We start from the raw sequence: 116,919 nt of genomic DNA, 5'->3' as shown, positions 1-116,919 counted from the left end.
GAGACAGGGGCCGAGAGCGAGAAGGTCAGACCGCGGCCTCGGATTTCTTTTTGAGACTCAATTTTTCTCTAGGTGATCGCCAACCGGAATGGTTCCAGGGTCTACTCTGTTCTTCACCTTCCCCTTGCCTTTCTCCCCTTCTCTCCTCCATCCGTTCTCCCGGGTTTCTGGGTCTCCCAGCTTAGCAGCTGACCACCGCCTAAGTCCCCGCCGGGCACTCCGTGGGTCTCAGCCCCCGCGGACCGCGGACCGCAGCCGGGCCGGGCCGAGAAGCAGGGGGCGGGGCGCGCTGCGCGGCGGCGCAGGCGCACTGGAGCCGCCGCGCCAAACCGCAGCCATGGAGCAGGCACCTCGGGATCCCGAGCGGCAGTTGCAGCCGGCGCCCCTAGAGCCGCTGGGCCACCCCGACGCGGGCCTGCAGGCCGCGGTCGGTGAGGAAGCGGAAGGGCCCCAAGACGAGGGCTCCGGGGAGGGCACGGTGAGGAGAAGGGGCGGCAGAGGCCACGGGGCCTGGTGTCGGGGCCTAGCGGGCCGAGCTGGGCTGGGCTGGCGGGGCCCGGTGGGCTCGGCCGGGAAGGCCCGGCGGTGAGGGGACAGCAGGGTGGAAAGGCCGGGCCACAGGTGCAACGAAGGGGAGGCTCGGTGGAAAAAGTGGGTTTTGGGGAGGGGCGAGCGCCTGGCGCTGCGGGACTAAGGGAAGGGCGGAGAGTGCGGCGGCGCGGGGAGCGGAGGGGATGTGTGGGTGCGGTCCCGCGGGCGTGGAGGTCGGAGCCCGGGACCCGCCGGGCTGGAGCAGGTGCGGTGTTCAGAGGTCGGGGGACCTGGAGGTTTGGACCAGAAGAGCAACACTGTTGTTCCTGGCATTCTGGTGAAGGGTTGTGCAGAGGCGATGGCCGAGCCGAGGCATCGTGGAGAGTGGGCAGCGGTGCTGGAGAAGGAGGGGAATGGGGGCCTTGAACCGCTGGGGGTTAAAAAGGGTGGTTGGCTTAGTGCCACCATCAGGAAATTGAAGAAAGTGTCGGATTCAAGAAGAGGTACAAATAAAAAAAAATTAAACTCCGTATTTGTCTGCAGTTTCTTCACTTGGAGGCAGTGCCGTATTTCCCAGTTGAGTGAGGTTTGTCATCTATATCCCATGGACCTGCTTTGTGAAGCCCCTGCTTTGTGAAGCCCCCTAGTGATTTTCATTGCTTGAGGAGAGGAGAAAATGCATCATTTTATATTTGTAATTGCTTTCATTCCAAAGTGTTTTCACGCATAATGCAAGATAGGTAGACCGGGTTAAATCGAAGCATTTCAGAAACCAGCACTCCACATGACACCATTCTCTCCAAGAGTGTGCGTTGATCATCCATTTTGCTTCCTTTTTTCTGGAACAGGTGTTAGTGCTAATATAAAACTGCCCATTCTTATGGTATACGGGTAAAGAAAAGTTAAAGTTGTTTGCTGGATGTAACTAGAAAGCCTTTATTTAAAGTTTAGAGACCAGATAACCAGGAACTTCATACACAGTAGTTGAAGGTTTTGCCTTAGGGAAATGTGGAGATACATAGGGTAGCATAAAGACTTTTTGGGGTGAGTTTTAAGTTTCATTTAATTTTTTTCAAAATGTAGAATTATTTGTGGAAAGGTCAGGATCTCATATTAAATGTGAAGAAGTGTGTGTATTCTTAGTTCATAAATTTGGCTCTTATGATTTGCTCTTTATGCAGGTTTCCATCTGTGACTTAGTTTTTGTGTTCCCCTTTTTAAAAAAAACTTATTGTGAAGTATGTCATCACTAAAGAATAAATAATTATCTCACAAAATAATTGAAGCGCTCATATGTTCTCCTGGGTTACAGCTCACTCCCTCCACCACAGAGGTAACCTGTATTCTGCATTTTGTATTAACAGTTCTTTTGCTTTTCTTATAATTTTACCATATGTATCCCTAAACAACATGTTGTTTTACTTGATTTTGAAATTTACATAGGGGATATAATTTTACTTCCTCTCTTAACTCAGTATGTTTTTGGGATTCAGCCAAACTGTGGCTTAATTCATTTATATTCACGACTGTTATAGGCTACCATTTTATAGATGTTCTACAGTTAATTTCTTCTTGTGTTTACAGACATTGGGGTTATTACAAGATTCTTGCTTATTTCTAAAAAAATTACTATCATTAACTTCTTCCGTATCTCTTGGTGCAAATGTCTAATACAAATTTAGGTGTGGGGTTGCTGGATTGTAGGGTATTAGCACATTGAATCCTAGTAGGTGGTGCCAAATTGCTTTCCAAAGTGATTTTACCAACTTTTTTTCCCGTCAGCAGTGCCCGATGCTTTCTGTATCAACACTTAATGTTTTCAGACCTTAAAATATTTGCCAATCTCTTGGGTATATGTTAAAGCAATTTTAGATTGTTTCAAAAGGCAAGGATCGTATCTTTTGTTGACAACATCATGAGTTTAATTTTGATTTGATTATGATGATAAAAATTTTCATGGGGCACCTGGTTGGCTCATCGGTAGATCGTGCGACTCTTGATCTCATGAGTGTAAGTTTGAGCCCCATGTTGGATGTAGAGATTACTTCAAAAAAAAAAAAAATCTTTTAAAAAAAATTTGTTTTTTGGTAATTTTTTTGTGAAGATAATTAACTAATATGAAGTCACAACTATAGTATAAACTCCATTTATCTTAATTTAAAAGTAATTATAAGTACCTCATTAAAAAACCTATATATATTCAGTTTAAGATATTTGAAATCCCAAAGATGCTATCATATAGTAAAAGTTGTATTACCTGACATTTTAGGAAAATGTTTGTAAATGTACCATTCACCAGTGACCAAACTTATGGGGTTTCCTAAAGCAGCTCCTTAATTTTGTGATTCTAGAGACACAAGCCATTTGGACAATTATTTTTAGTATCGATTATTTCAGAATCAGTAGTTTAAATATATACATTCACATGTACTCTGTACATTGTCCCCTCCCTGCCAAAAGCCCCAAGCCCGCCCTTTGAGGGCCACCTACTCCCTTTCCCTCTTTTTTCTTTTAAATCTTTATTTATTTATTTATTTATTTATTTTTTAAAGATTTTATTTTATTTTATTTATTTGACAGAGAGAGAGACACACAGCTAGAGAGGGAACACAAGCAGGTGGAGTGGGAGAGGGAGAAGCAGGCTCCTGGCCGAGCAGGGAGCCCGATGCGGGGCTCGATCCCAGGACCCTGGGATCATGACCTGAGCCGAAGGCAGACGCTTAACGACTGAGCCACCCAGGCGCCCCTTAAATCTTTATTTTTAAGTAATCTCCACACCCAACGTGGGGCTCGAACTCATGACCTCGAGATCAAGAGTCATCGTATGCTGTACCAACTGAGCCAGTCAGGCACCCCTACCTTTCCCTCTTTCTATCCCCTCTTCTTCTCCAGTCCATTTTCAATTGAGAACTATTGCAGTAACGATAACCACTTGTTACTGTTATTGATAGGAATGTGGTCTGACCAGAAAGGTAAGTTAGATTTGTTGTTTGTGGGTGCTATGCACAGTAAGCTCTGCTTTTCATTTAATTCTGTAAATTACCCCCAAAAGACAGATAAAGATGGGGTTCGGAGAGAAGTAATTTCGCCAAGGTCACAAGCTAGTCAGTGGTATGGCTGGGATTTGAGCCCAGGTCCTCCTGGCTTTGAAATCAGTGCTCTTTCCAGTAAGCCATGCTGCTTCATTAAAAAAAAAAAAAAAAAAAGTTAAGGGTGCCTGGGTGGCTCAGTTGGTTGGGCAGCTGCCTTCAGCTCAGGTCATGATCCTGGAGTCCCTGGATCGAGTCCCGCATCGGGCTCCCTGCTCGGCGGGGAGTCTGCTTCTCCCTCTGACCCTCCTGACCCTCCCCCCTCTCATGCTCTCTCTCTCTCAGTCTCTCTCTCTCAAATAAAAAAAAAAAAAAATCTTTAAAAAAAAAAAGTTAAAAATAGACTTGTTAATTGTGCCAATACTGTATTTAAGTTTTTTAGTTTAAGTTGCAATTTTAAGAAGAAAAGAAAGTGTTAAAAATGTGTTGATTTATCAAGTAGCTTTTCACCACAAAAATATCTATGCAGATGGAGTGTAGAGATGCAGAAATCTTGCCTCCTCATCCTTATTTTTGACTGCAGATTTGGGCTGAGAGTAATTTGTACCATTTGCCCTACACCTAGGGGTAATAGAAGCGAGCACTGACTGAGTCTCAAATCTCCTTTGGTTTTATTTTTTTATTTTTATTTTTTTTAAAGATTTTATTTATTTATTTGAGAGAAAGAGAGAGAGACAGAGAAACAGCATGAGAGGGGAAAGGGTCAGAGGGAGAAGCAGGCTCCCCGCTGAGCCGGGAGCCCGATGTGGGACTCGATCCCAGGACTCCGGGATCATGACCTGAGCCGAAGGCAGTTGCTTAACCAACTGAGCCACCCAGGCGCCCTCTCCTTTGGTTTTAAACATCATTAATCAGGATTCTTTAAATTCTGCTATCAGCTCTTCTGTGGTCTCTTATTTTTCTTTCTGTGAGTCTTCAATTCTTTTCCATTGTTTGTTGAGAAGTCTTTTTTTTTTTTTTCTTTCATACTTCTTCCCCAGTAGGGAAGAGTGCATTCTTCTTCTTCTTCTTTTTTAAAGTAGTGTCAGTTCTATTTAAAATAATTTAGAAAATGGAAAAAATGAGAGAGGAATCCAATCTCCAAGAAAGTAGCAATTAGTCCCGGCATAAGAGAGATGAAATAGCAAGGGAATGGAAGCAAGATAACTTTTTAGGCTGGAAAATTCCATTGAGTTAAGTGTTTGTCCAGAGAAAAATCATTGCCTGAGGGAGTCATGAGTGATTTTTCAGGGAGCGCACTCTAGGCCTGGGGAGTACTGGTGGGGGCAAAGAGTTCTTGTGCAACTGGTGCTTACTGGTTAGCAATCGGTGTGCCCCGTGACACCTTTACTGATTGGCAGCAGAGAACTGAGTGGAGTAGGCTGGCGCTGTGGGCAAGGTTTGAGGCTTGTGGGGGTGAGTAACATGAAAAAGGAAAAGAAAATGTAAAGAATGTATCAGTTTAGTAGCAGGTGATTAAATCACATTCAAGAACTTTTTCCTCATTTTTCTACCTCAGCAGCTCTCAAGAGTTTTTCAAAGGTGACTCACAGTACAAAATACATTTTCTACAACCTAATCAGCATACATATCCTTTCATACATAAGTGTTGTTCCAAGAGGCAATACTTAATCATTACTTCATTCAGTACTCTCTGACAGTCTTCTTCTATTTATTATTAAAAAGAAATATTGATCACAAACCACCAAATTGATTTCATGAACCATGAATGTGTTGTCACTCAGTCTGAAAAACTGTTCAAACTTATATATTTTATTTTAAATAAAAATTAATTTTTCTGGGGCACCTGGTGGCTCAGTCTTTAAGTGTCTGCCTTTGGCTCAGGTCGTGATCTCTGGGTCCTGGGATCGAGCCCCGTGTCGGGCTCCCTGCTTGGCGGGAAGCCTGCTTCTCCCTCTCCCACTCCACCTGCTTGTGTCCCCTCTCTGGCTGTGTCTCTCTCTGTCAAATAAATAAAATCTTTAAAAAAAACTTGATGTTTTCTGAATCACTATTTTTAAAATACATATTTTTATAGATAAAAAGCACAAGAAAACAGGTCATATAACTATTTTTCTTATTTATAACTGAAGTAAGCTTCACTCATAGGCCTAAGTAAATACATTATTATTATTTTTTTTTTTTAGATTTTATTTTTATTTATTTGACAGAGACAGCGAGAGAGGAAACACAAGCAGGGGGAGTGGGTGAGGGAGAAGTGGGCTTCCCGCCGAGCAGGGAGCCCGATGCGGGGCTCAATCCCAGGGCCCTGGGATCATGACCTGAGCCGAAGGCAGACGCTTAACGACTGAGCCACCCAGGCACCCCATAAATACATTATTTTTAACATAATACCTGCTACTTTTGGCCATTGTAGACGTATCTCCTAAGGAAAGTAAATTCTTTGGGTAGTTCTTAAACTTCAGACCTTGACCTATTTCAGTAACACAGAAGCATCAAACGTAGAAAAAAAAGATTGTAAGGAAATACACCAACAGTAGTATATTAACAGTGGTTAGTGCTGGGTTGTGGGATACAGGTGACTTATATTTACTTAATTTTACTTCTGTTTTTCAATTTTTACACATCAAGCTTGTGTTATTTTCATAATTAAAAAAAAAACTTAAAATTACAAGTAATAGGGAATACTTGAGCTCCTGCTATACACCAGGCAACTTTTAGAACTCTACCTGCATTAACTCATTAAATGTTCTGATGATAACATTATGAGGTTAAGTACTGTAATCCCCATTTTACAGATGAGGAAACTGAGGCAGAGAGATTAAAAAATTTGCCCAGAGTTAACACAGCTAATCTGTGGCAGAGATGGGATTCAGATTCTGGCAAACTGGTTTTTAATCTGAGAGTGAATTGATCCTTGGCTCTTCTAATTACAAACTTTTATTTTTTCCTGATTTCCAGTTATTTTATATTTTCCTGCTTACCTGCTTGGCCTCATGTTAAACTGATCACTGATTTCTTTTGACTTCAGTTTATTTGTATTTGTGTTTGTTCCATGTTATAATTTTTATGCCTTGTGTTATGTTTTAAGTCTTTCTCTTGTTTACCATAGGGAATTTAAAACATTTGCATTATCCTAACTGGCTTTATTTTTAGTTGATTTTCTTCTGTGAGGTTTTATACTTTCTTATTCTGGTTTCTATTTTTGCGTTTTCCTTTGTGGGTGATAATTTCTTTGGTTTTATCCTCTAATGATTTGGAAGGCATGTATCTTTCTTGTTTTCTTCCCCCAAACATAACTGAAACAAAAATTATTTATGTAATTATGACTATTTAAGAATTTTTTGAAATAATCTCATTTATAGAAATGATATCAAATTTATAAGCAAGGGCAATATGAAGATACTTTTTCCCATGAACTATTTGAGAATTGAACTGCCAGCATGATATTCCCTCATCTCATTCCCAGAACTTTCAGTGTGAGGGGTTCCTGGCTGGCTCAGTCAGTGGAGCCTGCAACTCTTGATTTTGGGGTCATGAGTTTGAACCCCACGTTGGGCATAGAGATTACTTAAAAACTTTTCAGTGTTTAGGGGCAAACAAGGACATTGTCCTATGTGGCCACAGTACTACCATCAAAATCAGGAAAATAACATTGATAAATGACTATCTCATCCTCAAACTTTGTTTAGATTTTGCCAGTTGCACCAATAGTGTTCTTCAGAGCAAAATGATCCAGTCCAGATGCATGTATTGCATTTAATTGTATCGTCTCTTTAGTCTCCTTCAATCTGGCAGTTTCTCAGTCTTTACATTGGTAACTTTGACCCTTTTGAAGATTAGAAACCAGTTATTTTGTAGAATGCCCCTCAGTTTGGGTTTGCTTATGTTTCCTTATGATTAAATTCAGGTTATGCATCTTTGGCAGAAATTGCCACTAAAGTGATGCTATGTTCTAGTTGCATCTTAGCAGTTCACATGTGATTTGTATTTGCCCAATACTTGGGAATCATATTTTCTGCCAGTCTTCAATATCAAGTAACTCTTTTCCCTTTTGTAATTAATATTTTGTGGGACATACTTTGAAATTGAAAGTATCTTGCTCCTCATCAGACTTTCTATTTGTCTTTTCAGTATGGACTCATGGATTTTATTTTATTTTATTTTGTTTTTTAAAGATTTTATTTATTTATTTGACAGAGAGACACAGCGAGAGAGGGAACACAAGCAGGGGGAGTGGGAGAGGGAGAAGCAGGCTTCCCGCGGAGCAGGGAGCCCGATGCGGGGCTCAATCCCAGGATCCTGGGATCATGACCTGAGCTGAAGGCAGATGCCCAGCGACTGAGCCACCCATGCGCCTCACTCATGGATTTTATTTTAAACAACTTTATTTTTTTTTCTTTTCCCCCCTTTTTTTATTATTAACATATAATGTATTATTTGTTTCAGGGGTACAGGTCTGTGATTCATCAGTCTTACACAATACACAGCACTCACCCCAACACATATCCTCCCAATGTCCACTCAGCCACACCATCCCTCCTACCCCCCTCCACTCCAGCAACCCTCAGTTTGTTTCCTGAGATTGAGTCTCTTATGGTTTGTCTCCCTCTCTGGTTTCGTCTTGTTTCATGTTTTCCTCTCTTCCCCTATGATCCTCTGCCTTGTTTCTCAAATTCTACATATCAGTGAGATCATATGATAATTGTCTTTCTCTAACTGACTTATGTCGCTTAGCGTAATACTCTCTAGTTCTATCCACATCATTGCAAATGGCAAGATTTCATTTTTTTCTGATGGCTGCATAATATTCCATTGTATATATGTACCACATCTTCTTTATCCATTCATCTGTTGATGGACATCTGGGCTTTTTCTATAGTTTGGCTATTGTGGACACTGCTGCTGTAAACATCGGGGTGCAGGTGCCCCTTCGGATCACTACATTTGTATCTTTGGGGTACATAGCCGGTAGTGCAATTGCTGGGTCATAGGGTAGCTCTATTTTCACCTTTTTGAGGAACCTCCATACTGTTTTCCAGAGTGGCTGCACCAGCTTGCATTCCCACCAACAGTGTACAAGGGTTCCCCTTTCTCCACATCCTTACCAACATCTGTTGTTTCCTGACTTGTTAAGGTTAGCCGTTCTGACTGGTGTGAGGTGGTATCTCATTGTGGTTTTGATTTGTATGACCCTGATGTCGACTATGTTGAGCATTTTTTCATGTGTCTTTTGGCCATTTGTGTATCTTCTTTGGAGAAATGTCTGTTCATGTCTTCTGCCCGTTTCTTTTTTTTTTTAAAGATTTTATTTATTTATTTGACAGAGAGAGACACAGCGAAAGAGGGAACACAAGCAGGGGGAGTGGGAGAGGGAGAAGCAGGCTTCCCGCAGAGCAGGGAGCCCGATGTGGGACTCGATCCCAGGACCCTGGGATCATGACCTGAGCTGAAGGCAGACACTTAGCCATCTGAGCCACCCAGGCACCCCTTCTGCCCATTTCTTGATTGGATTATTTGTTCTTTGGGTGTTGAGTTTGATAAGTTCTTTATAGATTTTGGATACTAGCCCTTTATCTGATATGTGATTTGCAAATATCTTCTCCCATTCTGTTAGTTGTCTTTTGGTTTGGTAGACTGTTTCCTTTCCTTGCTTATCTTGATGAAGTCCCAGTAGTTCATTTTTTGCTCTTGCTTCCCTTGCCTTTGGCAGTTTGTCTACGAAGAAGTTGCTGAGGTCGAAGAGGTTGCTGCCTGTGTTCTCTTTAAGGATTTTGATGGATTCCTGTCTCACATTTAGGTCTTTCATCCATGTGGAGTCTGTTTTTGTGTATGGTGTAAGGAAATAGTCCAGTTTCATTCTTCTGCATGTGGCTGTCCAATTTTCCCAGCATCATTTGTTGAAGAGACTGTCTTTTTTCCATTGGATATTCTTTCCTGCTTGGTCGAAGATTAGTTGACCATAGAGTTGAGGGTCCATTTCTGAGTTCTCTGTTTTGTTCCACTGATCTATGTGCCTGTTTTTGTGCCAGTACCATACTGTCTTGATGATTACAGCTTTGTAATAGAACTTGAAGTATGGGATTGTGATGTCACCAGCTTTGGTTTTCCTTTTCAACATTCCTCTGGCTATTCGGGGTCTTTTCTGGTTCCATACAAATTTTAGGATTATTTGTTCCATTTCTTTGAAAAAAGTGGATGGTATTTTGATAGGGATTGCATTAAATGTGTAGATTGCTCTAGGTAGCGTAGACATTTTCACAGTATTTTTTCTTCCAATCCATGAGCATGGAACGTTTTTCCATTTCTTTGTGTCTTCCTCAATTTCGTTCATGAGTCTTCTATAGTTTTCTGAGTATGGATTCTTTGCCTCTTTGGTTAGGTTTGTTCCTAGGTATCTAATGGTTTTGGGTGCAGTTGTAAATGGGATTGACTTCTTAATTTCTCTTTCTTCTGTCTCATTTTTGGTGTATAGAAATGCAACTGATTTCTGTGCATCGATTTTTATATCCTGCCACTTTACTGAATTCCTGTATGAGTTCTAGCAGTTTTGGAGTGGAGTCTTTTGGGTTTTCCACATAAAGTATCATATCATCTGCAAAGAGTGAGAGTTTGACTTCTTTGCCATTTCTGATGCCTTTTGTTGTCTGATTGCCCTGGCTAGGACTTCTAGTACTGTATTGAACAGCATTGGAGATGGTGGACATTCCTTCTGTATTCCTGATCTTAGGGGGAAGAGATCTCAGTTTTTCCCCATTGAGAATGATATTCTCTGTGGGTTTTTCATAGATGGCTTTTATGATATTGAGGTATCCCTACACTGTGAAGAGTTTTAATCAAGAAAGGATGCTGTACTTTGTCAAATGCTTTTTCTGCATCTATTGAGAGGATCATATGGTTCTTGTCCTTTCTTTTATTAATGGAGTGTATCACATTGATTGATTTGCAGATGTTGAACCAACCTTGCAGCCCAGGAATAAATCCCAGTTGGTCGTGGTGAATAATCCTTTTAATGTACTGTTGGATCCTATTGGCTAGTATTTTGGTGAGAATTTTTGCATCTATGCTCATCAGGGATATTGGTCTGTAATTCTTTTAGGTGGAGTCTTTGGCCTCATAAAATGAGTTTGGAAGTTTTCCTTCCATTTCTATTTTTTGGAACAATTTCAGAATAGGTATTAATTCTTCTTTAAATATTTGGTAGAATTCTCCTGGGAAGCCATCTGGCCCTGGGCTCTTGTTTGTTGGGAGATATTTGATTATTGCTTCAATTTCCTTGCTTGTTGTGGGTCTGTTCAGGTTTTCCAAGTTCTTCCTGGTTCAGTTTTCGTAGTTTATACATCTCTAGGAATGCATCCATTTCTTCCATATTGTCTAACTTGTTGGCATAAACAACTTTATTTATTTTTTTTAAGATTTTTATTTATTTAACAGAGATAGAGAGAGAGCACAAGTAGGCAGAGCGGCAGACAGAGGGAGAGGGAGAAGCAGGCTCTCCGCCGAGCAGGGAACCCGATGCGGGGCTCGATCCCAGTACCCTGGGATCATGACCTGAGCCGAAGGCAGCTGCTTGACCGACTGAGCCACCCAGGCGCCCCCATAAACAACTTTATTAAGGTATAATTTATATATCATAAAATTCAATCTAATTCAATAATTTTTAGTAAAATTACAGAGTTATGCAACCATCACCACAATCCAGTTTTAGATCATTCCTGTCATCCCCCCAAATTCCTGCTGAGCGGGGAGCCCAATTCAGTCCCAGAACCCCAAGATCATGACCTGAGCTAAAGTCATGTTTAACCGACTGAGCCACGCAGGAGCCCCAGGTGCCTCTCTCTCTTTTTTTTTAAAGATTTTATTTATTTATTTGACAGAGAGACATAGGGAGAGAGGGAACACCAAGCAGGGGGAGTAGGAGAGGGAGAAACAGACTTCCCCACGGAGCAGGGAGCCCAATGTGGGGCTCGATCCCAGGACCCTGGGATCACGACCTGAGCAGAAGGCAGATGCTTAACGACTGAGCCACCCAGGCACCCCTCTTTTTATGGTGTCTTTTGAATAGTAAAAGGTTTTAATTTTGTTGAGGTCTGGTATATCACTTTTCTCTTTTATGGATTGTGCTTTTGGTATTATATCTAAGAACTCTTTGCATATCCTAAGATCACAAAGATTTTTCTCCTATGTTTTTTTTCTAGAAATTTCAGTCTTAGCTCTATATCTAGGCCATTTTGAGTTAATTTCTGTCTGTGGTGTGAGTAAAGGGTCTGAATCTTTTTTTTGCGGGGGGTGTGAACATTTAGTGGTTTCAGCACCATATGTTGAAAAGACTTGCCTTGGTGTGTTTTTTAAAATCACTTGACCTAAAAAAAAAAAAAAATCAGTTGACCTTAAATGTAAGGGTTTATCCCTGGATTCTCAGTTCTCTTCCATTGATCTTTCTTCCTTCTGCCAATACAACACTCTTTTGATTACTTTCACTTTTTAGTAAGTTTTGAAACTGGATCCTACAGCTTGTTCAAAATCCTTTTGGCTATTCTAGGCCCTTTGTATTTCCATATAAAATTTAGGAATAGTTTATCAGTTTCTGTAAAAAATTGTGCTGGGACTAAGTATTTTTGAAGGGACAGTATGTTAATATGTTTAAATATTTTCAAGCATGCCCTATGCATAATGCTCCTTTGTCATTTGGAATTTATTGTGGAGTCTAAGGCAGATTTGATATTTATTCTTTTGTAGGGGTCTTAGTTCTTATTTTCCTGCCTTAATCTTGTTGGGATGTTAAAATGTTCCAGTTCATTATACACAGACCACATGCCTTTTAGTTTGAAGGCTTAGAACTTTTTTCCAGTCCAGGAAAGATTTGTTTGCTTATTTCTTTTTCTTTTAAATTATACAGATAGTTATTATTTCTGTTTCTTCTAATTTCTTCTTTGAGGACTAACATTGTTTAGATGTTGGTTCTTTGGGTTTTTTAAGATCATATTTCATCATTTTTACCCTTTTTTGGTCTTTTTTTCCTCAGCCTTCTGCGGAAGCTTTGCAACTATCTCATGTTCTTACTGATTTGAATTCTTGCAATGTCAGTTTTACTGCCCAAATATATTTTATTTTTCTTTCTTTGCATTGTTTCTTTTCCAATTAGCTCCACGTTCATCTTAATTGGCCTGTTTTTTTTGTTGTTGTTGTTGTTGTTGTTGGCCTGTTTTATCTTTTTCCTATAATTTTCAGTATAACAATAAATGTAATATATTTTCTTTAGTATGTGATTTAAATAAGATTAACTAAATAAGTCAAATGCCATAAACACTAACTCTTTTCATCTGTAATCCTAAAAGTTATATTAAGGTTAGCTTTCATTTTGTTTTTAGTCTTAAAGAACGTCAGTATGCAGGCTGAGAATTCTTCATGCAAGCAGTGAACTCCTGAAGTGTGAGGCACCATGTTTCTTTTTCTTTTTTTTTTTAGGCACCATGTGTCATCTGTCTTTCCATCCCTAATGACTGGCAAGGTAGATACCCAAGACATATTTATTGAATTAATAGTTTCTTATTGTTCCTTTTATCACTTTTATCTGCTTTTATGCTTTTGCTATTTCTTAGTGGTTTGCAACATTTTTGAAACTTGAAACATTATATTCATTTTCATTTTTTGAGTTGGAAATAATTTCATTAGCCTTTTAAATATGTCTATCTTCTACATTTATTTAATCTTAGGGAGTTAGTCTTAAGTCAGGTAGAAAGTAGTGATTCACACATCAAACGTCTACATTCAGGATGTTATTCCTTGGGTTTGAGTATAGCATCACTCTTTAATGATATTCTTTACTCTGATGAGAAGTCGGCTTTGAATACACCTAAACTATCCTGTCTCTCTTTGAAACATGTCCCTGGGCTCATCTTCCAGTCAAGTCAGTCCATCTCTAGTTTGTTCAATGTATCCTTTTAACAATTGTGCTTCCAGTTGAGTTATTCTTGGCACTCTTTGTGTTTTACTGAGAGGATAAGCAATTTTATATCATTTTCCAAGTCCTTCTGGTGTTATTGTTGTGTTCCTGTTTTCATTCTTTAGATTTTATGGTAGCTGATTTTATTCTTTTATTTATTTTTTCCTTCTGTGTAATTGGATGGTATGAGGGTAAATTCATGACTCAGATGCATTATCTTTTTGGCTGGGGAGCTAATTTGTTTTACTAGTCATGTGTTTCCAGTATTGGAGGTATTTTTCACTGGAGTAGATGCTGATAAATCAAAGTGTTTGACTATGGGCCCAAATTAGGAACTATATATATATATATATATATATGTATGTATGTATGTATGTATGTATGTATGTGTGTGTGTATCTCAACCAATGAGGGTTTCATAATCCTGATGTTGGGTGGTTTGTGCTTATGTAATTTCTTTTTTTTTTTTCCTTTTTTAAAATTTTATTATGTTATGTTAATCACCATACATTACATCATTAGTTTTTTCTGTAGTGTTCCATGATTCATTGTTTGCGTATAATACCCAGTGCTCCATTCAATACGTGCCCTCTTAAATACCCATCACCAGGCTAACCCATCCCCCCACCCCCCTCCCCTCTAGAACCCTCAGTTTGTTTCTCAGAGTCCATAGTCTCTCATGGTTCGTCTCCCCCTCCGATTTCCCCCCCGTCACTTTTCCCTTCCTACTATCTTCTTTTTTTTAACATATAATGTATGATTTGTTTCAGAGGTACAGGTCTGTGATTCATCTGTCTTACACAATTCACAGTGCTCACCATAGCACATACCCTCCCCAGTGTCTATCACCCAGCCACCCCATCCCTCCCACCCGCCCACCACTCCAGCAACCCTCAGTTTGTTTCCTGAGATTAAGAATTCCTCATATCAATGAGATCATATGATACATGTCTTTCTCTGATTGACTTATTTTGCTCAGCATAATACCCTATGTAATTTCTTGAACTTACTTTTGGTTGGAGTATTTCCTTATTTTTTCTCTCAGTAGCTAAACATACAACTTAATACTTGATAAAAATGTCTTATTTGACAACTGAGTGATTTCTGTTTTTGTTGACTAATAATTTTATTCCTTTGGGTTAGCTTCTTAGTTCTCTGCCTTTTTATCATCTTTTAGCATTTTTATCTTCTCAATTTTTCTTCAGCATTTTGGGGGCACTTCCTAAATTTATTCATCATTTAATTTTTTGCCATTGCACATAGCTTTTTCTGTCCTCATAGCACATAGGTTTAATTTTCTTTTTTTTTTAAGATTTTTTAAAAAATGTATTTATTTGTGTGAGAGAGAGAGAGAGAGAGAGAGCACAAGCGGGGGCGGGGAACAGCCAGAAGAAGGAGAAGCAGGTTCCCTGCAGGGAGTCTGATGCGGGACTCGATCCCAGCACTCTGGGATCATGGCCTGAGCCGAAGGCAGACGCTTAACTGACTGAGCCACCCAGGCATCCCTAATTTTCTGTATACATCATCACCAGTGGGTTTTACTGTAGTTTTTTCTTTTATTTCTTGGTGCATCCATCTTTCTACTTCTGTCTCTTGTTAACCTGAAAACAAAGGGCCACAGTGAGAAGCAAACAAGTGTATTTGGCATTAAAGAACTGCAATTTGGGGAATACAAATTCAGTAGAAACCCAAATAGAATCCTGCTTCTAGGGTGAAAGTAAGGGGTTTTTATAAGGAAAAAGAAGGGGCGGAGCAGGTACACGAGTTAAGAGAAAAAAAGGCTAAACCCTTAGTTATACGTTGTTTTACTATAGATTCTGTCTTCAGAAAGTCCATAACCTGTGGACTTGTGGGCAGGTTGTTTGTTCTCCTGCTGACTTCTCAAGCAGTTACTTAAAACATTTGCTGTTTTGTCTAGTCCAAAGGTTTTGGTCTGGTCCGAACAGAAACGGATAAGGCAGCTTCTCTGCAGTGGTTGCTTGGCTCCCTTTTAAAATGGCTCCATTCCTGTCAGTTTTTCACACCTTTCTTCACAAACTGCCCTCAGTTATAATGTAGTGCAGTATTTTTAATTAAAACCTACCTCTGAACTTTGAGACAGAGCAAGGGGAAAAAACCCAAAGCACAGCAGTTACCACATGGTCTCACTTTGTCTTCCTCTTTTAGACTTGGAGTTACTTTGGTATTTTTAATGGCACACTTGCCACACATACAGGCTTTGAACCACCAGTGGTGTGTTTTTTGTTCTTTCTAGTTTTTTAGCATAGACCTGGGGATGTGTTAGCAGGAGCAGAGAGGAGCCTGCTCCTAGACCTTGCTGCTGCCTCACAAGTGGGGCCTGTTAACCAGTGCCAAGGCGTTCAGGCAGATTTCAAGTTGGATATAATAAAAAAATAAATAAAAATAAAGTTGAATATAAGACGACGACTCCTTTTTTTTTTTTTTTTTTTTAATTTAACCTATCTGCTGAAAATCTTGCCTTTTGGCATATGTATAGTATTTTCTTTCTGAGAGACTGAGATTTGACTTTGTTAAAACCAAAAATTAGATTTTAATATTGAGGATTATTCAGCTTTGTATAACATGCTTTTAGATTTTTTTCTTAGGCATTTTATATTGATTTATTCTTGGTCACTTACACAAAACGTCTATGTTTTAATAATTAAATGTGTGATACATGTTAAAATAGCTTTTGGAAAAGTTTGATGTGCTACAAAATGCTGCTGCTGATGAGACGTATTTCATTTGCTGCTGTCATTTAGCAACCCCTAACAACTCAAGGAATAGAAGAAATTTGCTTGTAATATGTACTAACAATGGATAAAAATAGCTGGTTTTTTTGAATACTGTCTTAAAAGTTTTGTTGTTGTCATTCTTCTTCCATTTGTTTTTGTCCAGATGACTGAAAGTAATTTTTGGTTGAAGAAGATCGAAATTAGTGTTTCAGAAGCAGAAAAGCGAACTGGAAGAAATGCCATGAACATGCAAGAAACATATACTGCTTACCTCATTGAAACAAGGTGGGCGATGAGAATTAGATAGAAAAAGCTTTGTCTGGTAGCTGTTGATGCAAGTTATGTTGCTTAATGGAATTGTTTGCAAGTCATTGTCTTTTTAGGTATTGGGTTTTTTTTTTTCTTTTAGAGAGAGAGAGAGAGAGAGAGTGTGCACATGTGTGAGTGGGGAGGGGCAGGGGAGGAGAGAGAGAATCCCAAGCAGGCTCCACACTCAGCGTGGAGCCCAACATGGGGCTCAGTCTCAACCCTGAGATCATGACCTGAGCCAAAATCAAGAGTCAGATGCCCAACTGACTGAGCCACCCAGGCGCCCCTGTTTCTTTACTTTTTAACAGATAAACAGGTGTGTCTTTTACTGTAGTACTCTTGGTAGCTATATTTTAATGCACTTGTGTTGGAAGTAGAAGGTTAGTGGAATACTTTTGGGATCTGAAATGTTACTTGACAAATGCTTTGGTGGAGATTTTGGAGTTAGGTATAATAATCCCTATGCGATTTTGGGAAAGGAGATCAATTCCCAGGTGTGTATGAAGTGGACTTAGGTAGTAAGATGGTTAGCAGGGAAGTATAGGAGGAGAGGATGCCAGTCTAAATCCTTTCTTTCACAGGAAAGAATTGATTGAGACTAGAACTTTAGACTGGGATAAAATTGAAAAGAGTAAATCGTGGAGTAAGAAATTAAAACTCATCAGAAAAATTGTCTTTTACCTCATAAGGAAAAAGTTAAAGGAATTAGACTGTTTTGTCTAGAGAAAGGCAAGGCAAGATTCTATTTCGCCAATTATAAACAGTTTATATAAAGGCTATATACCAACTAGTTCTTTTCTCTCTGCGAGACTGAGCAGAAATGCTTTGAGTTAAAGACATGAGATTTTTTGATAGCCAGTAAAATAAAATAAATAGAACTACCAGATCTAGTTGGTAGTTATAACCATGTTTTAATGTGAATACATTTTTAAGGAAAGAAAATTTTAAATCCTGAATTTTCATAGTTTTACCAAAGTCACTGAGCTTGTCTTAAGGCTACACCCTGTGACTTTTCAAGACTTTCTCCAGGTCTGTGTTTCTACCCAAAATAAAAGTTAAAATCTTGGAAAATGTTGTTTATCTACAGGCAATTCTGAAAGTTCTCTTTGTAAGTATAATTTTCCTTCCTCCACCAAAAAGAAAAAAAAAGGAATCTTCCCAAAACGAGAGAAAATTTATGTACAATAGGAACTTTAGGAACAGAGGGAGGTAAGGTCGGTCTTTTAAAAATTAGGTCATTTTGGGTTTTTTGTATTTTTTTTTTTTAAGTTTTTATTTTAATTCTTGTTACTTAACATATAGTGTTATATTAGTTTCAGGTGTACAGTGTAGTAATTCAGCAGTTCCATACATCACCCTGTGCTCATCATGACAAGTACACTCCTTAATCACCTGTTTAATCCATCCCCCCACCAGAATTAGGTCATTTTGTGACATATGTATCTACATATGTGTATCACAGAGATTTTTAAAAAATGTATTTATTTTTTTTATTAAGTAGGCCCTTCACCCAGTATGGGGCTTTACTCACAACCTTGAGATCAAGAGTCACATGCTCTGCTGACTGAGCCAGCCAGACCCCCCTCATAGAGATTGTTTTTTTGGTTTTCAGATTGTTTGTTTGTTTGTTTGTTTTGATGTAGTGTTCCATGATTCATTGTTTGCATATAACACCCAGTGCTCCATTCAATATGTGCCCTCTTTAATACCTATCACTAGGCTAACCCATCCCCCCACCCCCCTCACAGAGATTTTTAAAGTGATTAAAAAAAATATGGTCCCAGTAGAGGGTTTTGTTTCTGTTTGTTTGTTTTTTTTTTTAAGATTTTATTTATTTATTTGACAGAGAGAGATAGCGAGAGCAAGAACCACAAGCAGGGGGAGTGGGAGAGGGAGAAGCAGGCCTCCCACTGAGCAGGGAGCCCAATGTGGGGCCTGATCCCAGGACCCTGGGATCATGACCCGAGCCAAAGGCAGACACTTAACAACTGAGCCACCAAGGCACCCCTCTTTTTTTAAGTTAAATTAGCTACTTAAAAAAAAAAAATCATACTTTAGAGATTAGTGTTAACTTTAGCTTTCTAAGTAAATTATTTTTTCCTGGTTTTTTTTACTATGAGGTATAATTGACATATAACATCATAATAGTTTCAGATACACAGCATTACCTTGCAGTATTTATACAGATTGTAAAGTGATCACAAGTCTTTTTTTTTTTTTTTTTTAATTTATTTATTTATTTGACAGAGAGAGAGCACAAGCAGGGGGAGTGGCAGGCAGAGGGAGAGGGAGAAGCAGGCTCCCTGAGGAGCAAGGAGCCCGATACGGGGCTCGATCCCAGGACCCCGGGATCATGACCTGAGCGGAAGGCAGTTGCTTAACCAACTGAGCCACCCAGGTGCTCCAAGTGATCACAAGTCTAATTAACTAGCATCTGTCACCATACAGTTATAAAATTCTTTTCTTATAATGAGAACTTTTAAGATTTACTCTCTTAGCAACTTTCAAATATGCAATAGAGTATTATTAACTATAGCTTACCGTGCTGCAAGTTCTTTAATATAAAACTAAAAAGGATATTTTCATTTTTAGTATGTGAGTATTTTATCACCCAAATGAGCAGTGAAATTTGCTGTTGATTACTTTTACTGCTGGAAGAGAATCTTGATTTGAATAATTAGAATAATTTATAGTTGTTTACTTTTGCTTTTGAACTGAATAGAGCATCATAATTTATAACTGGGAGTTAGGAGTGACCATACTTGAGTAATGTAGCTATATTCTGAATAAATATTTAAGTGGATCATCAGTAAATGTGTGGTACACAAAATGATTATTGGGTTGACTTTCACAATTATATTTCATTATTTTTTTTAAAGATTTTATTTATTAGAGCATGAGCCGGGGCAGGGGCTGAGGGTCAGGGAGAAGCAGACTTCCCACTGAGCAGGGAGCCTGACATGGGGCTTGATCCCAGGACCCCAAGATCATAACTTGAGCCAAAGGCAGACACTTAACTGAGTCACCCAGGTGCCCCCACAATTGTATTTCATTATAAGTGTATATTTATTTATCTTCCACAATATTTTTCATGTAATTCTAAATTAAGACAGTGATTCCTAAACTTTAAAGTAATAGGAATCACTTGAGGAATTTGCTAAGCTGCAGGTTTTTTTTTTTTTTTTTTTTTTTTGAGGGAAAGTCTTGGAGGACTTTGGGCAAAGGAATGATATGGTCTGACATTTTTTTTTTTAAGTCAAAGGTTTTTGAAGATTTTTATTTATACATTTGAAAGGGAGAGAGAAAGAGCACAAGTTGGGGGGGTGGGGGAGAGGCAGAGGGAGAAGCAGACTCCCTACTGAGCAGGGAGCCCCACACAGGGCTTGATTGCAGGACCCTGGGATCATGACCCGAGCCGAAGGCAGACACTTAACAACTGAGCCACCCAGGCGCCTCAAGTCACTGGTTTTTAATTTCTCCTGAGACTTTTGTTTTTTTGTTCATAGAATATGAAACCTTTTAAAGTAGATAAGAATATGCCTCTTTTAGAGTAGGTAAGAATGCCTTGATGGTTTGGGAGAAGTGTGATGTCATTACTTAAGTCTTCTGATTTGTAAAATGGGGCTAATGATACAGTCTATTATGAGCATTAAATGTTGCATGTAAAACTAGTTATATGCTATTAAATATTTGGCGAATGATTGGATAAATGTGTTAGTTTTAGGGTCCAATGTAAATATCCTCTATGTGTTTAGTCAGTCTCCAATGGCTAGACTTTGCCTTAAATGGCCTTTAAGAAAAAAAAAACCAAAAACTTAAGCAGGTCTTCTAACAGCCTTGTAGGTGTACTTCTTATAGGCTATATTAATCTATATCAATCTGATTATTAGCAAGATGTGGGTTCTGTTGGTAATGATTTTGAATAATTTGAAACTTGATATTAATCCAGATATTTTTTGAGCTAAAGTTTGAGAATCTGAATTGGAATAGTATTAGTCACAGCTAATGTTTGGGTTAACTCTTTAAAATGAATTCTGATTTGATAATTTATGTTTTTGCCATGGGAGCCATTTGTACAGTTTGAATTTCATGTTTTGTTTCTTTTTAACTGATAGGCAATAAGTAAATTTAGCGGCAAACCTAATACATAAATGATAAAAACACTGAGCATCTATTGTGCTGAGCATGGCATGATGTATATACTTTCTTAAGACTACTTTATTCCAAGACTGATTTAGCTTCTGGGCCTTTATGCCCTAGGATGCAAATGCACATTGTGGTGATATGTGCATTTCTTGGAGGGCTTGATAGCTATTGTCAATCAACCAATGAGTAAGTAGGAAGGTCCTGATAATGTTTAGGGACTGATTGATGCCTTTTAAGAATGATTATGCTAGTAGAAATCTTTAAGTAGTCAAAATAACTTCAAATATCCTTGGTGTGGTTTTAGCCAAACTTTCCCCCAACTGTAAGTTGAACTTTTATATGACATAGCCTGCAGCTCTTTTTTTTTTAAATTTTTTTTATTGTTATGTTAATCCCCATACATTACATCATTAGTTTTAGATATAGTGTTCCATGATTCATTGTTTGTGCATAACACCCAGTGCTCCATGCAGAACGTGCCCTGCTCAATACCCATCACCAGGCTAAGCCATCCTCCCACCCCCCTCCCCTCTAGAACCCTCAGTTTGTTTTTCAGAGTCCATCGTCTCTCATGGTTCTTCTCCCCCTCCGATTTCCCCCCCTTCATTCTTCCCCTCCTGCTACATTCTTCTTCTTCTTTTTTTCTTTCTTAACATATATTGCATTATTTGTTTCAGAGGTACAGATCTGAGATTCAACAGTCTTGCACAATTCACAGCGCTTACCAGAACACATACCCTCCCCAGTGTCCATCACCCAGTCACCCCATCCCTCCCACCCCACCCCCCACTCCAGCAACCCTCAGTTTGTTTCCTGAGATTAAGAATTCCTCATATCAGTGAGGTCATATGATACATGTCTTTCTCTGTTTGACTTATTTCGCTCAGCATAATACCCTCCAGTTAGCCTGCAGCTCTTTATGGTAAAGATAAGACTAGAAATGAATTTTTACATCTTTTTTCCCCTACCCTTTCAGAGTTAACATTTTGCCTTTGAGGAGATGTCCTGGTACGTGGATGCATCTGCTTCCTTTATAGCTTTTAATCCAGGTCTTTGCAGTGTCTTGGTGTTTGGCATGAATGGTGGTGTCTCATTGTGGCTGAAGTATAGTTAAAAATACTTTTTGTTTAATGGAACAGTAGCTGAGCCAGATTTTCCTGTATTGTAAAATCAATTATTATACATTAACTGAATTATTATACATTGAGGTTTTTAGAATGTGCCTAAAATGATTATTTCTCTGGAGTTCAAATAGGTTTTCTGTAACAGAAGGAAAAGTGATTAGGAGTGAGGGCTTTGGAATCAGAGAGGTTTGAGTGCTTTATCCAGAGAGCTTTGTGATTGTAGGAGGGGTAGCTGCTTCCTCATCTGCACAATGGGCATAATCCTGCTTCACAGGGTGGTTAGGAAGATTAAAAAAGATAATACACGGAAAGTTCTTTACTGAGTGCCTGGTTCATAAGCATTTAGTAAATGGAGTTAAATTTTTTTTTTAAATGATTTTATTTATTTATTTGACAGAGAGAGACACAGCGAGAGAGGGAACACAAGCAGGGGGAGTGGGAGAGGGAGAAGCAGGCTCCCGCGGAGCAGGGAGCCCGATGTGGGGCTCGATCCCAGGACCCTGGGATCATGACCTGAGCCGAAGGCAGACGCTTAACGACTGAACTACCCAGGCGCCCCTGGAGTTAACAAATTTTAATGGTGGGTGTGTGCATGTATCTGTATTTTTAAAAAAGTAATGGAGATCTTATTCTGTTCCTTTTCAGGTCAGTTGAACATACTGATGGTCAAAGTGTCCTAACAGACTCACTATGGAGGCGGTATAGTGAATTTGAATTGTTGAGAAACTACCTTTTAGTTTACTATCCACATATTGTTGTGCCACCTCTACCAGAAAAAAGGGTAAGAAATGAAACAGCAGTGTAGTTCAGAAGTATTGAGCATTGAGACTATTCTTCATGATTGTTTTGTTCACCTAGGCAGAATTTGTTTGGCATAAACTTTCTGCTGACAACATGGACCCGGATTTTGTGGAAAGACGACGGATTGGCTTAGAAAACTTTCTCTTGAGAGTTGCCTCACATCCCATCCTTTGTAGAGACAAAATCTTCTATTTGTTTTTAACACAGGTATTTTTCTCTTATTTATTAGTCTTAAAAAAAAATTCATTTGATTTTTTTTTTCTTTTAAACTGTAGAATGCTTATGCTTAAGTATCTCTTTGCAGCAGCTTTGTTACTATATATGCATTTAATTGTGTTTTTCAGTTTGTTTTGATTTTCAAAAATATTAGGTTACATCACTCAGCTAACATTTTTATACTTAAAGATACTAAAGACAGTACTTTCTGGCATCACTTAAATGATATCAAAGTTAGTCTTAATTTTTTGAAGCCCAGATCTATAAAATCTTGGGTCTGTCTTTTGGTAATCTTTTGGAATCTGGATTGTATGCTTAATTTTGAAATGAATTCTTTTTTTTTAACCTTTCTCCCATCTTCCCTGAAAGAATAACAGAATAATAGATACGTAATTTATTTAATTTGGAGTATTCCTTATAGGTTGTTTTATTTTGCAATGATTTCTAAAATTAACTTTAATTTTTAGGAAGGTAACTGGAAGGAGACCGTGAATGAAACTGGGTTTCAACTGAAGGTAAGAATATCTTTATGAAATAATTTGACAGGTTCCTTTAAAATTCCTAGCACAGTGCCATGCATTTAGTGGATACTTGGTATTTACTGAATGAATGAATGTTGGAAATAGACCTCGCTTTTGCAAATATCATTGCTAATACCATTGGTAAGGTTTTCAAAGAAACACTCTGAATTCACTTTGGATTTCCCTAATTTTAGTTACTAATGAGACTAGAGTGGGCATATTTATGAATTTCATTCTGTAGGGAAAGAACATTTTGAAGCAGTAATTTAGACATAAGCTATAGATTTTTCCTGCAATATGTGCATATACTTTGCATCTTTTTTTTTTTAACCTCCTCTGCCTTTACCACTGCCACTCACATTCTTGCCCACATACTTACTCATTTTTTATGAGATATGAAAGACACTTCTGAATTGAGCTTGGTGTTCCCAATCATAGCAGACTAAAAGATGAGCTATGTGTCATGCTGCTTCTGTCTACTGGGACATGGTGGTCAGCTTTGAGTGGACATATGAGTCATTTTTAATTAGTGTCTGTTAGTGATACAGCTTTTCAAATTTAGTCATTATAATTTGTGTTTGGGAATGAAGCCATTATCTAAAAATTGAAAAGCAAGGTATGGTGTGATGGCCACCCTAACTCCTATCTGCTCTCCCTGTTGGCCCCAAAAGTAATGTAAACACAGGTTGTTGGCAAATTTTTGAAAGTTTTTCTCTCTTGTGTATACTGAACAGGTAAGTAGAAAAATGTAATGTAAATTGATAGGATATATAAATTGATGAGCAATTGATATGATAATTAAGTAACAGAAGTTTAATAGGTCTAGACAACGAGAATGGAATGTCTTTACAGTAGTTTTGAAAACACCCCCTAGAGATTTATGTACTGACACTTAGGGATTTGAAATTTAGCACAAAAAAACTTGGAAGAGAAAAATTTGTTTCTGCATGGAAAATATAATCAAGCATCTAATTCTGTCATAAGCTGATTCTCATATATAAAAATTTTATTGACCGGTTGCATGAAAAAATTAGAATTTTGTTGGCTATAATTCACTACTTTATGGTACTCAGAATATTGGAATTTTAATTTAGAGTTGGATTTGAAATAACTAAAAACTTTAAAAAATGTTTTTATTTTGATAGGTTTTCTGAGAACTAGTCTAAGATGTTAGGAGCTAATATTAAGGAAAAGAGAAAAATAAAACATAATTGTTTTGGTGACTTCTCTTTATTTAATAGTCATAGATTTAGTCATTAGTTTAGTAACTAGGTCACAGTTCTTTGTCCTTGAACCCAGTATTTGGCCATGACTTTGGTGACCTTGAGAGACCTCTCGAGTTTCTTCATCTATATAGACTCTGCTGTTTACTGAGTGGATTGAATCTTGCGTATAGGTGCTATTTAAGAGTTAAAATGTTTCATATTTGGGTTGCCTTATGGTAAAACCTCAGTTTCACTTTTCTAAGGTCTTTGAAAGGTAATACTTATTGCGCAGTATTAATAATTTGAAAAGTCAGACTCTTAATGAAATAGAACAGAAATAAGATGTATAAAGAGAGCTTGGAAATCCTTGTGTCCTGCTGTATTCCTTATTTTGTTGTGGTTGGTTCTTGTTTTAAGTCCTTTCATCAGTGAAATGGAATCTTTTAGATCACCTTGCACATATGTGCATGCACGCATGCATGTATGTAAGGTTCATGTACATACATGTTACCATCCCATATTACCTCTCTTTGGTTATAAATTGTATGTAAAAATGGTTGGTAAAGGAAGTATTGGAAACTATTTCTGTGAAAATGAGATTGTTCTGAATCAGCCAAATATTTATATTTTTAAAATATTATATTTTATAAGGATATTTGACATTGGGGGGCACTTGGGTGGCCGATTCTGGATCTCAGCTCAGGTCTTCATCTTAGGGTTGTAGGTTCAGGTTCAGGCCCTGCATTGGGCTCTGTGCTGGGTGTGGAGCCTACTTAAAAAAAAAAAGAGAATATTTGACTTTGGCCTTTGGCTTTTGGATTGTCACCCTCAAATTGAAATGTCAGCTTACTTTAATTTTCCTTTTTTTTTTTTTTTTAAGATTTTATTTATTTGAGAGAGAGAGAGCAGAGGAGGGGCAGAGGGAGAAGGAAAAGCAGACTCCCTGTGGAATAGGAAGCCTGACACGGGGCTTAATCCCCGGACCCTGAGACCATGACCTGAGCCAAAGGCAGACACTTAACTGACTGAGCCACCCAGCCGCCCCTGATTTTCCTTTTTTCACATGTTTGTTTAATTTAATACATAGTTTTGGCCTACTAGATTAATATTTTCTTGAGTCTTTTTAGAGTAATTATTATACCCAGCAAGATAATTATACAAATCTAGTTTCTTTTTTTTTTAAGATTTTATTTATTTATTTGAGAGAGAGAGAGCGGGAGTGGGGCAGAGAGAAAGGGAGAGAATCTCAAGCAGACTCCATGCTGAGTGTGGAGTCCGATGTGGGGCTCAGTCTCAGGACCCTGAGATGATGACCTGAGTCAAAACCAAGAGTCCGACACTTAACTGACTGAGCCACCCAGGCGCCACGCAGGCGCCCCAAAAATCTAGTTTCTTTTTTATCAGTGCTCTACTTAATATAAACATGAGCAACAACTCTTTTCATCACTGCTTTATATTGGCGTTTTTTGTCTTGAATATTTATATAAATATTCATGTTAACCAATTTAGTGAAAGAGCAAAGAGTTTATCTAGAGTGATGAACATATCAACTAGTTACTTTAGTATAAAGTAATACTGTTTTAACTCCCATTAACTCAGTTCCTTACATGAAAGTATCATCCATATACCCAAACCTTAAATGAATTTACGCTAACTCAGAGGAATCCAGAACCCTGTTTGTTGCTTGGAGTAGAGACTGCTCGTGTCCCCAGTCTGGACTTTTAAAATCTCTGCTAATCTGTGTATTACACAGAAACGCGGAGAGAGCCATTGTGATTCCAAATGCCGGGCGCCTGCAGAGTATCAGTGCTCTTGTAGGTGCTGTGGAGATAGTAGTGGATGAGCTGAAAATCTTCATAAACTCCCATGTTCTTATGGAGCTTATATTTTAGTAGTTGGAGACATTAAGTTAACATTTAAATAAGATACTTGAAAATAGGTATGTCATCTTTATTAAAAGAGTATGACAGCAGAGATTTTTTGTCCAGAGATTATTTTGAGATAGGTGACCATAAAACTTATTGTCCAAATGGGGACACTTTCAGGAGTAAAAAGGGGCGCTATTAATAATGAGTCTAGGACAACAAGCATAAACCAGGACTGGCCTGGGTAAATTGAGTCACATGGTTGAAGAGATAACATTAGAGCTGAGACAGGAATAGGAAGCCTGCAGTGGAATCAGGCTGGGAACCAGAGAAGAGGAACATTAGAGAGAGGCCCAAGCTGGGTGGTGGTTTACTAGGCAACATTTGGGGGAAGAGAAGAATCAGAAGATGAAATAACCAAGGGAAGACAAGATCCAGGACGAGGAAAGTAAAATGTGGAATAAGAGCTGGGAAAGAGGAGGAAGTGGGGACTAAAGGAGAACATGGGAAGTAAGGTAGTAAGTTGGGGCTAGAGAATAGTTGGGGTTATTTTTCCTTACGCACGTTTGTCTTGTGCCAGGCTTTGTGAGGCACTGGGGGTACAGCAGAGAACAAAGGAGATGAAAGTATTGCCAGGGCCACCGTTGTGCAGCTCCCAGGGGCACCATGTGCATTGTGCCTTTTTATGGCTCTTATATTCTAGTGGACAGCTAAGGCACAAGGGAACAAGTAATGATGTCAAGTTGTGCTGTTTTCAAGGAGATGAAAGAAGGTGCTATGAAACAGTGATGGGTCAAGGGTCTTCTTTAGATATCTGATGGGGAATCTGAAAGAGGGTTGGTAAACTGTCAGGTTTGGAATAGTCCAGGTGCTTTTTTCAAGATCTGGCTTTGGGGACATTTTAGGCAACTTTTCTGTTTATGGAATCTCATGAAATGGTGAGCATGGTGAATTGGGTGTTCTGATGGACCTGACTTGACTGGATATTGGGTAAGCAAAGGTTAAGATGGTAATGTTTAACTTTTTTTTTTTTTTAAAGATTCTATTTATTTATTTGACAGAGAGAGAGAGATAGCGAGAGAGGGAACACAAGCAGGGGGAGTGGGAGAGGGAGAAGCAGGCTTCCCACAGAGCAGGGAGCCCGACGCGGGGCTTGATCCCAGGACCCGGGATCATGACCTGAGCTGAAGGCAGACGCCCAACGACTGAGCCACCCAGGCGTCCCAACGTTTAACATTTTATATGACTTTTAAATTGGTAAATTGTTGATATTAAAAGTAAAAAATAAATTGGCGTTGTTAAGAATTTGAGATTCCAGAAAAGGTACAAATGAAAATATCCTTCTTTACTCATAGTTTTTATGTAATTTCATCCTCATTTAAAGAATCGCGTTTGTATGTGAATATAGAGTCTTTAACACTTTGGTGTTTAGTTATTTTAATTAATTAAAAGAACATAAGGGAGTAATATATGCCTTAAATTCATAGGTATGTTTATATGTAAGGACTTTCATGTGCACTAGCTTGTTTGCCCCTGAGAAGTGAGAAAGGTCAAGAATTGGTGAAATACTGATTTTAGAAATAAGAGGATCCCCAGAAATCAGTGATAAATTAAGTTTCTATAGATGTTCTTGATAGCTTTTTGAATTTCTTGTGGTCTGAAGTTCTAAGAGCCTGAGTTTGTGGAGTAACATATTTGTTGCATTTGTTTTTATTTTCTTAGCCAAGTAATTTGGGGAGCCCCAGGATTGTTTTGTCTTGTTTTGTTAATTTGGGAGTATATGTAATTATGGGCTGGAAATTGGAGTAATGTACAATTTTCAAGCTGATTGCGAGTTTCAGACTACATTATAAAATTAATTCCTGATTTAGCCACCTTTTTTTTTTTTAAGATTTTATTTATTTATTTGAGAGAGAGAATGAGAGAGAGAGAGAGAGAGAGCACATGAGAGGGGGGAGGGTCAGAGGGAGAAGCAGACTCCCCACTGAGCAGGGAGCCCGATGCGGGACTCGATCCTGGGACTCCAGGATCATGACCTGAGCCGAAGGCAGTCGCATAACCAACTGAGCCACCCAGGCGCCCATGATTTAGCCACCTTTTATGAACTCTGTAGTTTCTGTGCCTGGTCAGAAATAATTCAGTGTTTTGTTTTGTTTTTGTTGTTTTGTTTTTTTTTTTTTGTGAGAACTTAGGATAGGATTTGGATATATTGAAGTATAAATTTTATAGAATTCAATTATTGTTCAGTGCTGATCCCTCTGTTCCTCCTTTGAGAGCAATTATTTAGAATGAGTAAAAATAGTTAAAAAGTTAAAAAAAAAGGTAGTTAAAAAGTTGTAACATTTTCTGTCAGCTAGATAGAAACTAATTTAATGTCATTTCGTTTTACTTTAGTGTATAGTATTTAGTACAGGTATTTCCATACTTCTTTTTTAAAATACTGATCATGACAGTGAAAAAAACAGTGTACATTTGGTTTGGATTCCATCTGGGAACCACCTGCGTATGCAGTAATGCATATGCTTCAGAGTGGTCGTTTTATTTAGTTTATCATTGTTTTTCTTGATTTAGAGAAAGGTAAACTACTTTTTTCCCATGACCTATTCTGACTTGTGATAATGCAGAGCTATGTATATATATCTATTAGTGTGTTGATGTTTATAATTGTTTTACTTTGGTACCATTGAATGCCATGTATTCAGTTTAATTTATTAAAACATTGTTTTTGTAGTGTTTTCAAAAATAATTACTAAGCTTTCTTTTTTTTTAGATATGTTTATGTGTTTGACACAAATGATATGACGAAAACTGTACTTGAGCATCTTAATTCTAAAGGGAAAGTAAAACTGTTTGGATTTATACCCTGAAATGTAATTGTATTAAGTGAACAAATTATTTTTTCCAGGCAGACTCCAGGTTAAAAGCGCTTAATGCAACATTCAGAGTGAAAAACCCAGACAAGTAAGGTTTTGTTTTAATAACAGTTACAATGTTGTTTTGAATGGTGCCTATCAATTTATTTAATTTTTCATTTCTGAATGTATGCACTTTATTTGCTAACTATTTTAAATAGTAATTCACATTTAGTGAAATCCTCTTACAGTTAAAACTGATTTTGAGATTTGGTAACTTAATTGGGTTTAAGGTTGCAAGTAACTGAAGTTTTAGAAAATTAAACCACTGCTTTTTCCTACAAGTATTTATTAAAGTGTTGTTGAAGATAATCAGAAAAATAAGAGAAGTAATTTTTAATTTCATATGAAATCATTTTTCTTATATGACTTTGCTTGTCAAATATGTATAAATCTCAAGATAAGATTATTATATATTGTGTATATATTTAATAATAAACTACTTGTATGCCAAGAAAACTTGATAAATGCGTACTAGTATAATAATTTCATGGAGATGTATTTATATGACACTTACTTCATTAACATCAGTTTGGTGTTTGTGAGACCATTTCTATAATAAAGGAAGCCTGTGCATTCAGAAAAAAATTTCCTTAGGCTGGGACCTAGGCATTTCTTAATATTTTGGTTTTACTCATTCTCTGAATTGGGTGGATAATTCAGGTTTTTCATTATATGGACCTTTACCTGGCCTTTGATTCAGCTAAATTTTTCAAATAGGAAGGTGCTCAGGCAGATGAGGCTTTTCCATTTTTGCCTTCGAAGCTCATGAGATGTGTTAGAATTTCTCTAGTTAAGCCTTCAGCATTAATTTCTATGTGGTGTAAATTCTTACCAAATGCCAGGTTTGCATAGTTTGATAACGTATTATGCCTGACTTTATAAATCATAACACATTAACATAATGCCTTTGATTTTTAATAATACATTTTGAATATAAAATATAAATAAATATTTAAAATTTTGGTGATCAGGAAATTGTGATGGTAACCATTGAGGGTTTTTTTTTTAATAGTCTTATTTATTTATTTATTTATTTTTTTTTTTTTTTTCTTAAAAGATTTTAATTTATTTATTTAACAGAGAGATAGAGAGCACAAGTAGGCAGAGCGGCAGGCAGAGGGAGAGGGACAAGCAGGCTCTCCACTGAGCAGGGAGCCCGATGCGGGGCTCAATCCCAGGACTCTGGGATCATGACCTGAGCCTGAGGCAGCCGCTTAACCAACTGAGCCACCCAGGCGCCCCAGCCTTATTTATTTATTTAAAAAATATTTTATTTATTTATTTGAGAGAGCAAGAGCATGAGCAGGGGTAGGGGCAGAGGGAGAGGGCGAGGGAGACCAGACTCCCTGCTGAGCAGGGAGCCTGATGTGGGACTTGATCCCAGGACCCTGAGATCATGACCCAAGCCGAAGACAGATGCTTAACCAACTGAGCCACCCAGGTGCCCCTTAATAGACTTTTGAGAGGAGTTTTAGTTTTACAGAAAAATGGAATGGATAGCACAGAGGTCCCATATATACCCTCTGCCCCCACACATGCACAGTCACCCCCACTATTAACATCCCCCACCAGAATGGTACATTTGTTACAATTGATTAACGTATATTGACCACACTATTATCACCCAAAGACATTACATTAGGGTTCTCTCTTGGTGTTGCATATTGTATGGGTTTTGACGAATTTATAATGACACGTATTCATCATTATAGTATCATACAAAATATTTTCACTGTCCTGGGGCGCCTGGCTGGCTCAGTCCATAGAGCACATGACTCTTAATCTCAGGGTCGTGAGTTCAAGCCCCACTTTGGGCGTGGAGCCTACTTAAAATTAAAAAAATAAATAAAAATAAACAACAAAAAACCCCAAGTATTTTCACTGTTCTAAAAATCCTTTGTGGTCTGCCTATTTATCCCTCCCTCCCAGCCCCTGGCAACCAGTGATCTCCATAGTTTTGCCTTTTCTAGAATGTCATAGACAGTATGTAGCCTTCTCAGATTGGTGTTTTTCACTTAGTAATATGCATTTAAGGTTTTACTGAGGTTTCATTATAAAGGTTATAATGACACATGGTATATAAGAGATGTTCTCTAGGTAAAGAACTAAAATTTTAAGTCACCCTCCAAAAAAAGCTTTGAGAAACCTAGTAGGCTAGCTAGCTTTATGACTTTGGTGGATGTACATTCATTTGAGGAGCATGTAGATGAGACTGTTTTTAAATTAATATTTTAATATGTGTTCAATTGAATGTTTTTCAATTTAATGAAAAATTTTATCAGTTGAATGTTGTCTTCCCTTTTCTGGCCTAACCAGGTTCCTGGATTGTAAAATTTTATTTAATATCCATATTATTATAGAATTTTAAATTTGATATGACCAATAACATAACCAAGCAGTTTTTTGCTTCTGTTCTTATGAAGTGTATAATTAATGTATAATTAGTAATAGAATTTATTTGCCTTAAGTTCTAGATAAGAGGATTGTCTATGTCATTCATTGGGTTTTTTTTTTTTAAAGATTTATTTATTTATTTATTTTAAAGTAATCTCTACACCAAACATGGGATTCGATCTCATGACCCCAAGGTCAAGAGTCACATGCTCCTCCGACTGAGCCAGTCAGGCACTCCTATATCATTCATTGTTAAAACAGATTCTTCACGTACAGAATCTCTGTTCTAGCTATGTCATATATATATTTTATATACTGGGTCTAGCTGGCCCAATATATAATTATTATTCATACCATTACTAAAATAGTTTACATCATTAAGATACTTTTATTCTGTCCTTTCTTAAAATGTAGAAAACCAGAAAGATTGTTTTAGAGGGATTACCAAAATGATACTAGCTTCACGCATGTTTATGTTTCTTCAAACTGGGGTGCCTGGCTGGCTCAGTTGGAAGAGCATGTGACTCTTGATCTTGTGGTCGTGAGTTCGAGCCCCACGTTCCGTGTAGAGATTACTAAAAATAAATAAATAAATAAGATATGTTTCTTCAAACTAGACTGTTAAAGAGCAGTTTGGAGATGGACCTCGAGTCTTCTACTTTTATGTGGCAATATTTAGACAATATTTGGGCAATATTTAGGAGGTAGACCAAGAGATTAGTAGAATGAATGGGGGTGAAAGAGGGGGGCAGAAAATACAGGTGGCACCCAGGTTTCATTCTTTAGAGTGCTAGGGAATACAGGGAAGAGAGATTTGGGAGGGATAGGGGAAGATAAGTTGAGCTTTGGGTATGGAAGCAAGTAGAAATGTCTGCTAGTCAGTTGGTGTTACAGATCTGGTGTTTATTAGGAGAGAGATTTGGGCAGGAGGTGGAAATTTGGAATTCAGTAGCATGTACATTATAATTGTGAAGCTTTGTGAATGATAAGTCACATAGAGTGTTTAGATTGAAAGATTGATTATTAAGATGGCTGAGGACCCAGGATTGGACCCCAAGGAGTGCCAACACTTTGAGGGTGTTTTCCAAAGTGTAATCAGAGGATTAGTAGCATCTGAATCCTGTGGGTTGGGCTTGTTAAACCTTCAGCTTTCTGAGTCCCACTAAGGCCTCTGTGTACAGTTTTGTTTGTTCACAGCCCTCTCCTACCGAGGGGCCCTTGGTAGCGTTTCTAACAAACACTTTAGAGGTTCTTTGCGCGCTAAAGTTGGAGGTGTAACAGGTGGGTAAAGGAAATGTATACTGCAAGAGAGACTTCAGGCATAACCAGAGAGTAAAAGGAAAATCATGAGAAAATGAAACTGGTGTCAAGGGAACAAATTTTTGAGGAGGGTGAGGTCAGCTGTTACACTGCTGAAAGGACCAAGAAAGATGAGGACTAAAGGATGTCGTTGGATTTTAGCAACATGAGAATAGTTAGTGTGTTTGTCAGGAGTATTTCTATACTCTGGTGCTGGAGGCAAAACTAGATGGCAGGGGGCTGCACGGTGAATGGGAGGTGGTGGTTGCTTGAGAGAATACCTTGTCAAAGTGTGCCCGTGAGAGGCGTGGGTATGAGGGTGTGTTAGCAGTTGGGTGTGTTGTCAAGGGAATGTGTGTATGTATTTTAGTATAGGAGAGGTAATTGATATGCTAATGAGAAGGAGCTTGCAGAGAGTGGAAGTTAGAAAATAGGAATATGGGGTATAGCTGGGGTAGAATCTAGAGTATTGATGGGAAGAAGGGTCCTCGAGGGAAGGAAGAAATAATAGCGGTAGATGTGTTTACTGGCAGGAGATCCTACTAATGGCTGTGTTTAATGTGTGAAGGTTGGTTGGAGAGCGACAGGTGGTGGTATCAGAAGCTTCACATCTTTACGCAGAATGGTGGTTATTAGATTAGGGAAACAAAGATTACTGAGCAGCATGAAGATTGAGGTTCAAGACCATGAGTTGAGCGCCAGGAATTTTTTCAAGGAACTTTTCAGACAAACAAATTTTATCTCTATCTCAGTTTCACAGTAAAAATTATGAAGTATGACATCTTTCCTTATCCTTAAAAAGATCAAAAGAAAATATGGTGGTTTTATTTTAAAGTTTTTTGAATTTGTATTGGTGTGTACATAAAGCCAGCATATAGTTAAATAGAATCAGTTTTGTTGTTCTCAGGAAATGCTGTTTTGTCTTTCAGTTTTTGACTTGCTTTCATGAGAAAACAATGATGTTTTCTTTCTGTCCTGTTTCAGGAGATTTACTGAACTGAAACACTACAGTGATGAGCTGCAGTCTGTCATCTCACATCTTCTTCGAGTCAGAGCTGTAAGTGGTCCCCAGGGCTTTGTGACACACATTCATAAGGAAGTGCTTCTCGCCTAATCACATTTTTAAATAATGGATGGTGTTTATGATGAATAGCTGGTTTTTGCATTCAGATTTGGCCTGTTCCTCATCCAAACTGCATTTTTTAAAAAAAAAGTGAAATGTTTTCTGGCATAAACAACTTGAAGGTTTTTAGCCTGTTGTTTTCTCTGTAGTTTGTATATGGTTGTTTTGACATCTTGTCAAAGGCCTATCCTTTCAGTGTTGGAATATAATTAAGTAAGTGTGGGAGTTTAGATCGACATGCAGTGATATCCTTGTACTTTCAAGGTTTTTTTTTTTAAATAGTGAAATAGTTTATATATGTTAGGCTATCCTGTGCCTGTGCTCTTAAATTCTCCTAAATAAACTTGTTTGGGGTAATGGTCTGCCATGACAAAAGAAATTAGAAATTGAGGCATAATCACTGAACTTAGCCATATGGTTGGGCTCTGGTAGACATGGAGCCCTTAGAACTTGGCTGTGCTAGAGACTTTGAAAGGGGCACCTGGGTGGCTCCGTCGGTTAAGAGTCTGCCTTCAGCTCGGGTCATGATACTGGAGTCCTGGGGTTGAGCCCTGCATTGGCTTCCTGCTCAGTGGGGAGTCTGTTTCTCCCTTTCCCTCTGCTCCTCCCCCAGCTCATGTTCTCTCTCTAATAAATAAATAAAATCTTTAAAAAAAAAAAAAAAAGACTGAAAGATACTGGGATACCAGGTCTAGGATCACAACTTACAGTGATTGGAATCCTCTTGAAATACATTATCTGGGATTTGTTTTAATGAGAGCATCTACTGGTGAGGAGTGGAAAGTGGGGGCAGTTTTAGATGAAACTAGATTGGCCATATAATAATTGTTGAAGGTAGGTGTTGGGAAATGGAAGTATGTTCTACTGTTCTCTACTTTTTGTATGACTGAAGATTTCTATGATAAAAAGTATAAAAAAATAAAATAAGAGAAAAAAATCCTTTTGAGTATCTTTATATTGGCCCAATCTTCTGTTTAACCATTCAGAGTACCATTAGACTCCCTAAATAAATTATGAGATACTTTCTAATAAAAGAAAAGGTACCTGTGAGAATTAGTAGGCTAGAGTCAAGAACTGGGTATTGGGAAGCTGTGGATTGATAAGGTAATTAGACAACAGTTCTTGTGGAAAGTTGGGGGTAGGGGGGACAGAGACACCCCAGAAGACTGGAAGAATAATTCATATAGCTTTGTCTTTTATGCTAGAAACCTTGGAGAATCGATTTAAATTAGAGGTCTGGCTGATTGTGAAAGCTGTATCCTTTTTAAAGGCCTTCAACCAAAGGGAAGGGTGGGGAACGCTGTAGAAAGCCTTGTTTAGCAGGAAGGTTAACAGTTCTGGGAGTTCGAGTAGGCAGAGGGACATAATTGTACACTCACATGACTAACCCCAGGTATTGAGAAGTTCTCAAACAGTCTTTCAGACCCAGAAGAAAACTAAAGAACAAAGCAGAAAAACCAGCTAGAATCAGATTTATCAGAAATCTCCGAGATGAGTGTGAATTGAGCAGAATGTAATGGTTAAACACTCAGAAAATCTGTGAAGTATAGGTAGTAAATTTAAGTGAGACCTAAAGGAGGGAGACGTAATTGTCATTGCTGTGAGACTATTACAGATCATTTAGCCTGAAGGAAGGTATACATGATGCTTTCATAAAAAACAAGTAAAATTGTCACAAGGCAAGATAACCATAGTGATTATGTGTTGTTTTCTGCTGAAAGTGTATTTTTAAATGTGATTAATATTTAATAACCTTTAAAGATTATGGCAAAATTTAACCATATCAAATTTGTTTCTGCCCTAGGACTTTTATTTGCTCTTCCTCATGCCCGTATCACTTTTCCCACATGCCCCACCTTCAAGAACCTCTCTTGGCCTATTCTCTTTTGTCATTCATTTCTTATCTCAAATGCCTCCCTCAGAGAAATCTTTCCTGGGCATCTTACATAAAATAAGATGCAATTTTCTATCATTTTCTGTCATTTCTCTGTCATACTCTGTCATTGCCGTTGTCTTTATAGCAACACCGTCTGACATCGTGTTCTAATTTGTTACTGAGCTCCCCTACTAGGACATGTGAGCTCCACAAGAGCAGGTTTGTTTTCTCGCTGCTAAATCCCTGGAATAACGTCCAACTCATAGACACTCACTATATATTATAATACATTGAATGAAGGAACAAATGAATGTATATGCTGACATTTTTATGTTTAAGAAGAATCTGAAAAAACAGAAATTGCTTCTTTTATTTTAAATTCCAGTATAGTTAACCTACAGTGTCATGTTAGTTTCAGGTGTATAATATAGTGATTCAACAATTCCCAGTGCTCATCACAACAAATGCTTTCCTTAATCCGCATCTCCTGTTTCACCCATACCCCACCCACCTCCCCTCTGGTAACCATCAGTTTGTTCTCTATAGTTAAGATAAATTGCTTCTTGAATTTAATCATAACCAACCAGGGAGAACTGGTTAGTAATGTATATGTGAAAAGAACCTTTAAAGAAAACAACCTCGTCATCAAAGAATTTGTAATACATAAGTAAGAGAATTCTGGGTATAGATATTTATCCCAAGCTTTTTGTTTGTTTGTTTTTTGCTCAAGATTCTATTTATTTATTTATTTAAAGATTTTATTTTTTTATTAGAAAGAGCACACACGAGGGGGGAGAGGGGCAGAGGGAGAAGCAGACTCCCCGCTGAGCAGGGAGCCTGACGCGCGGCTCGATCCCAGGATCCTGAGATCATGACCTGAGCCGAAGGCAGACACTTAACCGACTGACCCAGGCATCCCTACGATTTTATTTTAAGTAATCTCTATACCCAATGTGGCATCAAGACTCAAATGCTCTACCGACTGAGCCAGCCAGGCACCCCATCTTTAACTTTATGAAAACAGGCTTCAGAAACTTTAATGACATTAAAGATAGCTTGAGCTCTTGAAAGGAAAGGCAGCACTTGATCTGTGAATCAAATTGAAATTCTGAGTGAATAAATGAGAGAAAAGCCAGTGAACAATACAGGATGCTTTCTGATTAGCTAAAATTTTGATTTTTCTAAAATTGGGAGAAAGGCTATTTAATCATGGACAGTAACAGAAAAGTAAAAATGAAAGCTTAAAGTCCCAACGCACCACAGGAAGGGCCTTTTGTAACAGACAGAATGTCAAGAGAAGAAGGCTTAGACACTGTTTGAGACAGAGGATGAATTCTTTTATTTAATTATTGTATTTTATTTTTGAGACAGAGGATTAATTTTTTTTTTTTTTTTTTTAAGATTTTTATTTATTTAACAGAGATAGAGAGCACAAGTAGGCAGAGCGGCAGACAGAGGGAGAGAGAGAAGTAGGCTCTCCACCGAGCAGGGAGCCCGATGCGGGACTCGATCCCAGTACCCTGGGATCATGACCTGAGCCGAAGGCAGCCGCTTAACCGACTGAGCCACCCAGGCGCCCCCAGAGGATGAATTCTTAACAGATGAAGGAAAACAGAATTATTTGACTATCTTTTCTATCAAGGAGAATTCTTTTGAAAGTAGAAAAGGCAAAAAATAAGTTTTAGATTGGTTAAAGAGTTAAATATTTATCAAAATAGAACAACCAGAAAGAGTGGGTGGCCTTGGACTGAGAGGAGCTGGCTTTGGACTGTGTCTCTGCCATTTATTGGGTCCTTCAGACAAATCGAGCTAAAAAAATGGGAATATCTGCCTGGCACATAGTAGGTACTGAATAAATATTTGTTATATGAAGGTGCCTTATTCATAGAATTATGAGACTCAGATGAAATAATTTCTGTCTTGTAAATAACAACGGAAAGGGGGCACCTGGGTGGCTCAGTCGTTAAGTGTCTGCCTTCAGCTCAGGTCATGATCCCAGGGTCCTGGGATCGAGCCCCGCATCGGGCTCCCTGCTCGGCGGGAAGCCTGCTTCTCCCTCTCCCACTCCCCCTGCTTGTGTTTCCTCTCTCGCTGTCTCTCTCTCTGTCAGGTAAATAAATAAATAAATCTTTAAAAAGAAAAACAAATAACAATGGAAAAATAATATTGATCTGTATATCAACCAGTGCTCAAGCGTATTATATAATATTCTTATCAAGTTCCCACAATAGCCCTTTAAAGATAGTACTGTTACTGTCCTCATTTGTAGATTAGGAACAGAGGCAAAGGAAATGTACTAAATGAAATTAAAAATAATTTGTCTGATACCACACTATAATAGATGTGTGGAGCCAGAATTTCTACTTTTGCCTGACTCAAGAGCCCATGCTCTTAACTACCTACAAATGGTATATTGACAGAGGACATGAATTCAAGTAGATTGAGCAAGAAGAAAACTGATTTTCATTGAGTCATCCTCCTTATTGCCAGGACCCTTAACAAATGTCATCTCATCTAATCCTCACAAAGTTATATGATGAAGGTCATTTCCATATTGAAAGATATAATAACAAGGCTTGAAGTGGCTTAATAAATCTCCAAAGTCAAACCCTAAAGTAAGAAGGAGCTGGAATTTGAACTCACATTTGTCTGACTGCAGATCCCATATTTCCTACTACAGTATATGCTGCCTCTTTAGGGAGAGATCAAATTTAAAAGGGAGGGGGGAGGTGCACCTGGGTGGCTCAGTTGTTAAGCGTCTGCCTTCGGCTGGAGCTGCATCAGGTTCCCTCCTCCATGGGAAGCCTGTTTCTCCCTCTCCCTCTGCCCCTCCCCCTGCTTGTGCTCTCTCTCTCTCTCTCTTGCTCTCTCGCTGTGTCTCTGTCAAATAAATAAAATCTTAAAAAAAAAAAATAGAGGAAGGGGATCTCTTCTAAAAAAATAAAAAATAAAAGGGAGGGGGGAACGTTTAACTTTGCAGATACTATAAATTATAATTATTAAGATACTACTTGACATGTTTGTCCTAAGGATGGTAATCTCTGGCGTTCTGAAATATTTAGTGATGGTGACAGTATAAAGTATTACATGCAGCTCGTTTGGGAACCACTGTGGCAGTAAGTATCAATAGTTAAATCTCATAATCTTTGAATCCTTAGGAAGTAGTTCAAAAGAAAAGAAAAACTATGCATGTCTAGATTTTCAAAATAAGATCATCTAATAGAATGTCCTGAAACTGTCCTTTTTAGCATTAAATCAGCTACTACTTCAGTGAGGATAGAAAAGGCATTCTTTTTTTAAAAAATTTGTTTATTGTTATGTTAATCACCATATATTACATCAGTAGTTTTTGATGTAGTGTTCCATGATTCATTGTTTATGCATAACACCCTGTGCTCCATGCAGAATGTGCCCTCTTTAATACCCATCACCAGGCTAACCCATCCTCCCACCCCTCTCCCCTCTAGAACCCTCAGTTTGTTTTTCAGAGTCCATCGTCTCCCCCTCCGATTTCCCCCCCTTCATTCTTCCCCTCCTGCTATCTTCTTTTTTTTTTTCTTAACGTATATTGCATTATTTGTTAGAAAAGGCATTCTTACAGTTCCAAATGATTCTGAGCTGTGTAGAATGATTGGATGAGTCTGTCACATTTCTTCTGCTGTCATAGAATTTGCTAGGTATCACTCTTTCCCTGTCAGATGATCAGTTTTCAAAAAGAAAGACTTCTCAATAGAAAGGAAATTGAATAGCAGTCGGAACTAAATCATTGGGTACAGCCCCTTTTCCCTGGCACCAGTATCTTGATTACCAATGACCAATGAATTAATTTGGTTTTAGGTTTTATCATTTCTGTTTTATTTCTCTGCCATTTTTGCTTTTCCTTTTCTCTAGAAATGGTAATTTTTGGTTATAGTTTCTCTGTGCCTCATCTTCTTTTTCACTGCTTAATGATCTAGGTACAAGTCATTTTGTGTTTTAGTTGGCTAGATCCATTTGTTTCCATGAATAGTTGATACCAGAAACACTGGTCTCATAACGAGTGCTGAGTGTCTGTGGTCTAGTTCATGGGTAGGTAGTTCCTCCTGTGGTTGCTCACTTTTTTGGTATAGGAAGACTCTTACCTCTTTTGGGCATGCTCTGTGGATCAAATTATTTTTCAGAGTTCTAATTATTATGGTAGAAGATCCTTTTGTACCAGCTGCCAGGAGTGATATACTTTAAAGAAATAAGCTTTTAAGTCCTTGGGATTTACAAACTTTGTCTTTTTCTTTTTTAAGATTTTATTTATTTGAGAGAGAGCGAGCATGAGCAGGGGGGGAAGGGTAGGAGGAGAGGGAGAAGCAGACTCCCCGCTGAGTGGGGAGCCCAGCTCAGGACTCGATCCCAGGACCCTGAGATCATGACCTGAGCCGAAGGCAGATGCTTAACTGACTGAGCCACCCAGGCACCCCCAAACTTTGTCTTTGAACATTTATTTTGGATCTGCATTTTGTACTTAAGTTGCTTGTAGTTTCTGTTCTTACGTGGTTAAAAAGTGTTCTCCCTCTCTTTCATACTTAATATCTTAGTGGGTGATAAAATGCTCAGCTTTCAAGAGGAGGTTTGATCTTTAAAGTACAAAGATCTAGGAAAGTTAGTGGTCTAGAATGGCATTTTCCATTTCACATTCTCTGGAATGCCAGTTCTGTATGATGTTTTCTAGTGCAAACCGTATCTCTCTTAAATAGTCATGATTCGTATATGTTGTTAAAGGTCTAAAAAGTCCTGTGGAAAAGAAAAGTGTTAAATTTTATTATCTCCCAAACTTACTTGATGATGGAACAACTTTAAAAAAAGCAACAACTGGGACGCCTAGGTGGCTCAGTCGGTTAAGTGTCTGCCTTTGGCTCGGGTCATGATCCCAGGGTCCTGGGATCGAGTCCCACATCGGGCTCCTTGCTCAGTGAGGAGCCTGCTTCTCCCTCTCCCTCTGCCTGCCACTCTGCCTACTTGTGCTCTCTCTCTCTGTCAAATAAATAAATAAAATCTTTAAAAAAAAAAAGCAAACAACCTTTGACACTCTCTGTAGGCCTCAAAAAATAATTGGGGAATAACATCCTTAGAGAAATTAGTTGAGAGGTCTGGGGACAACTCTGGAATGTTTCAAGCAGAATGAAGACTATGAGCTTTGTCCTGAGTCTAATGCAGTGATGGGCAGACTTTTACTGAAGGCCAGATAGTAAATATTTTCTATATATTTTGGGCTATATGATCCCTGTAAAATCTATTCAGCTCTGCTATGAAAGCAGCCATAGACAATGCTGACATGAGTGTTCTAATAAGACTTTACAGAAACAAGCTGCAGTCCTGTGGGTGCTGCTCCCTAGTCTAGTGGGCAAGCCAAGGAGAGATGGAAAACATTTTATGTTCCTCTTACACCCGCTCCAAGTATTTAGTGCTGGTTCATTCACTTTAAGCTGAAAGTATTGAAAGGGTTAGGATTTGTTGTATGGTTAACGCCTAATTCTTCAGATTATTCGCATTTAAGTAAGGAATTAGGGACATAATTTATCCTCAGGGTTTACATTTAGAAACTGTGTACCAAGAATTTTTTTGTGAAATTTTTTAGGGTTTAGGGTTTTATGTGGGATTACTTTTGGTCTTCAGTTCATGTTCTAACACTTTGGAGGAGAGTTTATGGTGTTTTGTCTTCTGTAAAATTTGTGTGAATAGCTAGGCAGTATATATTTCATCTCGATCTAAATTATAATTCTATTTTTTTCCCCCTGATAAATGCCACTTTGAGGACTTTATCATAAGGAAACAATCTGAAATTTAGGAAAACTTTATTCTCAGACATGTTTATTAAAACATTATGTGTAATACTAAAAAACTTAAGGATAGCTAAATATCCAACAAGGAGTGCTTATGTATTTTATACACTGCTAGATGGAATTTTATGCAACTAATTAAAGTGGTATTTATTAAAAGGAATATTAACCTGCTGGATAAAAATATTACCACTTTTTTAAAAAACATTTATTTATTTATTTATTTATTTGAGAGAGAGAGAGAGAGAGAGAGCATGAGAGGGGAGAGCATCAGAGGGAGAAGCAGACTCCCCGCTGAGTGGGGAGCCTGATGCGGGAGTTGATCCTGGGACTCTGGGATCATGACCTGAGCTGAAGGCAGACATTTAACCAACTGAGCCACCCAGGTGCCCCTATCACTTTTAATATAGGAAATTTTAAAACAATAATTAAAACATGTTTATATATGTTCTTTATTTTTATATATGTGTGTGTGTGTGTGTGTGTGTGTGTGTGTGTGTATAAAAGCAATTACATAAATACGATGACAGCAGGTTTTTTTCCCCCCATGATGAGACTTTGGGAAATTTAAGTTTTTTCTTTTTCATATTTTCCAAGTTTATTGTACTAAGCATTTTTTTAATGAGGATAAAATTTCTCTTTTTTTAAAGAGTAAACTATATATAACTTTGATCTAATAGTAATTTCTTTTAAAAATTTATTCCAGAGAGTAGCAGATCGACTCTATGGTGTATATAAAGTGCATGGGAATTATGGGAGAGTTTTCAGGTAAGCATTATATAAACTTTTAAAATAAATGATTAGCTCTAATTAGCTTTTTGCCTGAGAACTATAATTCTTGAAAATTTATGGGTCTGAAATGTAGTTTAGTTTTTATTTATTTGTTTTTTATGTTATGGCATAATTAATTACTTAATTTTTTATTCAAGTGTACTTAACATACAGTGTTAAATTAGTTTCAGTTGTACAATGTAATGATTCAACAATTCTATACATTTCTCAGTGCTAATCAAGATGACTGTACTCCTAATTCCCTTCACCTCTTTCACCCATTTCCCACTCCTCCCACGTCCCGCACCCCCTTTTGGCAACTACCAGTTTGTTCTTTGTATTTAAGAGTCTGGGGTGTTTTTTGTCTGTCTCTCTTTTTTTGTTTTGTTTCTTAAATTCCACATATGAGTGAAATCATATGGTATTTGTTTTCCTCTGTCTGACATATTTCACTTAATGTTATACTCTCTAGGTCCATTCATGTTGTTGCAAATGGCAAGATTTCATTCTTTTTTATTCTTTTTTATTTTTTTTTTAAGATTTTATTTATTTGACAGAGAGACACAGTGAGAGAGGGAACACAAGCAGGGAAGTGGGAGAGGGAGAAGCAGGCTTCCCGCTGAGCAGGGAGCCCAACGTGGGGCTCGATCCCAGGAACCTGGGATCATGACCTGAGCCGAAGGCAGATGTTTAACGACTGAGCCACCCAGGCGCCCCTCATTCTTTTTTATGGTTGAGTAATATTCCATTGTGTATGTGTATACACACACAATGGATAAGGAAGAGGAGAGCTAGATATATATTTATATATTTATATTTTTACATATCTATCTCACATCTTCTTTATCCATTCACCTATGGATGGACACATGGGTTGCTTCCATATCTTGGCTATTATACATAATGTTGCAACATTCATAGGGGTGCATATATCTTTCCGAATTAGTGTTTTTGTTTTCTTTGGGTAAAGAAAATTTGGGTAAATTCCTAGTAGTGGAATTACTGGATCATATGGTAATACTGTTTTTAATTTTTGAGGAACTTCAGTGCTGTTTTCCGTAGTGGTTGCACCCCCACCGACAGTGCAGGAGGATTCCTTTTTCTCCACATCCTCACCAACACTTGTTACCTCTTGTCGTTTTGATTCTAGCCATTTTGACAGATGTGAGGTAATACCTCATTGTGGTTTCGATTTGCATTTCCCTGATGATTAGTGATGTTGAGAATCTTCTCATGTGTCTGTTGTCCATCTGTATGTCTTCTTTGGAAAAAATGTCTATTTGCTTCTTTTGCCTATTTTTAATTGGATTATTTGTGGGGTTTTGCTGTTGGTTTGTATAGGTTCTTTATATATTTTGGATATTAACCCCTTATCAGATATATCATTTGCAAATATCTTCTTTCATTCAGTAGGTTGTGTATTCATTTTGTTGATTGTTTCCTTCACTGTACAAATGCTTTTTATTTTGGTGTAGTCCCAATAGTTTATTTTAGCTTTTGTTTCTCTTACCTGAGGACACGTATCTAGAAAAATATTTCCTTTGGCTGATGTCAAAGAGGTTACTGCCTATATTTTCTTCTAAGAGTTAATGGTTTCAGGTCTCGCATTTATGTCCTTAATCCATTTTGAGTTTATTTTTGTGGGTGGTGAAAAAAAGTGGTCCATTTTCATTCTTTTGCATGTAGCTGTCCAGTTTTCCCAGCACCATTTGTTGAACAAACTCTCTTTTTTTCATTGTATATTCTTGCCTCCTTTATTGTAGATTGACCATATAAGTGTGTGTTTATATCTGGGCTTCTGTTCTGTTCCATTGATCTGTGTATCTGTTTTTGTGCCAATACCATATTGTTTTGATTACTACAGCTTTGTAGTATATCTTGAAATCTGGGGTGGTGATACCTCCAGCTTTGTTCTTCTTTCTTAAGATTGCTTTGGTTATTCGGGGTCTTTTGTGGTTCCATACAGATTTTAGGATTATTTGTTCTAGTTCCATGAAAACCGCTGTTTGGTATTTTGTTAGGGATTGCATTTAAATCTCTAGATTGCTTTGGGTGGTTTGGCACATTTTTAACAATATTGTTTCTTTCAGTCCATGAATATGGAATGTCTTTTTATTTGTGTCCTCTTCAGTTGCTTTCATTAATGTCTTATAGTTTTCAGTGATGACAGGTCTTTCATCTCCTTGGTATTTTATTATTTTTAGTGCAGTTATAAATGGTTCTTAATTTTTCTTTCTGCTGCATTATTAGTGTACAGAAATGTAGTGGTTTTCTGTATATCAATTTTGTGTTCTGCAACTTTACTGAATTCATTTATCAGTTCTAGTAGTTTTATGGTGGAGTCTTTAGGGTTATCTATATGGAGTATCATGTCATTTGCAAATAGTGAAAGTTTTACTTCTTCCTTACCAATTTGGATGACTTTTATTTCTTTTTCTTGTCTGCTTGGCTGTGGCTAGAACTTCCAGTCCTGTAACAGTGGTGAGAATTGACATCCTTGTTCCTTTACTGATCTTAGAGGAAAATGTTTCAGTTTTTCAGCATTGAGTATGATGTTAACTGTGGGTTTTTCATGTATGGCCTTTTATTAATGTTGAGGTATGTTCCTTCTAAACCCACTCTGTTGAAAGTTTTTATCAAGAATGGGTGTTATACTTCATCATATGCTTTTTCTGCATTTAAGGAGATGATTGTATGGTTTTTATTCTTTCTCTTGTTAATGTGATGTATCATGTTGATTGATTTGTGAATGTTGAACCACCCTTGCATTGCTAGAATAAACCCCACTTGACTGTCGGGAAAGACCCTTTTAATGTATTTATTGTTGGATTTGGTTTGCTAATATTTTATTGAGAGCTTTTGCATTTATGTTCATCAGAGATATCGGCCTGTAGTTTTGTTTTGTTTTGGTAGTATCTGTCTGGTTTTGGTATCAGGACAGTGCTGGCCTCGTAGAATGAACTTGGAAGTTTTCCCTCTTCTTCTGTTTTTTGGAATAGTTTGAGAATACATATTAACTCTTTCTTAAATGTTTGGTAGAATTCACTTGTGCAGCCATCTGATCCTGGACTTTTGTTTGTTGGCAGTTTTTTAAATTACTGTTTCATTTTCATTGCTAGTAATCAGTCTGTTCAAATTTTCTATTTCTTCCTGATTCAGTTTTGGAGGGCTCTATTTCTAGGAATTTAACCCATTTCCTCTAGGTTGTTCAGTTGTTGGCATATATAATTTTTCATAATGTTCTCTTGTAATTTCTTTCTATATCTGTGGTGTTGGGTTTTTTTGTTGTTATTTCTTATGTCTTTTATTTTAGCCATTCTGACAAGCGTAAGGTGATACTTCATTGTGGTTTTGATTTACACTAATTTATTCTTACTGATTTCTTTTTGTGTGTGTGGTGTTGGTTTTTATTTCTCCTCCTTAATTTCTGATTTTGAGTCTCTTTTTTTCTTGAGTCTGGCTAAAGGTTTACCAATTTTATCTTTTCAAATGACTAGCTCCTAATGATATCAATATCAAAGAGTTTTGTTTTGAAATGATGTCCTATAATAGTAGTTTTCATAGTTTTTTTTAAAAGTATTTCTTTCAATAAAAAATAAGAAATCCAATATATTGAGCAGATAAAAATGAAATTACTCTGAAGCGGTGACCACTGCCCTTTGCTTTGTTGGCAGAATGCCTAAGAAGATTCCATTAGAAATCACTGTTTTATAGAATTAGTGATATTCTTTTTTTTCTTTCTTGGTATTACTTTATAATTTCTGAAGGATTTTACAAGATGAGTTTTTCAGTCTTGGAGTAATTTTAGTGTTAATTAATTTAGAATATCTGCTTGTGTATAGTGCTTGCATATTGTGGTTATTTTTGAACCTTTTGTGATTTTTTTCTGTGTATTATTTTGGTTGTGACATCTTAGAAGTTGTTATCCAAATCTTTTTATAAGAAAATGTCCTTGCTAATGTTCCATTATAAGTCCTTTTGATTGGATTAATTTAAAAATGATTCATTTTACATTTTTAAATAGGTAATCCAATCATATGGCACAAAATTCAATAGGAATAAATGCTTTTACACTGAAATGTCTCCCTTCTCTGTTAACCATCCAGGTCTCCTTCTCTGAGACAGTTAATACTAGTTTTCTTGGTTTCTTATGTATCCCTCTTGTAAAATGTAATACTATAAATATATTAACATACAAACACATGCATTTTTCCCTCTTTTTTTTTTTTTTAACATGGAAAGGGAGCATGTTGTATACATTGCTATGTTGCCTTGTTTTATACCTTGCTTTTTTTTTACTTAAGAACTGCTCTCCAAGATAGATTGTTATCATTAAATAACTGTATTGAGTTTTATCAAGGAGGAGGAGGATCATAGTTTATTTAACCAATTTCTTCTTGTTAATGATTTCTAGTCTTCTGTTATTTCACTAACTGCTGCAATAAATATTCTCGTTCATGTCATTTCACATGTGTATGAGTATGTTTGTAGGATAAAATTCTACAGGTTCTCCAAGTGTTGTTACTGACTCTTGAGGATAATAGATAGCATTTGTAGTTTTGGTAGATATTGCCAAATTGCCCTACATAGAAGCTATTAACCTCTCACCAGCAAAGTATTAGTATCTGTCTTCTTACACCATTATTCAACAGTATGTTAGTAAGGTTTTGTCTTTGCCAGACTGATGATGAGGAATGGTTTCTCACTGTAGTTGTAATTTGCATTTCTTTAATTATGAATGAAGTCAAACATTTTTTTCTTATGTTAACAGACTTTTTTTTTCCTATTTCATAATCTATCTACATATCTTTTGCCCCTTTTTTTTTCTGTTGGGCTGATTAGTTTCTTTTTTTAAAATAAATTTTTGAGAGAGCGCACGAGTGGGGGAAGGAGAAGAGGGGGAGGGAGAGGGACAAGCAGTGGGTTGATTGGTTTCAATTTTCTTAATTGATATACAGGAGTTCTTTATCTTTTGGGAGAATTAGGGCTTTGCGAAATGATTTGCAATTTTTTTTCCACTTTTGTTATGTATTTTGACTTTTCTTATGGTGGCTTTTGATATACAGAAATATTCTATTTATTAAACTCAGTTACATATAAATTATTAATTTTTCTCCTTTCAAAAACAATAGCCTCTGACCTTTGTGTATATCTTAATGACGTTTTATTCACTATGGAGTATAAAAAATACTTCTCATTCCTTCTATATTTTTGTGGTTTTATAAATTTTTGATTCATCTGCAATTTATTTGAATGTCAGGTGTAAGATACGGAGCCAAATATATTTAATTAACTGGTGAGAGTAGCATATTATCCATAAGCCTTTGGTTGATCAATACATTGAAACTAAATGCAGGTTGGGATGATATCAGGATTATATGACATTTTTAATTTTTTTATTTTTTTCATCATGATAAATGTACTCTTTAATCCCCATCATCTGTTTAACTCATCCCCCCACCAGCTGCCCCTCTGGTAACCATCAGTTTGTTCTCTATAGTTAAGAGCCTGTTTCTTGGTTTGTCTCTTGTCTTTTTTGTTTTCTTTTGCTCATTTGTTTTGTTTCTTAAATTCCACATATGAGTGAGATCATATGGTATTTGTCTTTCTTTGACTGACTTATTTAGCATTGTACTCTGTAGCTCTATCCATGTTGTTGCAAATGGCAAGATTTCATTCTTTTTTATGGCCAAATAATACTCCATTGTATACATATACCACATCTTCTTTATCCATACTTCAGTTGACGTACACTTGGGCTGCTTCCATAGTTTTGCTATTGTAAATAATGTTTCAGTACATGGGGGTGCATGTATCCCTTTGATTTAGTGTTTTTGTATTTTTGGGGGGTAAATACTCAAGTAGTATGATTGCTGGATCATAGGGTATTTCTATTTTTTTTTCTTTAAAGATTTTATTTATTTATTTGAGATAGAGAAACACAGTGAGAGAGGGAACACAAGCAGGGGGAGTGGGAGAGGGAGAAGCAGGCTTCCCGTGGAGCAGGGAGCCCGATGCGGGGCTCAATCCCAGGACCCTGGGATCATGACCTGAGCCGAAGGCAGACACTTAACGACTGAGCCACCCAGGCGCCCCAGGGTATTTCTATTTTTAATTTTTTGAGGAACCTCCGTAGTTTTCCAGAGTGGCTGTACCAGTTTGTATTCCCACCAACAGTGCCAGAGGGTTTTGCTTTCTCCACATCCTCAGCCAACACTTGCTGTTTCTTGTGTTTTTGATTTTAGCCATTCTGACTCGTGTGAGGTGATATCTCATTTTAGTTTTGATTTGTGTTTCTCTGATGATGCGTGTTGTTGAACATCTTTTCATATGTCTGCCAGCCATCTGTATGTCTTCTTTGGAGAAATATCTATTCATGTCTTCTGCCCATTTTTAAATTGGATTATTTGTTTTTTGTGTATTGAGTTGTATCAGTTCTTTATTTAGATACTAACCCTTTATCAGATATGTCATTTGCAAATATCTTCTCCCATTCTGAAGGTTGCCTTTTAGTTTTGCTGATTGTTTCCTTTGCTGTGCAGAAACTTTTTATTGTGATGTAGTCCCAATAGTTTATTTTTGCTTTTATTTCCTTGCCTCTGGAAACATATAGAAAAAATGTTGCTATGGCAATATCAGAGATTACTGCCGGTGCTCTCTTCAAGGATTTTTATGGTTTCAGGTCTCACATTTAGGTCTTTAATCCTTTTTTTTTTTTTTTTAAAGATTTTATTTATTTATTTGACAGAGAGATAGAGAGCACAAGTAGGCAGAGCAGCAGGCAGAGGGAGAAGGAGAAGCAGGCCCTCTGCTGAGCAGGGAGCCAGATGCAGGGCTTGATCCCAGGACCCTGGGATCGTGACCTGAGCCGAAGGCAGCCGCTTAACCGACTGAGCCACCCGGGTGCCCCTAATCCATTTTGAGTTTATTTTTGTGTGTGGTGAAAGAAAGTGGTCTGTCCAGTTTTCCCAACACATTTGTTGAAGAGACATTTTTTCATGAAGAGAAGTATATTGATATTGTAAGAATGTAAACAGGAATATATGGCTAAACATGAAGGAATAGTATAATGGGAATAAAGGCAAATAGTAATCACCTTTCTGAAGTCTCTTTCGTTACATTTGACTTATCTACAGTTGCATTTAGATTTATTCACATGCATCAGCCCTGATTTTTAAAATATTCCCAGAGTTGAACTTGAGTTAAGCTTGGGAATATCCTCATTTGAAAATTAACACCAGGGTGCCTGGCTGGCTCGGTCAGTAGAGCATGTGGTTCTTGATCTTGGGGTTGTAAGTTCAAGCCCTGTGTTTGGTGTAGAGATTACTTAAAAATAAAACCTTAAGGGACATCTGGGTGGCTCAGTCGGTTAAGCGACTGCCTTCACCTCAGGTCATGATCCCAGGGTCCTGGGATCGAGCCCCACATCAGGCTCCCTGCTCAGCGGGGAGCCTGCTTCTCCCTGTCCCACTGCCACCCCCCCTGCCTGTGGTCTCCTGCTCTCTCTGTCAAATAAATAAAATGTTTAAAAAAAAAAAGAAAGAAAATTAACATAAATCAGACACTCCTGAAGGTAGCACATTTATTATAATAAGTAAATGGACTTGTATTAATTTGAGAAACATGTAGATAAAAGGTCACTTGGTTGAATCAAATTTCAAGAAAATTATTTGCATTAATTTCTTGTGATGAAATATTCTAAAGTTTGGTCTTTTTGCCAACTCAATAAATTAATAGAAAACCACTTTACATCTAAAATATTTTTTTTTAAAGATTTTATTTATTTATACATGAGAGACAGAGGCAGAGGGAGAAGCAGGCTCCCCACGGAGCAGAGAGCCCGATGTGGGACTTCATCGCAGGGCCTAGGACATGACCTGAGCCGAAGGCAGGCACTTAACCGACTGAGTCACCCAGGCGTTCCTAAAATATTTTATGAAAAGTGAGCCAGGGAGACCAGAGGTGGTTGAGGTAATTTAAGCAGGTGATGAAGAACCTGAACCAGAGTGGTTGCTAATAGGTACATTTGCTGAACTTCTGCTACCATGGTAGGTGCTAGGTTACCAAGATTTAACTTGTAAGCAGTTGAATGACTAGAAAGGTTGCGATAGACAATGTAGGAGAAATAGCAGGTTTGAGGGATGAGTGAAAGGGTTCTGTTTTGGATAGATTGCACTTGAATTAAAGATTTCTGTTAAGCAATTGGGAATTTGGATCAGCAGTTTAAGAGGCTGGTGAGAATATGATTTGTGTATAAAGGATGAATCCTAATAGAGTGATTTTTGAAAATGTAGGGTTAGGTGATAATGTCAAAGGGTTAGAGTAAGTCTGTGAGAGACTCAGGGCCAAACCTTGGGAAATACCTCCTGTGTTCAAGGATCAGGCAAAGGGGCCCCTGGCTGACTCAGTTGGTAGAACATGCAACTTTTGATCTCGGGGTTGTGAGTTTGAGCCCCACATTGGGTGTAAAATTTATTTTTAAAAAATCTTTAAAAAGGGGATCAGGCAAAGAAAAAGAACCAGTGAGGGAGATACTAGAAAATTGGTGAAGAACTGGGAGTGTACAATGTCAAGCAAGTGAAGGGAACACTTCAAGAAGTTGGAGTTACACTGTAGGGGAATTGAGTCTGATGAAAAGGGGAAACGGGTAAGTAAATCTTTGGTGGTAGTTTGGAGAGCAGTTTGGTTTGAGTGGTATGATGTTATTGCAGTAGTCCTAGGAATGAGAAGAAAATATTAAGGAAGGGAAGACAGCAAGTTACTGGTTAGCCTTTTAAGGAAGTCCCTGAGGTTATTCTTGAAGGGGAGAAACAGAGTCTGTTTTGTTTTGTGTAGGGGAACAGGGATGAAAGGGTGGATGGGAGAGAAGACAGAGAAGATACAGAGCTGTCTTAAAGCAGAGGAGTGGTAAATTGTAGGAGGCAACGTTAGTCAGTCTCTGTCTCAGTGAAGCAAGTGTCTCTGCTGAGAACAAGTCAGGTGATTTCTTTGGTTAGGAAGCTTGAGGGGAGTGATATAGGGCAGTCTATCTCAAATGCAGGGAAGTCTTGAACTTGGTGGCACAAGTTACAGGGCACCCGCCTTTACTTCCCCTTAGCAGCTCCACCGGGGATTGGCTGGAAGGCGCTGTGGCAAGTGCAGTCTCTTTGAAAGCTTGAGTTCTTGATGTACATGCAAAATTTGCATTTTATTCTGTAAAACATCTACGGTTGTTTAAATATATATATATAAAACTTTTTTCCCCCTCAAATGTAAAAGTAAAAGTCATTCTTCAGAAGAAGTGTGCCGTGTTTATCATATGGCTTCAAATATCCGTTACGAAGTATCCCAGTTTGAGAGGCACTGTTAAGGGTATTAATTAGGAATGTGAGTGAGGATCGCTGAGTAGTGCCAGTTGGTGGGCAAGTGTTTTTTTATCTTTTGAGTACTGCTGACCTAAAAGAGTAATGAAAAAATTCAAGATGAGTGCCACTTAATTGGAAAAAAGCTTACTTTGTTTTTATTTTTGGTTTGAAATTTGAGAGGGGAAGAAATACAAAGCTGCTTCATCAGCTTTGTTTTTTTTTTTTTTTTAAGTGGAGCCCAGTATGGGGCTTGAACTCACGACCCTGAGATCAAGACCTGAGCTGATATCACGAGTTGGGTGCTTAACTGACTGAGCCACCCCTTAAAAATATTAAATAATCTCTACACCCAATGTGGGGCTCGGACTAGAACCCTGAGATCAAGAGTTACGTGCTCTACTGACTGAACCAGCCACGTGCCCCTGTAGTTCATAGATGGACTTCAGGTTGTCAGAACTTTCTGAAATTACATGCCAAATTTTGTTTGTGATTTTTTTTCCTTCTTAGGGAAAAGGTCCATAGTTTTCCTCAGATTCTACAAAGGATCCAAGGCCCTTTTTGATCTGTTTCATCTGTGACAATTTACCCACCCATTAAGTACTTTAAGATTCAATTATTCCTCTTACAATGTTGATGTTAAGTCAACTACCCTTTAATAGTTCCTTGTATGTTAATGGTTCCTCCTCTCCCCTATAAACTGGTTAGCATTTTCTATTTCCAATCCTAGACATATCCTTGGACCCCAGGTTAGAACCTTTTGTTTAGTAGTGCTGCTTGCATTTTAATGGGCATACAGATCTCCTGGAGAACTATATATATTGAATTTGAGGTGACAGAGGTGTGTAAAATGAATATTTTGATACAGTAGATCTGAAATGGGTTCTGTGATCCTGTATTTCTTTCTTTCTTTTTAAGATTTTATTTATTTATTTGTCAGAGAGAGAGCACAAGCAGGGGGAGCACAGGCAGAGGGAGAAGCAGGCTCCCCGCTGAGCAAGGAGCCTGCTGTGGGACTTGATCCCAGGGTTCTGGGATCATGGCCTGAGCCAAAGGCAGACAACTGGCTGAGCCACCCAGGCGTCCCTGTGGTCCTGCATTTCTAATGAAATTCTAGGTGATGCTGTTGGTAGACCACAATTTGAGTAGCAGAAGGCTAAGACTATAGGTCTTGAGGTCTTGTGCTGGTACATAGAATCCAGTACATGTTTCCCTCCTCACATTTATTAATTCACTTATTGGTTCATTTTTTCATTTTACCTGCAAGCTATAAATACCATGTGTTTATCAGGCTCTAAACTGCTTAATAGGCATACATAGGTGATAAAGTGTGAGTCCTACCTTCCTTGACCTAGTTTTTAGTCTTGTTTGGTAAACAAAGGAATTAAATTTGGTTATGTTGGCCTTGAGTTGGTGGCACATAGTAAGGTGCTCAAAGATTAATGAGATGGATGAAGTATTTTTGGGATATCCAATAGACAGTTGATCTGGACTATCCATTAATTCTTTTTTTTTTTTTTCTTAGAAGGGGGGAGAGGCTGGGGCAAGGAGAGGGGCAGAGGAAAAGGAAGAGAGAGAATCTTAAGCAGGCTCCATGCCCAGCATGGAGTCCCACACAAGGCTCAATCTCACAACCCTGAGATCATGACCTGAGCCAAAATCAAGAGTCAGATGCTTAACTGACTGAGCCACCCAGATGCCCCGTGGCGTAAATTCTGGTAACATGACCTACAGTTACATTAACTGTGATTGCTGCATTTCATTTTTGGCTAGTTATATTTGTCATCTGCCAAAACCCTTAGGTTCCTTTTTCATGTGAAGAACAGGGCTTTGGATATATTGAATATGAGGTAACTGAGGTATGTAAAAGCAGAATTGTCCTGTAGGCATTATAAATGTGGCTTTAGTAAAAAAAAGGTTAACTTGCTGTTACTATCTTGAGAGTAGTTACAAACATATAAGGAAGGAAAATTATTAGAGGGAGCCTTACCTGTTTTGTTATTTAATCATAACCATAGTATTGCATAGGTGATTTATATGTTTGTTTTGCTTTGACAATATTAAAAATCATGTGAGATTTTCTTTCTTCTAATACTATAAGCATATAATCTGGTATTTCAACAACATAAAAATATGTATAGAAACTACATATTAACAAAATAATAGTGTTTTAAAATTTTTTCTTTTATGATATGGTGCAGTTGAAGAGGCTTATGCATTCTTTACGTAGGAGAAAAATTACAAATAACCTGAATGGCCAGGAAAATGGTTTAAAAACAACTGAGTTGCCATATGAAACAATGCTTAGAATAAATTGTTTTAATAACACGGGAAAACACTGGAAAAAAGCATGATACAAAATTGCGTATACCATATGATCTCAGCCACGTTAAAATGAGTAAATAAAAAGACTGGAAGGAAATGTATCAAATTATGTCATCTCTTGGTATTTGGGATTGCAGATTTATTTTTTCAGTTTACTATAATATACATAATTAACTGCCATAAAAAGGAATTTCTATGAGAAGCATTTTGTAGAAATGACAACAAAGGGCGCCTGGCTGGCTCAGTCAGTAGATTATGTGACTCTTGATCGCGGGTTCTGAGTTCAAGCCCCATGTTTGGTATAGAGATTACTTAAAAATAATAAAATAGGGGCGCCTGGGTGGCTCAGTCGGTTAAGCGACTGCCTTTGGCTCAGGTCATGATCCTGGAGTCCCGGGATCGAGTCCCGCATCGGGCTCCCTGCTCAGCGGGGAGTCTGCTTCTCCCTCTGACCTTCCTCCCTCTCGTGCTCTCTGTCTCTCATTCTCTCTCTCGCAAATAAATAAATAAAATCTTTAAAAAAAAAAAAATAATAAAATAAATCTTTTTTTAAAAAAAAAGAAATGACAAAACAGTGATCTGCGGTTCTGTAGACTTTCTCATCAACTTTAGTGCAATTATTGAAGCTTTCCTGTGTACCTAATGTTTCTGTACAGTTGTCTTTTTTTGTTAGCTTAAATGTGTTCATCAGAATCATCCATGGAGCTTTAGAAAGTATACATATCTCAGCTCTACCCCAGAGATTCTGAATAAGTAGATCAAGAGCAGGGCTAGCATCCGTAGTTTCTAAAGCTCTACAATTGACTTAAATAGCAGCATAGCTGAGAAAGTTGTCTGTAAGCAGAAGCTGTTTTGTGTGATACTTACTTTGCACTTAGCAGTGTCAGGTAGCAACTTTTGAACTAACAATTTAAAGCTTTCACTTGCATTTAGTTGTTAAACTTAAGGGGAAAGCAGCATATTTGAGTCACAGAAAATAAATCCAAATACGGATACTACATTGTTTAAAAGGTAGCTGGAAAGAAAACCTTATAAAATATCCCATTTGAAAATATTCCATATCTAGGGGCGCCTGGGTGGCTCAGTCGGTTAAGTGTCTGCCTTCGGCTCAGGTCATGATCCCGGGGTTCTAGGATCGAGCCCCGCGTTGGGCTCCCTGCTCAGTGGGAAGCCTGCTTCTCCCTCTCCCACTCCCCCCCGCTTGTGTTCCTTTTCTTGCTGTGTCTCTCTCTGTCAAATAAATAAAATCTTTAAAAAAAATTCTATATCTAATTCATGGTGTGTTTGGTTTTATCTTTTTCTCCCTAGTGAGTGGAGTGCCATAGAGAAAGAAATGGGGGACGGACTGCAGAGTGCTGGTCACCATATGGACGTGTAAGTACCTAGAGCAGTTAAGGTAAAACCCAGGGTGAAGTCTAGTGGTGAAATGTTAGTGATTCTTCTGTTTTTATCAAGTTTGCTGGCTTTTATATTATATACTCTGGATCCAGATCTGACTTACACAAGTTTATTTCAGGAATGAAGGTTAATTTAAAACATTGAAAAATCAATCAGTCCAATTCATATATTAGTAGAATAAAGAAGAAAACCTGCATGTTAATTTCTGTACATGTAGAAAAACCTTTCAACATCCACTCAAAATAAAAATTCTCATCAAACTAGAATTAAAAGAAATTTCTTCAATTTAAAACTTAAAACTAGTATTGTACCTAATACTGAAATACTGAAAACTTATAGATAATATTGTACTTAATAGTGAAGTATTGATGCTTTTCCCTAAGATCAAGCAATAAGGCAAGGTTGTATGCTATTACCACTTCTAGTAAAAATTGTACCAGAAGTCCTAGTCAGGCAAGAAAATCAAATAAGAGGCATCACTCTTAGAAAGGAAGAATTAAAACTATCTTTTTCTGTAGTTAACAGGATCTTTTACATGGAAAATCATAAAGAATCAGCCAAAAATATTACAGAACTAATAGCTGAATTTAACAAGGATGCGGAATATAAGATAAATATATAAAAAAGAAAGTGTTTTTATATACTAGCAACAATTGGAAAATAAAAATCGAAAAACAATACTTTTTATAATAGCATCAAAACAAAATATTACAGATTAATTTAATGAAAGATGTGAAATACTTCTACACTGAAGACTTTATATACTGAGAGAAAATTTTGAAGACCTAAATAAATGGGGAGAATAAATGTATGTGCTCGTGGATTGGAAGACTCAGTAGTGTTAATATGTCCATTCCTCCCAAACTGCAGTCCCAATCAAAATTCTGGTAACTTTTTAATAGAAATTGGTATACTAATTCTAAAACTTATATGGAAATTCAAAGGACCTAGCCAAAACAGTCTTGAGAAAGAACAAACCTGGAATATATTACCTGATTTCAAGACTTACTATAAAGATACAGTTATCAAGATAGGTATTGACATAATGGTAAACAGATCAGTGGAACAGAATAAAGCTCAGAAATAGACCAGCATTTATTTATTTATTTTTAAATTTTATTTTAATTTTATTATGTTATGTTAGTCACCATACAATACATCATTAGTTTTTGATGTAGTGATCCACGATCCATTGTTTTTGTATAACACCCAGTGCTCCATGCAATACGTGCCCTCCTTAATACCCATCACCAGGCTAACCCATCCTCCCACCCCCCTCTTCTCTAGAACCCTCAGTTTGTTTCTCAGAGTCCATAGTCTCTCATGGTTCATCTCTCCCTCCAATTCCCCCCCCCCTTTTTCCCTTCCTTCTCCTAATGTCCTCCATGTTATTCCTTATGTTCCACAAATAAGTGAAACCATATGATAATTGACTTTCTCTGCTTGACTTATTTCACTTAGCATAATCTCCTCCAGTCCCATCCATGTTGATGTAAAAGTTGGGTATTCATCTTTTCTGATGGCTGAGTAATATTCCATTGTATATATGGACCACATCTTCTTCATCCATTCATCTGTTGAAGGGCATCTCGGCTCTTTCCACAGTTTGGCTATTGCGGACATTGCTGCTATGAACATTGGGGTGCATATGGCCCTTCTTTTCACTACATCTATGTCTTTGGGGTAAATACCCAGTAGTGCAATTGCTGGGTCATAGGGTAGCTCTATTTTTAAATTTTTGAGGAACCTCCACACTGTTTTCCAAAGTGGCTGTACCAACTTGCATTCCCACCAACAGTGTAAGAGGGTTCCCCTTTCTCCACAACCTCTCCAACATTTGTTGTTTCTTTCCCTGTCCATTTTTGCCATTCTAACTGGTGTAAGGTGGTATCTCATTGTGGTTTTGATTTGAATTTCCCTGATGGCTAATGATGATGAACATTTTTTCATGTGTCTGTTAGCCATTTGTATGTCTTCTTCAGAGAAGTGTCTTTTCATATCTTCTGCCCACTTTTTGACTTGATTATTTGTTTTTTGGGTGTTGAGTTTGAGAAGTTCTTTATAGATCTTGGATACCAGCCCTTTATCTGTGGTGATAGACCAGCATTTAAATAGTACATCTCAAGAAATGGTTCTGGAATAACTGGTTACCTACAAGGAAAAAAATTAACCTTGAGCTATTTCTCATACCTTACATAAAAACTAATGCAATTTGGATCATATACTTAAGTATAAAAGCTAAAATTATAGCTTTTAGTAGAAAACACATGAGAATATCGTTGCAACCTTCAAATTAGCAAAGATTTCTTAAAGAGAACATGAAAAGAAAAAAGAAATTTTTAAATGGTAAATTGTTCTTTATCAAAATTAAACATTTTGCTTATCAGAAGATACTGTTGGAGGTGGGGAGGAATGTGGGGAGTTAGTGTTAGAGAAGATGAAGACATTCTGGTGATGGATAGTGGTTAATGGTTGCACAACACTGTGAATGTACTTAATGCCACTTAACTGTACACTTAAAAATTATTAAAAGGTAAATTTTATGTTATGTTTATTTACCCCCCCCCCCCACACACAAAAGACACCATTAAAATAATGAAGAGGCAAGCCACTGACTGGGAGTAAACGTTTCCAACCACAATATATAAAGAACTCTTAAAACTCAGTAATAAAAAGACAAAAAATATTTATTTTATCTAAATATTTCTTTGGGCCATTTTCAAGCTAACTGGCTACTTTTCAACCAATTTGCTTAACCCTAAGCCGTTTTCCTGTATTCTGTTGATTTAGCATTTTCAGGAATTTAAGATTATCCCTTCAGTTGATTTATTTAAAGCATTAAATAAAATTAATTTCAGTACTGATATCTAAAAATCGTCACCACTTACATTTTTCTACCCAAGGATGTGCCTTTTATCTGTTCGCTGTTTCCTGTCTTCAGGCCACCAGCCCTGTGGTTCCTCTTTTTTTTTTTTTTTAAAGATTTTATTTATTTATTTGACAGAGAATGACACAGCAAGAGAGGGAACACAAGCAGGGGGAGTGGGAAAGGGAGAAGCAGGCTTCCTGCGGAGCAGGGAGACGGATGTGGGGGCTCAATCCCAGGACCCTGGGATCATGACCTGAGCCAAAGGCAGATGCTTAATGACTGAGCCACCCAGACACCCCACCTATGGCTCCTCTTTTTTGTTTCCTTAACATTAACTCTTTCAGAATCATAGATTTATGAATTAAAGGCAGTTTTTCCTACTCTTAACAGTGATTCTCAAGACTTTTTTCAGTCACATAGAAGAAATTCCATGCAAATATGAGTTTGTAATTACAGAATATGGACTTTGCCTGTTTTGTAAATCCTATAAGCACATAGCTTTTCAGTGAATCTTAATGTAGGTTTATTTATTTATTTTTACAACTTCAGTACTTTTGTTTACTTGCCTACATAAAGCAGGTCTGGAGACATAGAATATATTTTTCTTTTTTTCCCATGCCAAGAAGTTAGAATTAATTTGAAAAAAGGATGCCTGTTATACCATACAGAAATAGTACATGACATAACCCACGTCCTTATGGAATTTATAATGTGGTTGAAGAAATAAAACCAACACATGAGACATTTGATAAAATGTAAGTTGTGAATTGTTGATAAAAGATCAGAAGTGGGGGCACCTGGGTAGTAGCTCAGTCGGTTAAGTGGCTGACTTTGGCTCAGGTGATGATCTCAGGGTCCTGGGATTGAGCCCCGTGTCCTCCCTGCTCAGCAGGGAATCTGCTTCTCCCCCTGCCCCTCCCCTGCTCATGCACTCTCTCCCTCTCTCTCGAATAAATAAATAAAATCTTAAAAAAAAAAAAAAGATCAAAAGTAGAGTGATGACTAAGGACTAAAGTAGTCTGGGAAGATTTCCTAGAGGTGCTGAGATATGTGTTTGTAGGATTTGGAGAAGCAGTGTAGAGAGTGGTCACATTTCTGTACAAGGAAGGACTGAGGTGCAGGAATGAGAATGACAACACAATGAGGGGCTTGTCCAGATCAAAGCACAGGTTGCTATTGAGAATTAGTATGAAATAAGGCTTCTAAAGTTTTTTGTAATCTTATTTACGCTGTTTTTCCTTTTGTAGCTTTTAAGCATTACTGTATGTAGTTGTTGCCAGGAACATTTGAGCACCAATTATACTAAACTCTTATTTTTTCTACAGATTTTGTAGCCCTTTCATAGAGTATCTTTGAACAAAATATATTATAGTCTTACGGGGCTTCTTAAGCTACCTGTAAGAAGGACCTTTTTTTGTTTGTTTTTTATTTCCAAGCCATTGCTGATTGAAACATTTTGGTAAAGTTCAATAAAATTTTCCTGGTAATTAAAAATTGCTATAAGTGTTTCTGAATGCTTATTCTCAACTTTGTGTATTTACTTTTGTTATTGACGGGTAACAAATAGCACTTCTCTTGATCATTAATACTTTGTATCGTGATAAAAGTTTGTGTGCAATGTTTTTTAAACAGGTATGCATCTTCTATTGATGATATTTTAGAAGATGAAGAACATTATGCAGATCAGTTAAAGGAATATCTGTTTTATGCAGAAGCATTGCGGTAAGTATAATAAGTGTTCCAGATGCAGCCCTGTGGCTGGTCACCACTCTCCTCATACGTTGCCAGAAAGTAAAGACAGTAAGGTGATTTTTAAATGAATTCATCCCCCAGGTATTGAATGAGGTCTCGTTGTAATCCTCTGTGTTGCAGAGTGCTAGGCATAGACATTTAAGACAAGTCCTGTTCTTGAAACATAATATTGATAAAACTCATCAGTCTCTAACCTCAGATCTGTTTGTATGTTATTCTTTCTACTTTTTTCAGTTTGAAGATTGGATGCAAAATACAGATTGAGTGTATGTAGGCCTGTCACTAGGCAATATGTTGCCATTTTTATTCTGTAATTCTTTACACATCTGCTTATCTTCTTAGTAAGGTTGTATAAGTTCTTAATATCAGCACTTTGTCTTCTGTTTTTATGGTATCTCCTACAGAGCCGAACAGAATTCTCTGGTATATAGTTCTATTTAATTAAGAAGAAATTAGTATACTTTTTCTGTCCAATTTTTAAAAATGAATCATTTTCCTGGAATAGGTGTCTTTTGGTCATAGCCACTTTTGGTTATTTTCCTGTCACTTTTAAAAGCAGTATAAGACTTCTGTTAGTAAACACAGCACCAATTTTCCTTTAGTTGTTCAGTAACTGGTATGAAAACATCCGCACATTGTTAGCCTTGTTCCTTTTAAGACTGAGTAGTCAGGAGTTTCACCAAGGTCACGTTACAAAGTAAAAGAAAGTTGCTGAATACAGTGGAATTCTGTATAGTTCTTTTTTTTTTTTTTTTTTAAAGATTTTATTTATTTATTCATTAGAGACAGAGAGAGAGAGGCAGAGGGAGAAGCAGGCTCCCAAGGAGCAGGGAGCCCGATGCGGGACTCGATCCCAGGACCCTGAGATCATGACCCGAGCCGAAGGCAGACGCTTAACCATCTGAGCCACCCAGGCGCCCCGAATTCTGTATAGTTCTTAAACACTGTAGAAAAGATTAATGTATATTGGTATGTCCATGGTATATAGTTAAGTAAGATGAGATGTAGAATCACTTGAGGCACGTGCATATGTGTATTTGTAAGTGCCTAGCTAAGGTCTGGCCGAATATGCACCATCTATTAATATGGATTGTGTCTGGATAGTGGAGTTAGGCAAAAGAAAGAATTCATGAAACTTTTTTTATTTTGTGCATTCCTGTATTAGCATTTTTTTTTTTTTTTTACACTAAGTGTGGATTACTTTTATGATAAAAACTAAGACATTTCTTTTTTTTTTTTTAAGATTTATTTGAGAGAGAGCGCGTGTGTGCAAGCGGGGTGGGGGGGTGCGGGCAGAGGAAGGAGAGAATCTAAAGCAGGCTCCCTGCTGAGCACAGAGCCCAACATGGGGCTCAGTCTCACGACCCTGAGATCATGACCTGAGCCAAAATCAAGAGTTGGATGCTTAACCAACTGAGCCACCTAGGCACCTCAAAACTAAGACATTTCTGTATAAAAAAAGAAAATTTTGAGAAATCTTTTTAAAGAATATTCAGTTGCTTTGTGAGATTCCACCATTAGTTTCTATGTTATACAAAAGATTTTGTTGTTAATGTATATGATAATGGTGTGTTTATTGAAAAAAATGTTGCAGGTATCTAAAAAACGACCTTTTTTGTTAAGTATATGTAAAATTTTTATGCTTATGTTCTGCTAGATTTAATTTTTAATATTGGGCTACTACATTTTAAACTTGAAAATTCTGTGTACACAAGTTCTGAGCCTAGTAAGACATTGTGAATGCTTCCCCTCGTCCCCTGAAAAATTTTTTTGATATGTTAAAAGAAGGCACAAAAATTAAATGGCAGCACTTTTTTCATCCCTAGGGCTGTATGCAGGAAACATGAACTTATGCAATATGACTTGGAGATGGCTGCTCAGGACTTAGCATCCAAAAAGCAGCAATGTGAGGAACTGGCAACTGGGGTGAGTGTTCCATTTAGGTCTCGGTATCATTGCAGCAAGCCATATAAGGAAGGAGCTGCAGCTCTCATACTCAGGATGCCTGTAGCTTTTATAGGGGAGTAATTTATGGGCAACATTATAATTCTTTGGGTTGTGATCTTGATATTAAAAGACGTAAGCCATTAAAACACTGTATTATATAGCATTGGAAGAAATTCTGCCAGGGCACCTGGCTGGCTCAGTCAGTGGAGCATGCAGCTCTTGACCTCAGGGTTGTGAGGTCGAGCCCCACGTTGGGTGTAAAGATTACTTGAAAATAAAATCTTTAAAAAAAAAAATTCTGCCAACATTGCTCTGTGTAGTAAGTGTCTTTTAGTTTATGTTAAGTCCAAATGAAAAAACATTATTCTTTGTGGTTGAAATAATGACCTTTGTCAGGTTTAATTTTACAAAGTATATTATAGAAATTTTAGTTTACTTTGAAAAGCCTTACCTAGTTAGAATCAGTGCATCTCTCCTAGGAAGGAGCTTTTGGTACACAGTGAATACTTGTGAAGAAAATTCCATATCTTATTGTATGAATCTTAGATCATTTTTATAGTCAGCTTTCCACTGTCCAACCATTTTATTGGAATAGAGTAGCTGTTGTAGTGAGAATACACAATCTGGAAATAATGAAACAGTGACAGTACCACCATTTATCCGTCACTTCATAGTTAACAAGTACTTTGGTATGTCTGAAAAGTCACAGATATATGTGGGAAAAGACCGTTGGCCACAAAACATGTATACACTGGGCTTGATTTATTTTTAAAACTCAGGGGAAATTCCCAGGCCATTTTCAGGGAGCAGGGTTCTCTACTCCTCCATGTGAAGGGAAAAGTGTTTCTCTCAGTAAATTCCGGAGAGTGAGGAAGTGTTAAAGCAGTGATGCTTCAGGCTTCCCTGCAAGGGAAGGCATCCTATTTTATTGATAGATACCCAAGTTCCAGTGTGTGTTATGCAGATTTTAAATGTTGTTTGTTTGTTTTAGTGTGGTCTATTTCCTTTGTTGCCTGTTGAATTTTATCTATTTTTTATGTCAGAGAGAAATTTAAAGAAATATGACTTATGATCTAAAGAAATAATTTGCCTAATACTTCACCTAGAAGTTTTCCATTTGATTAAGAAGTTCAGTTAGAAATTTTTTCTTTTTGACTATTCCATATTATTCCAGTGTTAGCAATCATATTAGGACCCCCTGGTTATAAGACTTATGAGGTATGGGGAAAATGGCAAAAGTTTTATTTCTCTTTTTTAAAAAAAATGTTTAATTGTGGTTTAAATATACATAACAGAATTTGTCATCTTAACCATTTTTTTAACCTGGTTTTTCTCTTTTTCTTCTTCTATATATGTATGTATAGATCTGTCTATCTTGAAAGATTTTATTTTTTTATTTTTTATTTTTTTAAAGATTTTATTATTTGACAGAGAGAGAGACAGCAAGAGAGGGAACACAAGCAGGGGGAGTGGGAGAAGGAGAAGCAGGCGCTCCGCTGAGCAGGGAGCCCGATGTAGGGCTCAATCCCAGAACCCTGGGATCATGACCTGAGCCGAAGGCAGATGCTTAACAACTGAGCCACTGAGGCACCCGGAAAGATTTTATTTTTAAGTAATCTCTACACCCAACATGGGGCTCAAACTCACAACCCTGAGGATCAAGAGTCACATGCTCTACCCACTGAGCCAGCCAGGCATCTGTATTTTTCTTTTTAAAAAATAATTTTTACTCTTGGGGCGACTGGGTGGCTCAGTCGGTTAAGCGGCTGCCTTTGGCTCAGGTCATGATCCCAGGGTCCTGGGATCGAGCCCCGCATCTGGCTCCCTGCTCAGCCAGGAGCCTGCTTCTCCGTCTTCCTCTGCCTCTCCCCCTGCTTGTGAACTCTCTCTTTCTCTGTCAAATAAATACATAAAATCTTTAAAAAATAATAATAATAGTTTTTATACTCTTATGATTTCGAGCTTACAAAATAGTGGAAAAGAATTAGTACAACTATTATTGAATTTACACTGATATAAATTAAAAGCAATTTTATGAGAGCATAGATTAATGAATGGTTATACTAGGGATTGTCTTAGCTATTTTGAAGTGTATAGTTCAGTAGTAGTAAGTACATTGATATTGTTGTGCAGCCAACCTCCAGAACTCTCTTCATCTTGGAAATTGAAACTCTATACCACTAAACATCAACTGTCGATTTCCCTTCCCTCCAGCCCTTGGCGGTCACCATTCTACTTTCTGCCTCTATGACTTTGACTACTCTAGATACCTTACATTAAGAAGAATCATACAGTATTTGTCTTTTTGTGACTTGTTTATTTCCACTTAGCATAATGTTCTCAGATGCATCCATGTTGTAGCATGTGTCAGAATTCCCTTTCTTTTTCAGGCTGAATAATATTTCTTTGTACATATGTGCCACATTTTGTTTATCCACTCACCTGTTTATGTTTCCTTTTAGACCGTGAGAACATTTTCTTTGAAGGGAATGACTACCAAGCTCTTTGGTCAAGAAACTCCAGAGCAGAGAGAAGCCAGAATAAAGGTGCTAGAAGAACAAATAAATGAAGGAGAACAACAGTTAAAGTCTAAAAATCTGGAAGGCAGGTAAAAATGCTGAGATGTTGAACAAAACTAGACATATGTACTACATGGCAGATTGTTTTTTTATACTGTTTCCCATCTTCATTAACATTCCTACATTATAGCCTGTTCTTCTAGGGCATTTTTTTTTTTTAAGATTTTATTTTTAAGTAATCTCTACACCCAATGTGGGGCTTGAACTTACAACCCTGAGATCAAGAATCACAGGCTCCACAGACTAAGCCAGCCAGGTGCCCCTATACTGGTTCTCCTAAACTGTAGTGATTGAGGGGCACCTGGGTGGCGCAGTTAAGTGTCCGACTCTTGGTTCTGGCTCAGGTCATGATATTGCAGTTGTGGGATCAAGCCCCGCATCAGGCTCTGCGCTAAGCGTGGATTCTGCTTCAAATTCTCTCTCCCTCTCTCTGCCCCTCCCCCTGCTCCTGTGCTCTTTCTCTCCCTCTCTCTCTCTCTCAAATAAATAAATAAACAACTCTTTTAAAAAAAATAAAATAAAATGTAGTGATTGAATTCCTAAGAAATTTGAATTATCAAAAATCATGTTATAAAAACAGTTTTAGTATGGGGGAAAGAGTAAGAAGAGTTTCAACTTTATAATATTATTTTCCTGCACTTTTCCTGATTTCTGTCCTTTGCACACTCCCTTTGCCCTTTCTTCATCACTTGACAAAAGCCTGATCGTTCTTCATTGCCCAGCTCTAGCGCTGCTTCCTTTGTGAGGCTTACTTCTAGCCTCGCAGGCTCTCGTAGCGCTTGGTTCATGCCACGGTAACATGGCAGTTTTGTTTTGGGTGGTCAGTTGTTCTCTGTGATTGTCCCTGGCTAGATTAAGTGCCCTTCAAAGTCAATGACTGTGTCTTTCATCTTTATGTTTCAACATCCTGCATTGGGCTTGGCATGTAATTATTCCATAAATATTTCTGGAAATGCAACTATCAAAGGTCTGCCATTGCAGTTTGGCTTATTTTCCTTATTGTTGTTTTTCATCTGATAATAAGTAGATCAAGGCCGACCAAGAGTCTATCATTGGTGTTGAGGTATTTTTGTTCATTTTTAGGACTGCTGGCACCAAATAAGTAAAAGTAAACTTTTATGAATGGGATTTAGAAAGACAAATGCCTCTCAGAATTTTTAAAACTCTGGTTGTCATTGAAAGCAAGTGTATAAGGGGCGCCTGGGTGGCTCAGTCAGTTGGGCCTCTGCCTTTGGCTCGGGTCATGATCCCAGGATGGCGAGTCCCTCTCCCTCTCCCACTCCCTGTGCTTGTACTCTCTCTGTGTCTGTCAAATAAATAAATAAAATCTTGAAAAAAAATAACTTCATGTGTTATAATAATAATAATTGTGATACATAATATATCTTGTCAAAAGAGTATATGTTTTCCAGTGACCCCAGGAGGGCAACTTCACATGGCCTCTGTTAGGCTTGTGAGCTGGTTCATAAAACCATCTAACGGCTGCTTTATAGGAATAATTTGAAGCTGGGATTCTTGTGGCAAAAATATTGATTATTAAAATGTAGATGAATGTATGACTATTTCTCTGCTTCTTCTCCTAGTATAATTTTTAGGAAGAGAAAAATAGAACTATCTTATACAGACAGTAGCGTTTTCCTCCATATAGATAAATAAAAACCAACGCAAACGAGAACTGGTTATTAGAATTTATAATATAGTTAACTTAATTTGAGTAAGAGTGATGATGACTACACATTTTATTTCAGAGAATTTGTGAAAAATGCTTGGGCCGATATTGAACGCTTCAAAGAACAAAAGAACCATGATTTAAAGGAGGCCCTCATAAGCTATGCAGTCATGCAGATCAGTATGTGCAAAAAGGTAGGTGAGGGCACAAATATATTCAGAAGTGCTTACAAATTTCTTTAAAACTGATTTCTCTTATGTGGACCAGAGTGTTTCTTTTCATTTTTTAAAGCCCATTTCCCCCCCCTTTCCAGAATGTTTTCCGGTTTCTTCACTTAACGTTGAAAGAGTATTGTAACCAGAATGTTAATTATTGAGTCTTCACTCACCCGAAGTTCCACATTTGTATGCCCTGTTTATATCTAGTATCTGAAAATATATACCAACACCATTACTTGGCTTATATGATGTTCTTGGACAGGGGGTAAGATACTGTTCCTAACAGTGATGTATAGTACTTGGATTGGGAGATAGCTTAACCATGGTTTGGGGGAAATGTGGTTATGATACGGTTTGTTGTCATAGTAAGTCTGTCATGTGACTGATATCCATAGAAGAAGATAAGAACACGGAAGCTTATTCTGGTTCAAGTAAGTGTTTGGACAGTGCTGAAATCTTTAAAATGCTATTGTAAGAACGAAATATAAAACATTCCTTCTTTTTTATAACCCACGATCTGCCTGTGTGTGTGTCAGTTAGTACCAATGGTTTACATATGTCTAGCGCTTCACAGTTTACCGACGTGCATTATCTCAGTAAATCATATAGCAAGATGATTTCTCACAGTTATGAAGACCTTCTTAGAGGGAAAAATCATACTCATATAAACAACTTGTGCTTTAATTCATCCAAAATGTGTATTTTCTGGCTAGACACCATCCCTTCCCTAGCCCTTTCCACTTGGTATCACCAGCAGTGCACAGAGAGCAAAGATACTTTGAGATGTAAACACCAGACTCTAGAATTAGTCACATGGGCTCCTTTTGTATTGGCCAAATTCATATTTATGCCTCAGTTAAAGTGTAAGTTACTTCACATAGTGGATCTTTGAGGTCATTTAAGAGACGTTAAAATCATGAGTGATCCATCTGCACATGCCAATGGGTGAGTATGACTGTAGCTTGATAGTGTGTGTTTTTTTTAAGACTTTATTTACTAATACATTTATTTATTAGAGAGAGAGCAAGCAAGCAAGTGTGTGAGCGGGGAGGGGAGGAGCAGAGGAAGAGAGAGAATCCCAAGCCTACTCCGTACTGAGCGCAGAGCCTGATATGGGACTCGATCCCATGACCCTGAGATCATGATCTGAGCCTAAATCAGGAGTCGGGGCATCCAACTGCCTGAGCCACCCGGGTGCCCCACAGCTTGAGAGTGTTTTTATCCGTTGCTCTCTTCCTGCTAACTCTACTGCCTCCCTGCTCCACAGATTGCTTCACATTTAGTCTTTTTTCTAACCTTTCTTTTTTTAATCTCGGGAGGTCTGAAAGATCAGATAACACAAATGTTTTAGAGTTGGTTTGGTTTTGTTTTCATAAAAGACTTATTAATAAGCTCCTTGTGATCTTCTGTTTTCTGCTTTTCCAAGTAAAAGGCAGACTGTATAATGGCTCAAAGGACTTTTCTCCCCACTTTACCTAGGGTGGGGTGGTTGAGGGTGCTGGAAATTAATCTCTGAATAAAGAAGATATCACTGTAGGTGTATTTGGATATGCTGTTGGATATCTTGTGTGTCTGCTCATGTGTCCTATGATTAACTATAGTAAACAAGTATACCCACATGAGATTAAAAAGATGTGTATTCACCTTATTGCCCAAGAACAGTACTATAAAGTTTCATCATGTATTTTTTTCCTTAAGTGGAATAGATTTTTATATATGAAAATCTGCAGTATTCTTTTTTTTATGAACTTAAAATTAAGTACGAGAAGATAAGATTAATATTAGTTTTTCTTGGGTAAATATGGGTATCTATGTTTTGCTTATTTTACTTGTGTATTAACTTTTCAAATATACCATACTTTGTTATAAGGTCAGCTATCCAAAGTGGTAATTGAATATAATCAAATGACTAAATTGTAGTAGTAGTAAACCAAAACAAAAAACTTTTACAAGGATGCCTAGGTGGCTCAGTTGCTTACGCGTCTGCCTTCCGCTCAGGTCATGATCCCAGGGTCCTGGCATCGAACCTCATGTCGGGCTCCCTGCTCCGCCGGAAGCCTGCTTCTCCCTCTGTCCCTCCGCCTGCTTGTGTTCTCTCTCTCTCTGACAAATAAATAAAATCTTTTTAAAAATTTACTTCTAAGTGTTTTTTTGGTCAACCTTTTTGATAGTGAATTTTCTAATTTGTTGAATCAAGAAATACTTGATTGATTTTTAAGCTACTTTATCTTTTTTTTTAGTAAGAGGCTTTCTGTTTATTTATTTATTTTTTAAGATTTTATTTATTTGACAGAGAGATAGCGAGGGCAGGAACACAAGCAGGGGGAGTGGGAGAGGGAGAAGCAGGCTTCCCACCGAGCAGGGAGCCCAATGTGGGGCTCGATCCCAGAACCCTGGGATCATGACCTGAGCCGAAGGCAGACGCTTAACAACTGAGCCACCCAGGCGCCCTACTTTATCTTTTTAAATTTTAAGAATTATCGTATGGAAAAAGATATTCCATGCAAATGGAAATGGGAAAAAAAAAAGCCAGGGTGGCAATACTTACATCAGACAAAGTAGACAAAATCGACTTTAAAACAAAGACTGTAACGAGACAAGGAAGGGCATTACATAATGATAAAGGGCCCAACCCAGCAAGAGGCTATAACATCTGTAAATATTTACCCAACACTGGAATACCGAAATACATAAAGTAATATTAACAGATATAAAGGGAGAAATTGATGGTAATACAGTAATGGTAGGGGATTTTAACACCCCACTTACATCAATGGATAGATCATCAAGACAGAAAATTAATAAGGAAACAGTAACTTTGAGTGACACCTTAGCCCACATGGCCTTAACAGATATGTGTAGAATATAACATCCAAAAACAACAGAATATATATTCTTTTCAAGTGTACATGGAACATTCTCCAGGATAATCACACATTTGGTCACAAAACAAGTCTCAATAAAATTAAAGAAGACTGGGATGCCTGGGTGGCTCAGTAGGTTAAGCCTTTGGTTCAGGTCATGATCCCGGGATCCAGGGATCAAGCCCCACATCAGGCTCCTTGCTTGGTGGGGAGCCTGCTTCTTCCTCTTCCTCTGCTCCTCCCCCTAGCTTGTGCTCTCTCTCTCTCTCTGACAAATAAATAAAATCTTAAAAAAAAAATTTAAGAAGACTGAGATAATATCATCGTCTTTCCTGACCACAATTGTATAAACTGGAAATCAATCACAAGAAAAAAACTGGAAAAATACAAACATGTGGAGGCTAAAGAGCATGCAACCAAACCTCCAGTGAGTCAGTGAGGAAATCAAAGAGGTAATAAAAAAATACGTGGATACAAATGAAAATGAAAACACAGTGGTCCAAAATCTTTGGAACGCAGCAAAAGCAGTTCATTTTTAGTATATGTGCTGCCGAAGCGAGCACAGCGAAAGCAGTTCAAAGAGGGAAATTATAGGGCGCCTGGGTGGCTCAGTTGGTTAAGCAACTGCCTTCGGCTCAGGTCATGATCCTGGAGTCCCGGGATCGAGTCCCGCATCGGGCTTCCTGCTCAGCAGAGAGTCTGCTTCTCCCTCTCCCCGCTCTTGTGCTCTCTCTCTCTCAAATAAATAAATAAAATCTTTAAAAAAAAAAAAAAAAAGAGGGAAATTATAGCGATACAGGCCGACCTCAAGAAACAAGAAAAATCTCAATCTAACCTTACATCTAAAGGGATTAGAAAAAGAACAAAGCCCAAAATTAGTAGAAGGTAGGAATTTAATAAAGATCAGAGCAGAAATATTACCATAAAGATAACATACTCTCATTGCAAAAATTATAAAAATCCAGAAGCATATTAGGTAAAAATTCTTCCCTTCCTCCAGCAAATCCCTTTTGAAACCTCACCACTGTTAGAAACTTCGCGTGTGTCCTTCCAGACGTTCTTGTACATTTACAGTAATTTAGAAAATAATTCCCCACAAAAAACAGGACTGCGTTACATGTGCTGGGGGTTGTTTTCATTTGCTCATTTGACGTCTCATGGACACGTTCCTATGCGAGTGCACAAGATCTCTTATCCTTTCTGACAACAAATACTTTTACTAGATACTACTTTATCCAGCCAATCTGAGACATTTTAAAGGATTTTTTTTTAAAAATTTGCTTTTTATATTTCATCAGGAGGAGAAAAATCAAAAGATTGATTTTTTTTTTCTAGTGTTTGGAGCCTTGGTAACTTGATAAATATTGACCTACTTTAATGTTTAAGTATTAAAATATTGCTTCTTCATGAATTAGCAGTTATTCAAGAATATGTATCTTGTTTGTTAAAAAAAACCCCTTTGTTTCTACCAGTTGGTTAGATTTTACTATTTTATTTTTATATACATGCATTTTTGTTTAAGCATATTAGGTATGTATGTCATATTAACTTTGTGCTGAACGGCCTGCTAGAACCACTGGGGAGGCTTTGGTAATTTAGCCTGTTACTGGTTTTTATCACATTAGTTGTTAGACTAATAATTTAATAAGCCATTTTTTAAAAAAAAATCCATTAATTTTTATTTAATTGTTAAATTAATAAGGTTTTTTTTCTTTTGTTTTAAGTATTACATAGAAAAACTGCCTGAGAACTTGTTTGGTTTACAAATAGAAATGATGCAGACATGTGATCTGAGTAAATGAGTTTATGTTATGAACCTTGAAAACTCAGTTTGCTAAAAAAAGAAGTTGTAGGAGCTCTTTTCCGCTCTTGAAGATAGGCTATGCAAATCTCTTTCTTTTTTCAGAAGCATTAGACATTCACTTCTATTAGCCATTGCCAGAAATAGTGTCATATTTGCTGGACTTGTTAGTTATTCCAGAAAGTGAAATTTAGCATACCAGTAAGCCAAAAACTTCGGCTTTCAGAATCCTTCCAAAATCACATTTTAAAGTTTTCTTTTCTTTTTTTGTTTTTTTGTTTGGTTGTTTGTTTTGTGTTGTCTTAGGGAATTCAAGTTTGGACCAATGCTAAGGAATGCTTTAGCAAGATGTAATCTTGTGAAATGAATTTCTCTTCAATCAAAGTGCCCCAGAACAGAAGCACAAGTAAATGAAAAAAACTTAAGTCGCTACCCAGTATACACAAAAATATGTATAAGTTGAGTCAATTCAACTTTCTTTAATTTGATTGTAGTTGTGTTCATATAGCACAAGAAGGATGTATTTTAATGAATATTAAATATTATAATTTGAGGTTTTGGGTACTGGTGCTGATTCCAAAAAGTTAATTTGATAATACATTATCAATAGATGGTTTGTCAGGCTTCTGAACCAATGACTGAATGTTAAGATGTTAGGTAATTTGTTTGTTTCAATGCCAGTTGTCTCCAATCTGTTTATGTAGGGAGTTTTTTCCTAAGATTGAATTCCTATCTTCACTTGCTAAGACCCACTAAGCTGTTATAGGGGGTTATTTTTTCTTGCCTTAGAGTTGAGCTGTTTGGTTTGACAAAGCTCAGCAGAAACTTAGTGTGAAATCTAAGATTTTCTCCCACATTCATTGATGCCCCCTATAACATTTGCATACACTAGAAAATGCCTTCAATTTGTGTTTTACCAGAATTTTGATACTGGTCAGAAATTTTATACAGTCAACAAAGAAGATTCAGCTTCTCAGATATATAGTGGAACACATTGTTATGATCTAGGAATTGCTATATAGAAAGTTTTAATTGAATATGTTACATATAAGCACTAAATTCTTCTCAAATAATTCTTAACCTCAGTGATGAGCCTAAATTTACTCTGCTTGGCTCTCTACACATGGCATTTCAGGGTACAAGATGTAGCATTTCAATGTGTAAGATACATGTAGTGAACATATGTGTTAGTATCTTCATTATTAACATCCTTCTTTTCTATTGCTTGGCTGTAATTTTTGTAAAGATAAATTATATTGTTTTTGTGCGTGTGTGTGTTTGTGTGTGTTTGTGGTATATGTTCAGAAGCCAAGCACCCTCATTTTGCTAGCTTTGCAGTATTTTAAATGTGTTCTCATTATTACTAATTATGTAAAAAAAAAATCCCCAGTACTGTTCAGCATTTGACTTTTTTACATGTTTAAAATGTTGCTGGATTTTTGTGCTGTTTGCCAAACTTATACAATAAATAAATGAAGTATTGTGCTGATTTTCATATGATTTTTGTTATTTTAACAAAGTTATCTATACATATTAGTATCGGATGCCCTGTGAGAAAATAATACATGCTATATTATGTTTTGAAGTGTTTAATTGTGTAAATTTATCTGAGGCCAAAATGTTGGGTTTTTCAAAAAATAAGATGCTGAAATGAGATACAATTTTTAAAAATTTACTGCTTTTTAAAAAAAGAAAATTGCTGGAGGCAAAGATCATCAAATAAAATAGCTTTACATTTGGCATTTAAAAATCAAAAGGCTTCTTCCCAAAACTAACCTTAAGCTAAATGTAAAATGTAGTAGATTTTTTTCTACTAGCTGATTTAGTTTGAGAAGGCCATTGTTACCTATGTTTTAAAAAGATGAATTAGGAAAAATATTTTTCTAAAACATGCAAATATTCACTTGATTGTATGTATATTTAGGAATATCTTGACTTGGGTTGACTTTTTAAAAAGTTTCATTTGATAGCACAAATCATTCCTTTAAAAAAAAAACAACAAACTCTTGAACTTGTTTTCTGTTTTGTTTAAGTAGGCTCCACGCCCAACGTGGGGCTTGAACTCATGATGTTGAGATTAAGAGTTGCGTGCTGTACGGACTGAGCCAGGCAGGCGCCCCCCTCAAAAACAAACAAACAAACAAGAAACTCTTAAAGAAGTTTTATGATGGGAATTATTTTTGGTACTATCCAGAATAAGTATAAAGAAAATAATCTGTGCAATAACCCTTTTCAAAACTATTTAAAAATCAGAATGCTAAAATGAATTATTAAAGAGGAGTGGGGTTTAAATCTTCAAAGCTAAATATAAAAATATAAAGAATGACTGAAGAAAAATGACTCATTACATTAATGTAAATAGTAACAGAGGAAGATCTCGTCCTGACGGTGTCCTAGTGATGCGGTTGGTATAGTCAAAGCATTAAAATTAACTGAAGTCATACGTAACCTTCATTTACACCCAAAACTTGAGTATGCCTGAGTGAGTCACTGGTAATTACAACATAGCATCCAAAACAGGAACTGCGGGTTCTTAAAATTCAAGCATCTTTAGAATAAACACACCCAGCTTGGAATGGAATGAAAAACCAAGAGTTATGTAACAGGAATGCTAGGCTTTTTATATCCTTATAATCCTTCTTTAGATTTATATGCATACTCTCCCCCTGCGTAGAATTTACTGATTTCTCATAAAAAGTTTTCCCTAAAAAAAAGATTTGGGAATTTCTTTCAAGGGTGAGTAACCCAGAGAAATAAATAATAAAAGGTCAGATCAGTAGAATTATACTTGCTTCCTAAATTATATAGCTTTAAATACCTATATATTTGAAAGGAAGGAATAAGCTATTGAAGAAAAGAGCAAATTAAATCCAAAGTAAGTGGAAGAAAGGAAGAGGAAAATTAATGGTATTAAAAATAGAGTTATAAAGCCAAAAGTTGGTTCTTTGAAAAGATTAATAAAATTAAACTATTAGCAAACCTGGATGGAAAATGAAAAAGTACAAATTATTTCTATCAAGAATGAGATGGGAGATGTTACTATAGATCTTACAGACATTAAAAGGATAATAAGGAATATTATGGGCAACTTTAAACCAATAAATTAGATGAAGTCAGCAAATTCCTTTAAAAATATAGCTTACTAAAACTGATACTAGATGAAATAGAAAATCTGAGTAACCTTGTACCAAAGAAATTTATTATCAAAATTATTCCTACAAAAGAAAACTTCAGGTCTCGATGGCTTTATTGATGAGTTGTATCAAACAGTTAAGTAAGAAAAACCTTTAGTTCTACACAGACTTTCAGAAAATAGGGAAAAGGGAATACTTCCTTCCCATTTTTTTCATTTTTTTTTTCTTAATGGGAACAGTATTACCACAGTACCAAAACTGGCCAAAGACCTTTTCAAGAAAAAAAAGTGACATATCAATATACATCATAACCATAGACGCAGAAATTGTTAAACCATTAACTAATTGGACCCAGCAATATGTAAAGAGCATAGTATGTCGTGATTCAAGCAGAGTTTATCTCGGAATGCAAGGTTGATTTAACATTAAAAGTCAATTACTATAATCCCATCATATTAACACAGTAAAGAGTAGTACCTTATGATCATTTTGATACATGTAAAAAAAAAGATTCAACACTGATTTATGATTTAAAACTCAGCAAACTAGGAATAGAGGGAAACGTACTCTGATAAAGGGCATCTGTGGACAAGCTACAGCTAACATACATAATGTTGGGAAAGTCAAGTCTGTCACAGGACAGCTGCCTTCTAGATAGTATGTGTCCCCATTTCTCCTCCCACCGTTGCTGACATTCGGCTGGCTTTCACCCCAACCTTCCTGCAACTATGCCCATCCCCTGTTGCTTCCTGTGCTCATTGCTGAGCCTTTTTCTCAATAATCATTGAACTCTGAAGCTCATGGATGCTCCATAGTTGAAGATCAGAGAGTATGTTCACGAGGTGAGCAGTCCCAAGTCTAGAATGTTTAGGGAATCTATTGATTCAGCAGATAGTTATAAAATCCATCCCCAGATGAAGGTGAAAGTAGTTGATTCAGCAGCTAAAAGCCCAAATGAATAAAACATTCCTTTTATGTAACTAGGTGATAGAAGCACCATTCAGCAGAAGACAAGGAGAAATTCCTAAATATTCAGTTGCTAAGGTCTTGATTTCAGAGGATATAGATTAACATGCATCAGATGCTTACTACTGGAGCCGAAACTGAGGCACAGTGCAGTGACGTGACTTGCCCGAGGTCCCACAGCTAGTAACTGTTAGAGCCAGAGTTTGAACCCAAGTAGCATGGATCCAGAGCCTATACTTTTTGAGGCTTTTTTTTTTTCCCTTTTGGAGGAGCAGGGGACTTCAGGTGTTAAGATACCTAGAGGAGACAGACTCATGATGGTGGGAGAGGGATGGGAAAGGTAACTTTCATGATGCTCAAACTGCAAGATATTTGACAAGAAAATGCCTTAGGTACTACTAGGAATGGGAGAGGAGGAGGAAACAGAATGAGGTGGTCTGTGGGGAAATAACAGACTAGATCTCCAACTTGAATTGTGTGCTTGTGACTCGCTTGGGGATCTAGTTAAAATGCAGACTCCTGATTCAGTAGTTTGGAGTGGAACCTCAGTCTGCATTTCTAACAAGCTCCTAGCTAATGTCAGTGCTACTGGTCAGACTTTGAGAAATGTGAAATACCACTAGCTGTCAAACCAAGACCCATCTAGGTACAATCATTTAGCAAATACAGAAAAATTTAGTAGTTATATAAAAGAAAAAAAAATTAGGCAACTCTGATTTCTTAGTTCAGTTCCAAGTTTACAAGTTTATAGTTTTTTTTAGATATTTTACATTTTTTTTTTTTTTAAGATTTTGAGAGAGAGAATGCGTGAGAGAGCACAAGCAGGGGGAGGGGCAAAGGGAGAGGAAGAAGCAGACTCCACACTGAGCAGGGAGCCCGATGCGGGGCTCCATCCCAGGACCCCGGGACCATGACCTGAGCCAAAGGCAGATGCTTAACCAACTGAGCCACCCAGGTGCCCCCAAGTTTACAAGTTTATATCAAAAGCTAAATTTAAAACGTGAATCCTTAATGATAAAGGTGAGTAGATGGGTAATAATGATAAAAAATTAAGACTAAATAATATGGTAATAGCAAAAATAGTATTAATGAGGCTTTCATCAAATATTGTGGAAGACATTAAATACAGTCATTTAGACATGAGTTTATCTTCGTGCCTTCTCAAAATTCCTCTAAAATGACAGGAGTTTTTGTTCTTATTTTTTTGTTTTAAAGTACCATTCAGGGCAATGGAAGAAAATACAACTGTGTACAATAAATGTTCACAAAATTTTATAAGATAAAAAGATGGAGGAGGTGCTAATTGACTTAGCAAAATGGTGGCCACTGAAACTTACATGCCAGTGGCCAGGGCTACTAATGAGAAGCAAGCTGCTTTATACCACCGAATCCCAGAAGGACTCAGGAATTAGAGGAAACAGGCATACTGGTAAGAAGGAATAGGTGTGAAGTTAAAAAGGGTGGGGAAAGGATTGGTTGAAAGTTTGTACCAGGAGCAATTCGATTATATGTGGAATCTAAAAAAACAAAGCAAATGAATAAACAAAAAGCAGAAACAGACCCGTATATACAGCCAACTGATGGTTGTCAGAGGAGAAGTGAGTGGGGTGATGGGCAAGATGGGGGAAGGGGAGTGGAGATACGGGCTTCCAGTTATAGAATAAAACAACAACAGTTCTATGCCCAGGTCCCAGCCCTTTCTGCATATGCTTAAGAGACAGCCACTGCATTACCACGAAATTTCACATTAGTAAAATGTTCTAGGAAAAGTTAATATACAAAGAATTACCATCAGAATGGCATTAAGCTTCTCGAAAGAAAAATCTCTTGGTCACCAGAAAAGAATAGAGTGATGCCTTCAGAGTTTTGAAGAAAAATGATAGCCAAGCTAATGGCCAAACTGTCAATCAAGTGTGAGGCAGAACAAAGACATTTTTGAATATGCAGTCTCAAAAAATTCCTTTCCTATTCACCCTTTCTCAAGAAGCTCCTGGAGGATGTGCTTCACTAAAACAGGAACATAGACCAAAAATCAGGAAGCCATGGGATACAGAAAACAGGAGATCTAACATAAAAGAGAGATGAAAGGTATGCCCAGGGTATGGTGAAAAGGAATCCCAGAAAGGCACTGTCCAGAGTGGAGTCCGAGTTGGGGGACTCCAGGAGGAAGATCACTTGGAAAAAAGTTGGAATTGTAGGTTTAGGTATAGATTTCACAAATGTGGAATACTGAATTTGGAGGCCGTTGGAGTGGGATGATGTAGCCATAGAAAGAAAACAAAGCAATAAAAACACAAGGCTATTATAATACTCAGGAGAAAAGATGTTTTGCACGAAGAGAATCAGAAGGTACTACATGGCTCTGCAGTTAAAAATGTATACATAACTGGGGCGCCTCGGTGGCTCAGTCGTTAAGCGTCTGCCTTCGGCTGGGTCATGATCCCAGGGCCCTGGAATCGAGCCCCACATCGGGCTCCCTGCTCGGAGGGGAGCCTGCTTCTTCCTCTCCAACTCCCTAGGCTTGTGTTCCCTCTCTCGCTGTCTCTCTCTCTCTCTGTCAAATAAATAAAAAAATCTTAAAAAAAAAAAAATGTATACATAACTATAGGAGCGCCCGGATGGTGCAGTTGGTGAAGCATCCCACTCTTGATTTCAGCTCAGGTCATGATCTCAGGGTCGTGAGATGGAGCTCCATGTTGGCCTCTGCGCTGAGCAGGGAGCCTGCTTAAGAATCTCTCTCTCGCTCTACCCTACCTCCCCCCTTGCACGCACTCTCTCTCTAAAAAAATAAATGACATTTATTTTTTTAAAAGATTTTATTTATTTATTTGACAGAGAGACATAGCGAGAGAGGGAACACAAGCAGGGGGTGTGGGAGAGGGAGAAGCAGGCTTCCCGCCGAGCAGGGAGCCCGATGCGGGGCTCGATCCCAGGACCCTGGGACCATGACCTGAGCCGAAGGCAGATGCCCAACGACTGAGCAACCCAGGTGCCCCTAAATAAATGAAATTTAAAAATTTATTTACACAACTATAACAATGGAAACGTGACACTCAGCTCATCCAACCATGGTAACAACTAGTGAGAGGGCTGGTCAGGAGAAGTTAGGAGCCAAATTCCCTCCTACCATGTTCTTTTCTTTTTGAGGTTCAATTGACACACGATGTTCTATTAGTTTTGGGTGTACATCATAATGCTTCAGTATGTGTAATCACCTCAAGACATAGCACTAGAAACACTGTTTGGAAATATGAAGATAAATAAGACAAATGTCGAAAGAAAGCAAAAAGAGGGACTGGGGAATTAGTAGAAGTAGAGCAAGGGGCTGTCATTTGTTATCCTAAACCTTTAAGTACTATTTAATTTTTAAATTATATGATAGGGGCGCCTGGGTGGCTCAGTCAGTTAAGTGTCTGCCTTCGGCTCAGGTCATGATCTCAGGGTCCTGGGATCGAGCCCCGCATCGGGCTCCCTGCTCAGCGGGAAGCCTGCTTCTCCCTCTCCTGCTCCCCCTGCTTGTACGCTCTTTCTCTCTCTCTCTGTCAAATAAATAAATAAATAATCAAAAAAATATGTGATAGACAACTGATTAAAAAATAAAAGTAATTTAAAACCGAAATGAATTGACATTAAAAGATGTTCCCAACAGAGAAAGCAAATAACACAAATAACAGAACAGTCCGTATAGCATGAGCCAGTTTTTACTTTTTAATAAGCAGCAGCTTGATTATGTCTGGGTGTGTGTGTGTTTGCATATGCTTGGGAAATCTGTGGTAAGATTCTAAATGGGGCACCATGGTTATGTTTCATGTGTAGGTCAGCAGTTGGTGGGAATAGCAGCCTTCTACTTTTTACTTCGTTCCAGTACTGTTGAAATTTTTGCACCATTATGTATTGCTTACATAATGAAAATCTAATTTTTTAGAAGTGTGGATAAGAAATAATTACCTACAGAAAACCGTCCATCAAAAGAATATCTCAATACGTGCTGCTGATAGGAGTGATATTTGTAATGAGATACCACTGTATGCCAAACTGCTTTGCAACCATAAAGAGAAAGAACAGTGCTCACTACCTCAGACACGATGGCCCAACGGGAACTTCATCAAAACTGGTACGTGTACTAGACAGTGGGACACAGTGGACACAAATGGAGGCCTGGGTAAGAAAAGTGCCAAAGGGCACACATCTCCTCTCCAAAAGTGGATCCCAAGGATATTGCAACTAAAGAAAGTCAGAAGATTTAACAAGTATTAGGAATTAGGTTATCAGCAAAACGTGGCTCCAGCAGGCCAGAATGAAAGGACAGTGTCCACACCTGCCCCACTCCACTTACCAGTAGGTAATTATGTACACCTCTGGTTTTTCCTAACCACAGTGAGGTACGCTGCCTGCCTGTCAGGAACACTGTGCCTTCCAGTGCCAGGTGCAGGCAGGAGAAGCCGGGGGAGGCAACAACTCATTCAAAAAGTGTCCTAAAAATGTAAAACGAATCCCTTCTTTCCCCTACTACTTATAAGAAGCAGAGAAAAACGTAGAGAATAGGTTTTTTAAAAGAAGATGTATTTATTTATTTTAGAGAGAGAGCAAGAGCAAGCCGGGGGAGAGACAGAGGGAGAAGGAGTGAGAGAATCTTAAGCAGACGCCCTGCTGAGCGTGGAGTCTGATGTGGGGCTCAATCCCATGACCCTGAGATCATGACTTGAACCGAAATCAAGAGTCAGATGCTTAACCAACTGAGCCACCCAGGTTCCCCAAGGTAGAGAATAGTTTTGTTTTGTTTTGTTTTGTTTTTAAAGATTTTATTTATTTATTTGACAGAGAGAGACACAGCGAAAGAGGGAACACAAGTAGGGGGAGTGGGAGAGGGAGAAGCAGGCTTCCCACTGAGCAGGGAGCCCGATGCGGGGCTCGATCACAGGACCCTGGGATCATGACCTGAGCCGAAGGCAGATGCTTAAAGACTGAGCCACCCAGGCGCCCCAGTTTTGTTTTGTTTTTATAATTTTTTTTATTATGTTAGTCACCATACATGACATCATTAGTTTTTGATGTAGTGTTCCATGATTCATTATTTGTGCATAACACCCAGTGCTCCATGCAGTACGTGCCCTCCTTAATACCCATCACCAGGCTCACCCATCCCCCCACCCCCCTCCCCTCTAAAACCCTCAGTTTGTTTCTTGGAGTCCATAGTCTCTCATGGTTCATTTCCCCCTCCAATTTCCCCCCTTCATTTTTCCCTTCCTTCTCCTAATGTCCTCCATGCTATTCCTTATGTTCCACAGATAAGTGAAACCATATGATAATTGTCTTTCTCTGTTTGACTTATTTCACTTAGCATAATCTCCTCCAGTCCCATCCATGTTGATGCAAATGGTGGGTCTTCATCCTTTCTGATGGCTGAGTAATATTCCATTGTATATATGGACCATCTTTTTTTTTTTTTTTTTTAAGATTTTATTTATTTATTTGACAGAGAGAGACACAGCGAGAGAGGGATCACAAGCAGGGGGAGTGGGAGAGGGAGAAGCAGGCTTCCCATGGAGCAGGGAGCCCGATGCAGGGCTCGATCCCAGGACTCTGGGATCATGACCTGAGCCGAAGGCAGACGCCCAACGACTGAGCCACCCACGCGCCCCTGGACCATCTTCTTTATCCATTTGTCTGTTAAAGAGCATCTCAGCTCCTTCCACAGTTTGGCTATTGTGGACATTGCTGCTATAAACATCGGGGTGCATGTGCCCCTTCTTTTCACTACATCTGTATCTTTGGGGTAAATACCCAGTAGTGCAATTGCTGGGTCATAGGGTAGCTCTATTTTTAACTTTTTGAGGAACCTCCACACTGTTTTCCAAAGTGGCTGTACCAACTTGCATTCCCACCAACAGTGTAAGAGGGTTCCCCTTTCACCACAACCTCTCCAACATTTGTTGTTTCTTGTCTTGTCAATTTTTGCCATTCTAACTCATGTAAGGTGGTATCTCAGTGTAGTTTTGATTTGAATTTCCCTGATGGCTAATGATGATGAACATTTTTTCATGTGTCTGTTAGCCATTTGTATGTCTTCTTTGGAGAAGTGTCTGTTCATGTCTTCTGCCCATTTTTTGACTTGATTATTTGTTTTTTGGGTGTTGAGTTTGAGAAGTTCTTTATAGATCTTGGATACCAGCCCTTTATCTGTAGTGTCATTTGCAAATATCTTCTCCCATTCCGTGAGTGTCTCCTTTGTTTTGTTGACTGTTTTCTTTGCTGTGCAGAAGCCTTTTATCTTGATGAATTTATCTTGATTTTTTAAAAAATAAGCACATAAAGGCAAAGGAAAGCCAAATAGTGTTCCCTCTTCCTCACTGAGGGAAGTAAAAGAGGTCAAATTAAAGGGGTCACAGTATTGAAATCAAAGACTCCATAGTATTATAAATGTTTATGATAAAGGACATATCAGAGCCTCTTTTACATTGTGAAATCCATACTTGACATTTCCATAGAGTGTTAAAATTTTTTTTAATTAATATATGAAGATGGTAGGGACGCCCAGGTGGTTGAGTCGGTTAAGCATCTGCCTTCGGCTCAGGTCATGATCCCAGGGTCCTGGAATCAAGTCCCACATCGGCAGGGAGCCTGCATCTCCTTCTGCCTGCCACTCCCCCTGCTTGTGCTTGTGCTCTCTCTCTCTGACAAATAAATAAATAAATAAATAAATAAATAAATAAATAAATAAAATATATGAAGGTGGTAAAAAAAAAAAAAATCCAAACAGTGCTGAAGGCCTATACACGGAAAGTTGTGTCCTTCCGGAACCTCTCATTTCCCACCCCTCTGTCTCCCTGTTTTTCTCCACAGAGGTAACCACTGCTGTGGTTTCCTGTGTGTCCTTCTAGAACTAGCCTTTTACATGTGTATACATCTCTCCACACACACAAACGAGAGCTTACTGTGCATCCTTAACATCTTGAAGATTGCCCCATGTCAATACATGTGCCTCCGTCTCTTTTTGGCCATGTGGTATTCCATACAGACCATAGTTTTATGGTTTGAAGGATCCTTCTGAAAACTGAGCACCCAGAACTAAGTATGGCCCTCCGGAGGTCAGCCCCACATCAGCAGGGCCCAGGCAGACTGCTCATTGTCTGTGATTAGGCACCACTCCCTTCCCATCAGCAAACTAAAGACCCCTGTGTGAACCAGAGATCTTCACCACTTCCCTTACACCCCTAAAAAGTCCCCAGAACCAAATCTACATTTTATCACATAATTTGCTTTTTCTTGATTCACTATATATATATATATATATATATGTAAAAGATACATATATGTATACACACATATACATATGAAGAGAGAGCTCACAGTGTTCCGTCTCTGTAGGTAGATCTATTACAGACACGCATGCACGCGCACAGAGGACTGGCTCCTCAGTAGGACTTTACTAGCATATCTAAAATGTTGGTCCAGCCTGAGGGCAACACCGGTGCCCCCCTCATGCTGCTGTGTGGCTTACGGGGGTGACTGAAGAACTGCCCTATCGCCCCAGGTCCTGGCTGCAGCCCCTTGTGACGTCTCATTCTTGGTCCGCAGCTCAGCAAAGGCTCAGGGCTTCCCACCTCTGCTTCCTTCCACCTCACAGCAGCCCAAAGTCAATGGAAGGGATAATGTCCTCTGATTGAAAATGTGCTTGATTGACCCTTAAAATAGACCCAGTTCTTTCCATGACTGGATCCCAGAATCTTCAGTTAGAAATGAGCTTGGAAGAACAAAAAAAAAAAAAAAAAGGAAATGAGCTTAGAGATGATTTCCTCTCCTTTTAAAAAATGAGGAAACAGGACCCGAAGAGGGGAAGTGACTTGCTCACAGTAACACAGCCAATGAGTGCAGGTTCCCGACTTCTGGACAGGGCTTCTTCCTTTGAGTATTCTCTTTCCGTATCTGTCTCCTGAGCTAACGGGCCTGTGTGGCTTCCCAGGCCGGTCTGGCCGTCCCATGTCATCACCTGGTCAGTAGCCAGGGAGGGGGACTGAAAGGGGGATAAAGGGCGTGCTCGCACCAGAACAAGGGGTAGGATGAGAGTGGTTTTGGGGGAAGGACCCAGGAAAGCAGTTGTCTGAAATGAAGGTTTGGGATAAACACTGCATTTCAACCATCCAGGGACTTTGGACAGTTACTGTCACAAACACCTCTAGAGTTCCCTCCTGAACATGAGCCTGTGTATGTGACACCTTGGACAGCAAGCAGGAAGCCAGTGGTACTTGTGTTTGACAGGTGGCCGGAGCCCCAGGGAACACGGCGTGGACTAGGCCAGGCCTGCGAGGCCTGGATCCCACTTGGCTCGGCCCAACTTCCAGAGAGGTCCCCAGCGGCTTGTTAGGGGTACCCACGGAGGATGGGCAGAGGGTATCTTTAGTTGTTGCAGAGCCTCGGGAGTCCTGTGACCTTCCCACCTGCTGTGAGCTCACCAAGCCTGGCCTGACACCTGAGCTCCAGATGGCTTCTTTTCGGGCCCAGCTCATGTTCCTCTCTGGGGGACATGCCCCAGCTTGGAGGTAACTGAAGACCCCTGTCTCCTATTAGAGAAGGAAACTGACCCATAGCTTTTGGTGAGGCCCCTGGGTATTCATGACAGGGCCACTGCTTGGAAGCAGGCGAAGAGAACTTGGTATTATGGACAGTAAGGGATGTTCTTTGCAGTTCTCTAAACTCAATTGCTTTCGTTTGCCTCAGGGCCCTTGGACCTGCTGCTTCTTCTGCCTGAGGTGGGCTCAGCCCCCAGCCCCATCTCCTTTATCTGGAGAACTATCCTCACAAACTCATCTTAGCCATAACCTCCTCTGAGAGATCTTCTCTGAGCTTCTAACCAAAGAGCCTCTGGCTCCTAAAACTGCCTGTTCCTCCCCGTCTTAGAATTTAGCGCCAGGTACTGAAATTACTGGTTTCTATCTGTATGTGGTCAAGTTTTATAAATGGCCCATGTGTTTTTGAAAACATGCTAGGACGCCTGGGTGGCTCAGTTGTTTAAGCGTCTGCCTTTGGCTCAGGTCATGAACTCAGGGTCCTGGGATCGAGCCCTGCGTCAGGCTCCAGCTCAGAGAGGGAGCCTTCTCCCTCTCCCACTGCCTCTCCGCTGGCTTCTGCTCTCTCACTCTCTTCAAATAAATAAATAAAAGATATATAAAAAAAAAGAAAAGAACATGCCTTCTTCAGCTGTAGTGTGCAACATACCATGTAGGACCATTATATTAAACTTTTATTTATTTATTTTAAAGATTTTATTTACTTATTTGACAGAGAGAGGGAGAGAGAACACAAGCAGGGGAAGCAGCAGAGAGAGAAGCAGGCTCCCCGCTGAGCAGGGAGCCCGATGTGGGGCTCGATCCCAGGACCCTGGGATCATGACCTGAGCCGAAGGCAGACGCTTAACCGACTGAACCTCCCAGGTGCCCCTATATTAAGCTTTTAAATTGTGGGCTTCAAACCTTTTTCCTTACTGATTTTTTTTTTTTTTGGTCGGCTTGATCTATTAATTACTGAGAAAGGTGTATTAAAATCTTCTACTTCAATGTTGGACTTGCCAATTTATCCTTATAGTTTTGTCAATTTGCATATTACACAAGTTGAAAGCCAACTTATTGGGTGTAGGCAGGCTTTTAATTTTTGATTTTATTTAACTGAAACTTTTATTAATACGTTATGATCCTCTATTTTTAATTATATCCTGATTTACCCCTCCCCCTCAATTTATATAATCAGCATTTTCCCTTAGAAACTTTGAAGGACACATACAGATACTACATATGGATCAATCACAATTTAATGAACTTGTCCTCTATTATTAGACATTTACAGTTTCCAATTTTTCACTTTTATAAATCACACTGTAATTAGCATCTTTGTATACAGTTATTTCTGATTATTTCCCCTGGGTAGATTCCGAGTAGTGGAATTACAAAGTCATGGCATATGAACATTTTAATAGCTTGTCATGTATGTTGCTTCTTCATAGCTGTCAGTCAAATTAGAATTTTCAGTTCAGGGTCACCCAATTGACTCTCATTGAACTATCTTTTCCTAAAATCCCTGTGTCTTTGGCTTGGTCTTTTTTGTCAACGAGGCATCCCCCATATTTGTACGCTTGGCGGACAATATATGTAATTTAGAACTTACATTATCTCTGCTAAACATCACCTGTTAGACTTGGCCCATCCCCTCCCACTCACCAATATCTCCCGGCCTCTGATTTGGTGGTGACTGCCACTGATGTGGGGTCCGTGTCTTCTGTAGATTCACTCAAGTCAGGATGGGAGTGATGAAAAGAAAACCGTATGGGGATATGGAGTTCTTTTCCAATAAGACTAATAGTTACAATTTATTAAACATTTACTACGCACTAGGCACTCCACATTTGTTAACTCATTGAATCATCACAAACCGTACCACCCCCCCCCCCACCAAAGTAGGTATTATAGTCTTTGTTTTAAGATGTGGATATTGAAATTCAGAGAGGGGAGCTCTAACTGGTCATCCTGTTCTGAGTGAGCAGAGCCAGGGTTCCAACCCGGGACTCGGGTTCCGGCTGCCACCAAACCGCCGCAGCCGGGTCTGGAGGGACCTACCACCAGGTGGCGGTGTAGGCAACGAGCCCAGGGCCCTCGCCTCGGATCTGAAATTAGCCGCAAAACTGCATTTTTCCCCCCGGTAAAAGCAGCACTGACTCTTATTGACATGTCTAAAACTAGATTATTCAATAGAATAAACATTAACCCAGCAGGCACATTCCTCAGGGTAAAAAGATAATAAAATAAACAGACCTTTGAACTTGGACCTTTCTAGCCTAGATTTCATCAATATAATTCCTTAGGGAAAGTGTCTCTTCCTAACTCATCTGCACTTAGATGATTCTCCCTGATTTTCTGCCCACTCTTTCCTGTCTTTCTCAACCCCCTCCCCCGCACTAGTGCACCCCAGCAGTCCTCCATGGGGAGAGCCTATCACAGTCTGGGGCAAGGGTTTAGAGAGGGGGGCCTTCTGGTTGAACCCTAGGAGGGTTGGGATAGTCCCAGTTTGGGAGAAAATCCCTGACTCACCGCTATCCAACCACCCACCCTTCCTTCCACCCAGCTTGTGAGGAAGGACGTGCCTCTTTCTGACCTCAGAGTCCACAAACCCCTCTCATTTCTTCAATCTTCCAGTTACAGCTGGAGATTTTTGGGCTTCCTTAAAAAAAAAAAAAAGATTTTTGTTTTTTCTTTTTAGAGTTCCTGAACAAGTGTGAAGGTTTTGCTCTCCTTTTTCCCCCTCTTGATCAGCAGCATATTTTTCAAACCCTTTGAACACAAACACATGCTCGTATTGTCAAACTGTACTATATTTCAACAGAAATAGAACATAATAAGGACGTTGTTAACATTCCAGTACACACTGGTTCTGCCTGGATGGTCCAGAGTTGAGCTCCAAGCTGCTCCCAGCAGAGTCCCTGGTTGTGAGCTGACCAGCTCCTCATGCTTGGGCAGGGTCTCCCGGCTCCGCAGGCAGAGGTGACTTCCTGACCCACACAGGAGTTTGGAGACATCGGGGCAGGGGCTGGACCTGGAGAAGCAGCCGGGCAGCGGGGCAGGAGGGGGGCCCCTAGGCTGTAGTCCAGGGGTTCCAGGGCCCGACGCCTGGCTCCACCTTTTACAGGTTCTGTGATTTCAGGTAAGCTATTTAAGTTTGCTGAGCCTCGCTATCCCAGTGCAAAGTGTGGATGAGTATAACACCTACTGTGTAGAAATGTTGCATTAGAGGGGCGCCTGGGTGGCTCAGTCATTGAGTCTTTGCCTTTGGCTAGGGTCATGAACTCAGGGTCCTGGGATCGAGCCCCGCATCAGGCTCCCTGCTCTGCGGGAAGCCTGCTTCTCCCTCTCCCTCTCCCACTCCCCCTGCTTGTGTTCCCTCTCTCGCTGTGTCTCTCTCTGTCAAATAAATAAGTAAAATCTTTAAAAAAGAAACGTTGCATTAGATGCAGTCATGCACATCAAGTGGTTAGCACAGCGCCCAGCACGTTGGCCTAAGCGCTCGGTGATGGTGACTGTTGTACAGTTAAGTGAGGAATCAGGGACAGCGCGTGAAATCACGGACCGCTGCTGCTGCTGGGCCCATAGTGATCATCACAGTCTGTGCTATGGTCTGAATGTTTATGTCCCACCGAATTTATATGTCGAAGCCCTAATGCCCAATGGGCTGAAATTAGGAGGTGAGGCCTTTGGTCCTGAAGATGGGGCCCTCATGCATGGGATTAGTGTTCTTATAAAAGAGACCCCAGAGACCTCCCTCGCCCCCTTCTGCCAGGCAAGGACGCAGCAAGAAGCTGAGAGTCGGCAGCCCTGAAGGAAGAGCGTCTGGCCCAGAATCCCGCCATGCCAGCACCCAGAACTGTAAGAAAGTTCTGTGATTTATAAGCCACCTAGTCTGTGGTATTTTGTGATACCAGCTCAAAAGGAAGAAGAGTCTAATCTCAAATAACTAGATGTCTTGCTTTACCAGCTTGAGTGAAAATAAGGAGCTATTTTTTAAGGTCCAAAGAAGTGATTCCAAGCAGCCAACTTATTAAGAGTGTCTTCCCATTATTTGTCAAATATGCTTCAACCAAGCTTTTAAAAAATAAGTTTTTTAATTGGAAAAACAGAGTATCCTACCAATAGTCCATCTGGAGACCCCTGGGTGCTTCCCAGTCATGGCCGCTTGACCTCTGAGAAGAAACGAATAGGTGAAAAGGGCCACTCCTCATGTAGCTGCTGCTGAGACAGCACGTAGCCTAGCGGTGTGAGGCCCTGTCCGCCCGGGCAGCTCCTAGGCCACTGAGGCCGGCCTCCGGCGCCGCGGGTGTTTCTCAGGGCTCAGGACTGGGACAAAGACTCCTCTCTCTGCAGGCTCATGGTCAGCCTGGGGCCAGCCTGGGCTCCCACGGAGATGGTGTTTTAGAGACTGAGCTCTTTGAACTTCTCCACATACAGGCTCTGGTCAGTCTGTGCTAGCTTCCCCCATAGCTCAGGAAGAGCAGCTCAACCTTGAAGCGGGAGGCTGTCCCTCACTGCACCTGCTAGCAAAAAAAAAAAAAAAAAAAAGGCAGCTCAGTGATGCTATGAACCTCCTTCCTCCTAGCCAGGATCAACTGACCCTCATCATCAGAGCTGCTCCCTGCCCTCCGAATACCCAAGTCCGCTTCCTAAAGCTCCAGAGAAAGTCCTTTCTCTCCCAGTCCCAAGGGTCACCATCATTCCTGCCCATTTCCTTCAGGAGAAACTATGATCCTGTTGCCTCTGTCTCAGTGAGGGAGCTGAAGCCTGAGAGAGGTGAGTGGCTGCCCGCTACGCGCCGCTGGTCAGTGCGCTGAGCCCACAGGTCCTGACCCCGCTTAGAACCCTTTCCCCAAATCAGAACCCAGGCCAGAATGGTGAAATTGCGAGGAGGAGGGAAGGGCCACGGGTCAGGGGCCAGGGGCAGGTCAGTTGAGTCAGAGTACTGCAGAGCGTTGTGTGGGCAGTTAAGATCACCATTGGTGAGGGTGGAAGTCATGAGGGGCCCACTGGAAGCTGGTTTTCATTTTTAGTAGGAACTTCCCTCAAGAGTTGTGCAATTAGGTGTTTAATGAATCAGAAACACTTTTTTAAGGATTAGAAGGAAATACCCAGTGCTGGTTTATGTGTTGTAGGGCTGTTTAAAAAAACCAAAACCAAAACCAAAACCATGAAGTCTGGGGACTGTGAATTCCGCTCATTTGCATGTGAGCTGCCATTAATTTGTAGATTGAATTTGGGGCCCTAACAAGGCGCACATAAAATTAAATTAACTAATTAGTGCAAATGTCTGCAACTGCTCTCAGGACAGTTACTCAATGAGGGAGCAGTGAGAACGTGAGAGTTAAAATCAGGCTCTTTTCCCCCCAGGCAGCTGCGTAAGTGCGGAGTTGCTGAAGGCCCAGACCCAGAAGCCCGCACGCCGTTGGGCGGGGTCAACCCAGAGAGCACACCTGTCCGGCCCTGGTAAGGCCCGACCTCTCCCGCTGGACCCCCTCCTTAGGAGACTCTTCTTTGTTGAAACTGGGAGCAGCTTAGGATGCCTGGCATCAAGGTGCTTGGGTGCAGGCGGGCAACGAGAACATTAACTCCAGGTTGGAGCTGCTTGGGGTCAAAGTGTAAGGTATCTCAGCTGCTCGGAGCGCTTCCTTACAGCCCCGTGGAGAAGAAATCTAGAGAAGGGGGTTGTTGCTCCGGGTGCTGGCTTCTCCTCCTGCCTTCAGGCCGCGGATCTCTGTGTGGTGCCGGGGCTGGTCCCTTCCAAGTGGCTGAGCTATGTTTGAGGTAAGAGGCTTGGCCCTAAGATTTCCCGGGATGGTACTAGCTTTGCGGCTGAGCGTGTGGGCTTTCCACAGACCGGCCTGCGTCCCGGCTCTGGCTTTGGGTGGGTGGTCCAGGGTGAGGTCAGAGGGCGCCTCTTGTAAGGCATAGATTTAAGAAGGTCCCGCTTCGGGTGCCTGGGTGACTCAGTCATTAAGCGTCTGCCTTCGGCTCAGGTCATGATCCCAGGGTCCTGGGATCGAGCCCCGCATCGGGCTCCCTGCTCTGCGGGAAGCCTGCTTCTCCCTCTCCCACTCCCCCTGCTTGTGTTCCCTCTCTTGCTGTGTCTCTGTCAAATAAATAAATAAAATCTTAAAAAAAAAAAAAAAGAAGAAGGTCCTGCTTCTCTGGGCCTTGAGAGCAGTTCAGTACCTGAGAAAGAGGGGCCCCATGGCCCTAGTCCCAGCCCTGTCTTCCTGCTGGATGTGTGTGCAACTTGGGACCCTACAGAGCTGAGTTCTGGTTCTGTTGGTCTGAGGCGGAGCCTGGGAATATGCATTTCTATCCTCTTGGAGTTGAGTTATTCTGATAGTCAGCTAGACTTGGAGATTCCTGGCTTCACGCCTCTGCACGTCAGTTTTCTAGCCTGTAGAACAGGGTAAGAGTATCTTTCCCATGGGGATCTGGTGGGGATCACGCAGGAGAACGCATGTCGAGCACTTCACCCCTGTCTAGCATGCAGTAAGCACCCAACAGTGGTGGTGAGGGAGGAGTCCCCTGGGTTGCCAGTGGGAGGGCGCCGACCTGGCCTCTGTTCACCCCAGCAATGGTGTGCCCAGCCTTTCTCCCGCCTGGCATTCATCCCGAGGGGGAGGGCACCTGCACTAACGCCACCCTCACCAGGTGATGGGGCACAGGGGGTCTGGACATCCTCTCGAAGAGGAGCTTTGGGTTGTCCCACAGAGTGACATGATGCGGCAGCAGGCCCTCCCCTGTGCCCAGGGAGGAAAGTCAGTGTGACTGTTCTGTTCACTCGAAACATGAGTCAAAATGCGAAAGGGAACAGCCCGCTGTGGAATCCGAGCGCGAGCGCGGCTGTGCTTATCCCTGGCCTCGTTCAACGCTCAGAACAACCTGGGAGGCAGGCAGTGTCATCTTGCACGTGTTACAGAGGAAGAAGCTGAGATGCAGACAGGTTCGAGCTGCACCAGACCTCCGGCTTGTGGCCTCCTGTGGTGCTGTTCAAACTGTGCTCCGTGGAACCCAGGCCCCTTATGTCACTTTGGGGGGCCCTGGAGGGGCAAGGAAGGGACCCAGCCCCAGGTTGGACCCCCACTCCCTCTTCAGCTGTCGCAGAGCCTTTCACTGGTTTGGGCCTCCAAATAAGATTCTGCCAGGATTTCCTGGCTGAGGAAAATGTTGACAAAAGCCCTGCCGCGCACCAGCGATCAGCTGCCTGCAGACTGAGGTGGGCGCGTGCCCTGGTCAGCCCCAGACTCCGCGCCCCAGGATCTGAGCAGGACGTGCTTTGGGGCCTCAGCTTCAACTGGGGAAGTGAATGCGAAAGATAGGACACATCTTTATGAATGTGAGATGGAATTCCCATACATCTTGAATTTACAAAGAAATGTGGAGAACTGGTTCCACATCTCTTGGACTCCTCAGACAGATCGGGGATCTGAAAATGGGTTAGTGTGTGGGGAGAAGTTTGTGAAGAGATTTCCTGAGAGAGATCGGCTGTCACACCCCATCCCTCATCCTGCCCAAGTGGGAAGGAATGGGGTGCCATCTACTTCACCTCCCACCCAGGAGGAAAGGCTTCCATGGGGCTATCTGGAGAGCTTACCAGGTGTTTCGGTTACTTATTGCTATAAAACAAACCACTACAAAAACCGGTGCCTTCAAATGACAACAATCATTGATTTATTCATAATTTTACAATTTGGGCCAGGCTCAGTGTGGACAGTTTGTCTGCTCTGCATGGTGTCATCTCCAAAGTGACTCAGTAATCTGGCTGGCAAGTTGGCGCTGACTGATGGCTGGGAGGTCAGCTGAGATTGTTGGCCAGAGGGTTTGGTTCTTCTCCATGTGGCCCTGGGCTTCCTCACAGCATGGAGGCTGGGTGCCAACAGAGAGGAAGGGGGAGTGGCCAGTCCTCTTATGGAGGGGCCCAGGCCAGGCACAGAGTCCTTTCCAGAACATATTGTTGGGTAAGCAGTCACAGGCTAGCTCAGATTCAAGCAAGTAGAGGAACAGATTCCTCTTCCTGCTAGCGAACTGGGCATGTGTATAAAGGAAGGGCAGGAATGGATGGTGGCCATCTTTGAAGATGGTGACCACACCACAGGACCTCTGGAGTTGAGGGGGTGCATAGAACCTGGCAGCTGACCCCCTTCTCTGGAGTAGGACAGACAGTTGTGCTGATTCAGGGCTTTGGGGGCAGAGCTAGGAGCTTGCTGGTATCAGGCTCATTCCTGACTTCACTAGAGCCAAGGGAAGCATGAGTGTTTCCCACGGATCCGAAGTGGACCGAGCAGAGGAGAGAGTCCACGGGGCCCCAGTAGGAAGCTAGAAATAAGCTCTCACAAGTGGCCACCCAGAATACCGATGCATCTTGTGGGTCGAGGCAACTCTGGGAGGAAGGTCCTAAGGCTGGTAGTCTCTGAACAACCCATAAGAGCACCCATAACAGAAAGTCTGCCTTAACTCTGCCAGCCCCGAGTAGTAGGTGACCAGTCCCCTTACCCGCCCTTTCCCTCCTCTGGTGATGATGGGAACAGTGCTGGTCACAAACCATGCTTGTTCATCACACAGATACGATCCATGAGGGGTGCCACGGCAAATCCCAGCCCCGGGGCGGTGGGCACCCCACCATGACCCCGCAGCCCGAGGACCCCAGTGTGGGGCAGGCACAGCCCTCAGTGTGGTGCAGGGTGCTTGTTCCTGTGCCCTTGCTCTGCTGGGGGAGGAGAGAGGCTCACCAGAAAGTTCACCCACATCCCAGGGAAGTCCTCCAGGGTAGAAAGGATTTTTGTTTCTCTGCAGGGCTTCAGATCCATGGGGATAGAGAAACTGTGTCCAGCCCTGTGTACCTTTGGCCCTGGCCTGGAGGTGTCCTCCATCTCTTTCTGCCTTGGGTCCTGGGTCTAGAAATGACTGTGCTCGTCCTTGGGTATCTGCACCTATGGGCCAAGATCTTAATGGTGCCCAGATTCCTGGGCTGCTTTGTGGACAGCTATGGTTGTGGAGTCAAGCAGATCGGGAGTGGCTGGTGGTAAGGAAATGCCAGATACATTCGTAAAATACAAGCCTGAACGGCTATGTCTAGTCACGAGAGCAGACTCTCTTGCTGGTGGGAGGGCATCTTGAAGCTGGAGCCTAACCTGTCCCCAGTCTCGCTCCCGCCACCCCTGCCTCCCACGCACAGCTTCCCCCTCGATGCCCCGTCCCAAATGTGGCTACATCACCCTTCTCTCACGATCTGGATAGCTGAGACATGACTCGCCCACTTGAACAGGTTTTACCAAAAGCTTAGGACATACAAATGAGAAATGAACACGAAGAGTCATATGGAAGCAGCCATCTGGCTCACAAGGCAGAGCTGACTTGTGACTGTCTCCAGAGGTACCTCTCTGACCCCAGACCTCTCCTCCCCACCCCCCTGGCTCTGTAGGGTGGTGGATGCCACCTTGGCCACCTCTGCCAGGGAAGTCCAAGGTCAGGACAATGAGGATGTGGGGAAAATTGGATTCCCCCTTCCTCCTGCCTGGTGCCTAATTGAAGAATTCATTTTCTTAAGTGAAGAACCTCTTCTTCCCAGAGGGGATTAGCCCTGGGAATGATGTCATGTCAAGGAAGTGTGGATGTTGCGCTGTCCCTCTCCCCACTCCAGAGGATTTCTGGATCCAATTCAAATTGTGTTTCAACACCATAACCCCAAGATTCATATAGCAAAGATTCATATAAACATAACAGTAAAGCTTGGATCCAGATTTTATTTAACTCTTAAGTTGCCAATAAAATCTCTGAGGATGCTTCTAGTCATTGGCACTATTCACCAAATGTTTGTGCTTCGTCTCCTGGCCACACTGCACGCTTTGAAGTTAGGTGTAGGCACGTGTAATGGTTTTAAAATATCCATATGTTCTTTGAGACTCTCCCCTTCAGGAGGTAGGGCTTAGGTTTGCCCATAAGGTATGGACTGGAGTTAATGACTCACTTAGCATAAACAGAATATTCTGGAAGTGATGGTATCTGATGTCTGAGACTAGGTCATAAAAGGTTTTTGGGCTTCCTTCTCGGGTTTCTCTTGACTTGCTCATTCCGGGGGAGGCCAGCTGCCATGTCATGAGAACACTCGAGCAGCACTTTAGAGAGGCTCATGGGGCAAGGAAAAATCGCTCTGCCACCAACAAGCAGTGCTACGTTGCCAGGCGTGTTCGCGAGTCAACTCAGATCCCCCAACCTGCGTCAAACCTCCAGACACCTGCGCCCTGGCATCTTGACTGCAGCCTTGTGGAAGACCCAAGGCCAGAAACACCCAGCTAAGCTGCTCCCGGGTTCCTGCCCCCAGACACTGTGTGAGATCACAGATGTCAATCATGAACGCTGGAGATTAAAAGATCCTTCTTGAGAAGTAAGTACTGGCTCTTGCCTAATGGGGTCACTCTTGATGTTTGTACCTGTACGGAGCAGGGGCTTTCTCTGCTCGCTGTATAGGAAGTCCAAGTCATAAATATTCACAGGGTAATGTCAGTTCTTTTGGGGGAACTTTCAATGATACTTTATTGACAATTTGAGGATAATTGATGGATTAGTTTCCTAGGGCTGCCGTAACTAAGTATTACAAATTGCATGGCTTAGAACAACAGAAATTTATTTTCTTACAGTTCTGGAGGCTGGAAGTCCAAAATCAAGGTCTTGGCAGGGCTGTGCTCCCTCTGAAGTCCGTAGGGGAGGATCCTTCCTTGCCTCTTCCGGTTTCTGGGAGCCCCAGCTGTTCCTTGGCTTGTGGCAGCATCAGTGCAATCTCTGTCTCCAACTTCACATGGTTGTCTTCCCTGTGTATGTGTGTGTGTGTGTGTCTGTGTGTCTTTCTTTTCTCATGAGGGCACCAGTCATACTGGACTAGAGCCCACCCTACTCCAGCGTGACCTCATCCTAACTAATTATATCTGCAACAACCCTATTTCCAAATAAGATCACATGCTGAGAGGTTTGGGACTTCAACATATCTTTTTGGTGGACACATTCCACCCTTAAAAGTAGAAAACAATTTACAACTAGTACATAGGCCTAGACCTGTCTTTAGAGCTCCTTGTTTGTTTTTCCTTTTAAATGTCAACTTAAAAAGAAAATACCCATCAAGCCGAACTTATGTAGACCCCCTTCTCCGTATGTTAGAAGAACATACGATGTTCTGTTCTAAGACATCTAATATTGGAAAGAAGCAGTTTACTAATCTAGACTCTGGGAGAACCGGCCCAACATCAAATTAAAATAATGGTGTGTCTGTCGGGGTGGGGAGCATGGCAAGGGATACTCAAAGAGGATAAATACAGCCCATCTTCCCAGAGCACCAATTTTGTTAGAACTTTTAAGGGGGAAACACATTTTTATGTATAACACATTATGAAACAGACTGTAAAATTCACATGGATTTTAAATATAAATTGCAAATCCTCAAAGAAATTTTAGCTTACAGCTGGCCTTTTTGGGCTACAACCTCTTCTCACCCACCCCCAGCTCGTATTCACGTGAGGGTGCTTTCATGGCAAAGCTGAAGAAGCAGGGGATCTGAAAGTGCCTTGCTCGTGGTACAGCTCCAGGTTTGTGAGGAAGACAAAAATATGCCCAGAAGACGAAATACCCGCACTCCGCCTCTCAGCTGTTGGCGTAAGTACCTTCTCTCGGTGAGGGGCAGCTTTCTTGCCCTGTGCATTTAGGGCAGGTCCATAGAGAACCACTCAGGCGAATGGGTTTAGCTGGATTTCTTTGTAAACTGTTTAAAGATAGTGAGGGATCTGAGCATCCAATTCCAACATGGTGGGGGGTAGGGGATGTGTTCCCCCATACCAATAAGCCATTCTCCAACACCAGGGTGTGCTACCATTCGACTCAGTTCTGACACTATCCCACAAGACTGCCCCCCCACCCTGGACCCCCAATCCCACCACTTCGGTCACCAGCCAAGGTTAAGCCCAGGCCGTCACCTGTGCTTCTGACTGACAGGCTGCACATTGGAGGTTCCAACAATCCTTCCTTGGGTTCAATTAATTTGCTGGAATGGCTCACAGAACCCAGGGAAACATTTGATTTACTAGATTACTGGTTTCTTATGAAAGGATAAAACTCAGGAGCAGCCAGGAGAAAAAAATGCATAGGACAAGGTATGGGAGGGGTCATGGCGCTGCTGTGCTCTCTGGGTGCACCACTCTCCCTGAATCTCCACATGATCGCCAACTCAGAAGCTCTCTGAACCCTGTCCTTTTGGGCTTTTTATGGAGGCTTCATCACAACGGTGTGGTTGATTAAATGATTGCCCATTGGCGACTGATTCACCCTCCAGCCCCTCTCCCCTCCTTGAGGTCAGGAGGTAGGACTCAAAACTCTAATCATATGGTTGGCTCCTTTGGTAACCAGCTTCCCTCTCCCCCATCTTTAGGTGCTTTCCACAAGTCACAACATTAACATAAAGTCGGTTGTGGTTGAAAGGGACTTGTTATGAATAATAAGACATTCATTTCGTCTCATGGCTCTGATTGAAGTGATTTCAGAAACTGAGGTCCAGAGACCAAATATTACAACAAAAGATGCCCTTCTTTTCTCTTATAGTTCAGGAACTTCCAAAGGTTTGGACAGCTCTGTGCCAGACATGGGGATAAAGACCAAATATACACTTCCTGTTATGAATCACGATACACAGATAGCCTTCAGTGTTCCTTGATACCCTTGATATGAGGATTTGCATCATCCATTCCTGCTTGATCTTAGATCCCAGAAAAAGCTGCCTCCACAGAAGAATTAGTTAGAATTCTTTGTCTTACTGGACAATGAAAATTACATAACTTATTGTGTTTCTTTTTGTTTCATTGCCAGATATCTTAAAACCAAATTTCTTAGGTCTTATAACATTTTCGGATGCCAGAAAATGCCTGCTCCTTCTGTCACCTTCAGATGGACTCTGAGCTGTTCCTTTCCTATACATCCAGCCTTGTTTGGTGTTGTAAACATTCAGCCCACTCAGGAAGAGAGCAGGGCACAGATTATAATGAAAACAGTTTTTTTCAATCAGCTTTTAAAAGGATGGGATCAATTTACAACCAAAATTCAGATATAAGACCAAAAAACTATGAACACAGACTAAAAGACAAGTCAAGCACTAGAGAGGAGTAGCTGATGGATATTATTTTTTTAAAAAGAAAAATCTATGTACATTCACTTATTTTGTTATTATAAACAACGCTGTAATGAATACCTAAAGTGCATAATTCTATAATTAGTTCTTTTTTTTTTTTTAAGGTTTTATTTATTTATTTGACAGAGAGAGACAGCGAGAGAGGGAACACAAGCAGGGGGAGTGGGAGAGGGAGAAGCAGGCTTCCCGCTGAGCAGGGAGCCCGATGCGGGGCTTGATCCCAGGACCCCGGGATCATGACCTGAGCCGAAGGCAGATGCTTAACGACTGAGCCACCCAGGCGCCCCTCTAATTAGTTCTTTAAGTTATATTTCTGGCAGTGAAATAATCGCCCTATGGCATAACGATTTGGAAGGACAAATTAATTTTCTATGTGTAGTAGGATGTTCTGGGTCACAAAAGAGGCCGTGTAACAGTCGCTGAGACTAGACTCTAGAGTTCACATTCTGGTTCCACTGGGTTCTGCCCGGGTTCAAATTCTCATTCCACTACTGAATAGAATTAAAAGTCTACTTTGGGAGATAATAGTAAATATAATGGTGGACTCAGCAAAAAAAAAAAAAAAAAGAATAGAAACAAAATAGCAAGGGAACATAAAAACTAGGAAGCATAAGACAAAATGAAAGATGCAACCCCAAATAAAACCAGTATGAAAATAAATGTAGATAGGTTAAGCTGGCCTTGATTAAAAGAGAGTGATTCTCAAATTGGGTCAAAAGTCAAGTGAGAGATCGACTGCTCCCCCACCTTCAGCTGATTTGTTACTGTGAAATCTGGCCACCACATCCAACTCATGCCTATCTCTGCTCTTGTTGGGGCATGGAGATAGTCACTCAACCCAATGGAGTCTCTTCAGCCCTTGTCTCTCTTAACCTCTTGGAACCATTTGGTGCTATTAGCCACACCCTTCCTCCTGACACAGACTTCTATAAAGTTTCATGTTTTCTGGTTTTTTTCCTATCTCTCTGCTTACCCCTTCTAAGTGTCTTTTTCCTTTGCCCATTCCTCAAATGTTGGCACTGTTCCTTGGCGGTCTGTCCTAGGTGATTTTCTTTCTCCCTCTATATACTCTTACTGTAAGCACTCCCAAAGTTTTGATTATCATTCACATGCTGATGGATCCCAAATCTAGAATTCCAGTCCAGGTCTCAGGAGAGGTCCTGAGCTCCAGATCTGTATATCCAACCGCAGAGTGGATATTTCTATTTAGGAATTTTGAAGGAACCTCAAACTCAACATTGCCCAACTGAATTTGTCATTTCTCCCATTTCTTTCTCCTGTTACTAATCAATGGCACCACCTGGTTGCTAAAGTCAGAAACCTGGGATCCAGCTTTGAATCCCTCTCCCTTAACTGCCCACATCAAATGGACCAGCCTCTTCTAAATATTTTCTAAAGTCCATTTGCTTCTTTGAGAGCTCACTGCCAAGCCCCTCTTCTGGCCCACTGCCCTTTCTTGGCTGGCCTGCTGAACAGCCTCCGAGGTGGCCTCCCTACCTCTAGTCACACGACTACACTCAATGTCCACTCTGCTCCAGAGTGTTGCTCCTGCCGTGAAACATTGACCGTGACGCTTCCATGCTTAACGTCCTTCAGAGACAAGTCCCTTGGTGACTGGCCACTGAATTTCTTTTGTCTTGAGTATGCCTTGCTCTTCTCACACTCAGGCCTTTGCACATGCTGTTCTCTTTCTCTAAAATATTATTTGCAATTCTCTCCTTAGCTTACCTCCTCTCATTCTTCAGGTCTCAGATTCAATGTCACTTTCTCAGGAAAATCTAAAGTCATGTAGGCTTCCTGGCCATGTGTTTTGTTATCACCACACAATTTCTCTACCACGTATTGTAAAACTGTTGAAATTTCTTTTTTTTTTTTAGATTTTTAAAAAGATTTTAAATATATTTATTTGAGAGAGCAGGGGAGTGGGGTGAGGGGCAGAGGGAGAACCAGGCTCCCAACCGAGCAGGGAGCCCAATGCGATGTGGGGCTCAATCCCATGACTCGGGGATCATGACCTGAGCTGAAGGCAGACGCTTACCCAACTGAGCCACCCAGGTGCCCCTGTTGAAATTTCTTAATTGTCCGGTTTCCCTGTTGAACTGCAAGGTCCATGAAGACAGGAACTGTGCCTATCTTTTTTACCACCGTGCGCCCTAGCATTTAGCACTGTGCCTATCATTAGGTGCTCACTAAACAGTTACTGAATACATGGGAAGACATACAAAGATGTGTCCTGTTCATATTGCTCAAAATGGCAGACAACTGGAAAATACATAATTTTCAAACACGAGGGGATAAGTTCAATGAGGTATGACTCTGCATATATTGAATTACCCATGAAGTCCAGTCAGGAATATCCGATAAAAAACCTTCAGGGACATATGGAAAGATGTTTCTCATACAGTGTTAGGTGAAAATGATAGTATTACATATTGTATAGTCTGATCATGTTTTTGGGAGGGAGAAGCAGGCTTCCCACTCAACAGGACCCTGGGACCATGACCTGAGCTGAAGGCTGATGCTTAACCGACTGAGCCACCCTGGTGCCCCGGTCTGCTATGTTTTATAAAAGACAGCTCTTCTTCCATTCAGTCAAGGATGCTAAACAATTTCCCAATATTTTCTTCTAGTATCCTACAGTAGTCTGCATTTTCAGGAATTTGTCCCTTCCTCTTGTTCGTTAGGGAGGAAGGGATATGTCCTTTCTCTTATTCAGCAGCATTTTTCATGGGCTCCATTTTTTTCTCTTTTTACTTCCTTAGATTGAATGAAACAATTATCTCCTCCTTGGGAGATAATAGCATCCTTTTCTTAGATCAACAGCTTGAGAGGAGGTTGGTGTGAATGGTTCCCAGTCAAATTCTGAGTTCTAGAGGACTCTAGTACAGCATTGCTCACTGAGGTGACATCTTCAACACCTACTGCCTGGCTCTTTGATTCTGTGACCCCCATATGGTACATAGCAACTTCAATTCCTTTTCCATTAAAAGGAACCAAGGCTTCTAGGGGAAAAGGCTGATTCCGGGTCTAGGTTGGAAATATACAAAATAAACCTGAACATCACATCTCGTCATACCAGATAGTGAAGATTATGCATCAAAAGGATTCAGGAACCGATTTGAAGGGGCTTCCAATGCCAGTGATGGATAATTTGAATATCAGTGAGGATAACCACAATGGATTGAAACACATCACATAATTAAATCCATGCATTCACAATACTACCACCCCCTCCAAGCCCTGGTTGGTCTCTGTGGGAGGGTGCTAGAGACCAACTCATTATTTTAAATCAAGGTAGGACATCAAGCGTTTATGTTGCCTTCCCTGTGTAAACTGTATCACTGAGAAACCAAATACAGATTGTAGGGAATTTTTTTATAGAAGCATTACAGTCAATAAATGAAGAAGGAAGGATAGAATTAACAACCATTTTGCTACCCGTAATGTAATAACGGATCTAGGCTTTAATCATCAACAGCTACTAACATCACAAAAAAAAAAAAAAGAGAGATGCCGGCAGACATTAAGGGACTCCTGGTGGAAGAAAACAGCAGTAACTATAAAGTAGTCTTGCCAAAAAATCTAACAAACCTGATCAAGCCTCTAGATTCAATTCCCTTTTTACAGGGAATTGGGAAGATCAGAAGCATGTCACACATTTCACCACCAACACCACGAGGATGCAATCATCAAAATCCAGATTGAGGGAAACTCTTACCTGCTCCTGTCAACAAATAATTTCCTAGTGGACATATAATGGTAAAGGGAGAATGTGTAGGGTCTAAAAAGACATATCCCCAATGTATGGACCTTATTTGGATCCTGAGTCAAACAAACTGTCTTAAAAAGCCATGATATTTATCAAATGATTGTAAATTTGAGCACTGATGGGATTTCCTACAATATTAAGAAATTATATTAACTGCTGGGGTGATAATGATACTGTGTTAATGTGAAAAAAGTCTTTATTTTTAAAGATACATGCTAAAATATTTACCGATGAAATGATAGGATGTTGAGAGTCTGTTTCAAAAGGCATCGGGGGTGGGGTAGTGAATGGAATATAAAAGAAACCAGATTGGCCATGAGTTGATCATGTTGAACTGGGTGATAGGAACACCCCAGAGGCTAGTATATCATTATACTGTTCTGCTAATTTTCCACATCTGATATTCTCTATAATAAAAAGTTTTGAAAATTGCGATAATCCAAAAACATTCGATGAAATAACCTCCTAATCCTTGACTCGCCAATACATAGCGCCTCTGTCCCTATCGTACTTGGGAATCCTCCTAGGACAGCAGGACCTGCAGGGGGGCCCATCCGACCCCAGTTACAGGCTTCAGTCAGCACCGGCTGCTAAGGTCAAGCCAAGTCAAAATGTACCTTGACAATCCTTTAAGTTTCCCACAAAATAAGTAAATAAGGTATCGTGAGTAAACCTTGTAGAGTGTTTCTTATGTATAGTAGCATTTGAAAAACACAGAGATTGGATGCCTTGGTGGCTCGGCCAGTTAAGCGTCTGCCTTCAGCTCAGGTCATGATCCCAGGGTCCTGGGATCGAATCCCTCATCAGGCTCCTTGCTCAGTGGGGAGCCTGCTTCTCCCTCTGCCTGCCGCTCCCCCTGCTTGTTCTCTCTCTCTCTGACAAATAAATAAATAAATAAAATCTTTTTTAAAAAGTGAAAAACACAGAGATAAACAAAAGGAAGCTCCAAAAAACTTGGAATACTTTCTCCACTTGTTTTCCTAGACACCACTATTTCTTGATTCTCCTAGCCCAGTCTTTACCGCTTTCCTCTCACACCCCCCCCCCCAATGTGGGAGTGCCCAGGGATCAGTTCTCGGATGGCTTTTCTATCTACCCTAACTTCCTAGTGAATTCATCAAGTCTTAGTGCTTTAAATAATGTCTGTAAACTGATGACTCCCAGATTTCTATCTCTAGCCCAGAATCATTCCCCTGAATGCCAGATTAATTTATCCAATTGCCTACTTGACATGTCCATCTGGATGTCTAATAAGCATCTCAAATTAACGTGTTTGAAACAGAATTCTTGATTTCCAAATCCTTCCCATCTTGCTCCCCCTTCAGTGCTCCTCTTGCCTATAAATGGCACCAGTTGCTCAGGCCAAAAGCTCGAGAGTTGTCCTTAATGCCCCCTTTTCTCTCACATCCCATATTCAACCTTTCATTAAATCCGATTTGTTTTTCTTTAAAATATATCCAGACTCGAATCACTTCTTACCACTTTTGCCTGGATTATTTCCGTAGTTTTGCAACTGCCCTTCTGGCTTCCACCCTTGCCCCACTGACTGTTTCTTCTCAAACCTAGCAACCAAGCGACCTTACAGAGATCAAGTTACTGCTCGTCTCCAAATCTGCCCATTGTGTCCCATCTCAGAGGAAATGCAAAGTCTTAGAGTGGTTTACGAAGCCTTTCAAAATATTGGGCGGTGAACTCCGCTACTTCCCACCACCCGACTACCCCTCTGACCCCGTGTCTCTTACCTGTTTCACGGACTGTGCTTCAGCCCCACAGACTTCACTGCTGTGCTTGAACATGCCAAGCATTCTGCCCCAAGACCTCTACCTTCCTTCGCTTCTTTGCTCAGTGGTCACATTATAACCTCCCATAACAAACACACACACACACACACACACACACACACACACACACACTTCTTAGCACTTCCTCCCCCACTTATTCTGCTTTATTTTTTCTATAACACCCATCCTCCGGTATACTATACATTTCTTATTTATTTATTATCTGTCTTCTCTATGGGAATGTAAACTCTCTAAGAATTGCAAGTGTGTTTTATTCGCTCACTGTCGTGCTCCCACTACCTACAATAGTTCTTGGTACATAGAGCCCCACGATATTACTTGAATGGATAAATCAGTGAAGGAAGGGACAAGAAGAAAGTCTAGATGCCGATGGGTAGGCATGAGACATTTAAGACACCCCTCAAATCTCAGCAGCGACTGGGGATGGGTGGGGAATCTGGAAGTGCTCCTGCTTGTCGCCAGGTTTACTCCGTTGTGTTTTCTTATTAAAACTCCTCAAAAGCTGCCATGTTGTGATATGCTCTGTGAAGAAACTTCTGTCTCAAGAACCAGAGGGATCCCCAGTCCAGCAACCATTGAGGAGCCAAATCCCTCCAACAGCCCCGTGAGTGAGGAAGGAAGTGGGTCCGTGGGTCCTTCCTCATTGAGCCTTAAGATGACTATGGCTTTGTGAGAGACCTACAGCGGGGCTGGGGGGTGGGGGAGAGCAGCTCAGCCATTCCTGGACTCTGACCCACAGGAACTGTGGGAAAAGAAATGCCCTACGTTTTGGGGTAGTTTGTTATACAGCGATAGTAAGACGGAGTTTGGTTTAGTGACTAGACCAGAAATTCCTTGAAAGCAGCGACTGTTTACTCAGTGCTTGCCAGACGAATATTTTTTAAATGACTGGATGACTTAGAGTTTTAATCTTTTTCTGTGTCTGTGTGTATTTCAGGGGAGAGTCGGGGAAAGCTACATCAGGCGGCTGCTAACTAGATGCTACTTTAAATGTAGTGTCTCTCTCAGTCCCTAATCCCACCATCCCCACTAAGTGAACCCCTCAGAGGCTGTGATGAGCAGAGGGGGGTTTCCTAAACAAGTGATCACTTTCCAGCCCGTGGAGGATGCATATTTCAGAGATATGCCTAGGCAGAGAGGGGATGATTATTATCAATGACAATGGCCCCTTGATTAGAAATTTGAATGCTACTCCTCTTGGACCATAACCTACAGTTAACAATCGCAGGTTATTGTTACAGATCAAGTTGCTTGAATATTTCCCTCTTCAATTAAGATGCACATCCCTACAGGTGTGGTCCACAGGGAACAACCTCCACAGTGTAGATGATGCATCAGAGAGGGGACATTTCTGGAGCCAATGACGCTAGTGCCCAGGTCACCAGCATTTAATCCCTCATTTTGAAGCTCAAGCAGAGAGTGTGACAAATACAAGAAGAGATTGAATACATTAACTTTTGGGTCCAAGCATCTGAGTTTTCCACCTGCACATGAAACAGCCAATACCCACATGGCGACGTAGTGAAATCCTTTCATCAGAAAGCTGAGCGAGCCTCAAAGGAAAAATTCCTTATTGTACCAGTCAGAGGCTCAGGGAGAACTGCTCAGCTCTGCCAAGTCATGTGGTCAGCGGCCAGGCTGACAGGGAAACTAAAAAGCACCGGATGTGAACATGTCCCTTTATACCCAGGTCTCTTCTAGGTGGATGATGTGAAAGCTCAGGAAAAAGATGGTTAGATCAGGATCTTTTCTCTGAGTCCCACATTCCATATTCCAAGAAAGGATCTCTTCTCTCTATGGGGTGTGTTCTAGGGCCCTGGGGATTGGGAGAACGCAGCTGCTTGGCCTTTTTTTTTTTTTTTACTCAAATTTGTATGCTTCTCTAGCACATGATTGCTAACACTGCCAGGGCCGGACAAGCCTAGTTCTAATTTTTTGAGGTACAAAAAAAAAAAAGATTTTCTAATCCACTTTCTCTGAGGAGGGCTTGGTGATGCATCACCCAGCTGGGCAGGGCGGAGCGTTCTATCACTGCTAAAACTGGAATTATGCAAGGGTGTGGGGGGATGGGCTCGAGACCCGGGGCACAGGAAGTAGATATGAGAGGGGCTCGCCCTGGAGGGGAGTGGACTAGTTAGTATAGTTAGTAGCAGGGAACCCCTGGGTTGGGGGAGGCAGCACTGTGGAGGGGGACTTCCGTGATAGTCAGGCTGAAGGGGATGGAGGCGAGGGAACTGTGACAAGGACCGAGTTTAGGCTGAACATTTAGAGGTAGACCCAGGGCTTCGTATGGATCGACCCCTCTTTGTCCTGTTAGCTGGTCGCTGTACAGGTTCGCACGTGAAGTCGTTCAGGTCTTCCTCTGCTGGTCCCTGAGCATTTCCATGAAGCTCTGAGGAAACCAGACTTTGGAAATCAGTACTTTATTTTTAAGTATCTTGACAGTTTCTGGAGTTCTTTCCGGGCCCTGACTATGATTTGATTCATTTATTCACAGATTCATCCATTGAATAAATGTCGTGAGCACCCCCTTTGTGTGAGATGCTGTTCCACCAGAGTGGAAGACCCGTGAGGTCTGTACGTCCGTGGAGTTTACTTTTGTGTGGGGATGATATGGATTTAGCACCATCCAAAAGGATGGGTCCTGCTGGCTCATCAACTCCCATGGGCAGTTCTATTTCAATAGTCAGCACAGATGTGATTTTCCGAGTGGATAGCTATTCTTGAATATAAACAGCTGTGCATCAGCATGTCAAAAGGCTTCCTTAAAGGAATGCTTTCTCCTGTCTGATACTTTGAGGCTTCAGAGAAAGACATTTTCATCCAGGCATCAGGAAACTCTGTGTTGACTAAGGGGCACCAAGAGCAGCTCTCGGAACACCTGTAGCTGCGTTTAGCTTGACTCTAACCCCACCGATTTTGTCATTAGAGATGTATAAACATTCCTCAACCTCCACCCCACTCTGCATCATCATGCTTGGGTCTACTGGACTTGAGGCACGAGGTCCACTGAGAATCAAACCAACAGATTTAAGGAAGTCATTCATTCCTCAATGGTGTTTTAGAATAGGGCAGCATTGGTAAGCCTCTAGAATCCAGGTAAACTAGCTTGATCTGAAGTGATGTCTGAGAGGAACATGGGGTCAAATGGCAGCCCTTGAACCTTCGAGAACGGCTTCTTACCCCTGGCTGCACATTAGAATGGGCCAGAGAATTTAAAAAATTGCCCATACCTGAGTCCAATGCAGCTCAATTAAGTCAGTAGCTCTGAGTGGGGGGTCTGGGCTTTTATTTTATTTTATTTAATTTATTTATTTATTTATTTATTTATTTTTTAACTGAGATGCTGTTGTGCAGCCAGACTTGGGAACCACTGCTCTAGACTGCTCGAGATGGGAGGCAGGCCTAATCTGTCAGAGAGCAAAGGTAAGTTAAACAGGCCGCTTGTACCTGCCAGAGGGACTTTCAAGCTCACCAGTAAGTTGGTCAATAGGTCTAAATTTCAAAAGCAAATTTCCAAAGTTCAAGTCACTTTTCCTGTGGCTAGAAACCTTTAAAATTGTAAAAGCAAACTTTTAGTTCCAAAGCGGATTTGAAGTTTAAAATTTAAAGCTTGCAAGCTGTGTCATCCTGCAGAAAGGAATATTTTAAATTCCTGGAAAGCATGTCAGAATTTCAAAGGATAATAATAATAGGTGAAAGCTGACTGATGTCGAGAGCCAAGCAGGCAGCCAGGTTTCCCAGGCCCATAGTTACCAAAAACCTCCGGGCTCTCTCTCCATCTTCTTCATGGAAATAAACAATTATGGATGTGGAAGGCCAAGCCCTCACCCAACAAAAGAATCCTGTCTGGAACATCTCTGCTGGAGGGCCAGCTAATCTTGCTAGAACAATTTAGATAAAGAAGCACTTACCATTTCTTGGAACAGTCTGTATTGCTGTAGCTGGGTTAGTCTGAGAAATGAGTATCTTTGGGTTGGGCTGACAATGGCAGGTACGCCTCTTTGACCTCAGCCCTACCTTCTTCCAGTGTTGGAGCACTGACAATGGCCATGCCCACTCCCCCAGGGCCTCTCTCCTCCAGCCCATGTCCTCAGTTTCTCTGACATTGTTGGCTTGGATGGTTTCCAGACCCCTCACCCCCTGGTGGTTCTCTCAAATTTGTCAATGTACTTCTCGCAGCATGACACCCAGCACCAAACACTGGGCCTGAAATCCCGGATGTATCAAGAAGTGCTGTGGCAAGATTTGCACACAAAACCACCGCGGTCTGGCCTCTCCGTGATCCGAAGGGGAGGCAGGGCCCAGGCTGGGGCGACGTGGGGACTCAGGCACGGTCTGAGCTAGGCCTGCGAGAGGCGCAGGTCCCAGGTGAGCAGAACCGTGAGGTCAGGGAAGGACAGACGAGCTTTAGCACCCGTTTGTAACCAAGGGTTAGACGGAAATACTACTTTGTAGTTTTAGTACAATGACTCCTTTAATTTTTGTTAGTAAACGTCCTGAAAACACGTGGTCTGCTCTGCGCATTGTCTTTGTAGTATGGGAAAGAGGGGGTCATAAAATAGATGGAGAGTAATGAAGAGCAAGGTAGGGCAGTGCTCCCTTTGTGGTGGGCAGGAAGAACCCCGCTGGTCCATCTGGGGTGCTGGTGGCTGTCAAACAAAAGCGGTATGGGATGACCGGGTGGTCCCCAGCCAAAAGCTAGTAGAATGATCTGGAAGGCAGGAGGGGACAGAGACCAATAGTATTGCCTTGCTCCCCTGCGGAGAACCTTGGGAGGCTCAGTGCTCTAGGAGAGCATGGTGGAGGCAGAGGAAATGCCCCAAACATATTCATCAAAAGTCACTCTTCTTAGAGAAGGAAGAAGACAGTTGGCTTAGCTCCCTTATGCACCTGTTTTTGTCCTGTGCCAGGGAGTCAAGGCTTTAGCGGATGCCTTAGAGAAGGCCTTGTCTTTGAAAGAGACAAGTTCAGAGAGATTGCCCAGGGTAGGAGACCAGAGGCAGCTCTGTCCTTCAGAAGGTGAAGGCTGCTGAGAGAGCTGGCAGCCTGGAGGTGAGGATGAAAGCAGGCACACTGTTCCCTCATGTTGGAGCCAGGAAGAGGAATTGTAATTAGAAATGATGTAATCATTCTGCTTGCTTGTAATTTCTGCAGTTGTGAGAGTTGAACCTGGAGAGTCTCTCTCTGCAGTGAAGATGGTCTGCATCTCACCGCAGAATGGGCTTGTTTCCTTGGCCCTCCGGGGAGGGCCAAGGTCTCAAGTGGTCATGGGGTCAAGAGCGTCCTGCAGGGGGGAGGGGGGCCTCCAAGCCGATGTCAACACTGGCTCAGGTAGCAGGAACTAGCTCTCAGTCATTTTGTTTGTTTAGTTCTGAATACATCAGCACGTAAAATAACTTCATAATAAAAGGCTTTCTGATTTTATGGGGTTTGATGGCTGATGAGGTGACATCTGATCTGATTTTCTTCCTCTAACTTCCTCATCTTCCTGGATATAATCTTCTGAAATACGAAGTAGAGACAAGAAACAATACATAAACTGAGGGTAGGGGGGTTGCGGGGAGGTGGTTTTCTCTGTCTGAAGTATCTGGATTCCTGAGCTCTGTCATGGCTTGCCCAACATTTGAAACATTGTGACAGATGGCATTTGGAAACAAATACACACAAAGAACTTCCCTGAATGGATATTTTCCTTTTAGGGAAAAAACCCACTTATTATTGATGCTATTTTTTTCTTTCTTTCTTTTTTTTTTTTTAAGATTTTATTTATTTAAGAGAGAGAGAGAGAGCATGAGCAGAGGGGAGTGGCAGAGGGAGAAGCAGGCTTCCTGCTGAGCAGGGAGCCCGATACAGGGCTCGATCCCAGGACTCGGGATTCATTACCTGAGCCGAAGGCAGACGCTTAACTGACTGAACCACCCAGGTGCCCTGATGCTCTTTCTTTAAACTGAAGGGAGTCACCATTTAACTTGAGTGGGTCCTCATAAGCTCTTCTAATAACTCAAACAAAGGACCTACACACTGCCCAGCAAAATCCTCACTGTCTCCAATGTTCCAGGCAATATGCCATTCTCCTGTTTTAGACAAGAAGGAAGCAGGTTTGGAAATGGAATCTGTCGAGATGAATGTCAGCCTGTGAGGAATTATACTGCTCGAAGAGGAGCTTAAATGTCCTGAACCTGTGTAACTCCCCAAAGTTACGGAATGTGAAAGGGGTTCGTTCATTTACTCGTTCATGTACCCATGTCTTCATCTGTTTAACAAGTACCGATTGATTTGTTTTTAATTTTTTTTTTTTTTAAGATTTTATTTATTTGCGAGAAAGAGAATGAGAGACAGAGAGCATGAGAGGGAGGAGGGTCAGAGGGAGAAGCAGACTCCCTGCTGAGCAGGGAGCCCGATGTGGGACTCGATCCAGGGACTCCAGGATCATGACCTGAGCAGAAGGCAGTCGCTTAACCAACTGAGCCACCCAGGCGCCCACAAGTACCGATTGAGAGCCAACTCTGCATCCGCAGTGTCTGGCTTTCCAGGTGAGAAGGAGCTCTGCCATCAGGTTCTAACTCTGTAGGAGAGAGAGTGTATGTTTGTTAATGTCCCCCTGGGACACGGGGTGGCCCCGGCTGACCGGATGCCAGTGCGGCACATGCAGTGTCTCCCTTACATTTTGTGAGCTCCCAGCAGCCTTCACATTTGGAAACATGGGCACGGAGGCAGATGACCTCACTCACATGACTGGGGTTGGGGCCACCTGAACCCCAGCTTGTTCTACTTCCCTGCTCTCCACATGAAAATGTCTCTGTATCTTTCCTCATTGTCTTCTCCTCCCTCTGGTTTCAGAGAAAGCAGTGTCCAAGGCTGACCTCTCCAGCTGTCCTCACCCTCTCCAGCAACTGGCGCTTTCTCTTCTTCCTTCTTGATTTTTTTCTGCTTTCCACTAACATACCTAGTTCTCCCCCTTTTGTGCAGACCCCCTCTCTCTTCCGCTCTTCCTCAAACTGCCATCATTTTCCCTAGTTCCGGTGAGCACCAACCTTCTCAGATGCCGCTTCCTCCTCCGTCCTCTCCCTGCAAGCTCCCTGCAGCTCACTAGATGAAACCAACTGCAGAAGGGACTGGTGACCTCTGTGATAGAGACTTGGGTCCCAATAGCTGTCCATCATTTTCTTCCATTAGAAATAGAAACCATGAGTTTTAGCTGAGTCCCAGACTGCCCGGTTAACAATGGCAGGTTCCCATGCAGCTAAGTGTTCCCATGTATGTGATCCTGGGTTATCCCCTTGAAAGGAAGGGGCGTGCTATCCACTTTTCCTTTTTTACCTTCATCCTGGCTAGACTGTGGAGGGATGACGGGAACAGTGATTTTAGATCTGAGATAGAAACCTTATGCTCAAGATGGTAGAACAAAACAAGATAGAAGGAGCACGGGTCCGCACTAAGACGGCCTGGCCTTATTAGGCCTGAACTGTTCATGCTGGACTGTTATATGAGAGGAAATACACTTCACACTGTTGTTTGGCCTTTCTTACAGCAATCAAATCTATATTCTTACAGAATAACCCACATCTTATCAAGGCAAGCTTCTTCAAAGTGCCAATTCCCGTGTCCATTTCTCAGACCCTACTCTTCTTGATTTCTCTGTGGCACTGGGCACTATAGATGCCCTTTCTTCCCGAAGCTTTTTCCTCCTTCTGCTCCCCTGCTATTGCACAATCCCAATTCCCTCTTTGTCTATCCCAGTGGCTTCCCGTTCTCCATCCCTCCTTTAACCACGGCCATTCTCATTGACTTTCTCCTCTACATTCGGTGCCCTCCTTTGGTAAGCTGATTCCAACTCATAACTTCAGCCCTTTCTGCAGATCTTACTAGCACTGCCTTGGTCCGCCTCCTGGCCAGGTGTGGATACTTAGCACATAGCAGTGTGGTTGGGGGTGGGGGGTTAAGAGTGCAGACTGTCCTCTTGGAATCCCAGCTCTACCGCTTACTGTGGGATCTTGGACAAGTTACTTAACCTCCCTCTGCCTCAGTTTCCCTCACAGACGAAAGGAAGAGAGTAAGAGGACTTATCTCAAAGGGTCATCGTGAGGATTAAATGGTTAATAGATGTTCAGTGCTGACAGCAGAGCCTGGCCCTGCAAAGTGCTTTGGGAGTGGTAACTCTTGTTATTGTTGGCACCCACACCTGAGGACACAGGTCCCAGTCCCTGACCACGCCGTGGCTGGCCCAGACATTACCTCAGAGTCACAGTCACCTCATAGTGGCTAGAAACGTGATTGGATTTTCCTGCCTGCCTGGATTCCTCATTTCCTCCCTGCTCTGGTCTCTGGAAATTGTAAGATAGTTTTATTCCCCTCGGTGTCAATGATTTTTGGCCACCCATATCCACTGGCCTGACACCTCACCGGAGCCCCCGCGTTGCCTCTTCAACAATCCGTGGCCGTGGCACCTGGAACTCATCTCTCACATCACCGTCAAAGCTGCCTGGACGGGCTCTGCTTACTTGGTGGAATCATAGGCTTTGCGCTATGGGGCGGATTGACTGATATTTCCTACGACACTGCTGAGCGTTTTTACAAGGAAGTTTCTCTTTCTTTCCCCTGGTTAATTATGGCACCAGACTTGTGTAGATTAGTAGGGAGACCCAGTTCAAGAATGACACTGACCCTAATTCAAATCCAAGCTACTCCACTAGCACTGGGGGAAATCCTAAACTATTCAGAGTTGTATAACACACAACTCCTAAGTATGTTCGGTAAAACTGGATGCATTTGATGATGCACACAGGGAACTTGGGCATAGGAGGTAGGTGATACACTTTTTTCTCTTGTATTTTAAAATGCTTATTGGATTTACTTTTATTTGTATTTTGCATTTATTTTCCTGTTAGCCTGTGTGAGAGCCTGGGGTGTTTGAATTTGCTCATGCCCTCTCTGTAGGGGAGGCTCGCTCTCAGTGGGTGTGCGAGCAGTGCAATAACTCAAGAAGTTGAATATTAAAGTGATAAATTTCTATCAGGCTGATTCCTGAAATGAATTTGAGTGACCCTTTCAGAGAGGTCGGCTTGCTTCCCTCCCTAGCCAGGTGAGGCAACCAGGCAGGGGAGTCCGTTGTTCATCTGACTTTCCCCAGAGCCAGCCTGGAAGGAGCTTTGCTCTTTCGCTTTTTTTACAGGAATTGTTACTGAAAGGTAGGTCACTGCCACCCAGCTCCGGTCCTTTTTGCTTCTGAAGTGTGAGGACTGATGCAGGGGTGGGGAAAATAAGTAGTTGTTTATATACCCGGCCCCTGAAGAAAATACAAAATGAAAATCAGCATAGGTCTAACAGAAATCAAGTAGGTTCTTGTCTCTCTCCCCAGGTAAGAGCTCGACTTCCTCAATAAAAATAACTTCTCCAACACTGGCAGTGAAGGAAGGCTCCAAATATCACATCGGATATACTTACACCAAAAGATTATTTATTGTTTATCTGAAATTCAAATTTAGCTACAGATCTTGTGTTTTCTCTGGCCAACCATAACTAGAAGGGGGTGATGGGTTCTCAGACACCGTGAGCACGCCAATGTCCACTCAGGGACACGAGCAGAGTCCCCACAGACCCATGATCTTAGTACACAAGGCAACTCGTTCTTGCTGGGTCTGAGGCCAGGACTCTGTGCCATCGTGGGCGTGGCCTGGTGGGTTTTGTTTTTCTTTGCTTTCCTGCTTACAGAGCGTGCTTGATGGAGGTCTCTATCACTCCACCATCCACAGAGAGCGAGACTCTCCATTCACTCCAACCCAGACCTGTTTGTTCTTTGAAGTGCCTTCTGAGAAATGGAACAGTGAGGGAGAAAGAAGAGATATGCAGCAAAATGCCTAAAGTATAACCTAATCTGGGCCAAGTGTAGCCCACAGGATCCTAAAAATGAGACACGTGGGCACCTAGCCTCTAATTACACAGTGAGGATGACGCAGATTGGCCGCAGCTTGAGGTTGCTAGAGAGTATCCAAAACCAGACATTTCTTTTCTTATGGGAAATGAGGAAGCAGTCACTTTGGAGATGGCGCGGTGGAGAGAAGGCATACATTTAGTTCTCCTCAGGATGAACATGCTGTTTTATTTCTACCTACCTAATACAGTTTTTGTGAGATTTAAAGCATCCAAAATGATCTGTATGTTGTAAAATGAAATCAAAACAAAGGAACTCAATATCATTAGTTATCAGGAAAAATGCAAATTAAAACCATGATGCCAACTCCTACTTTCTAGGATGACAAAAATTAAATTACAAAACAACAACAACAACAAAAAAACCCCGAAAACACCGAGTGCTAGCTAGGTTGTGGAGGTTGCAGATCAGCGATGCGACGTGGTACACACTTTGGAAAACAGTTTGGCGATTTCTCACCAAGTTAAACGTACATTCACCATGGCACCCAGAAATCTCACTCCTGGTGTTAAATGGGTTTATTCCAAGAGAAATAAAAGCACCTGTGCACACAAAGACCTTTATGCTAATGTTTGTAACAGCTTTATTCATGATAGCCAAAAAACTGGAAACAACCAAAAGGCTGTCGACTGGTAAATGAATAAACTGTGGCACAATTAAACTATGGAATACTACTCAGCAATAAAAAAAGAACAAGGCTACCGATGCATGCAAAATCAGAGTAGAATCACAGAAGCATTATGGAAGTAAAGAAGCCAGATTCAAAGGCTACACGCTCTGTGATTCCATTTACGTGACATTTTGAAAGAGACAAAAAAAAAAAGGACAGAAAGTAGATCAATATGGTGGGGATTTTTTCTATAAAAGGGTATGAAGGAGTTTTGGGGCATGATGAAACTGATACCCTGATTCTTTGTGGTTACACAGTTGTGGACATTTGTCAAAACTCATTGAACTGTACATTGGAAAAGGATGATTTTATTCTATGCACATTAACTCAAAAAGCCTGACTTTAAAAAAACCCTAAGGCATTATTTTTATTAAGATATCATCACCCATGTTAATGTGAGCTAATATTTGAATATTTAATATGTGCCAGTCACTATGCCATACGTTATATATATTAGATAATTTTAACTATATGTTAGATGATCGTTGTATATATCAGATGTGTTATTAGATTAGGAAACTAAGGCTCAAAGAGGTTAAGGAACTTGTTTAAGGTCATCGAGGTGCTACGTGGGAGAGCTGAGGTTTGAACCCAGGTGTGTCTGATTCCAGAAACCATCACATCTTGCTGCCCTAGTCCAAGGTGTAGGCATAATCAACTCTCAGATTTCTAGTTAGGGCTTCTCAACCTTGGCACAACTGACATTTGGAGCTGGATGAGTTTTTGGTTGGGGGGGGCTGCTCTGTGCGTTGTGGAATGTGTAGCAGCCTCCCTGGTCTCTGCCCACTAGTAGTACCCCCATGGTTGTGACACCCACACTATCTCCAGACATTGCCAAAGGTACCCTGGGGGCAAAGCTTCCCCTATCCCACCCTAGCCTCCCATCAAAAATACTGAGCTTTCAGCGAGACTGTCCCAAAGAAAGACCCATGGGGAGCCACGGGGAATACAAGAAGATTCAGAGAAGACATTTGGCATATTTGGGTAGCTGGGCCCCAGACTTAACTGGAGCATTTGGGCCGTAGGTGAATCCTCAGAAGTTAATTAATTTGACAGAAAGCTCATGTGAAGAAATACACGTGCCCATGGACATAGACACACAAGAATGAAACTGTAAAGTTTCATGACAAACGTTTATGTCAAAATGCACGTTTTCCTCCTTATGCAGTCACCCTGAGAAGGGTTATGCGTGTGCCAGAGGTACCCCAATCTCTAGGATGGTGCTGGGGCTGCCCTTGAGAACTGCCTCTGCTTGGAAATCTCTATTTAAGGCAAGTCTTCATCTTTTAGAAACAACTAGTAGTTGCTAAAGATGGGGAATAAGGTGGGCAATCAGTGTGAGTGATTATGTTTTTTTCCTCAAAAAGAAGATTGATCTTTCTTTGCATTTTGTTCAATAACTATTGTGTGTTTGGTGGTTTCTCAAAACAAATCATACAATAATAATACTAGCTGCCAGTCATTGACAGCTTACTATATGCCTCGTGGTATGCAATATTCATTTTGTAGAACTATCATAAGAACTCTGTGACCTATCACCACATTTAAAAATTAACTCAAGGGGCACCTGGGTGGCTCAGATGGTTAAGCGTCTGCCTTCAGCTCAGGTCATAATCTCAGGGTCCTGGGATCGAGCCCCGCATTGGGCTCCCTGCTTGGCAGGGAGCCTGCTTCTCCCTCTCCCTCCACTGCTCCCCCTGCTTGTGCTCTCTCGCTCTCTCTGTCAAATAAATAAATAAAATCTTTAAAAAAAATAAAATAAATTAAAATTAAAATGGATCAACAACCTAAATGTAAGAGCTAAAACATACAGTTTTAGAGCTAAAACTCTTAGAAAACATAGGAATATCCTTGTGACCTTACATTAGGCATTGTTTTTTCAAACTATGACACCAATGCACAAGCAATTTAAAGAATAGATAATTTGGATTTCATCAAAATGAAAAGCTTTTGTGCTTCAAAGGACACTATCAGGAAAGTGAAAAGATGATCCCTGAATGGGAGAACATATTTGCAACTCACATATCTGATAAGGGATTAATATCCAGCATATATCCAGTATATATAATACCCAGTAACAATAAAAAGACAAGTAATCTGATTTTAAAATGGGCAAAGGAAATACACACTTCTCCAAAGAAGATACGCAAATGGAAAATAAGCATGTGAAAAGATGCTCAACATCATTAGCTGTCAGAGACATGCAAATCAAAACCACGCTGAGATACCACATCACACCCACTAGAATGGCTGTGATTCAAAAAGACCAACAATACCAAATGTAGACAAAGATGTGGAACAATTGGAACCCTCATCCATTGTTGATGGGAGTGTAGAATAGTGCTGCTGCTATGGAAAAGAATTTGGCAAGGGATGCCTGGGTGGTGCAGGGGAATGAGATTGATATCAGGGTCATAAGATCGAGCCCTGTGTGGGGCTCTGCGCTCAGCAGAGTCTGCTCACGTCTCTCTCTCTCTCTCTCTCTCCCTGTGCCCCTCCCCTGCTCATGCTCTCTCCCTCTCTCTCTCAAATAAATAAATAAATCTTAGGGGCGCCTGGGTGGCTCAGTCGTTAAGCGTCTGCCTTCGGCTCAGGTCATGGTCCCAGGGTCCTGGGATCGAGTCCCGCATCGGGCTCCCTGCTCCGCAGGAAGCCTGCTTCTCCCTCTCCCACTCCCCCTGTTTGTGTTCCCTCTCTTGCTGTGTCTCTCTGTCAAATAAATAAAATCTAAAAATAAATAAATAAATAAATCTTAAAAAAAAAAGGAAAGAATTTGGCAATTCCTCAAAAAGTTAAACATAGAGTTACCATATGACTCAGCAATTTGATGCCTAGATATATATCCAAGAGGAATGAAAACACATGCCCACAACAAAACTTGTATGGGCATGTTCATAGCAACAATATTCATAGTAGCAAAAGGATGGAAACAGTCCAAAAGTCTGTCAACTGATGAATGGATAAACATATTGTGATACACTCATTCCATGGACTATTATTTAGCCATAAAAAGGAATAAAGTACTGTTACATGGTATAACATGGATAAGCCTTGAAAATAATATATGATTCCATTTATATGAAACGTCAGAATAGCCAAATCCAGAGGGGCAGAGAGTAGATTAGTGGCCACCAGGGATTGGAAGGAAGGGGGAGTAGGGCGTGAGTGCTAATGGGTATAGGGCTTCCTTATGGGGTGATGCAATGTTCTGCATTAGACGGTGGTGATGGCAGCACAACTTTGTGAATGTATTAAGAAACTGAATTATACACTTTAAAATTTAATTTGGGTGAATTTTGTGGTGAGTGAATTATATCTCAATTTTTAAAAAAGAACTCTGTAAGGTGACTATTATCTCTATTTTACATAAAAGGAAACTCATGTTCAGAGGCAACAAGTTATTCTAAGTTGCTGAATAAAATGTGAAAATTTGCCTTTGCACCTCCAAACCCTTAGCAGTTTGGTGTTGTATTTTCTTCTAGTACTTTTTCAATGCACGGTGTGTGTGTGTGTGTGTGTGTGTGTGTGTGTGTGTGTGT

The 116,919-nt window shown here is 40.3% G+C and overlaps 1 protein-coding gene across 3 annotated transcripts; it reads left to right on the top strand.

Moving 5' to 3' along the window:
• The first annotated feature begins 316 nt into the window (after nt 1-316).
• On the top strand, nt 317-72,867 carry SNX4 (sorting nexin 4). 3 transcript variants are annotated; one of them, XM_032406750.1, is made up of 14 exons: nt 317-478; nt 16,405-16,526; nt 22,466-22,601; nt 22,679-22,828; nt 23,305-23,352; nt 29,334-29,389; nt 34,021-34,093; nt 42,552-42,613; nt 55,591-55,656; nt 60,182-60,271; nt 62,128-62,227; nt 64,711-64,856; nt 66,576-66,690; nt 71,686-72,867. In XM_032406750.1, the coding sequence occupies exons 1-14, from the start codon at nt 338-340 to the stop codon at nt 71,731-71,733; spliced, it is 1,353 nt and encodes a 450-aa protein (XP_032262641.1). In that variant the 5' UTR covers nt 317-337; the 3' UTR covers nt 71,734-72,867. The 3 variants fall into 3 exon arrangements, with proteins under 3 accessions (XP_032262641.1, XP_032262643.1, XP_032262642.1); XM_032406752.1 differs by lacking the exon at nt 317-478 and adding an exon at nt 1,059-1,864 and having other exon boundaries at nt 71,686-72,834; XM_032406751.1 differs by lacking the exon at nt 317-478 and adding an exon at nt 12,832-13,071 and having other exon boundaries at nt 71,686-72,834.
• The last annotated feature ends 44,052 nt before the right edge of the window (nt 72,868-116,919 follow it).

Source organism: Phoca vitulina, unplaced genomic scaffold (assembly GCF_004348235.1).
Source record: "Phoca vitulina isolate PV1807 unplaced genomic scaffold, GSC_HSeal_1.0 scaffold8, whole genome shotgun sequence".
NCBI classification, from domain to species: Eukaryota; Metazoa; Chordata; class Mammalia; order Carnivora; family Phocidae; genus Phoca; species Phoca vitulina.
This window is presented reverse-complemented; position numbering and strand designations above follow the sequence as displayed.

Excerpts from the sequence above, each read along its gene's own strand:
- SNX4 (XM_032406750.1), top strand. The coding sequence starts at position 338 with ATGGAGCAGGCACCTCGGGATCCCGAGCGGCAGTTGCAGCCGGCGCCC. Across the intron at positions 64,857-66,575 it reads TCTAAAAATCTGGAAGGCAG|AGAATTTGTGAAAAATGCTT; the intron begins GTAAAAATGCTG and ends ATTTTATTTCAG. Across the intron at positions 66,691-71,685 it reads AGATCAGTATGTGCAAAAAG|GGAATTCAAGTTTGGACCAA; the intron begins GTAGGTGAGGGC and ends GTGTTGTCTTAG.